General features: G+C 44.6%; 7 protein-coding genes across 14 annotated transcripts in view; 2 read left to right on the plus strand and 5 right to left on the minus strand.

The window, feature by feature from the left end:
• LOC112229076 (tetratricopeptide repeat protein 1) overlaps positions 1 to 13,174 on the plus strand; it is a 13,661-nt gene extending 487 nt beyond the window's left edge. For both annotated transcript variants that reach the window (XM_042309623.1, XM_042309622.1), the window contains exons 2-8: positions 799 to 1,345; positions 1,483 to 1,543; positions 4,115 to 4,227; positions 6,439 to 6,475; positions 6,881 to 7,029; positions 11,801 to 11,855; positions 12,828 to 13,174. In XM_042309623.1, coding sequence (XP_042165557.1) covers positions 827 to 1,345; positions 1,483 to 1,543; positions 4,115 to 4,227; positions 6,439 to 6,475; positions 6,881 to 7,029; positions 11,801 to 11,855; positions 12,828 to 12,985 — 1,092 coding nt within the window. In that variant the 5' untranslated portion in view covers positions 799 to 826 and the 3' untranslated portion in view covers positions 12,986 to 13,174. The remainder of the gene's footprint in view (positions 1 to 798; positions 1,346 to 1,482; positions 1,544 to 4,114; positions 4,228 to 6,438; positions 6,476 to 6,880; positions 7,030 to 11,800; positions 11,856 to 12,827) is intronic.
• Positions 13,175 to 18,106: 4,932 nt separating this feature from the next.
• Positions 18,107 to 33,802, minus strand: LOC112228267 (PWWP domain-containing protein 2A). Its single transcript, XM_042309624.1, has 4 exons — positions 32,641 to 33,802; positions 21,144 to 21,930; positions 20,781 to 21,089; positions 18,107 to 20,746 (listed from the first exon to the last, which is right to left on the minus strand). The coding sequence occupies exons 1-4, from the start codon at positions 33,777 to 33,779 to the stop codon at positions 20,066 to 20,068; spliced, it is 2,916 nt and encodes a 971-aa protein (XP_042165558.1). The 5' UTR covers positions 33,780 to 33,802; the 3' UTR covers positions 18,107 to 20,065.
• Positions 33,803 to 38,413: 4,611 nt separating this feature from the next.
• On the plus strand, positions 38,414 to 39,960 carry LOC112228266 (gastrotropin). 2 transcript variants are annotated; one of them, XM_024393444.2, is made up of 4 exons: positions 38,414 to 38,567; positions 38,825 to 39,000; positions 39,647 to 39,736; positions 39,839 to 39,960. In XM_024393444.2, exons 1-4 carry the CDS (start codon positions 38,444 to 38,446, stop codon positions 39,887 to 39,889), a joined length of 441 nt encoding a protein of 146 aa, XP_024249212.1. In that variant the 5' UTR covers positions 38,414 to 38,443; the 3' UTR covers positions 39,890 to 39,960. The 2 variants fall into 2 exon arrangements, with proteins under 2 accessions (XP_024249212.1, XP_024249211.1); XM_024393443.2 differs by having other exon boundaries at positions 39,647 to 39,903.
• Positions 39,961 to 43,184: 3,224 nt separating this feature from the next.
• Positions 43,185 to 54,414, minus strand: LOC112228265 (cyclin-J-like). Its single transcript, XM_024393442.2, has 6 exons — positions 54,060 to 54,414; positions 53,316 to 53,412; positions 46,888 to 47,098; positions 45,481 to 45,780; positions 45,187 to 45,346; positions 43,185 to 44,882 (listed from the first exon to the last, which is right to left on the minus strand). The coding sequence occupies exons 2-6, from the start codon at positions 53,382 to 53,384 to the stop codon at positions 44,396 to 44,398; spliced, it is 1,227 nt and encodes a 408-aa protein (XP_024249210.1). The 5' UTR covers positions 53,385 to 53,412; positions 54,060 to 54,414; the 3' UTR covers positions 43,185 to 44,395.
• A 16,222-nt stretch (positions 54,415 to 70,636) lies between these two features.
• LOC112228264 (solute carrier family 23 member 1) lies at positions 70,637 to 81,080 on the minus strand. Of its 2 annotated transcripts, none has more exons than XM_042309710.1 (13): positions 80,967 to 81,080; positions 79,905 to 80,042; positions 79,684 to 79,772; positions 79,523 to 79,590; positions 77,563 to 77,744; positions 75,642 to 75,762; positions 75,019 to 75,175; positions 74,633 to 74,780; positions 74,380 to 74,485; positions 73,489 to 73,618; positions 72,696 to 72,839; positions 72,367 to 72,462; positions 70,637 to 71,809 (listed from the first exon to the last, which is right to left on the minus strand). In XM_042309710.1, the coding sequence occupies exons 1-13, from the start codon at positions 81,005 to 81,007 to the stop codon at positions 71,535 to 71,537; spliced, it is 1,695 nt and encodes a 564-aa protein (XP_042165644.1). In that variant the 5' UTR covers positions 81,008 to 81,080; the 3' UTR covers positions 70,637 to 71,534. The 2 variants fall into 2 exon arrangements, with proteins under 2 accessions (XP_042165644.1, XP_042165643.1); XM_042309709.1 differs by having other exon boundaries at positions 79,905 to 80,062.
• A 41,829-nt stretch (positions 81,081 to 122,909) lies between these two features.
• LOC112228263 (proheparin-binding EGF-like growth factor) lies at positions 122,910 to 126,368 on the minus strand. Of its 2 annotated transcripts, none has more exons than XM_024393440.2 (6): positions 125,532 to 126,368; positions 124,988 to 125,194; positions 124,623 to 124,797; positions 124,346 to 124,501; positions 124,135 to 124,222; positions 122,910 to 124,004 (listed from the first exon to the last, which is right to left on the minus strand). In XM_024393440.2, the coding sequence occupies exons 1-5, from the start codon at positions 125,575 to 125,577 to the stop codon at positions 124,150 to 124,152; spliced, it is 657 nt and encodes a 218-aa protein (XP_024249208.1). In that variant the 5' UTR covers positions 125,578 to 126,368; the 3' UTR covers positions 122,910 to 124,004; positions 124,135 to 124,149. The 2 variants fall into 2 exon arrangements, with proteins under 2 accessions (XP_024249208.1, XP_024249207.1); XM_024393439.2 differs by having other exon boundaries at positions 122,910 to 124,008; positions 125,532 to 126,367.
• A 949-nt stretch (positions 126,369 to 127,317) lies between these two features.
• On the minus strand, positions 127,318 to 135,224 carry LOC112228260 (heterogeneous nuclear ribonucleoprotein H). 4 transcript variants are annotated; one of them, XM_024393435.2, is made up of 11 exons: positions 135,069 to 135,224; positions 132,788 to 132,899; positions 132,527 to 132,682; positions 132,248 to 132,391; positions 131,523 to 131,661; positions 130,354 to 130,541; positions 130,012 to 130,118; positions 129,794 to 129,929; positions 129,565 to 129,648; positions 129,320 to 129,415; positions 127,318 to 127,986 (listed from the first exon to the last, which is right to left on the minus strand). In XM_024393435.2, exons 2-11 carry the CDS (start codon positions 132,870 to 132,872, stop codon positions 127,895 to 127,897), a joined length of 1,227 nt encoding a protein of 408 aa, XP_024249203.1. In that variant the 5' UTR covers positions 132,873 to 132,899; positions 135,069 to 135,224; the 3' UTR covers positions 127,318 to 127,894. The 4 variants fall into 4 exon arrangements, with proteins under 4 accessions (XP_024249203.1, XP_024249201.1, XP_024249202.1 ...); XM_024393433.2 differs by having other exon boundaries at positions 130,345 to 130,541; XM_024393434.2 differs by having other exon boundaries at positions 130,345 to 130,541; positions 132,788 to 132,895; positions 135,069 to 135,204.
• Positions 135,225 to 138,576: the final 3,352 nt, after the last annotated feature.

Below are 138,576 nucleotides of genomic sequence, written 5' to 3' on the forward strand. Positions count from 1 at the left end.
AGCCGTCCAGCTCCCGCCTATCGTTGGGCTCCCGAGTGGGGCAGCGGTCTAAGTAACTGCATCTCTGTGCTAGAGGCGTCATTACAGACCCTGGTTTGAACCTGGGCTGTATTACAACCGGACGTGATTGGGAGTCCCATAGGGCGGCACACAATTGGCACAGCGTCGTCCTGTTTGGGGTTTGGCCGGGGTAGGCTGTCATTGTAAATAAGAATTTGTTCTTAACTGACTTGCCTAGTTAAATAAAATAAAACTATATATGCTCTAGGGTCTATATATTTATTTCACATTCTCTCTTTGACTTGGTGAATACATCTCATTATTGTAATCCCTTTTTGAATATTCGATGAGGGGTGTTGATGTCAACCGCCTGTATTCAATGGAGATAAATGCTATTCTCAAAGATGCCTGGATGTCACAGGTTTTACTTCTATCAATAAACTCATGACATTACAAAACTTATATTTGAGCAAATAAACCTCACATAGAAAATAAGCCATTCATTTTTTGTTGACCAAATTTGACACTCATTGACCTCACAAAAAGTCTTTGCTAGGTGGGCAGAACAATGAAAAAATGCCTGATTTTTGTTTTTGTTTTTTGTTGCTGAGTTGGGCCTCTCTTCCTCTCTGACTGAAAGCTAGAGACCACTGATCTAGCTAGCAATGTCACTGGCAGAATTGATAGAGAATGTGAATTATATGATTTCTATAGTGTGATTGACAATCTATCCCAAGATTAAACTGAGATGCAGGTTAAATTGACAATGTAAAAACTGACTGCAATTCCTCCTTCTAGGTGAAGTTTTGTACAGGGAGAAAAATCAATGGAATCCTCAGCAGACAAGCAGTCTGAGGCACTCCTTGACAGAATGACCAACTCTCAGACCAATGTTAGAGTGTCTGAACAGCATGAATGTCCAGACGGCCAAAGCACTGCAGCCCACAAGGGTACTGAGCAGGGGGACGATGCCTTCTTTGACTGTGAGGAGTCTCTGAATGGAGCAGACGGCTCCATGGGTGACAGACAGAGAAGGACTGACTGTTCAGAAGCCCCATCATTATTCCAGGAAACAGAGGGATGTTCACCAAACACAGAAAAAAAACACGTCAATGCAGAGTTAGGAGGAGAAGAAGCCGAGTTGTCAGGGGAGAGAACTACATTATTGGGAGGTGAAGAAGAGGGAAAAGAAACTTGGGATGAGTGCACTGAAGAAGACAAGAGTATGGCAGTTGAAGGGGGAGATTCTGATACTGAACTGAATGAAGAAGAGAACGCTCCTCCTGAATTTGATGATGAGTATCTGAGACAAGTGGAGAAAGACATGACAGAGGAGGAAACAGAGGTGAACTTCTTCATCCTAGTCAACAACAACAACAAAAAATGTGCACAATTTGAAACTCTACAACCATCATTTGGTGGTCAGTAAGTTGGCATTACAAGAGCTCAATCTGATTGTTGTTTTTTTTTGCTGTGCCATAGAGCCGCAGAGAGGAGAGCATGAGCCTGAAGGACAAGGGGAACAGTCAGTTCAAGAGTGGAGGTAAGCTGCTGTAGGCTAAACTGTATACTGCTGGAGGATGGATGTTTGAGAAAACGTGGCCAACAGGATCTTAGAGAATGATTCACTTAAACTATTGCTGATATGTAATCTTTTTACGTGAGTAAAGTACGTGTTGGTAAAGTTAATTATGCGAGAAATATTAGTGGAAACGCATTTGTGCTTAGATATTGACATAATGACCGATGACGCGATGACATGTTGTGTGGTCCTCCCACTACGGCTCGTCGGGAAAAGCATGCAGTTTATGGAGCTACAGATTAAATAAATTATGATTAACTTCACAGGGTGATGGATGAGCTCCATGCTTCTTTCCAATAAATATAGAGGGTCTTATTCTGGTGACATGATGATCAATACTTGGTTGCTGGTTGACAAATAAAATTTTTAAAAAATACATAATAATCTCATCAAGTATAACCAGTGGTTCCCAACCAGGAGTACTAGGACTCCTGGGGGGTACTTGAGAAGACTCATGAGACCAACAGGATACTGGTCAAATGCACAAGAGGGGGTACTTCAGGGGTACTCTGGACAGAGCATCATTCAGTTGGTGGTACAGTAACTGAAAAAAGTTGTAACCTGCTGATGGTGGCTATACCCACACTGTATCTGCGAGCTGTTGGCCAAAAATCATTTGCCAGTACAAGAGTGGGCACACTCGCTATATAACGCACATTTGTTTTGTGAAAAAAACATCATTAGGGTTGAAAATGCGATGGAAACCCATTTAACTTGTTGTTGTTTTTTATTCAGTACATGTGAAATTAACCACAAAAGGTATTTTTATGTGCACAATGTCATCACACACAGTCTTTTATCCACAACAAGTCAAGATTTCTGATTTTTGAATATTCACGTGATAAACCGTCACCAATTGGATGAGAATCGGCCCCAAAATGTGCTTTAGTGTTAACATACTGTTCACATTAAAGCTGTGTCTGTGTATACAGTGCATTCGGAAAGTATTCAGACCCCTTTCCCTTTCTCCCACATTTTGTTACATTACAGCCTTATTCTAAAATGGATTAAATAACATCCTCATCGATCTAAACACAATACCCCATAATGACAAGCGAAAACAGGTTGTTAGACATTTTTGCAAATGTATAAAATAAACATTCAGACCCTTTGCTATGAGACTCGAAATTGAGCTCAGGTGTATCCTTTTTCCATTGATCATCGTTGAGATGTTTCTACAACTTGAGTGGAGTCCACCTGTGGTAAATTCAATTGATTTGATTTGGACATGATTTGGAAAGGCTGTCTATATAAGGTTGACAGTGCATGTCAGAGCAAAAACCAAGCCATGAGGTCGAAGGAATTGTCCATAGACCCCCGAGACAGGATTGTGTCGAGGCACAGATCTGGCGAAGGGTACCAAAACATTGCTGTAGCATTGAAGATCCCCAAGAAGTGGCCTCCATCATTCTTAAATGGAAGATGTTTTGAACCACCAAGACTCTTCCTAGAGCTGGCCGCCTGGCCAAACTGAGTAATCGGGGGAGAAGGACCTTGGTCAGGGAGGTGACCAAGAACCCGATGGTCACTCTAACAGAGTTCCAGAGTTCCTCTGTGGAGATGGGAGAATCTTACAGAAGGACAACCATCTCTGCAGCACTTCACCAATCAGGCCTTTATGGTAGAGTGGCCAGACGGAATCCACTCCTCAGTAAAAGGCACATGACTGCACGCTTGGAGTTTGCCAAAAGGCACCTAAAGGACTCTCAGACCATGAGAAACAAGATTCGCAGGTCTGATGAAACCAAGATTGAACTTTTTGGCCTGAATGCCAAGTGTCACATCTGGAGTAAACCTGGCACCATCCCTACGGTGAAGCATGGTGGTGGCAGCATCATGCTGTGGTGATGTTGTTCAGTGGAAGGGACTGGGAGACGAGTCAGGATCGAGGGAAAGATGAACGGCGCAAAGTACAGAGAGATCCTTGATGTAAACCTTCTCCAGAGTGTTCGGGACCTCAGACTGGGGCGAAGGTTTACCTTCCAACAGGACGACGACCCTAAGCACACAGCCAAGTCAGCGCAGGAGTGGCTTCGGGACAAGTCTTTGAATGTCCTTGAGTGGCCCAGCCAGAGCCTGGACTTGAAACCGATCAACCGATCTCTGGAGAGACCTGAAAATAACTGTGCAGCGATGCTCCCCATCCTACATGACTGCATGAGAGGATCTGCTGAGAAAATGGTAGAAACTCCCCAAATACAGGTGTGCCAAGCTTGTAGCGTCATACCCAATAAGACTTGAGGCTGTCAAAGGTGCTTCAACAAAGTACAGAGCAAAGGGTCTGAATACATGTGTAAATGTGATATTTCGTTGTTTCTTTTTATACATTTGCCGTTTTTGCTTTGTCATTATGGGGTATTGTGTGGGGGGAAGAATCAATTTTAGAATAAGGATGTAACGTAACAAAATGTAGAAAAAAAGCAAAGGGGTCTGAATACATACCGAATGCACTGTATACTGTATGTATGTGTACACCAGCAGCAATGCTTACATGGATGGAGAATTGACTGACACTTCTTCATATCTTCCCAGAGCACACTGAGGCAGAGGAGTCGTACACTGCAGCTTTAGGATTATGCCCTGTGTGTTCCAGCAAGGAGAGAGCTATCCTCTTCTCTAACCGTGCTGCTGCCCGCCTGCACCTGGTAAGAGTGATAGCTAGTAACATTTAAACTTAACCAAGTGGTGAACTCTGAGGGCCCTTTTTTTAAGGTAATCCAGTTGGGTAATTTATAACCCTTCTGAGGTCTCCTGAATTGTCAGTCTCAAGACAGCTGAAGTCTACATTTTTATTGCACAATTATATCACGTAAACCCAGTGCTTACCGGACATTACTTTGACCCTGACAAACAGAGTCTGTGATCAATAAACATGACCTTGTCTTGAATCCATCAATATCCTAGGTGTGTGGAGACATTTTAGGCTACACTATGAGGAAATTATAGTCCTAAAGATGCTTTCCAGTTTCACTGACCAGCTCAGTCGCTGGTGATGGCCGACGAGCTCGTGCCAAAAGCCTCTTGTTTTACTTTGTAAAAAAACAATATTTGAAAGTCAGTGGAAGCTGCTGAGAGGAGGACGGCTCATAATAATGACCGGGATGGAGTCAATGGAATGGTATCAAACACATGGTTTTCATGTTTGATACCATTCATTCCGTTCCAGACATTATTATGAGCCGTCCTCCCCTCAGCAGCCTCCACTGAAAGTTGATCAAATATTTTAGTAGCCTACAAACTGATATAGTCTTCTCTTTTCAGCAGGAGCCATTTGCTTTCCAACCTGTGTTTTCACATGATTGTATTTTAAATATTGCTAAAGGCCTGTTTTGTCTGCATGCTGTTCGCTGACAGATTTGCCACGCATTCCCGACTCTAGGCATGCCTTGTTATTGGGCTACATACCATCCACAGTTAGGCTATTTTTAAAGAAGCTATTGATCCTCTGTGGCCAAATTATAGGCATTCTCATGGTGTACTAGGCTATACAGAACCCTTTATATAGCTCCTTCAGAACCCGTTATATAGCTCCTTCAGAACCCGTTATATAGCTCCTTCAGATCCCTTTATATAGCTCCTTCAGATCCCTTTATATAGCTCCTTCAGAACCCGTTATATAGCTCCTTCAGAACCCGTTATATAGCTCCTTCAGAACCCGTTATATAGCTCCTTCAGAACCCGTTATATAGCTCCTTCAGAACCCTTTATATAGCTCCTCCAGAACCCTTTATATAGCTCCTTCAGAACCCTTTATATAGCTCCTCCAGAACCCTTTCTATAGCTCCTCCAGAACCCTTTCTATAGCTCCTCCAGAACCCTTTCTATAGCTCCTCCAGAACCCTTTCTATAGCTCCTCCAGAACCCTTTTATATAGCTTCTTCAGAACCCTTTATATAGCTTCTTCAGAACCCGTTATATAGCTCCTCCAGAACCCGTTATATAGCTCCTCCAGAACCCGTTATATAGCTCCTCCAGAACCCTTTATATAGCTCCTTCAGAACCCGTTATATAGCTCCTCCAGAACCCTTTATATAGCTCCTCCAGAACCCTTTATATAGCTCCTTCAGAACCCTTTATATAGCTCCTTCAGAACCCGTTATATAGCTCCTCCAGAACCCTTTTATATGATCTGTAAGGAAATACTTGATGAGTTGCAGGGTCATGTCTATCAGAGCGGAGAGAGGGAGAAAGATCATATAAAGGGGATCTCATTCCAGTTCTGTGAGCGATACTGGTGTTCTTCTCACACAGCCACGGCTACTTGTTGGTCTCAAGTATAGGTTACAACGTTGTGCAAACCTTAAGCCCTGACCGGCCCGGCCCAACGCGAATCTACTCTTAGAATATCAACCCTGGGCTGGAAATCTACTTTTTTTCACATCACATCTTTGAGGGGGGGGGAAATAACAAAGAGGCAACACGAATGAACTTTGATCTCTTCTATCTGCATTTTTTACATAGCAAAAAGTGAAAATTATGTTACATGCCACGATAGGTACCGGATCCGGTCAAATAGGTTCTGGAATTAAACAGTCCAAAATGGAGAGGTGCCGGATCCTGTCCTAGCAGGCTAAAATGAAGCGCTGAGTAAACCACCATTATCTCCCAAGAGGGTGGGGTTAAGAGAGACAGATCTCTTGTGACCCCTAGTGGTGCTCTACTGTAGCTACATGCTACATAAGTTTAGGATAGGTTTGACTGGCAAACACAATCCTACCTGGTTATTCAGATGGCTCGGGTCAAGACATCAACAGGTCATTTGGAATTGATGTCATCTTGTCTTAACCTTTCCACCCAAACAAAAACAAAATGGTGACTGCTGAGTTTGAAACACCTTTCCCCCCTCCCCCTAATAGGATAAGAATGAGAGAGCCATCGCCGACTGCACCAAGGGTGAGTCTGTTACGTCTCTGTTCTAATTCCACAATGCCAGACGATTGACCTGTCTGGGACATGGCATGCCAGACGATTGACCTGTCTGGGACATGGCATGCCAGACGATTGACCTGTCTGGGACATGGCATGCCAGACGATTGACCTGTCTGGGACGTGGCATGCCAGACGATTGACCTGTCTGGGACGTGGCATGTGCTTCTTTCCAAGTATATTGTGTGAAGACACAATTCCCACTCCAGAACACTGTTTAAAAAAAAATATATAATAATAATTCTGTTCAGCCAATCCAGGCGTATGATCGAAATCACTAACGCCAGCTGCAGATTTGGATAAATGCCATTTGTATTATTCATACCCATCGCTACGTAACTAGAACTCTGTCCTTGTTTTCGTCACCTCCAGCCATAGAGTTGAACCCAAACTACATGCGGGCGATCCTGCGGAGGGCAGAGCTCTATGAGAAAACAGACAAGCTGGATGAGGCTTTGGAAGACTACAAGGCTGCTCTGGAGAAAGACCCCGACCTGCCTTCAGCCAGAGAGGCCTGCATGGTTAGTAGCAACCACTGACATTTAAACTATAATATATCATTGTTAGCAGAATAGAGAAGGCTTACATTTTAAGTCACTCTTCGCCTCCCAAGTGGCGCAGAGGTTTAAGGCACTGCATCACTACAGACCCAGGTTCGATCCCGTGCTGTATCACAACCAGCCGCGATCGGGAGTCCCATAGGGCGGCGCACAATTGGCCCAGCGTCATCCGGGTTAGGGGAGGGTTTGGCCGGGCGCCTGCAGGCTGACCTCTGTCATCGGTTGAACAGTGTTTCCTCTGACACATTGGTGCGGCTGGCTTCCGGGTGTTAAAAAAGCGCGGTTTGGCAGGTCATGTTTGGGAGGACGCATGACTCGACCTTTGCCTTTTTCAACCTGTTGGGGAGTTGCAGCGATGAGACAAGATCGAGAAAGGGGGTAAAATACACTCCCCCCAAAACAACACTCTTCAGTAAATGCACATTTCATGTCGTAGTTAACACATGAACTGTATTGTGTAAAGGTTTTCATTTTACATTGAATGTTGTTAGGTTTGCCTTTGGCGAAACCCAAACAGTTATTATAATCAATAATAATGAAGTGTTTGATATGAGGCCCAGTTATTAAACCATTTCATTGATTTTGCTTGTTTAATAGCTCGGGTGTCAAATTCATCAAATAAAACAAAATGCATTACTGTTTAACATGAAATATTGAATGCTAGGCAAACTGAAATGTCTTGGACAAAGATGTTTTTTTAAAATCTTTCCATTCAATGAGGTTTGTGGTTAACAGTTTCTATGTTCCTGATTTGTTCTGAATGAGGCTCTGCAATAATAACAGGAGCCGAGTAGCAGCTCTTACTAATGTAGCCGTGAGGGGGAGGCTTACACAACACAAGCTCACAGCGCCTGCATCCCAAAAGGCATCCTATTAGTCCCTTTTAGAGTGCACTAACTAGTGCACTAAGTGCAATACATAGGGAATAAGGTGCCGTTTGAGGCGCGGCTTGGACTGGCATGGAATAGAAGCTTTTCTCCATCTGAAATGCCCCATCTGACACTAAATGGTCTCAAAATACTCTCGTCTTATCTCCCCAGCCCCGACACACACCGGTACACACACATACACTTACCAGAGAATCAACTCCTCCCAACAACTCCACAGTTAATTATACTGAACAAAAATATAAACGCAACAAGTGTCAGTCCCATGTTTCGTGAGCAGAAATTTTCCATACTCACAAAAAGCTTATTTTTATCTGATTTTGGGCACAAATGTGTTTACATTCCTGTTAGTGAGCATTTCTCCTTTGCCAAGATAATCCATCCACCTGACAGGTGTGGTATATCAATAAGCTGATTAAACAGCATGATCATTACACAGGTGCACCTTGTACTGGGGACATTTAAAAGGCCACTCTAAAATGTGCAAATTTATCAATGGCGATTTGAATGCACAGAGATACCGTGATGAGATCCCGAGGCCCATTGCCGTGCCATTCATCCACCGCCATCACCTCCGTGTTTCAGCATGATAATCTGTATACTACTTGGAAGCTGACAATGTCTCAGTTCTTCAGTGGTCTGCAGACTCACCAGACATGTTTGGGATGCTTTGGATCGATGCGTACAACGCCGTGTTCCAGTTCCCGCCAATATCCAGAACCTTCGCACACCCATTAAAGAGGAGTAGGAAAACATTCCACAGGCCACAATAAACAGCCTGATCAACTCTATGTGAAGGAGATGTGTCGCACCGCATGAGGCAAATGGTGGTCACACCAGATACTGACTGGTTTTCCTGCACCCCCAGGAAAACATTTCAAAGACATAAGTACAGTCCATTTTTTTCTTATTTTTTTCTGTGGCCAACAGTTGAATATCTGAATTCCCAGTCATGTGAAATCCATAGATTAGGGCCTAATGACTTTCAATTGACCGATTTTCCTTAAACTCAGCAAAAAAAGAAACGTCCCTTTTTCAGGACCCTGTCTTTCAAAGATCATTAGTAAAAATCCAAATAACTTCATAATCTTCATTGTGAAGGGTTTAAACACTGTTTCCCATGCTTGTTCAATGAACCATGAACAATTAATGAACATGCACCTGTGGAACGGTCGTTGAGACACTAACAGCTTACAGATGGTAGGCAATTAAGGTCACAGTTATGAAAACTTAGGACAGTAAAGAGGCCTTTCTAATGACTCTGGAAAAACACCAAAAGAAAGATGCCCAGGGTCCCTGCTCATAGGCATGCTGCAAGGAGGCATGAGAACCGCAGATGTGGCCAGGGCAATAAATTGCAATGTCCGTACTGTGAGACGCCTAAGACAGCGCTACAGGGAGACAGGATGGACAGCTGATCGTCCTCGCAGTGGCAGACCACGTGTAACAATACCTACACAGGATTGGTACTTCCGAAACTCACACCTGCGGGACAGGTACAGGATGGCAACAACAAATGTCCGAGTTACACCAGGAATGCACAATCCATCAGTGCTCAGACTGTCTGCAATAGGCTGAGAGAGGCTGTACTGAGGGCTTGTAGGCCTGTTGTAAGGCAGGTCCTCACCAGACATCACCGGCAACAACGTCGCCTATGGGCATAAACCCACCGTCGCTGGACCAGACAGGACTGGCAAAAAGTGCTCTTCACTGATGAGTCGCAGTTTTGTCTCACCAGGGGTGATGGTCGGATTTTCGTTTATCGTCGAAGGAATGAGCGTTACACCGAGGCCTGTACTCTGGAGCGGGATCGAGGTGGAGGTTCCGTCATGATCTGGGGGCAGTGTGTCACCGTATTCTTCGTACTGAGCTTGTTGTCATTGCAGACAATCTCAACTCTGTGCGTTACAGCAAGAACTGGCAAATCTGGTGCAGTCCACGAGGAGGAGATGCACTGCAGTACTTAATGCAGCTGGTGGCCACACCAGATACTGACTGTTACTTTTGATTTTTGACACCCACCCCCCCCCATTACTTAAAATAAACGCAGTTGACAAGTGAGGACGTTTTTTTTCTGCGTTTATGAACTTTAACTCAATAAAATATTTCTAGTTGCGTTTTTATATTTTTGTTCAGTGTAGAATGGATAATGTGTGATAACTTCTGTCCTTGGAGGCGGGCTGTCTAGACCTGCAGCACCCTAGATGGAAGATTCTGTGTGGACCTGCAGCACCCTAGATGGAAGATGCTGTGTAGACCTGCAGCACCCTAGATGGAAGTGTCTAGACCTGCAGCACCCTAGATGGAAGATGCTGTGTGGACCTGCAGCACCCTAGACGGAAGATGCTGTGTAGACCTGCAGCACCCTAGACGGAAGATGCTGTGTAGACCTGCAGCACCCTAGATGGAAGATGCTGTGTGGACCTGCAGCACCCTAGACGGAAGATGCTGTGTAGACCTGCAGCACCCTAGACGGAAGATGCTGTGTGGACCTGCAGCACCCTAGACGGAAGATGCTGTGTAGACCTGCAGCACCCTAGACGGAAGATGCTGTGTAGACCTGCAGCACCCTAGATGGAAGTGTCTAGACCTGCAGCACCCTAGATGGAAGATGCTGTGTAGACCTGCAGCACCCTAGACGGAAGATGCTGTGTGGACCTGCAGCACCCTAGACGGAAGATGCTGTGTAGACCTGCAGCACCCTAGATGGAAGATGCTGTGTAGACCTGCAGCACCCTAGATGGAAGTGTCTAGACCTGCAGCACCCTAGATGGAAGATGCTGTGTAGACCTGCAGCACCCTAGACGGAAGATGCTGTGTAGACCTGCAGCACCCTAGATGGAAGATGCTGTGTGGACCTGCAGCACCCTAGACGGAAGATGCTGTGTAGACCTGCAGCACCCTAGATGGAAGATGCTGTGTGGACCTGCAGCACCCTAGACGGAAGATGCTGTGTAGACCTGCAGCACCCTAGACGGAAGATGCTGTGTAGACCTGCAGCACCCTAGACGGAAGATGCTGTGTGGACCTGCAGCACCCTAGACGGAAGATGCTGTGTAGACCTGCAGCACCCTAGACGGAAGATGCTGTGTAGACCTGCAGCACCCTAGATGGAAGTGTCTAGACCTGCAGCACCCTAGATGGAAGATGCTGTGTAGACCTGCAGCACCCTAGACGGAAGATGCTGTGTGGACCTGCAGCACCCTAGACGGAAGATGCTGTGTAGACCTGCAGCACCCTAGATGGAAGATGCTGTGTAGACCTGCAGCACCCTAGATGGAAGTGTCTAGACCTGCAGCACCCTAGATGGAAGATGCTGTGTAGACCTGCAGCACCCTAGACGGAAGATGCTGTGTAGACCTGCAGCACCCTAGATGGAAGATGCTGTGTGGACCTGCAGCACCCTAGACGGAAGATGCTGTGTAGACCTGCAGCACCCTAGATGGAAGATGCTGTGTGGACCTGCAGCACCCTAGACGGAAGATGCTGTGTAGACCTGCAGCACCCTAGATAGAAGATGACAGTGATTACAAAACAGAGGAAAGGGGCTCCTTCTGACTTGAGATGGATAATAAGGTGTTACTGTGATGGGTTTACCTCCCGCTAGCTCTAGTGCAGGGGTTAGGTGTAATGTGTTCCCACCACAGGGATGTTGCCAAGACAACCTGAAGGTAAAGTAGTGGAAAGTGTTTTATTCTGTGAAGTTCCATTTCAAACAGTGCTGGTAGGATGAGTACAATATAAGATCAGCAGAAGGTAAACCGTATCTGCCAGTAGTCTTCACAGCAATCAGGCACATGGCTAGTCATTTACCTCGACTGTCTCTCTCCCTCTCCTCCGTACAGCGGCTTCCACAACAGATCCACGAGCGAAATGAGAAGCTGAAGGACGATATGATGGGTATGAGATCACCAACTGCTTTTCTATTGTTTTGCATAGATTGCACCCCCAGGAAAACATTTCAAAGACATAAGTGCAGTGCATTCGCAAAGTATTCAGACCCCTTCCCTTTTTACATGACAAAGCGAAAACAGGTTTTTAGAAATGTTTGCAAATGTATTAAAAAAATGTTAAAAAAAAAAAAAACAGATCGCTTATTTACAGGTATTCAGATCCTTTGCTATGAGACTCAAAATTGAGCTCAGGTGCATCGTTCCCCCATTGATCATCCTTGAGATGTTTCTACAACTTGTTTTTACATAAGTATTCAGATCCTTTGCTATGAGACTCAAAATTGAGCTCAGGTGCATCGTCCCCCCCCCATTGAGATGTTTCTACAACTTGTTTTTAAAGACTAAAGTACATTCACTGACTAGCAAAAAAACAACGGTGCCTTGTGATATGTTTTAAATCATATTGTTGTCAGGTGAGGGTGACCCAGGCTGGTTCTGTTCCATCATGGTCTCACTATAAGGTTGTGTGGACCCAGTTGCTACTCACTAGGCTGGGAGTGGGGAACACATTTCAACTGCTTGGAATTGAAATTGACCACGAAGCGGTGTGTAGGGAGGGAGGCTCTTTAATTAGTTAACTGTCTGTTCAGGGGCAGAACGACAGATTTGTACCTTGTCAGCTGGGGGGTTTGAACTTGCAACCTTCCGGTTACTAGTCCAATGCTCTAACCACTAGGCTACGCTGCCGCCCCTTGGAGCTGTGCTGGGGAAAACAGCTCACTTCTAAAGTACCGAGTTTGTAGAGTAGAACAAAGCTAAGCATACAGTGTATTGGAATATCCTCTCATTTGCAATTGTCAATAGAAAAATACTGACTTCAATTAAGTGTTTTCATGTGTTATTGGTCATTTTTGTTTTTCATCATCGTTTTTGTCATTATTTAGCTTTTTAATGTCTCTCCCTATCTATCTGTCATTAGGCAAACTGAAGGACTTGGGCAATATGTTCCTGCGGCCATTTGGTCTGTCCACATCAAACTTCCAGGTAAACCAGGATTCGGGCACCGGCTCCTACTCTGTCAACTTTGTTCAGAATCCTAACGACAACAACAGATCACAGCATAAGGAGCCTGTCTGAGAGCCGTCGTCACACCTGGCTTGGCCACCCATCTTCAGAGCTAAGAGACGGACAGTCAGGATCCTCCACTGGTGTGTCAGAGTGGGATCCATTTTGAAATTTAAAAGACAGTCTTTCATGGTTAAATAAGATTGCCCACCATCTCTCACACACAATCTGAAAGGGCCATTAAATGATCAGTGACTGTTACTTTGCTGCGTTGTCTTTTTTTATTGTATTTTTATGGAGCGATTTCATTTGCCACTTCTTTGACGTTAGGATTTGAGGATTGAAAGTGTCATCGGCCTGTAAACACTCAGGTTTACGCAATTGATGTACGACAAATTTCACAACTTCTCAAGAATATATGCGGTATCACACCATTTTGTCAAATGGGTTGTACAACCTCAGTGTGTACAGGGCCATAGTGTAGTTGTTAAATTGTATTGAAAGATGAATTACTTTGTAGACCTTTATTTGACTTAACTATTCAGAGGATGGCGAAGTACAATATAGAATAAAAGTCACACACCAAGTACAAAGGCAAACAGCAAATTGACTGATTTTTACGATACGGATACATTAATAACAGGATGTCCCACAACCACCAGTCAGTCGTATGTTTAGTCAAGTAAACTATTTGATTGTATTGAAACGCATATATATATGTACACGAGAAAGAGAGATGAGCCACATCTGTTTCAGTCACTGTGGCTCTCTTCAGCTGCTCCTGACTGACTGAACGTTTCCCTTTTGGAATCCCCAATATGGCCTGTATCACATCATGGCCTACGGGGGGGGTCAAGTCAACTGGCCCTATGTGTCTTGATGTGAGAGGGGGGAGATGAATACTGTATGTAGGTTGGTTTGACCCTAGAGAAAGAGTGAGGAGGGACAGCTGGCAAGGAAAATGACATGTAAATTCTTAAATTCGCACATTTTAATGTCATATAACCTCTGAGCTGGATAAAGGGGAGAGAACCAAGGGAAGGGTGAAAGACAGTGTGAAAGTCACACGACACTGAGCGGAGGAGTGTGATAGTGGCCCATCTTTGTTTTCCTGTATTTGACTGTCAACTGTAGACGACCCACCTCAAGTACTGCAACACTCCAGCTCCCCAGGAACATTCTAGACATTTGGAGGTGTTCAGCAGGGCTCAATTCGATCCGTGAAGAGCTGCGCTACGAGCGTGATCGAAATGTAAAAGCAATGTTCCAGCGTCACCAAATGTTAAATCGCGTTATAAAATGCTGGACTTCAGCTATACGGATTGAATCGAGCCCTAAGGCTGCTTGTAGCTCACTGTGGAATAACAGGAGCCAATTTATGGTTGTGGCAGAGACAGACACCAAGATCATATTTCCCGCACAACAAAAACCCATTTGTCTGCGACTGCACTGCAATAGCACATGCAATCTTTATTGCACTACATTTTTGATTTTATTTTACATAGTATTGTTTTTATTCCTTTTTTTTTTTACATTTACATTTGAGTCATTTAGCAGACGCTCTTATCCAGAGCGACTTACAGGAGCAATTCGTCGGGTTAAGTGCCTTGCTCAAGGGCACATCGATAAGATTTTTCACCTAGTCGCCTCAAGAGATTCGAACAAGCGACCTTTTACTGGCCCAAAGCTCTCTTTGCATTTCAAGATCACTGATCAACCTACTATAAAACCCTGCAAAGACCTGTCACAACGTCTGTAACAGATACCAATAACAGTCAGAGAACCCACGTGTGCTTGTCTACTGCAGAAGTCTCCACTCAAACGAAGATCACATTCTTGAGGAAATGGACGCCTTGCTCAAAACAAATCAGATGGATAGGCCTGGAGGAGTAGGTCTGCTTTCCATTATAAATATATAAATGTTCCTTCTTTCCGATACTTAAATAAAAAATAATTATGTCCATGACATGTCTCCAATTCTGGACACGTCCTTCCGTTCGACAGTCTTGCAACCAATGGCGGTGTTAGGAGTCAAGGGCCCGTCAGCAGCCCTTCAGCGTTGCAGCGCTGGAAGAGAAGAGAGAGATGGACACATCAGGGACCTTTTCATCCAAATCAGAGGACGTTCTTGCTGTATTTGGCCGTAAAAAGCACATTCAATAGCCACTAATAAAAAAAAAAGGCTTTTTTTTTTATACAAGCACAGACATTATTGAAAAAGGCGATCCTATGGTACCTGGCAGGACGGCCATTCATCCAAATACTAAAATGTTAATTGAATATGGACTGTAGGTCATTAGTCAGCCAACAACACAAGGTTTTTGAGGGGACTCCAGTGAACTCGGGAATTAACCTTGTACTCCTTGAGTAAACAGTACACTGTTCACGCTACAATGGCTTTACTTGCAGACTCGAGAACACTCCTAAGGCGTTTTGGGAGGGCTCATGTATGTATCTCTACCTGAGTTGTCCTGTACGGATGTCTCAGCCCTAGCAAGTATCTGACAGTGGCAAACCAAGATAGACATCACAAATGAGTCATCGTGTTCAGTCATAAACGTTTCAGCAGTTTGCTGGTCTGCCATGCATTTAACTCAACGGAATATTCAAATGTCCTTGAGATTCAAGCCAGATAACCTAGACAGCTGCCGAGTGGATTGTTTTATTTAAATACGGTTGTGTATGCCACTCCTTTAACATACATATATAGGTTGTCTTTTAATTTGTATTTCAAACCAAAACGTTACTTCACAGTACCATTTCATTTACAAAAGCATTGCTTTCAATCCACTGACCGACAGCACTTTAGCAATGGTTCTTTTTCCATTATAGCCTATGAAGTCAATGATCTGCCATGCAGGACCTCTATACCAGACGGTGTCAGTCATGCTGTTCTCTCTGCTGCCGCACAGTAAGCGGTACCGATGCACCAAGTCTGGAACCAACAGGACCCTGAACATCTTCTACCTCCAAGTCATAAGACTGGTCGTGTACATATTTACCTCCATTAACTCGTACCCCTGCACATCGACTCAGTACTGGTACACCGTGTATATAGCCAAGTTACCATTGCATTGTGTATATTATTATTACTTCTCTCTCTGCATTGTTGGGAAGAGCCCGTAAGTAAGCCTTTCACTGTTGTTCCACACCTGTTGTTTACGAAGCATGTGACGTATAAAAGTTGATTTGTTCTGTATGACCTAGCTATTAAATTATTGCCTAGTCAGACAATTATTACTGTAAGGCTTATCAGCCCGTTGGAACAGTAGTAACGGTCTGACCAGGTGATAGATAGGTCCTATATCTGTTTGCAGGTAAGAAACTCTGTTCAATAAAAGGAATGATTTTGCGCAACATTTTTCTACCATATTCCCCCTTTTCCTCCCATTATCATTCATATAACAGCCCCAGGTGACAGACAGGGGCCTTGTCTGGCTAACAGCCCCAGGTGACAGACAGGGGCCTTGTCTGGCTAACAGCCCCCAGGTGACAGACAGGGGCCTTGTCTGGCTAACAGCCCCAGGTGACAGACAGGGGCCTTGTCTGGCTAACAGCCCCAGGTGACAGACAGGGGCCTTGTCTGGCTAACAGCCCCAGGTGACAGACAGGGGCCTTGTCTGGCTAACAGCCCCAGGTGACAGACAGGGGCCTTGTCTAGCTAACAGCCCCAGGTGACAGACAGGGGCCTTGTCTGGCTAACAGCCCCAGGTGACAGACAGGGGCCTTGTCTAGCTAACAGCCCCAGGTGACAGACAGGGGCCTTGTCTGGCTAACAGCCCCAGGTGACAGACAGGGGCCTTGTCTGGCTAACAGCCCCAGGTGACAGACAGGGGCCTTGTCTGGCTAACAGCCCCCAGGTGACAGACAGGGGCCTTGTCTGGCTAACAGCCCCAGGTGACAGACAGGGGCCTTGTCTGGCTAACAGCCCCCAGGTGACAGACAGGGGCCTTGTCTGGCTTACAGCCCCAGGTGATAGACAGGGGCCTTGTCTGGCTAACAGCCCCAGGTGACAGACAGGGGCCTTGTCTGGCTAACAGCCCCCAGGTGACAGACAGGGGCCTTGTCTAGCTAACAGCCCCAGGTGACAGACAGGGGCCTTGTCTGGCTAACAGCCCCAGGTGACAGACAGGGGCCTTGTCTGGCTAACAGCCCCAGGTGACAGACAGGGCCTTGCCTGGCTAACAGCCCCAGGTGACAGACAGGGGCCTTGACTGGCTAACAGCCCCAGGTGACAGACAGGGCCTTGACTGGCTAACAGCCCCAGGTGACAGACAGGGGCCTTGACTGGCTAACAGCCCCAGGTGACAGACAGGGGCCTTGACTGGCAAATGTGTTTTTATACAGGTCTGCCATTTCATAAAAGCCCCACAAAATGTTGCAGTAAAATCGCAGCTAATGTAAAGACCACAAGCTCCATTTTAAAAGGTGTGGTCATTGTCAACATCAAAGGCCCCGCATTTGGTGCAAAAGAGACAATAGAAGTATCTCGAATTCCAAATGACCATCAATGTCTTTATAACAGCTTGTTTCAAGGTGAAACTGAAGGCTTATAAACGTCATTGGATTTGTAGGTGTTAATGGAAGTAGGAGCACTAAAATGACGACAACTTAGGGCAGATTCTTTAAAGTTTACATTTTATTTATATACTTTTTAAAAACAGCAGAAAACATTTACACAAGTGTTCATCAAATGTTACTTTTCAACGTGTTTTTTTTTGTCTCCTATACAGCATTCTCTGATCTGCAAACAGATGATAGAGGTCAGAAAGAAACAGAACCAACTGTCATAACCATACATGTCTCTGCTTGTAACCATGGTCAGGTCAGTGTGTGCTACCAAGCAAGAGGCCTCTGATCTCTACCTGTTCGGGCCAAAAGGGCAAAAGTGAGGCAATGTTAGTCTTTACTGTATGTACGTTTCATATTTAGTCAGAGTGGCTAGTAACATATTTAGGAAATGTAGTTCATTTCTGTGATGAAGTGGTCAAATCTGAAGTGAACCCATAATTACAGAACAGATCATCTTCAACCCCCCTCCCCCTTTTCAGGCAGGATAGGTCATCTTTCCTCACAACCCCCCCCCCTTCAGCCAGGATAGGTCATCTCCCCACCCTACAGCCAGCAGGAGAGGTTCTTTCCATTCCCCCACCCCCTTTCAGCCAGGATGATTCAATTTCCGCACAACCCCCCTCAGCCAGCAGGAGAGGTCACCTTTCCTCATCCTGCCCTCCCCTCAGTCACACTAAAAAAAAACTTTAACATGAATCATCATGAAAGTTCTAAATAATTTGATACAGATTGTACTGTACATAATATATAAAATCAAGATTCACAGTCGTACGAGATTAGCCAAGCACTGAAGGAAGTGATAGAAGATAGGGTTCAGACGCACCAAATAAAATCAACACACATTTCCCACTTCAAATTAGGGTGAAGTAGGTCTAACAACGGAAACTGAGAAATCACTGGGAAACTTAATAAATCAACAAGATATGGCAAACCCATAGTAAAAGTTTAACACAATTGGCAAAAAAATATAGTCACTCCATGTAACGTCGTGCTACCATATCACATCGGTCTATGTGAGGAGTAACTAAAATGGCTTCCCACGGCCAATGCTAGTCGACTCAATATCATTAGAATGGGAAGCTTTCGCTGCATCAACTAAATGTTTGTTGAAAATGTCCCGATGCTGACAATTCATTAAATCAGTGATTTTAAAACAACTGGGCATCATTTTATGTATGAAAAAACCAAGGCGCTAGCTAGGAAGATTAGAGAAGTAGGGATAGAACAGTCTTGGATAACTCAGTAGAGCATTAGGTAGACAGGACAGTCAGATAGAAGAACAGAGACTGGGGGACTGTGGAGGCCGAGAAGAGAGTCAAGGGAACTAGAGTATGTAGTAGCACTGTAGAAATATGGGTGGGGGTACTGTATCAATAGCCATCTCTATTTAGAGAGAGGATGAGGAGCAGCACACCATCCTCTCCTCACCACCCCGGCTCACCCGTCTGGCTTAAAGGTTCCTCACCACCCCGGCTCACCTGTCTGGCTTAAAGGCTCCTCATCACCCCGGCTCACCTGTCTGGCTTAAAGGCTCCTCATCACCCCGGCTCACCTGTCTGGCTTAAAGGCTCCTCGCTACCAAGGCTCACCCGTCTGGCTTAAAGGTTCCTCATCACCCCGGCTCACCTGTCTGGCTTAAAGGTTCCTCATCACCCCGGCTCACCTGTCTGGCTTAAAGGTTCCTCATCACCCCAGCTCACCTGTCTGGCTTAAAGGCTCCTCGCTACCAAGGCTCACCTGTCTGGCTTAAAGGCTCCTCACCACCCCGGCTCACCTGTCTAGCTTAAAGGTTCCTCACCACCCCGGCTCACCTGTCTGGCTCAAAGGCTCCTCGCTACCAAAGCTCAACTGTCTGGAAAGTCCTGGCAGGCAGCTCCCACAGCCAGGCAGCTATGACTATGTCTGAGGTACAGCAGATACATGAGCCCCTATTTGCCTGCTCTCTCTTCAAATCCACAAGTGTCCACTTCCTGGTCACATCACAGCATGTCTTCCACCCATACAGATACATAATATCTACTCCTGCTCAGATCCTGTATCTTTCCATTCACAGTATCTGACACTGAACCATTTGTTGCATAGACTGAAAGAAATACCCTTTTGTCTCTAAGATTTTGACAATTGGCAGCGGAACTCGATCGATCAACCTATGAACCCGCGGTGTTAAAACATGACGTAAGTTTCTTTGCACAAAGAGTGACATTTAAAGGCTTCAATTTAAGAAGTAAAAGGAGAATATTCCAAATCACTGACCAGTGAATAAAAATGTTCCTAAAATATACAATTACCAGATTTCCACCAGGTTGGAAAAGGTGATCCTTGATAGGATAAAGTAAAAATACACTGCCATCCTTATTTACCCAGCAAGGTTCATAACCCCATACCATCCAGTCCCTTTTCAAGCGTACAAAAAAACACAAAAAAAAGATTACTGGTTGTGTTCTGGCCTGAAATATTTAGTTTCTTTCTCCCTGGAAGGTGAGGGGGCCCTGTAGGTGACGAGCAGGGGAGAGATGCAGGGGGGGACAAAAGTGGGTGCCATTTTTGCCTACCTTTCCTTTTCCCCCAAAGCACACCACCTCACGTCTCGAATTGTGTAAGCAAGGCGCGAACCTCGGGAGTGAGCTGCTTGGCAGCCTTGGCTGCCTCTGTGATGGCTTTACGGTACAAGCCCTTTCTCTTCTTGTCGAAGCGTGACTGGAAGCTTTCTAGAAAAGGGGCGACCTGTGCAAGAGCCAGGAAGGAGGTGGTGGGTGAACCGAACCAGGCGACACGGGCCTCCTGCCTGACTAAGAGCCCATTATCTTTACGACTGATCTGAATGCCTAAGACGCGGGCTGGCCACCAGGGAAAGCCATATATTTTGGCCCAAACAATGTCCCCTACGCAAATGGTCCTGCCCTCTAGAGAGACACACTTAGACACATTTTTAGAAAACACTTTCTGAGATTTACAGGGCTTTTTCTCTTCCGTAGGGGCAGGCGACGGGTCAGCGACTGCTGAGGACGTGCCGGGGACAGGGGGCGAGGGGCGACCGGGAGGGGGAAAGTTAAAGCTCTCCGTAGAGCTACACTCTGAGTCCGAGGACTTTAAGTCGTCTGCACTATCAACGCTGCACATAGAGGTATTAGAGGAGTCCGGCTGGCCGGGGTTAAGGTTCATGAAAACGACAAGGTTGCCAGCCTTGCTGCCACGCGTCTCCCGCCTCTCCTCCTGCCCCCTGCTCCTCCGGCTCCGCCTTGGGGTCACCATGCTCCTTGGCTGTGGGGGGCTCCACTTGGGGCTGAGGACAAACCTCAGGTTCTGGCCCGTTATCAGGGCCCTGGCTTTCAGCAGCAGCGGCCTGGCCTGTGGAGCAGGAGGAGGAGGAGGAGCATGTGGCGGTGCAGCGGGGCGCGTCTGGCTTTGGAGGGGACAAACAGCCACTTCCCGGCACTTTCTCCAGGCAAGGCGGCTTACATGTAGAAGAGTCGTTCTCTTCATTACGGTACCTTTGAGGCTTGATGCGCATCCTGGGTGGGAGAGGGGTGGCGCTGCTTGGTCCCACCCCGCTGATCTGCTGCAGCCGCCGAGTGAAGTGGACCTTCTGGTGTGCGTGGGCCTCCTGCAGGGCGGCTGCCCTCGTCATCGTCTTGGCGTTGCCACTGCTGTCAGTGACTACCGTAGTCTCCCTCTGCCTCTTCTGGGCCTTGGCCAGTTTCAGCACCTCCCGGGCCTTGGAGTGATCAACATTTTTGCTCTGCAGCACTTTCTTGGCATTGAGCTGGACTCTGGAGCCGCTGTTCACCGGTGATGATGTTGTGGTGGAGGTCGCTCTCAGAACCCTGTTCCCTCCAGCTCCGCCCTTAACCTGGCTCAGAGAAGAGGAAGAAGAGGAGACCTGCCGTTTGGCCACCTCAGCAGCACGGCTCTTCTCCTCTGAGCGGGGGTCGTTGCGCGGCCGCTTGCTGACAGCGCTGTCGTTGCGTCTCCGCTTGGCATCCTCGCTCCTAGAGTCTGACACGGGGCCTCTGCGCGGCTCCCGCTTGTCCACTGTCGTGACAGCGCCCTTGCACTTGTCACAGAGCACCTGACGGGGCCGCAACTTGATGGCGTTCATGATGGAGGTGGGCTCCTCGCGGTACAGCCTGCGCTTGGGCCGCCTGATCTTACGGGGAGGCGGCTGAGGTATCGACTGGTTGTAGGTGTCCCTGATGAACAAAGGGGGAGGGTAAGGGGCGCCTTCCTGAAACAGTGGGGGAGGTTTTGAAGTCCATGGGTTAGACTGGGGGTCAGGGTTCGGTTCGGGCACTGTGGCGACTTGGCCATCGGGGTTTTCCTGGACTGGCTTTTCCACATTCTCGGTCTCTGGCTGGTGTTGTTCCGTCTTTAGCTGCATAGATTCGGGTTTCTCCTTGTATTCTCTCTCCGGGAACAGAGTGATTGGAATTCCATAGGGTCCAAACCTGAGAATAGAAAGTTGAGAGGATTTAGAAACTGTGGATAACTCAACCACAACAACAAAATAACTCATATCATTCATTGGCTTTGTTTGTTTTGAGTGTTTCTTGTATTTCTGACATTTCATGCTAATTCAAGACATTTCTAATTACAGGCCTACATAGGTACATTTAGTACATACATCTAAAGCCATTAAATCCTGAACATGCGAGGAGTAAAGTTTCAGACATAAAAAGAGTACTGTGAAGAACAGTGGCACACTAAATTAGTGTTGCATGAGATCAAAGGAGTTCCCACAGACAAACACAAAACCACCGTAGGTAACTGCAGTGCACAAGGCCCTGAAAACACAGCAGGAAACCAAACTTTGTTTACAATATTAATGCTAAACTTCCCTCCAACTTTATTCATTAAAATAGAAAGTGAATCAGAAACAATAAAGTCTTAAAATCACTTAAATTTAACTCCATGTAATCCCCAAAAGTAGTTATTTATCATGAGAAGACCATAAACAATAGCTAGTAATGTTGCACACTCCAAGAAAGGTTAAAATCTCACCTTTCTGGTCAAAATAGTTATACATGGCTGAGGTGTAGTCACTTTTGAGGACACAGTGCAAATATGATAAAAATCTGAAATATTTTATACAACGCATTTCCTAGTCAACAAAACTGGATAAATAAGGCTTGAAATGACTTATATGCTTTCTAAATCTAGTATAATCAAATTATAAAACCACTAACTTGAAGAATTTACCTTCCTTATAACAGTAAAATACATATTTGTATGTTTAGCGTTAGAGAAAATGTGTTTATTCTTGAAAGGTCCCTCTTGATCAAAACATCTGTCCCCATCGCTGTGAACATCTCACAGAGCGCTAGCGTGGCTTCCTGAACTCGTTAGGAACCTGCCTTTCATCTCATATATTATCAATCTATGACAAACAGAAAGTGTTTTTTTGTTTAAAACCTATTCATTATTTTGGATTAATGGCTATAAATGGATCTCTGAATGTGCTATTGTGATGAAAGCACAAAGGATTGTAGGCAGGATGGGTCATATCCTACCTCTAGTGGGTCTGTACTGAACTACCCTTCCTCCCCTTTGGAGAATCAATCAGATGTATTTATAAAGCCCTTTTTACATCAGCCGATGTCACAAAGTGCTATACAGAAACCCAGCCTAAAACCCCAAACAGCAAGCAATGCAGATGTAGAAGCGTGTAGAAAGGCAGGAACCTAGGTAGAAACCTAGAGAGGAACCAGGCTCTGGGGGGTGGCCAGTCCTCTTCTGGCTGTGCCGGGTGGAGAACAAAACAATGGATCTATACTCTTCCTTAAAGAGATTGAATGGGATCTTACGCATTTACAAATTCATAACATATTGTACAAAGTGAAATTTGTAACATACAAATTTCAGGATTTTTATTAGATTTTTCCAGTGTGTAACATATATACGAAATGGATGACGTTGTACAAAATTGAGTACAATTTTTCGGGGCCGTTTTGGTTTGTGAGCTACTTTCAAAACTACTGGCTGAAATGACAAAAAGCTGTATCCCTTTAAGAGGAGATACACTCAAAACAAATAGTCCAATACCAACCCATTTCCTTATGTCATGTCTAGAGGTCGACCGATTATGTTTTTTTTTATTTTTTATTTTTTAACACCGATACCGATTATTGGAGGACCAAAAAAGCCGATACTGATTAATCGGACGATTTTTTATTTATTTGTAATAATGACAAATTTTTTTTTTTCACCTTTATTTAACCAGGTAGGCTAGTTGAGAACAAGTTCTCATTTACAACTGCGACCTGGCCAAGATAAAGCATAGCAGTGTGAGCAGACAACACAGAGTTACACATGGGATAAACAATTAACAAGTCAATAACACAGTAGAAAACAAAGGGGGAGTCTATATACAATGTGTGCAAAAGGCATGAGGAGGTAGACGAATAGTTACAATTTTGCAGATTAACACTGGAGTGATAAATGATCAGATGGTCATGTACAGGTAGAGATATTGGTGTGCAAAAGAGCAGAAAAGTAAATAAATAAAAACAGTATGGGGATGAGGTAGGTGAAAATGGGTGGGCTATTTACCAATAGACTATGTACAGCTGCAGCGATCGGTTAGCTGCTCAGATAGCTGATGTTTGAAGTTGGTGAGGGAGATAAAAGTCTCCAACTTCAGCGATTTTTGCAATTCGTTCCAGTCACAGGCAGCAGAGTACTGGAACGAAAGGCGGCCAAATGAGGTGTTGGCTTTAGGGATGATCAGTGAGATACACCTGCTGGAGCGCGTGCTACGGATGGGTGTTGCCATCGTGACCAGTGAACTGAGATAAGGCGGAGCTTTACCTAGCATGGACTTGTAGATGACCTGGAGCCAGTGGGTCTGGCGACGAATATGTAGCGAGGGCCAGCCGACTAGAGCATACAAGTCGCAGTGGTGGGTGGTATAAGGTGCTTTAGTGACAAAACGGATGGCACTGTGATATACTGCATCCAGTTTGCTGAGTAGAGTGTTGGAAGCCATTTTGTAGATGACATCGTCGAGGATCGGTAGGATAGTCAGTTTTACTAGGGTAAGCTTGGCGGCGTGAGTGAAGGAGGCTTTGTTGCGGAATAGAGGGCCGATTACAACAATACTGAATGAACACTTATTTTAACTTTAATATAATACACCAATAAAATCTATTTAGCCTCAAGTAAATAATGAAACATGCTCAATTTGGTTTAAATAATGCAAAAACAAAAGTGTTGGAGAAGAAAGTAAAAGTGCAATATGTGCTATGTAAGAAAGCTAACGTTTCAGTTCCTTGCTCAGAACATGAGAACATATGAAAGCTGGTGGTTCCTTTTAACATGAGTCTTCAATATTCCCAGGTAAGAAGCTTTAGGTTGTAGTTATTATAGGAATTATAGGACTATTTTTCTCTATACCATTTGTATTTCATTAACCTTTGACTATTGGATGTTCTTTTTGGCACTTTAGTATTGCCAATGTAACAGTATAGCTTCCGTCCCTCTCCTCGCTCCTCCCTGGGCTCGAACTAGCAACACAACGACAACAGCCACCATCGAAGCAGCGTTACCCATGCAGAGCAAGGGAAACAACTACTAGAAGGCTCAGAGCGAGTGACGTTTGAAACGCTATTACCGCGCGCGCTAACTAACTAGCCATTTCACTTTGGTTACACCAGCCTCATCTCGGGAGTTGATAGGCTTGAAGTCATAAACAGCGCAATGCTTGACGCACAACGAAGAGCTGCTGGCAAAACGCCCGAAAGTCCAGTTTGAATTCATGTTTACGCGCCTGCTTCTGCCTACCACCGCTCAGTCAGATACTTAGATACTTGTATGCTCAGTCAGATTATATGCAACACAGGACACGCTAGATAATATCTAGTAATATCATCAACCATGTGTAGTTAACTAGTGATTATGATTGATTGTTATAAGATAAGTTTAATGCTAGCTAGCAACTTACCTTGGCTTACTGCATTCGCGTAACAGGCAGTCAGTCTCCTTGTGGAGTGCAACTAGAGAGGCAGGTCGTTATTGCGTTGGACTAGTTAACTGTAAGGTTGGAAGATTGGATCCCCCGAGCTGACAAGGTGAAAATCTGTCATTCTGACCTGAATGAGGCTGTTAACCCACCGTTCCTCGGCCGTCATTGAAAGTAAGAATGTGTTCTTAACTGACTTGCCTAGTTAAATAAAGGTATATATATATATTTTTTTTTACAATAATAAAAGAAAAATTAAAGAAAATTGGCAAATCGGCACCCAAAACTACCGATTTCCGATTGTTATGAAAACTTGAAATCGGCCCTAATTAAATCGGCCCTAATTAATCGGTCGACCTCTAATCATGTCTAGCATCTTGTAAATTAATACAACGCGACGGCAAAACATGATTAAACAAATGGGAGAGTAAACCTATGCAGAGAAGTGTTGCTTTTCAATGCACTTGATGCACAAACATTCAATGCATATTATAAATTAATATTTTAATCATTGAATCAAAAATGTAATGTTGAAGCATTTGATTAAAAAATATTATTTTGTGTAGTCCCAACAACAAAAAACATGATCTGCTTCATGTCCTTTCTAGGGAATTTTTCCTAGCCACCGTGCTTCTACACCTGCATTGCTTGCTGTTTGGGGTTTTAGGCTGGGTTTCTGTACAGCACTTTGAGATATCAGCTGATGTACGAAGGGCTATATAAATAAATTTGATTTGATTTGACTTGCCATTCATGGGTGAGGGCAACTTCAGTAACGGATCCAATTGCAGTCACAGGAACCACTAATTATAATGATATAATTTAGGCCAAGGAGAATGTAATTTCTCTAATTTGAAGAAAGATTGTGCACGGTTTACATAGGCGAGGAGATGGTATGAAACAATACCAGCCAAGATTCAGGTTGAGGATGGAGGATCAGGGCTGAAAATATTTTTTCCCAGCAGAGCAGAGATGATGGCACATGGTGTTTTAGCTAACACCAGATGACTAGGAATAAAACATCACAGCACTGGGTCAAGGTGTGGAACAGTCTGCACAGGATAGATAGAGAATATTCTCTAATAGAATAGGGGGAAAGGGATTCCTCATAAGTCACCTTGACGTGGTCTGGACTGCACTGAGCCATCATGGAAACTGAAAATGTAACTGGACAATGTGGTAGGCTACGGCCTTTTTCAGAGCATAACATTAAACGTGGAGGGTTGGGATGCTTGTACTTAATTAATGCACTGAAGGCTACATACAAACATTCAATCTCTCTAAACCAGAAGGATGTGTCAAGTTAAAACTAATTGCTTCCCTGGCAGTTACATAAAGCAAGTACATCCATCCTTGCATTAATCTGGCCATGAGCCCATCCGTTCCTACTTAAAAACATCCTTGAAACCGCCGAAAAATGCAGATTCCTCGGTGACAGCCGACACGAAGTGTAAAATTGCACAAGGATTAGGAAGACTGATCACAACTAATGAAACAGCCATGAACAGGAGAACATGCCGTTCCTTGCCACTGCCTTTGCTTTCCATCACAGCAGCCTCCTTATCAACCAACACCTTTCATTGTCACGCAACCACCATCTTCTCTTTCCTTATCAAGGGATGCTAGACAAAAAGATGGCTTGGTCAAGAAACAGATTCTACCCCTAGATCTGAAATAGGCTTATTGGATAGTATAGGGCTGGGAATGGCCAGGGACCTCACGATATTATCACGATACGTAGGGGCCGATACGATATGTATTGTGATTATCACCATTCTATGTGTGTTGTGATTATCACCATTCTATATGTGATTCTCACCATTCTATATGTGTTGTGATTCTCACCATTCTGTGTGTTGTGATTATCACCATTCTATATGTGTTGTGATTATCACCATTCTATATGTGTTGTGATTCTCACCATTCTATATGTGTTGTGATTCTCACCATTCTATATGTGTTGTGATTCTCACCATTCTATATGTGATTCTCACCATTCTATATGTGATTCTCACCATTCTATATGTGATTCTCACCATTCTATATGTGTTGCGATCTGATGTTTCAAACATATTGCTCACTATATATTTGCTGCTGAGAAAATTAGTTTTGATCAGTAATTGAAATAAAAGTACTGAAAATATGTTGGCTCAGTATTTAAAAAGATGGAGAACAAGCTATAGGATGAAATATACTGGGGTTTTGGCGCAGGTACAGCCAACTAGCACTAGTTAGGGAAAGGGAGGTACCTAGTCAGTTGTACAACTGAATGCATCTTCCACAATTAACCCAACCTCTCTGAATCAGAGAGGTGCGGGGAGCTGCCCTATTCGACATTCACGTCTTCGGTGCCTGGGGAACAGTGCGTTTACCTGCCTTGCTCAGGGGCAGAACGACAAGATTTTTACCTTATCAGCTCAGGGATTCGATCCAGCGACCTTTCAGTTACTGGCCCAACACTCTAACCACTAGGCTACCTGCTGGTTACTGGCCCAACACTCTAACCACTAGGCTACCTGCTGGTTACTGGCCCAACACTCTAACCACTAGGCTACCTGATGGTTACTGGCCCAACACTCTAACCACTAGGCTACCTGCTGGTTACTGGCCCAACACTCTAACCACTAGGCTACCTGCTGGTTACTGGCCCAACACTCTAACCACTAGGCTACCTGCTGGTTACCGGCCCAACACTAACCACTAGGCTACCTGCTGGTTACTAGTCCAACGCTCTAACCACTAGGCTACCTGCTGGTTACTAGTCCAACGCTCTAACCACTAGGCTACCTGCTGGTTACTGGCCCAACACTCTAACCACTAGGCTACCTGCTGGTTACTGGCCCAACACTCTAACCACTAGGCTACCTGCTGGTTACCGGCCCAACACTAACCACTAGGCTACCTGCTGGTTACTGGTCCAACGCTCTAACCACTAGGCTACCTGCTGGTTACTAGTCCAACGCTCTAACCACTAGGCTACCTGCTGGTTACTAGTCCAACGCTCTAACCACTAGGCTACCTGCTGGTTACCGGCCCAACACTTTAACCACTAGGCTACCTGCTGGTTACTAGTCCAACGCTCTAACCACTAGACTACCTGCTGGTTACCGGCCCAACACTCTAACCACTAGGCTACCTGCTGGTTACTAGTCCAACACTCTAACCACTAGGCTACCTGCTGGTTACTGGCCCAACACTCTAACCACTAGGCTACCTGCTGGTTACTGGCCCAACACTCTAACCACTAGGCTACCTGCTGGTTACTGGTCCAACACTCCAACCACTAGGCTACCTGCTGGTTACTGGTCCAACACTCTAACCACTAGGCTACCTGCATGCTACAGAGCAACAAAAACAAGCAAATATTTAAATCCATACTTGGAGTTATAGGATCAATATAATATCATCCCCAAAATAATATTGCGATATGTAACTATCGATTCAGTCAGTTGTCCAACTGAATGAAAGGGGGATACCCAGTCAGTTGTCCAACTGAATGAAAGAGGGGATACCTAGTCAGTTGTCCAACTGAATGAAAGGGGGGATACCTGGTCAGTTGTACAACTGAATGAAAGAGGGGATACCTGGTCAGTTGAACAACTGAATGAAAGGGGGGATACCTAGTCAGTTGAACAACTGAATGAAAGGGGGATACCTGGTCAGTTGTACAACTGAATGAAAGGGGGATACCTGGTCAGTTGTACAACTGAATGAAAGAGGGGATACCTGGTCAGTTGAACAACTGAATGAAAGGGGGATACCTGGTCAGTTGAACAACTGAATGAAAGGGGGATACCTGGTCAGTTGAACAACTGAATGAAAGGGGGATACCTGGTCAGTTGAACAACTGAATGAAAGGGGGATACCTGGTCAGTTGAACAACTGAATGAAAGGGGGATACCTGGTCAGTTGAACAACTGAATGAAAGGGGGATACCTGGTCAGTTGAACAACTGAATGAAAGGGGGGATACCTGGTCAGTTGTACAACTGAATGAAAGGGGGGATACCTGGTCAGTTGAACAACTGAATGAAAGGGGGGATACCAAGTCAGTTGTACAACTGAATGACTTCAACTGAAATGTGTCTTCCGTGCATTCTCACTACTCAGATATGAGTCCTTCGAACAGACCTTGCATCATCATGTGATCTTTTTTCCCTAGCCTCGCTCTCGTTAGATATTATGCACATTATGACTTTGTAGCAAACTTCATCGCCATTGAGATAGTTCTCATAGTAGCCGTAAACAGCACCAAGTGATATGAGCGATGGAGGGATGTGAAAGGAAGTGGAGTCACAGCCTAACTCTATCCAATCGTAGCAGTAGAATCAAGTTACAACCCGCCCAATTCTTGGCACATAGCGGAACTAGCCAATTGAGTTGTTTCATCCTAGCAGCAGAGCTGTTTAGAGATTAATCACATCTGAAACAAACAAAAAAATCCTGATCACGGAAAATTACCAAAATAATACTAGTTTCATAAGCATCCGCGATCCCAAATCTTTAAGTTACATTGGACCCATTTGGATTGAATAGATGTTATTTAATATAGTCAAACTAAAAGCAGTGCCTATATGATGTCTTTCCATACAGGCTTGACATGGAGTGATGCTTCTATGTAAACGTTGTTGATCAGTAGAAGTCCCACATGGAAGGAATACAGACTGTCATCTGTAGCACCTTAGACACTGGTCATCCCAAACAAGCTCAAATACTCCTGTTGAATATGCATTCACCTGTATTTTGAGTAAGCCGTTGCCATCTTAATTTACCCAGTTTATCAAATGATTTACCATTCAAATACAATTATCACCATTGTGTTGTAATGTAATTCGATTGTTTTATCAAAATCACATTTTTTGTTTGATTTTTTAAATGAATGTAAACATGGCTGTCTCTGAGAAATTTTGTAATCAGCATTTTTAAATTTAATGATATTGAATATCAGTCTAAAATATTGTCAATTGGCCTCCTTGACCCTCAAAATCGGTATCGGCCCTAAAAAGAATCTATATAGGTCGTTCTCTAATGACCTATGTTATGGAACACACTCTGGCCAATCACAGGCACAAGGCCTGCACTCAGGGGACTTTTGGAAAACAAAAGCCATAAACCGATCCCTTAAACTAGAGAGGAAAATGCGAAACAAGAGGTTTAACTCTCACCAAAATCTATCCTAAATAAGCCCAATGAGTTTCTATGTTGCCTGCCTTCCCCTCTTTAGGACAACGACTCCTATTGTTAAAGCGGAGACATAATCATCTTGTCATTATATACAGATCTCTGCTTAGACTCAATAATAAGGATTGTTTTTTTAAAAGTATTTTGTTTGTAGAGGGTGTTGATTATCTACAGTGTTCTAAGATTGGAAAAGGAAACCCTAAGGTTTTAGTGGCCTCCATCTTGTCATTGCAATGAACTGACCATTGTCTTTGAGATGACCACTGCTCAGGATCTTATCATAGCAATTTAAACTAATGTGGTTTCCCAAGTTATAGCATATATTATTCCATGTATTGATAGACTATATTAATAGCCTTGGTCTACACGGTATAACACCAGAAATTAACATATCCTGATATTATACTCTGAAATGATATGAAGCTATCCTGAAATTATATGAAGATATCAATTCAGGATATAATATCAGGATATCTTCATATCATTTCAGGATATAATATCAGGATATGTTCATATCATTTCAGGATATAATATCAGGATATATTCATATCATTTCAGGATATAATATCAGGATATCTTCATATCATTTCAGGGTATAATATCAGGATATCTTCATAGCATATCAGGATATCTTCATATCATTTCAGGATATAATATCAGGATATGTTCATATCATTTCAGGATATAATGTCAGGATATATTCATAGCATATCAGGATATGAAGATACCCTGATATTATCCCCTGAAATGATATGAAGATATCCTGATATGCTATGAAGATATCCTGATATTATCCCCTGAAATGATATGAAGATATCCTGATATTATCCCCTGAAATGATATGAACATCTAAAGAACAACTCCACAAAGAGCCGCTTGTGAAGGGAAACACCACAAAGTGTTGATTTCCTCTGATAGTTTAGTAAAGTTTGTGTGTGCAGATGGCACCCTTTCTTAACCAAATAAGGATAATTTACATAGGCCCCAGGCAAAAATAAGAAAGTTTAACGATGACCCTAAATATAGATCTGCAGCTGATAAGTGAGAGAGAGAAGTGTGGAGTGGGGGGGAAGGTGTTGATGAGGCGGGTGATAAATTACAAAGAGGAAAATAAGACAGACACCGAGGGAGGGGGGGTAAAGTAGCATAGTTCTACTCTACCGACTGCACCATTCTCCAATGCTGCTTTTCGACTGTAACCCCAGTGTTACACTAGTGTATACACCCTTTATGATATACTAGGGGCATTGTTTACATAGCTAGGGCTGACAGTGAGGACTGGTGAAAAGCAGAATCAACAACCTCTGAATAATTTTAAAAAAAGTGTTGCTTTGTGCGAAGGTGTTAAAGGTTCACAGTTAGCCATTGTTATGTAAAATGACAGCTGAAAAGTACCAGTGGGCCTGGCTTTGGCCCCAAGTGAGAGCAGGTCTGCCGGAGCCATAGTCCATTGAGGCACGGGTGCCGGCTCACGTAAATGGAAACAGAAAAGTCTCTGGGCCTTTTGGGTAAAACACGTGGGTAAATCCTGTATGGAAATACATCATAAGACTGACCTTACACCATAAGACTGACTGTTCATGTGATCCTCCTCTCCAGTTGACCTCTGATGTAAGTGGACTTTGTAAATAAAACCAAGATGAGTTTTGTAAACTGAAAAGACTAAAAACTGAAAGCACAGCCCAGATAATTGAGGATAAGAGCAGTTACTCTCTGTATTTTTGTGACTTGGTTGTCAACCTATAGAGGTCACATGGTAGCTTGACCCCTCGCCCTGTGGCAAGAGTAGAAAACTGTGTCTGTTAAGGTTAGGAAGATGGGACGTGGGTTTGCAAAGCACAAGTTAGGAATGTAGACACACCACATATTTCAGGAGTGTACATTGTACGCGCCATGGATGTCAGTAGTAAACAAAGTGATATGATTCCAGGTGTAGACCTAAACTTAAGAACAGAAAAGTGACAGAAAGTGACATAGCTAGAAAAACATAAGAGACATTTCTGAGAAGGATCATAATATACCTTTTAGATAGGTCCATCAGAACCCCGGAGAAGATTTTCTTGCCTAACTGAAAGGACACCACCAGTGCGTCGTCGATTATGTGATCCAGAGATACTCGAACCTCCGACCCAGGTATCAGGTTGTGCACAGACTCAGGCTGTAGCTCCTCAGTTTCAGCACCAGACACAGGGGGAGAGGGTTTCGATACTGGATCGCTTTCATTGAAATTCGTTTCGAACCTCTGTGGTGAGCACGAGTCTCCAAGTTCTGCCGAGGAGGGTACCTGGTCCACTGGCATTAGAGGAACCTCGGGTCTCGGAATGTTCTGGGTTGTTATGCTTGAAAAGTCACACATGTAACCAGCCTCCACGGGTGTCCCAAGGACTGTTTCCCTCTCTAGAATTGGTAGAAAGTCGACGTGGTCTATGGACTGGGGACGTTCAAGCGAAGCAGCTTCTGAGGGGTCGTCATTCTTGTACTCGGAGACAGAAGGAAATTCATCTGCGGGTTCGGGATCCAGTTCAGCCTCGTGAGACGGTTTAATTAAAGCTCTATAGTCACACTCGATATTAGTAGGTTGGGTTAATTCTGGGTTCTTATCGTAATCTATAATGGGTTCTGCTGGTTCTGCTAACGACAGCCCAGCCTCCGTAGCCACAGGTTGCGCAGGGAACGAATGCAAAAAGACCACCGATGGCTGTGAATCGGAGATGGGGCTATTCTGAAGGCAGGCGTAGGGCTCGTGCTTACTGACCTCGTTTGCAGGTTCAACATTCGGCGAAAAAAACTGTTTCAAACGTTCCGCTCGCGACATGGTGTATTTGGAACCAAAGCCCTCGAGAGCATGGTTCTCCGTTTTTTCTACACCGACCCCAAGACAGCCTGCCTCGATCTGTTCATCCTCTGCACTAGCAGCGAGGGCTTTTCCCGCTGCTTCTAGGTCTGGCCTGCTCACTAGCTCCATTTGGACCTGGTTGCATTCCTGAACTGCATCCCCATCCTTGAGTTGGTGAACATGGTCCATTACTGGTGCGTACTCCTGCGTCGCATCGAAGTCGATTTTGGCCTCCGGCACCGGTTCCGGTTCGAAATCACCACTGTTCCCCGCTGTTGTTGTTGATGCCGCAGCAGCTCCTGGCTCCGCAGCCACGGCCGCCATTTTCTTTCCGCTTTGCTTGTACGGTCAGGTCCTCTCCCTGTGATAGCGATAGAGCCCGCCCACTTGAAACCAAAGACCACTTGGGATTGGCCAGCAAACTACAAAGTTGTAGTTGACTGGTCAATGTCCACGTCATTCAACAGAAACCCCTGGAAACACTTTTGTAATTGGCTCCCTTTGTCTGGTTTTGTAAACATTTGCCACAAGGGGCGATATTGTATTGTATTTTAGGCACCAGCGATGTTCAAGCAGCAATGTTACAACATTTACAGTAGGCCTATTGACATTAGGACCTTTGACTTTGGTTCAATACTGACCCAGTATCTGTGCGTTAGAGATGTCTAACACCCAGGAAGCTCCGATTCAAACTCCCAATAGACAGCTTTGCAAGCGTTTTATTGTCAAATATGGAGTTTCGTTGAGCAACTAACTTACTTCTAAAACTTCTAAAACAGTGTATTGGGCTCCTGAGTGGCATAGCGGTCTAAGTCACTGCATCTCAGTGCTAGAGGCGTCACTACAGACTCTGGTTCGATTCCAGGCTGTATCACAACCAGCCGTGATTGGGAGTCGTTAGGGTTTTTGCCGGAGTAGGCCGTCATTGTAAGCAATAATTGGTTCTTAACCGACTTGCCTAGTTAAATGAAGGTTACATAAATAAAACATGTAGCTGTTGTAGCCTTCCTGTATTGGCAGTAATGAGTGATCCATTGGTTGTGCCGAATAGGCACATTTTCTGTTGCTTGTGAATTCCTATTTTGTTCATACTGTAATGACCCTGGGTCGTTACAATACATTACAGGCTTAAATGAAGATAGATGCTCAGCGAAACTCTATATTTGATGAGTAAAAAAAACGTATTATGACGCTCAGAGAGATGTCTAATGGGAGTTTGAATCGTAACTTCCTGGGTGTTAGATGGCATCTCTACTGGGGCAGTTCTATCCCTCCCTTCAAAAAAATAAGAGCAACACTCCATGCATTGCGTTTAACATAAGTCACTGAAAATTCACCAGGAAGGGACTCCTAGTAAAAAACTGAGAGCAAACATAATATACAGTAAAATGTCTGCAATGACTTTGAGCAGTCTCCAATTACTGTTTAAACTACAACAAATGGCACAATCAATGGCTCAAATCCTCGGTGTTAGCCTCAGCTTCAGGATTACTGGGTGGTGCAAAGGTTTTCAAGGTCCCAGGCCATAATTGCACATTTGTATTTTATTCTCTTATTTTCTCACATTGTTTGTATGTCTCTATAGAATCCCCATTTACCAGAAGGTCTAACTGTATGCTACAGTTTCTCAGTTTCTGAAAACAGGATCCCCCCCAAAAAACGAGGGGTCATATCAGCTCTACCATTTATGTCATCTACATAAAAAGTGTTTGCATGGATCAATTGTAGAAATACAATGCAAACTACTGTATATCCCTCTTCTGTGGTATTCAATGGATACAGGATTTTAGTCTTTTTTTTATAGCAGCTCTGGCTGTTGATCAAACTGATAGTGGTTGGTCAACAGTGTTCCCTCGGAAAAGCACTGTGAAAGCATCTCAGCAGGAAATACCATTGGGGTGGATGGGAGATAAATTATTTGACTAGGCAGCTGTACTACATTTTGAGTTGAGGAAATGTGGACATATTCAAATAGTTTATTAGTACTTTGCAAAGAAATCAGACAGATACAATCACGCCACAGATACTACATGCTATAAGGTTTGAGAGCACAAATGTGCCATACTCCTGGCTGAAAGACCTTGCAGATTGCATACTATGGAATATGAGAATATAGGCCATATTTTATGGACAAAGACATTAGTTGGTTGTGTCAGTTGTGTGAATTACAGATTATCAATAAGAGAGAGCACCTACTTACAAAGATTAATTCTGATTTGTATGACATTTATCATTTTATTTAACTAGGCAAGTCAGTTAAGAACACATTCTTATTTTACAATGACAGTCTACCCCGGCCAAACCCTCCCCTAACAACAATTGTGCACCCACCCTATGGGACTCCTAATACACAGCCGGTTGTGATACAGCCCAGGATTGAACCAGGGTGTGTAGTGACACCTCTAGCACTGAGATGCAGTGCCTTAGACCGCTGCGCCACTCGGAAGTCATTGGTAAGTTGTACTTTGAATTAGTATGGTGCACTATAAAAGTTGATGTTTCACTGTGTTTTACGTTCTTCAAACTGATTCAACCCTGAGAGGGGAATAAAATTATTTGGCTCAGCGTTGAAGGACACTGTTGAGCATACAATCATGAAAGAGGTTTATGTTTCTCATGGCATAGTACAACAACGACTCAAGTGATGAAATCAAAGGTGACACAGTCAATGAGTAACTGATACCCGAATAGACTTAGGGATGACTTCGTCTCACTGTTGTAAGCATTTCAAATGAGCATTTAAAAAATATATTAGAGCATAAATCAAGGAATGATAAAAAAACATGGGCAGAAAGCAACAATCTTGTAGCTTGCATTTTGAAAAGGCATATACACCAGTAGAGATTATATCAAATCAAATCAAATCAAATTTTATTTGTCACATACACATGGTTAGCAGATGTTAATGCGAGTGTAGCGAAATGCTTGTGCTTCTAGTTCCGACAATGCAGTAATAACGAGCAAGTAATCTAACTAACAATTCCAAAAAAAACTTCTGTCATACACAGTGTAAGGGGATAAAGAATATGTACATAAGGATATATGAATGAGTGATGGTACAGAGCAGCATAGGCAAGATACAGTAGATGATATCGAGTACAGTATATACATATGAGATAAGTATGTAAACCAAGTGGCATAGTTAAAGTGGCTAGTGATACATGTATTACATAAGGATGCAGTCGATGATATAGAGTACAGTATCAACGTATGCATATGAGATGAACAATGTAGGGTAAGTAACATTATATAAGGTAGCATTGTTTAAAGTGGCTAGTGATATATTTAGATCATTTCCCATCAATTCCCATGATTAAAGTGGCTGGAGTAGAGTCAGTGTCATTGACAGTGTGTTGGCAGTAGCCACTCAATGTTAGTGGTGGCTGTTTAACAGTCTGATGGCCTTGAGATAGAAGCTGTTTTTCAGTCTCTCGGTCCCAGCTTTGATGCACCTGTACTGACCTCGCCTTCTGGATGGCAGCGGGGTGAACAGGCAGTGGCTCGGGTGGTTGATGTCCTTGATGATCTTTATGGCCTTCCTGTAGCATCGGGTGGTGTAGGTGTCCTGGAGGGCAGGTAGTTTGCCCCCGGTGATGCGTTGTGCAGACCTCACTACCCTCTGGAGAGCCTTACGGTTGAGGGCGGTGCAGTTGCCATACCAGGCGGTGATACAGCCCGCCAGGATGCTCTCGATTGTGCATCTGTAGAAGTTTGTGAGTGCTTTTGGTGACAAGCCGAATTTCTTCAGCCTCCTGAGGTTGAAGAGGCGCTGCTGCGCCTTCCTCACGATGCTGTCTGTGTGAGTGGACCAATTCAGTTTGTCTGTGATGTGTACGCCGAGGAACTTAAAACTTGCTACCCTCTCCACTACTGTTCCATCGATGTGGATGGGGGGGTGTTCCCTCTGCTGTTTCCTGAAGTCCACAATCATCTCCTTAGTTTTGTTGACGTTGAGTGTGAGGTTATTTTCCTGACACCACACTCCGAGGGCCCTCACCTCCTCCCTGTAGGCCGTCTCGTCGTTGTTGGTAATCAAGCCTACCACTGTTGTGTCGTCCGCAAACTATATGATGAGCAATGGGTTTTACCCCTATCACTTAAGGGTCAAATGGCCTGGAGTATGTGTTGCTTCCTCAAAAACGCCTTTAAAATTCTGAAACACACTGTGTGTGTGTGTGTGTGTTAAGACATACTTACTCTGAGTAGCATCGGAGTAGTGGAACACTGAATTACATTGGTGTGTGCATTTTTTTGGAAAAGGTCTGAGGCTAGGTGTGCTTTCCAAAGTCCACCAGGAGATCATCCCTGGTGTTGTGGCTGTTGATCTAAAGAGCTTACTGTCCTTACACGAGCTGACCTTGTGTACTGCCAAGTCTCAGATCTAGACTCATCACAGCTTTGCAGGCCCTTTTTTTTGTCAAGAGTGGAAAATGCACAGTACACCTCTGTGGCTGTCCATAGGGGGTTACAACAACACTCCTGGTGACAGAGGAGAACTAAACAGGCAAGACAAAATGGTGGTTGATTCAGAGAGCCCGTTTCTATGTAAGGCAGCCTTAGGGGTCTGGACTGAAGCAGTCGGTAAACTCTCAATGAGATTCATCCTTTACAAACAATTTAAAAAAGGAGTTGTACGGTACAATCTTGTCCACTTTTTTGAGGCATTTTGGACCTCTATGCTGCCATTTGATGTAGTATTGAAATATTGTTCAAAGTTAAATCTATTCAGTCGGGTTCACATCTGGTTGTGTTGTTTAAGGGCTTAACATTCAGTGCAGTGGGTATTTCACCATAGGCTACTATACTATGTGGAAAGGTGAGTGACCCCATGGTCACCAGCTCTCTGATGACTCGCCATATTACCCAGTTGACACCATAAATGTTTATGGTGTAGTTATGGTAGTGCTGTACCAAAAAGTGTCATGAGAGATGGGTGGAGATGGTGACTGTGTGTATTTAAAGAGGGACAGGTTGTCACTCAGTACCTTATGCTTCCCTGCTTGCCTTCGCTCACCTCTCCTCAACCCATCAACTCTCCGTACACCATGGCCTTCGTTGGAAAGTGGGAAACTGAGACCCAGGAGGGATACGAAGAATTCTGCAAGCTCGTTGGTGAGGCATTTACTCAAGCTTACTAGCCTAGAGCCTATAAAAAAAAACTGTTTGTTTTGACATCTTGAATTAACTTGGATTATGCATTGTATTGAAAGGGATGTATTCACATTCATTGGTGATTAGCAGTGTCAGTATGGAAAAATGACAGTGCTCAATCTGTACTCACACTTATGATAGTATGTGATTCAAAACACACACGATTCAAAATAGCCTCATTACCCCAAGTCTAACTATATATTTTCTTGTAATCCAAGGCATCCCTGATGACGTCATTGAGAAGGGTCGCGACTACAAACTCATCACTGAGGTGGTGCAGAACGGCAATGAGTTCTCATGGTCCCAGCTCTATCCCACAAACAAGAGCGTCACCAACAAGTTTGTGATTGACCAGGAATGTGACATGGAGACCATCGGGGGGAAAAAGTTCAAGGTAAACATCTCTAGATCAGAAATTATGGAGTTTTGTGCCCGTTGTGTACACTGCTGTACTATTTCCCACTCAAGTCTCATATAGTCAATATAGTCAGTAGTCAGGGTCAATAGCCGTAGAGATGACATTCAGACAAGAGAGACAGTTATAATGTGTATATTGACATTCAAATTCACATGAAATCTGGAAGCGAGTTTGTCTAATGTTTTGGAGGGTTTGAATAGCAAAGCGAAGATCAGGTAGCCTAGCAGTTAAGCATGTTGGGACAGTAACTGAAAGGTTGCTGGTTTGACTCCCCGAGCTGACTAGGTGAAAAAATATGTTGGTGTGCTCTTGAGCAAGGCACTTAACCCTAATTGCTTCTGTGAGTTACTCTGGATAAGAGCGTCTGCTAAACGTCAAAATAAATCTATGTCTAGGGGAACTTGGATGCATGTATTATATCAAATCAAATCAAAAGTATTTATATAGCCCTTCATACATCAGCTGATAACTCAAAGTGCTGTACAGAATAACCAGCCTAAAACCCCAAACAGCAAGCAATGCAGGTGTAGAAGCACGACATGATCTATGACATCTAGATCAAACAAACTGAGGTTGTTTGTTGAATAAATGACCGTATGAATAAAAAGCATTTTTGTGTCAGGCCACTGTTACAATGGAGGGGGGCAAGCTGAGCACGAAATTCCCCAAATACCACCACACATCTGAAATCAGCGGAGGAAAACTGATTGAGGTAAAAGTGTCACTTTGGCAGAAGATGGTGTATATTAGGAGAGATGATAAATAAGTTTGGGCAGTTCCAAGTGATGTTTAACATCTTTTCTCCCCTGTTTAGACCTCTACAGTGGGCTCGGTCGTGTTGAAAAGAACCAGCAAGAAGATCTAGAGATATTGTGACGGTGTTATTAACGACAACTCTAATTGAATAATGAGTCAATAAACAGAGACTGCACTGGCCAACTTGTTGCCTTTGTCTTAATGTCTTTCTTACGCTTGATGACATTTGCCATGTATAATGGGCACGGGAAAAACCTCAGTCTTGCCAAATGTCACTACGTTTATCCTGGGACAACCACTGGGGGGACAATCTATCTTTAAACACAATACAAAATATACAGTAGTAGTAACTTCAGACTATTTGAAAGGTTGAAATAAGTCTTTATCAAGATTTGCTAGAAATGTTCAAACCCTATAACATCAAGAATAAACAGTGTGCAGAACAGAATGTGGAAACGAGTTTGATTCTCATTCCACTATGACAGATGTACATTGTTGAGTTCTAGTATTAAACATTAACAAGCAATCAATAGGTTTGTGCCTCATTCTTATTTAGCCGTTAAGCTCTCTGGGATAGACACAATAAAAGGCTAGGCAGAGAAGAGGATGTCTCGGGTGAGTGAGTGCCCCTGGGTAAGCTGAGGACTATGTTAGCCAACCCCTCCCCCACCCTGCTTTGTAAACAAAGCTAGTGAGAATGATCCATTACCCAACCCCCCTTGCCCACCCCAGCGTCCCCACTTCAGTACCCCCTACCAAGCTGTCCAAAGAAGGGCGTTACTATAACCTCTCACTCACTTTCCTATTATCAGTAATCAACTGAAATTAGAAGACTCTTATTTTATATTTAACCTTTATTTAACTAGGTAAGTCAGTTAAGAACAAATTGTTATTTTACAACTACTCCGATCCAAAAACGAATCCGGACGATGCTGGGCCAATTGTGCACTGCCTTATGGGACTCCCAATCACTGCTGGTTGTGATACAGCCTGGAATCGAACTAGGGTCTGTAGTAAAGCCTCGAGCACTGAGATGCAGTGCCTTAGACCACTGCGCCACTCGGGATCCCCCCAAGCATGGAAACGGTGGTGAATGAATACAGGCCACAAAGGATGATGTTGCAAATGAGAACTTGTTCTCAACTAGCCTACCTGGTTAAATAAAGGTGAAATAAAAAAAATTTAAAAAAACTCTCAGAAAGGCTATGAAAATTACCAGGGAAAAACAGCTGCCTTTATCGTATATCGGTCTTTCGTCGTACAACCGACAGGCAAAGTCTGTGCATTGTTCCTGAATTTAATTCCTGTTGGAGTTTAACCAAAACTCCACTAAAAAGACCCTTGAACTGACTATCTCTATACACAGGACATCCTGTGCATAGCTTCTACTTCCTCATTGTGTCTTTCTGTTGTGGTTTATATCTCAAGAGACTAACATGTTTTCATAATTCTTCATCTGCAATGATTCTTCACACATAGTTTCTTCTTTACCCTTAATCACATTGGTCTTTTCATTGCGAGATACAAATCCCTGTTACGCCAACAGTATCGATAGTCTCCAGTGTTTTGACTTCATTTGTTCAGTGGCAAAGAGAGGGTAAACATAAAGGACAGGAATCTCCTCCATTGTCTTGAGGTCTGTAGAGGACGGGAGGGAGCGTCAGGAGAGACCGGGGTGAGGTTACTGATCTAGAGGGTGGAGCTAATTGGTAGAGCCCCCTCCTCTCACCCCCATCGAAGACCTTTTCATGTGCAATGAGTTGAGACATTCATATTAAACTATTCCCCTTGGGGTATGCTAATCGACTTCAGAGAGGCTTGCGATACCTCTAGCTACGGATATTCTCGACAAAGAATAAAAACAAAGGGTGGAGGAACGATACTGCCAGACTGGATTTATTTTGGGGTTTTATTTGCACCTCATTTGACAGAGTAAACACTTTTTTGATTCCCTTCCCCAATGTGCTTCTCCTGCACATAGCTGTAATCATTGTACCATCGAGGTAGATGTAGTCGGTCCACTTGGATTTCAAGTGTTGATGCTACTAGATGGTTGCAATGTACAACCTTTTCATTTAAAAGTAAAGAAATCCACTGTCTTCAAGCAGTTAAAAACACAAGTACTAATAAACATTAACGGAAAATAAAATAACCTTTAAAACATTAGATGGCAGTGTGATTGAAAGTAGTCTTATCTCAAATGACCAACCGTTAGGCTACAGATCACACAAGATACAGTACATTGGTCTTTGATGGTGCATTGAACTCCTCATCTATTCTAACAAAACACAGTTTTTTTTTTTTAAACACAAGATTTTAAAAAATGAACATCAAATATAAATGTACAAACATTTGGTCCAATGATAAAACAAGGGTTGCACTATATATTGAGGTAGGACAAAGTTAAGGTACGCAGAAGAATGGTTTTGTTATCCGAGACCCACTAAACTAGAGGCCTGTGGGTCCTTCGTGCCATTTGTCAACAGTAGTGGAAGCAGACAGACATTGTGGTCAGGATGTGATCAGTGGAAAATATTTAATACTCTATAAAAACAAAAACGGCTCACCCCATCAAGCCTGGGACACGGACACTGGACCCACGTGTCCTTGGCTAAATGGTAACAGCATGTCTGGCCTGCCTGGACGTCACTAAATGACAGCGTCATGACTCACCATACAAACGTCGCGTTCACATGCTAGTCGGGATTAGGAAACTCTGACATTTCCCACTTGCTAACTGGTTGTAGTTATACACGTGCAGAAATGTCAAGAGTTCCCTAATTCCGACTAACATGTGAACACGGCAATATTCCATGTAAGCATCAAAGAAAAAAGTCACTTTGTTATTTTACTTCTGTTCCTCAATTGTCTGAGATATTCCTACTGACATTCAATGGGTCGTATCCAAGGTAACCAATAATCACAAAACATCTTATGGTCAACTATATTTTTACTCATTTTATAGGATCTCATGTTTGGTGGCAACTCCATCCATCTGACCCAGCAAGGTCAATTTTACAGCAGGTTTGTTGTAATAACACGACAACCCTGGAGAGTGACCGAGGTAGGACATCAGTAGTTGTATGTGCTAATCAAAGTTTATTGGTCACATTCACACAGATCTGTAGATGTTATCGTGGATGCAGCGTGATGCTTGTGTTTCTATCTCCAACAGAGCAGTAATACAGAACATAGATGATGGATGCTACAAGATATCCTGTGCAGCAACATTTTCATGGCTTCATTAACTGCTCAAGGTGTTTGTGACAATGAGAGCAGCAGAAGCCGTTCCAGAGAGGGCTGTGTGACTGGCATGCGTTTCAGTCAAAGACACACATATTAAATGGTACCAGTCAGAAGAATTTACATGACAACTGAGGAGAAAGCGTGGCTTCGCCCCCCCCGGAGACTAGCTAGTAAAGTATTACTTCCTCCCCTGTGGTTTGATTTGCTGAGAGGACAGATGTGTCTGTTCCTCTGGACACCATGGCTCCATGCCTGCAGTGGCACCAGAACAGCAAAACAAGACGGAGTCTTCTCCTGAGTTGCACAGCGGTCTAAGGCACTGCATTTCAGTGCAAGAGGCATCACTACAGTCCCTGGTTCGAATTCAGGCTGTATCACATCCGGCCATGATTGGGAGTCCCATAGGGCGGCACACAATTGGCCCAGCTTCGTCCGGGTTTGGCTGGGGGTAGGCCGTCATTGTAAATAAGAATTTGTTCTTAACTGACTTGCCTAGTTAAATAAAGGTTAAATAAAAAAAAATAAAACACCATCCAAGGCCAAAGAATAGATCAGAAATCTCAGTGAGACATCTCTCCTACAACACACATGTCTTTAACCAGTAGAAGTTAAACATAAAAAAATGAATTATTTGACACAGCTGTGTCAACCCCCCCCCCAAGTAATCCGTCAAGCACCCTGATATATGGTATTGTTCATGTAAACCAGTGGTCCTCCAACCTCTCCTCAGGGACCCCCAGCCGTTCCAGGTATTTTATTTATTCTAGAGCTAACACCAGATTCAACTTGTCAACTAATCCTCAAGCCCTTTGAATAGGTAAATCAGGTGAGCAAGTTCAGAGCTACCACAAAATAGTGAAATGTCTGGCGGTCCCCGAGGAGAGGTTTGAGAACCACGGATGTAAACAATACCAAGGACAGACCACTTGCATGATCATAAAGCCATCGTTTTGTTTAAGGCAGCAGCATTGAAAGATACTAGTATAAACAACCAGATGTCCCACATTGAGAGAAATGGTGTGGAAGAAGGGGCTCCACACAACCACTGTTGATATCAGAATCACAGTGGCCAAACCAGCCTCACAGTCTCTCAGTATAGATCAAGCAGTCGTGTGAAAGGAACAGAACATACTGTATGTAAACACCTCATCACAAATATTTTGTCACTTCAAATAGTTAGGACCTTTGTTAGGTCAATACCGCAGCAATATCTGCGTTGACCTTGCTTCTTCCTTTTGGTTTCCTTCGTCCTTGGTGGATGAGGTCAGGACAGGTGGATGAGGTCAGGACAGGTGGAGGAGGACAGGGAGTCAGGACAGGTGGAGGACACTGACTGACCCAGGTTCAGTTCATCCTCCCTCTCCTGGCGTCACCTGTCGAAGCAGCCTGCTGTGAAGGCGTGATGGGAGCCCAGGTAGTCTCCCCCGTAGGACAGGCCGAGACAGTGACGGGGCTCTGCAGCAAGGACCACTTGCATGGAGATGGGTCCCTGGAGGGGCAGGGAGGAGCCCAGTCCTGAGGTCAGGCTGGGGAAAGGGGGGAAGGCTCCCTGAGAAACCGAGCCTGAGAGGAGCCCTGTCTGGTGGGACTGGAGGTAGTCCTGAGACCCAACAGGGCCCAGAGCCTGGGACTCACCTAGCATGTGCATCTGGGAAACGGAAGTGGAGTGATGGGTGAGGTGCTGCTGGTAGCCGCCTGTCTGGAAGAGCATCTGCTGGGAGCCAGAAGAGGGTTGTATCAGGGTGGAGCAGGAGACTGTGGAGGGCGAGGGATGGGCCTGGGGTTGGAGAGGGCTCTGGACAGATGAAGAGTTGGACTTGGATTTGTTGGCCTGTTTCACATCATTGTCATGGGCACTACAGGGAGGAAAAGAGTGCAAATCATTACTTGACGACCTTTAGCTGATGGACATAAACATCAATATACAGAGGAAATAACTACGGGTCAATGGTATTGACAGTATGAAAAAGCTGTAGATATGAACCTTGCATTAACCCACCACAACATGAAGGACAAGTGCATACATGGGAACAACACAACACAAACATAAAAACTGCTGACTTCAGACCGACGATAAATGAAGTCTAGGCAGATGGCCGTCAGCTTGGTTTGTGGTCAGATTAATGTGGGTGTGCAGCACGTTATGTCAAGCAGTATTACAGCAGCATCAGCTTTATGCACTGGGTGAGGTGGTCCCAGGAGTATCCGGTGAGCAGGCGGAGGACGGTGGTCCAGCTGGGGGTGATCTGGAGACAGATGCGGGACGCCGCGATGCAAGCTGCCGTCACCTGGGACGGCCGGAAGCCCAGGAAGGCATGGTCTGGGACACACAGGCACAGATCCTCAGTTACATTTACTCAACAACGGATGGCCACACTAAAGAGGAAATCTGTCTTGCCCATTAAACCACCCACTGCTGTCACTATGAACTTCCACTCCTAATCTCCTCCTCACCTTGCAGTGAGACTTCCAGGAAGTAGTGTGTGTATTTGTCCATGAAGGCTCTGGTCTTGTTGAGGGAGGAGAGAGGCCAGCCGTTGTGCAGGTCTCCGTCCTGTACAGCAGCATGGAGGTAGTAGTCTATGAAGTGTGCTGGCGTGGGCATACACAGGTTCCAGCCAAACGTCTCTAAGAGAAGCAGCTCCATCTTGACCAGATCCTTCTTGGTCAGTGACAGGTTCAGACTACACATGAAGCCCAGAGAATTGAGCTGCTCCAGCTTTGGCACACAGTCCTCCTTCTCCTCAAACTTACCTGGATGGGAAACAGTGTTATTGTGAGTGAAAAATCAAACACATGTTATGGGTCGTGTGAGAAAATACTGAATGTGCTCAAAAGACTGCTTATAAGATGTATAATTCATAACACACACACCTCCATCTTCCCTTTCACTGGTCACAGCTAAATCCTCATCATGCATATCCCCCTAGAGTCAGATGCTCTAACAATGCAGAAGCCCTGACCTCTGGAGACCAGTCCTGGGCACTCAGGGAGAGGCCCTTTCAACAGATCAATGGAGGGTATGTGTGTTTGAGAAGGGGGCAAATAATTACCCCACTTTTCATTTTTTTAGGTCATTAAATATTCATGCATATATTCACCCCAGCAACTGAAAAGGCCCAGCAGTACTTATTAACACTTTTCTGTTAGCAAAATCATCCCCGCAGCCCTTCCTCTCTCAGAGAGGTGCAGGGGTAATCATTGTTCCACACCAGAAGGCAGAAACGGCCCTTAACAATGAGACCTCTCAATCTAAAACACAAATGTTGTCAATGTCCACGGCAAGCCTGTCCATGGCAACCCTGTCCACGGCAACCGTTCCGTTAGTCAGGCCTACATCTATTCTCTACAAGACATCTATTCTCTAGAAGTCACCATTGTGATTGTTCTGTTCAACAACTTTAATTACTACGCAGGCCAGGGTTGTGGGTAACGCAGGCCAGGGTTGTGGGTAACGCAGGCCAGGGTTGTGGGTAACGCAGGCCAGGGTTGTGGGTAATGCAGGCCTACTGGTTTTTACATGTGATAAGTTCCCTTGGTGACTGACAGAGGTCTGGGGGAGGCAGAGGCTCTTAAACACACAGCTCACACTAAACACAGCGCCTCAGACTAACCACGCAGTCACAGGCTTGCTCCACTATCCCCACTTTACTTTTTCACATCAATTATGATTCAAAAACATATATACAGGTATAGTTGAAAATGCAGCTTTCTGCACAAGAACAAACAACATACATCTGTCCTTGTAGAGGAAGGACATTATAACTGAAGTACTTCAGTCTCTATGAGATGACATGTTCTAGAGGGTAGTCTTACTGCTGCTCCATCTTTACCGGATCGACTGTGTTGCCGTTTGCTTACTGGCTAGGAGGAGACAGGAGAGGGCGATGACGTAGAGCTGGCGGACTGCCACGTCGTAGTGGTCCATAAACAAGTCCAGGAAGTAGACGGCCAGGTGGCGAGCCACTGGGCACAGCTGGTAGCGGTTACTGAGGACAGCCAGCAGGTCAGCAAAGTAACGCCGCATCCTGATCTGAGGAGAGTGGGCCTTGTAGGTAGGCAACTTCAGCTCCTGAGGAGAGGAGACAAGGAGAGGAGACAAGACAAATGAGAGAGACTAAGGATATTGCACAGTTGAATTGGGTATACCGAAAACAAAACAGCACTGTGTCAGGAGGCATGTAACCAACCAGCTCTCACAGTCTCACGTCAGATTTAGACATTCGTCTATGTTTCTCAAATGTGAAAGTGTTTAAGGTTAGGCATTAACTCCACATTGTTAAGGTTAGGCATTACATCTGAACATTTAAAGGCAAAGGTTTGGGATAGGCTTGATAGGCTTAAAAACAAAAAAATATAAAAAAACAACTTTATTTCGCTGGATTCAAACATACAAACTTTGGAATCAGAAGCAGATGCTTACGCCCAACCATCATCCCTTTCCACAAAGCTCTAGCAAAACCAAAACCTACTGGAAGGTAACAGAGCTCGCCGTTGCCCCCTAGTGGCCGGTTTCCACTTCATATCCAGACGTCCCCAGACACGGACAGACGTCAAATTCTGACTTGTATCACAGGTGACCTTGCCAATGTAAGAGCATGTGCCAAGGCTCCACTTTAAAATGTGAAGAACTGACAAGAAATTGCAACCCATTCTGGACCATGGGCCTAAAAGATAACTGAATATATTATGAATTGGTTTTGTATTTTTTGGAACTAAGCGACTTGTTTCTCCCATGCCTTCCAGACCCGTCGCCAGCTATAAAAGTCTACTCTTCCCAAAAATTGTTAACATTAATGTTGGAGGTAAAAAAATAACCCACTAACCTTTAAATATGTTATGGTTCATTTAAAAATATGCATCCCACAGACATCCATGTGAACAACGTATCCTATTTCAGACCTGGAAACAGTGACATACACATCTCTATTTAATTCTGTGTCTGGCAAGGTCACTGTTGCTAGGCAAAGGCAGACACCGAGGATCCAAATCCAACTCTTCCATATATCTCTCCCATCTATACGTAGCTCATATTCAAGAAGTCTGCTGTGGGAACCAGGGAGTCTCCCATGGTTATGCAAGCCCAGCCAGCCAGGCCACATGTCTCACAGCCATCTGTCTCCCTGGGGGTGAGGGGCCTGACCCTCTGAACACAGCCTTTTGTAGAGCACGGCTTTAATTTAGAGAACTCTACAGCTGTTTCTTGATCAGCTGAAAGCATGGTCTTGATATTCTGCAACACGCAGATCCAATTGGGTCAACGTTCTCCTGTCTTCTAGGGTTGGGCGTTATTTGGGGAGACCTCTTCTACGATATGCTAATTCAAATAGCATATCGTAGAATATGCTAATTCTGATATCCGATATCAATTGTTTTGCACCATTAATGACTAGATAATTCTAGACTGTGAAATTTGTCATCTTATTTACAATATTATAGTCACATTCTCAATAATCTTAGTATGTAATATTAGTTCTGATAGTTCTTAATTTTTATTTTGGGAGATTTGTGTGTATTGGTAGGTATTACTGCACTGTTGGAGCTAGAAACATAAGCATTTCGCTGCACCTGCGATGTTCACGCTACCAATAAAATGTGATTTGTATGCCGAAGAAATAAGCCTAATTAATACATGTAGACCAATTTTTCAACAAATTGACACATCCTAACTGATAAAACTGCACTGTTTTTATTCGTAAAAATGAAATAAAATGTTATTTGTCACATGCGCCGAATACAACCTTAGTGAAATGCTTACTTACAAGCCCTTAACCAACAACGCAGTTAAGAAAAATATGTACTAAATAAACTAAAGTTAAAAAATAAAAGAGCAACAATAAAAGAACAATCATAGAGTGAAGTCACAATATAAAGGGGGGATACCTGGTCAGTTGTCCAACTGAATGAAAGGGGGGATACCTGGTCTGTTGTCCAACTGAATGAAAGGGGGATACCTGGTCAGTTGTCCAACTGAATGAAAGGGGGATACCTGGTCTGTTGTCCAACTGAATGAAAGGGGGATACCTGGTCAGTTGTCAACTGAATGAAAGGGGGATACCTGGTCAGTTGTACAACTGAATGAAAGGGGGATACCTGGTCAGTTGTCCAACTGAATGAAAGGGGGATACCTGGTCTGTTGTCCAACTGAATGAAAGGGGGATACCTGGTCTGTTGTCCAACTGAATGAAAGGGGAGATACCTGGTCAGTTGTCAACTGAATGAAAGGGGGGATACCTGGTCAGTTGTCCAACTGAATGAAAGGGGGGATACCTGGTCAGTTGTCCAACTGAATGAAAGGGGGGATACCTGGTCAGTTGTCCAACTGAATGAAAGGGTGGATACCTGGTCAGTTGTCCAACTGAATGAAAGGGTGGATACCTGGTCAGTTGTCCAACTGAATGAAAGGGGGATACCTGGTCAGTTGTCCAACTGAATGAAAGGGGGATACCTGGTCAGTTGTCCAACTGAATGAAAGGGGGATACCTGGTCAGTTGTCCAACTGAATGAAAAGGGGGATACCTGGTCATTTGTCCAACTGAATGAAAGGGGGATACCTGGTCAGTTGTCCAACTGAATGAAAGGGGGATACCTGGTCAGTTGTCCAACTGAATGAAAGGGGGATACCTGGTCAGTTGTCCAACTGAATGAAAGGGGGATACCTGGTCAGTTGTCCAACTGAATGAAAGGGGGATACCTGGTCAGTTGTCCAACTGAATGAAAAGGGGGATACCTGGTCAGTTGTCCAACTGAATGAAAGGGGGATACCTGGTCAGTTGTCCAACTGAATGAAAGGGGGATACCTGGTCAGTTGTCCAACTGAATGAAAGGGGGATACCTGGTCAGTTGTCCAACTGAATGAAAGGGGGATACCTGGTCAGTTGTCCAACTGAATGAAAGGGGGATACCTGGTCAGTTGTCCAACTGAATGAAAGGGGGATACCTGGTCAGTTGTCCAACTGAATGAAAGGGGGGATACCTGGTCAGTTGTCCAACTGAATGAAAGGGGGATACCTGGTCAGTTGTCCAACTGAATGAAAGGGGGATACCTGGTCAGTTGTCCAACTGAATGAAAGGGGGGATACCTGGTCAGTTGTCCAACTGAATGAAAGGGGTATACCTGGTCAGTTGTCCAACTGAATGAAAGGGGGGATACCTGGTCAGTTGTCCAACTGAATGAAAGGGGTATACCTGGTCAGTTGTCCAACTGAATGAAAGGGGGATACCTGGTCAGTTGTCCAACTGAATGAAAGGGGGTATACCTGGTCAGTTGTCCAACTGAATGAAAGGGGGATACCTGGTCAGTTGTCCAACTGAATGAAAGGGGGTATACCTGGTCAGTTGTCCAACTGAATGAAAGGGGTATACCTGGTCAGTTGTCCAACTGAATGAAAGGGGGATACCTGGTCAGTTGTCCAACTGAATGAAAGGGGGATACCTGGTCAGTTGTCCAACTGAATGAAAGGGGGATACCTGGTCAGTTGTCCAACTGAATGAAAGGGGGATACCTGGTCAGTTGTCCAACTAAATGAAAGGGGGATACCTGGTCAGTTGTCCAACTGAATGAAAGGGGGATACCTGGTCAGTTGTCCAACTGAATGAAAAAGGGGGATACCTGGTCAGTTGTCCAACTGAATGAAAGGGGGATACCTGGTCAGTTGTCAACTGAATAAAAGGGGGATACCTGGTCAGTTGTCCAACTGAATGAAAGGGGGGATACCTGGTCAGTTGTACAACTGAATGAAAGGGGGGATACCTGGTCAGTTGTACAACTGAATGAAAGGGGGAAACCTAGTCAGTTGTACAACTGAATGAAAGGGGGGATACCTGGTCAGTTGTACAACTGAATGAAAGGGATACCTAGTCAGTTATACAACTAAATGTATTCAACTGAAATGTGTCTTCTGGATTTAACCCAACCCCTCTTAATCAGAGAGGTGCAGGGGGCTGCCTTAAAATCGATATCCACGCCATATATCGTCTTGCACTTCACGATATATCGTCAATGTCATATATTACGATACTGGATTTATTGTAATATCGGCACAACCCTATTCTGAAATGCAGTTCAAATTGGGTCAACATTCTCCTGTGCAAGATTGTCAGTATTTAATTTTCCCCCGGGGGCAGTGGGTTGATACGACTTTGAAAGATTCTGAAGGGTTTGATGACATCACACTTGCAGGAAACTCTTGTGAAATGGAATGTATTAATGAATTGTTCCTTCAAAATCGCTAATATTATTGTTCCACTTTCAATTTCAATTGTTTTACTTCAACCTTGTGAACTGCATTATCGTGAAAATGGCAATTAACAAGTGCAGCAACAAACTAGGCATTCAACCTGGCATCAGCAAACGGTGCCTTTTTACACAGAGAAGCTCTATTAATACATTCAACAGCCTTTGGTGAGCACGGAGGACACAGGTAGAGAGGCCTCCATAGCAACGGTCTGTGGGAAAGAATGGATGGGGCAATTTATCATACTGTTACCCTGGAGATGCATCAAAGCTCTCATGAAAAACCATTCTTGTGAAAAAAAAGCATCTGGATTTAGCTCTAATGCAACCATTTGCTAAAATATTTATTCCATGAAGCCTGTCAAATTCTATTTCTGAATAGCTGCTGATAAAAATCAGATCTCGCCAGTAGTTGCCAGCTCGTAAATGGTTTTAAACTAGAACGGTGAAAACCGTAAACATCAAAGCTCTGGAGATTGCATTTCTTCACGATGACCAAGTAATGTCAGTATAAAGTCACACATCACTTCAGCCCCATTATCTGTCGTTGCGCTTCAGCCCCATTATCTGTCGTTGCGCTTCAGCCCCATTATCTGTCGTTGCGCTTCAGCCCCATTATCTGTCGCTGCGCTTCAGCCCCATTATCTGTCGCTGCGCTTCAGCCCCATTATCTGTCGCTGCGCTTCAGCCCCATTATCTGTCGTTGCGCTTCAGCCCCATTATCTGTCGTTGCGCTTCAGCCCCATTATCTGTCGCTGCGCTTCAGCCCCATTATCTGTCGTTGCGCTTCAGCCCCATTATCTGTCGTTGCGCTTCAGCCCCATTATCTGTCGTTGCGCTTCAGCCCCATTATCTGTCGTTGCCCTTCAGCCCCATTATCTGTCGTTGCGCTTCAGCCCCATTATCTGTCGTTGCACTTCAGCCCCATTATCTGGCTACTGGGTAACAGGCAGGACAAGAGGAACTTCAGATCGAACCAGGGACGCAACTTTGGTTTTAGAAGTTGGGGTTGGGGGACATAATTATTTTTAATCCAGTCAGTTAAACACTCCAAACAGCCTACTCGACATTCGGAGGCATCCGCGTGGTCCTAAAGCACACCGTTGCCTCATTTTGTATCACATTAAAAAAAATGCAATTTCAGAATGTGGACGTCCCCAGTGAAAGATGCACCCCTGGATCTAACAGTGTTGAGTCTTTGGCAAGAGAGCAAGATCCTAAATTAGCATAAAAGCAAACGCTCCACATATAGCCAAAAAGCTTCTACTTAGCAGCTCCTACAGGAAGTGGGCATGATATACAGCCGTGCCATAAACAGGAGACAAACACAAACAGCCAGACAGAGCCAACAGGCTGAGTAGAGTCGTCAGGTCCTCAGTGCTCTCTAATCCAGTCAACACAGACAATTAGTCTGCCCTGAATGGACCCCCTCCACCCATTAACCCACTTCACAGACCTTCTCTCAGCTCAGCTGGCTGCATCGGCTCATTTGGACAGCATTTTGCACACAATAGAGCGGCCAATTTGACTAATTACAATTTAAGATGACTGATCGATACATCTCTATTTGAAGCCGTCTTTGGGTTTATTATTGTTCACAACCATTAAGTGTCAATCCCTGATAGGTCGTGGAAATCCTGAACTACAACATATAATGATACCAAGGGTCAGATAAACGCATCTCTTGGTCTTATTGAAATACAGAAAATGGCTGCGTTTAAACAGTCAGCGCAAATCTGATCTTTTTTCAGATCTGATGTGAAAAGATCTGGGATGCCTGTCTAAACACAGCCAATTGTAGGCAAGGCTGTGATAGAGTTTCTGCTAACCAGACAGGGAAACTACCTCAAGCGTTATGGTTTTAGGCCCAAGCTTCAGGAGGGGCATGTGACATTTCACACCTCAGCATCAAAGACAGTAAGTAGTACAGGAATAGATTAACTCACTACTGGCAAATAAAATACACACACGTCATTTTCTGATGGTATTTGTGAAATTCAACTAAGCACCATGTTTTCTGTGGATAAAAACGATCAGAGAATGAGACATTCACCTTTATTCGTAGAGACTGGTGGATGTCTGCAGCGAGTTGGCACGTCCACCACTGCTCCTCCCGCTCCATCTTGTCAGAGTTGTGGCCACTGTCCACCCTGAACGAAACGTCAAACAGTGCGGCAGAAACACATTAGATACCTGTCCGATCTACATTAATTATATCATCAAGGCAAACTTTGGGAAACTGACAGGTTTCACTTGAATTGTTGTATGATTTTATGTGTTATGGTTTCCAAATCATTTGGATTTGCAGCTAAATAATGCACTCAAACTGACTAACGTTACTCATATTTTGTTCAGTTGTTTTTATTAAGTAGGGTAGCCAGCCTAGTGTGCCCTACTTGTATGTGCGCACTCATTGATTTCAGATACTACAGCGTATTGCTTACTGTACAACAGTTTATTACACTTAGGTAAATTCAAAAAAATATGTAAGCTAGCCTACAGCACAGAAGTGTAATTTTAAAAAAGCGAGCACCTCACATTCGCCATCTGTATTGCACAAGGCAAGCTCATGTTCGGATACATTGTTTATATTCGTGCTTATAAATTGTAACTAATCTACCACGCGTGGCAACTCACCTCGCCACACTAGAAAGTTATGGTGACCAATCGGACATTTCTGAGAATTGTTCTACACATGACTGTACCACAGTGCATACTGTAAAGAGGTTGGAATAGTGACAACGTGCAAAGCTAGTCACATGTTGGACTTGTAGGCTAGTATCCACTAAAATGTTACCTTTCAACCTGCTTTTACCACTGCAACAGTCCGGAGTCCCGACCCCTTTGTTTCAGACCAGCAGCATTCTGATTAAAATCTTCGCCGACAGTTTCCCTACACCTTTAACAACATTAAAAATAACAGCAAAATAATCAACTCCTAGTCTAATCGTCACAGATCCATGAACTCAAACCCAAAGACTGGTATGTTGAGTTTGAATTCTCTATTTTTTCGACGCCCCTCTTCATTCCCCCCTGTGATGTGTTCCCGTCAACTCAATGGAACCTGGTCAGACAACCACACGCGGTTCTCCCTGTTGGTACCGTGGAGAAAATCTGGAATGGGGAGGGTTTTGACAGCGCCCCCAGACAGCATTCAATTAAAATCAACTTCTGGTGGATATTCTATGTAACATCTATATTATAGATGTACATTATTACAGGATTTGAACTACGTGTTTTATATCCTGGGAAGATCAGGGCAGGCCTATTTTAAATGACAGCATTAAGGCTATTGAGTTTGACTGATGCATGTTGGTGGTGCAGGTTGTATAGGCCTTCTGGACAAACTCCTAAAATGAATACTTAAAAATAATAATCTATTGGTGATATTCTGTGAACTAGAAAAATGATTAAAACCATGTGTCAATTACAATCAGATCCAGCATGTAGAACAATGGCATTGACCACAGTGTGATCCTTATGCCATCTCTCTGTTTGACCAACAGGTGGCACATGAACTCAACTGCTAGATGTTTGCCATGGACAGTTGTGTAAAGTACTTAATTAAGTAAAAATCATTTAAAGTACTACTTAAGTCGTGTTATTTTGGGGTATCTGTACTTTATTTTCCTATTTATATTTTTGTCCACTTAGTGAACTTTTACTTCACTACATTCCTAAAGAAAATAATATATTTTTTACTCCATACATTTTCCCTGACACCCAAAAGTACTCGTTACATTTTGATTGGCTAGCAGGACAGGAAAATGGTCCAATTCATACACTTATCAAGGGAACATCCCTGTTCATCCCTACTGTCTCTGATCTGGCAGACTCACGAAACAGAGAACATCCCTGTTCATCCCTACTGCCTCTGATCTGGCAGACTCACTAAACAGAGAACATCCCTGGTCATCCCTACTGCCTCTTATCTGGTGGACTCAATAAACAGAGAACATCCCTGGTCATCCCTACTGCCTCTGATCTGGAGGACTCACTAAACAGAGAACATCCCTGGTCATCCCTACTGCCTCTGATCTGGTGGACTCAATAAACAGAGAACATCCCTGGTCATCCCTACTGCCTCTGATCTGGTGGACTCACTAAACACAAATGCTTTGTTTGTAAATGATGTCTGAGTGTTGGAGTGTGCCACTGGCTTTCATAAATAAAAAAACAAGAAAATGTTGCCGTCTGGTTTGCTTAATATAGGGAATTTGAAATGAGTCTCTTAAGTATATTTTAGCAATTACATTTACTTTTGATACTTAAGTATATTTAAAACCAAATAATTTTAGACTTTTACTCAAGTAGTATTTTACTGGGTGACTTTTACTTGAGTAATTTTCTACTAAGGGCTCCCGAGTGGGGCAGCGGTCTAAGGCACTGCATCTCAGTGCAAGAGGTGTCACTACAGTCCCTGGTTCAAATCCAGGCTGTATCACATCCCACCGTGATTGGGAGTCCCGTGGGGCGGCGCACAATTGGCCCAGCATCGGCCGGGTTTGGCTGGGATAGGCCGTCATTGTAAATAAGAATTTGTTCATACCTGACTTGCCTAGTTAGATAAACAAATACTAAGGTATCTTTACTTTTACTCAAGTATGACAATTGGGTACTCTTTCCACCACTGGCCATGTATCCATTTTTGTCAGCCTGGACCATAGAGAATGATAGAGGACTCCAGTGTCCGAAAGATCTTATTAGCATGTGCAGTGCTGTTGAGGGCTTCCACCATTTTAATGTAGTCCAACTTCATTGGCTGATCCTTCCTGGTGACCCTGTGGGAGTCATGTACAACCGGGTCAACCGGGTCATCAGTCATTTGTGAATAAGAAAATTGAATACTTTAAAATGGAGATAGACTCCAATTATATTTTCAAAATCTCCCTGACCCAGTCTGTAATGCCTACATGTTTCAAGCAAATGACCATAGTCCTTGTGCCCAAGAACGCCAAGGTAACCTGTTTTAATGAATATCACCTTGTAGCATTCACATCTGTAGCCATGAAATGCTTTGAAAGGCTGGTCATGTCTCACATCAACACCATCATCCCAGACACCCTGGACCCACTCCAATTCGCATACCGCCCCAACAGATGACGCAATCTCTATTGCACTCAACACTGCCCGTTCCCACCTGGACAAAAGGAACACCTATGTGAGCATGCTGGTCATCGACTACAGCTCAGCATTCTACACCATAGTGCCCTTCAAGTTCATCACTAACCTAAGGACCCTGGGACCGAACACCTCCCTCTGCAACTGGATCCTGGACTTCCTGAATGCCCGCGCCCAGGTGGTGAGGGTAGGTAATAACACATTCGCCACTCTGAACATCAACACGGGGGCCCCTCAGGGGTGCATGCTCAGTCCCCTCCTGTACTCCCTGTTCACCCACGACTGCGTGGCCAAGCACGTCTCCAACACCATCGTTAAGTTTGCAGACTACACGACAGTGATAGGCTTGATCACAGATGACGATGAAGCAGCCTATAGGGAGGAAATCAGAGACCTGGCCGTGTGGTGCCAGGACAAAAACCTCTCCCTCAAAGTCAGCAAGACAAAGTAGCTGATCGTGGACTACAGGAAACGGAGGTCCGAGCGAGTCCACCACATTCATATCGACAGGGATGTAGTGGAGGAGGGCATCTCTAAGGATCTGTCATGGTCCACACACACCAACACAGTCGTGATGAGGGTACGACAAGGCCTCTTCCCTCTCAGGAGGCTGAAGAGATATGGCACAGGCCTTCAGATCCTCAAAAAGTTCTACACCTGCACCATAGACAGCATCTTGACTGGCTGCATCACTGCTTGGTACGGTAACTGTTCGGCATCCGACCGCAAGGGGCTACAGATGGTAGTGCGGATGGCCCAGTACATCACTGGGGCCAAGCTTCCTGCCATCCAGGACCTCTATACCAGGCGGTGTCAGAGGAAGGCCCGAAAAATGGCCAAGACTCCAGTCACCCAAGTCATAGACTGTTCTCTCTGCTGCCGCACGGCAAGCGGTACCGATTCACCAAGTCATAGACTGTTATCTCTGCTGCAGCACGGCAAGCGGTACCGATTCACCAAGTCATAGACTGTTATCTCTGCAGCAGCACGGCCGGTACCAATTCACCAAGACTGTTATCTCTGCTGCAGCACGGCAAGCGGTACCGATTCACCAAGTCATAGACTGTTATCTCTGCTGCAGCACGGCAAGCGGTACCGATTCACCAAGTCATAGACTGTTATCTCTGCTGCAGCACGGCAAGCGGTACCAATTCACCAAGTCATAGACTGTTCTCTCTGCTGCAGCATGGCAAGCGGTACCAATTCACCAAGTCTAGAACCAACTGGACACTGAACAGCTTCCGACCCCCCAAGCCATAAGATTGGTTATATGTGCATATCTATCTCAAATCAAATCAAATCAAAATCAAATGTATTTATATAGCCCTTCGTACATCAGCTGATATCTCAAAGTGCTGTACAGAAACCCAGCCTAAAACCCCAAACAGCAAGCAATGCAGGTGTAGAAGCACGAAGCACCTCAATTACCTCGTACCCCTGCACATCGACTCAGTACTGGTACCCAGTGTATGTAGTCAGGTTATCATTACTCAGTACTGGTACCCAGTGTATGTAGTCAGGTTATCATTACTCAGTACTGGTACCCAGTGTATGTAGTCAGGTTATCATTACTCAGTACTGGTACCCAGTGTATGTAGTCAGGTTATCATTACTCATTGTGAATATATTAATACTTTTATTATTACTTGTTTTACTTTTATATTATGTCTCTATTTTCTTTCACTCTGCTTTTTTGGGAAGGTCCCGTAAGTAAGCATTTCACTGTTGTTTACGAACATGAAGAAGAAAATTTGATTCAATTTTTTTATTGGATTTGAGTGGCTCTGCCCATGCTGTCACATACGCTATGTGCCCATGCTGTCACATATGCCCTTGCTGTCACATACGCTACATACACTAGTTCCCAAGTTGCCCCCAAACCATCACGGTCACCTAATAATCCCCAGTTTACAATTGGCTCTTTCTTCCCCCTCCTCTCCCCTGTAACTATTCCCCAGGTCGTTGCTGTAAATGAGAACGTGTTCTCAGTCAACTTACCTGGTAAAATAACGGATAAATAAATAAATAATAATGGCACAGATACAAAGATGAGTCCTCTGTCTATCTCTATAGCCTGGACATACTATACACTTGTTTCATGCATAGAGACACATTCATGCTATTGCTGAGTGAATGGTCACGTGTGTGTGTTTGTATGTGTGTGTGGGTGTTTGTATGTGTGTGTGTGTGTTTGTAGTTGTGTGTGTGGGTGTTTGTATGTGTGTGTGTGTGTTTGTATGTGTGTGTGGGTGTTTGTATGTGTGTGTGTGTGTTTGTATGTGTGTGTGGGTGTTTGTATGTGTGTGTGTGTGTTTGTATGTGTGTGTGGGTGTTTGTTTTCAATGATTGCACAGTTTAATTATGTCTACTGCCATATAAGCCTAAACATTTATGATCTGTAGGGTTTTATGTTTCTTGCACTTTCCATTTGCTCAGGTCAGCATAATTTGATGCAATTTGTTTCTCAAATCAAATCAAATCAAATGTATTTATATAGCCCTTCGTACATAAGTGCTGTACAGAAACCCAGCCTAAAACCCCAAACAGCAAGCAATGCAGGTGTAGAAGCACGGTGGCTAGGAAAAACTCCCTAGAAAGGCCAAAACCTAGGAAGAAACCTAGAGAGGAACCAGGCTATGAGGGGTGGCCAGTCCTCTTCTGGCTGTGCCGGGTGGAGAGTATAACAGAACATGGCCAAGATGTTCAAATGTTCATAAATGACCAGCATGGTCATATAATAATAAGGCAGAACAGTTGAAATTGGAGCAGCAGCACGGTCAGATGGACTGGGGACAGCAAGGAGTCATCATGTCAGGTAGTCCTGGGGCATGGTCCTAGGGCTCAGGTCCTCCGAGAGAGAGAAAGAAAGAGAGAATTAGAGAGAGCATATGTGGGGTGGCCAGTCCTCTTCTGGCTGTGCTGGGTGGAGATTATAACAGAACATGGCCAAGATGTTCAAATGTTCTCATTTTATTTGTTTAGAAGAGTCATAGAAAAGAAAGAAAGCATGCAATCTAATAAGGAGTGAAGAAGAGTAATCATATCCTGTGCATCACTACAGGGCCAGACCCCCACAGTCACCCCAGACAGGGTAGACCCTTACCACAGGAAGGTTGGCGGCAACCTTAATTGGGAAGAACGGCCTCGTGGTAATTGCTGGAGTGGAATAGGTGGAATGGTATCGATTACATCAAACGCATGGTTTCCATGGTTTCCGTGGTTTCCATGGTTTCCATGTGTTTGATGCCATTCCATTCACTCCGTTCCAGACGTCATTATGAGCCGTCCTCCCCTCAGCAGCCTCCACTGAGCCTTACACAAACACACAGGTTAACACCAGAGTGTTCCAGTTGATCCTTGCTGATCTGCAGGGACCGGGGCTCTGCACACCACAGACATCTAGCAGAGTGGGTAGTTACCACACAGGCTTTACCAGTTAGCTCGTTAAAACGCGACCTATTCCAATACCAACAAACTATTTGGCGCTGCCACGGTGGTAAATTTGACCGAATGTCTAATCCCTGTCTTCTTGGTATGGTCGGCATGGTAGTGACCCATCAGACACATTTGCCCAGCAGGGAGGTTTGGCACTGCTGAACTGCTGAATCATGATCCCACAACAGCACTGCTGCAACAATAGTCAATAAGACAAAACTTTCAAAATGGTGTGACCTTCATTCTAAAGTATAAACACTTATACTATAGCTATCAAAGTTCATGTATGTGTTAGGTGCCTACTATGTGCCCTTCTATATAAATGAACTATTACATAAACTAAATTGTCGGTTCCTCCTAGTAGTACATACAGTGTATCCCCATCATCAAATGACCATTCAACCATTCCATTTAGAGGAGTCATTTAGTGGCCACAGCCCTCTCTCCCCCAATGATAGCGCTATAGGGCTGCAGAGGCTATATTTAGCCAGCCCTCTGTGACTGTGTGTAAACTGGCCATGCTATGTGGAATCCAGTGGTAGGCTCAGCTCCAGCGCAACCCAACCAGCACCTGCTACTTAGAGTTTACTGCCAGGCCGTCATCTCAGCTCCTGCTGGGCCAGGACCACATAGCCCTAGGGCCCAGGGCCAAACCTCAAGAGACGAGAAAAGAAGGTCAGACAGTCATCCAGTCAACCATTTATCATCTCACAGAGACAGTCATCTGGAGACAGTCATCTGGAGACAGTCATCCAGTCAACCATTTATCATCTCACAGAGACAGTCATCTGGAGACAGTCATCTGGAGACAGTCATCTCCAGTCAACCATTTATAATCTCACATAGACAGTCATCTGGAGACAGTCATCTGGAGACAGTCATCTCCAGTCAACCATTTATAATCTCACATAGACAGTCATCTGGAGACAGTCATCTGGAGACAGTCATCTCCAGTCAACCATTTATAATCTCACATAGACAGTCATCTGGAGACAGTCATCTGAGACAGACAGTCATCTGGAGACAGTCATCTGGAGACAGTCATCTGGAGACAGTCATCTGGAGACAGTCATCCAGTCAACCATTTATAATCTCACATAGACAGTCATCTGGAGACAGTCATCTGGAGACAGTCATCCAGTCAACCATTTATCATCTCACAGAGACAGTCATCTGGAGACAGTCATCTCCAGTCCACCATTTATTTTAGACGGTGAAGAGGAGAAGGTTGACGTAGTTAATTTTGTTTTGATTTCTATTTTTTGTTGTATTTGAGATGTCTAGACATATAAAGGCCTGTGGTTCTTTGGTTTCAGGTTTTGTTGGAGGAGGATTTGACTGGACTGGTGGTTGATGTGTGAATAATTTTCTTCAGACTGGGCTGTAGGATCTGTTCATAGGAATTAGGTTGTGGTTCTCTTCACAGCTGACAAGACACAAGGGGGGCCTTCATCTACCTCACATCAAGGTAACTGTAGATGTCTTACTGGAAGTGTCAGGTCTCACTTTCGCAGACACTGCCAGCTACAAACACACGGTCAGGGGAGAATACCTTCAAGTCAGATCAGATGCATGTGCAGGCCTTCATCTACCTCACATCAAGGTAACTGTAGATGTCTTACTGGAAGTGTCAGGTCTCAGGCCTTCAGAATCCCACTTACATAATAATATGAGGATTTTCACAAGACTTGGTTTCATAGATAATGTAGTGTAGATGTTATACATTTACTGTTAAATACCTTGATACATTTTAATTTATACTATGCAGCACTTAGATTTGTTACATAAAAAATCAAATACAAAAGTTAGATAAACAAAACATGATTCAAAACTGTGTAAATACAGTCGTGGCCAAAAGTTTTGAGAATGACACAAATATTAATTTCCACCAAGTTTGCTGCTTCAGTGTCTTTAGATATTTTTGTCAGATGTTACTATGGAATACTGAAGTATAATTACAAGCATTTCATACGTGTCAAAGGCTTTTATTGACAATTACATGAAGTTGATGCAAAGAGTCAATATTTGCAGTGTTGACCCTTCTTTTTCAAGACCTCTGCAATCTGCCCTGGCATTCTGTCAATTAACTTCAGGGCCACATCCTGACTGATGGCAGGCCATTCTTGCATAATCAATGCTTGGAGTTTGTCAGAATTTGTGGGTTTTTGTTTGTCCACCCGCGTCTTGAGGATTGACCACAAGTTTAAGGTCTGGGGAGTTTCCTGGCCATGGACCCAAAATATCAATGTTTTGTTCCCCGAGCCACTTAGTTATCACTTTTGCCTTATGACAAGGTGCTCCATCATGCTGGAAAAGGCATTGTTCCTCACCAAACTGTTCCTGGATGAGTGGGAGAAGTTGCTCTCGGAGGATGTGTTGGTACCATTCTTTATTCATGGCTGTGTTCTTAGGCAAAATTGTGAGTGAGCCCACTCCCTTGGCTGAGAAGCAACCCAACACATGACTGGTCTCAGGATGCTTTACTGTTGGCATTATACAGGACTGATGGTAGCGCTCACCTTGTCTTCTCCAGACAAGCTTTTTTCCAGATGTCCCAAACAATCCGAAAGGGGATTCATCAGAGAAAATGACTTTACCCCAGTCCTCAGCAGTCCAATCCCTGTACCTTTTGCAGAATGTTTATTTATTTATGTATTTATTATTACACCTTTTTTAACTAGGAAGGGCTCATTGAGATTTAAAATCTCTTTTTCAAGAGCGCCCTGCCCAATATCAGTCTGTCCCTGATGTTTTTGCTGGAGAGAAGTGGCTTCTTTGCTGCCCTTCTTGACACCAGGCCATCCTCCAAAAGTCTTCGCCTCACTGTGCGTGCAGATGCACTCACACCTGCCTGCTGCCATTCCTGAGAAAGCTCTGTACTGGTGGTGCCCTGATCCCGTAGCTGAATCAGCTTTAGGAGACGGTCCTGGCACTTGCTGGACTTTCTTGGGTGCCCAAGAAAGTCCAGCAATTGAACCGCTCTCCTTGAAGTTCTTGATGATCTGATAAATGGTTGATTTAGGTGCAATCTTACTGGAGGCGATATCCTTGCCTGTGAAGCCCTTGTTGTGCAAAGCAATGATGACGGCATGTGTTTCCTTGCAGGTAACAATGATTGGCAGAGGAAGAACAATGATTCCAAGCACCACCCTCCTTTTTAAGCTTCCAGTCTGTTACTTGAACTCAAGCAGCATGACAGAGTGATCTCCAGCCTTGTCCTCATCAACACTCACACCTGCGTTAAAGAGAGAATCACTGATATGATGTCAGCTGGTCCTTTTGTGGCAGGGCTGAAATCTAGTGGAAATGTTTTTTTGGGGATTCAGTTCATTTTCATGGCAAAGAGGGACTTTGCAATTAATTGCAATTCATCTGATCACTCTTATAACATTCTGGAGTATATGCACATTTCCATCATACAAACTAAGGCAGCAGACTTTGTGAAAATTAATATTTATGTCATTCTCAAAACTTTTGGCCACGTCTATACATGTCAGGATCTATTTATTTAGGCTACATTTCATTTAAAGGCGTCATTGTGTAAAACCCAAAGTTATATTCTTCTTTCTTTCTGTAGTTCTGATTTAGGTGCCGGATAAAAAGAATCTGAATCAATCTTTGAACACTGAAGAATTGTCATTAAGGCTGTGACTTGGACGACATCCTACACTGCATTTAAAAGAGGAGAGCATTGTGACAGTAGGGTCATGTTGGAAAGGATCTTTATATGGGGTATTATCTAAGAGGAGGAGGAGAAAATAGGACTTTGACGCCAACTGATGACGTCAGTGATTCGACTAGTTCCTACTGCACTGCCCTATGTTCACTAAGTGATGTTGGTGAGGTGGAAGAACCAAAAGACACACTGCCTCCTGAGCCCAAGCCTCTAGTCTGAGCTCTGTTAACACTGCCTCCTGAGCCCCAGCCTCTAGTCTGAGCTCTGTTAACACTGCCTCCTGAGCCCCAGCCTCTAGTCTGAGCTCTGTTAACACTGCCTCCTGAGCCCCAGCCTCTAGTCTGAGCTCTGTTAACACTGCCTCCTGAGCCCCAGCCTCTAGTCTGAGCTCTGTTAACACTGCCTCCTGAGCCCCAGCCTCTAGTCTGTGCCCACTAATACCACCTTCATCTCAGATGACTGATGCTGCTGTACTGTTTGAGCCCTGTATTACCAACCTGACAGAGGGGGGAGTACAGATGGGTCAAGTAAAACATCAGATGAAACTTCTTAATCCAACAAAACCGTGGGCACAGTGGCTGCTATCCTCACTGATACTGACACCAATGAGAGGTCCTTCTCCCCTCAACCCAGATGCACCTGTAACACTCTTTTGATCCAAGGTAAATCAATACAACTTGGACAAGGGACGAGAACACATTGGCAGACAGCCAAACGAGGTTTCCACAACACAGAGAGGGTCCCAGTATTTGTGATACTGAAAGTAAACTCCTTAGCAGACACCCCTATGGAGGGTAACTCTAACCCTAACGCCGTGGAGGGTGGTCAGGAGGAGCGGTGGGAGGAGTTGGACTGCACAGAGGCTAGCTACAGAGAGGAGCAGACGGAGCTGTCACTCAGAGACGGAAATAGAAAAGTGCCTTGCAAGCTGCATCTCGACACTCGGGATCTGCAGTCAGGAATCCCAGCGTGTTGTTATTCAGAGTGTTCCCTCGCAACTGGGCAGCAACACCAATGACAGAGCCCTCCCGGATCCCAAAGCTTGCCAACGGACAGCCAGGAAGACGCCTGGAGATCCAGACCGCTCTCTCAGAAACCCTGTAGAAGCACCTGGTGGCTCCACAAATCTCTACAACACAGGGGTGAGACATCCACCATGACCACCAAGTTCTACGAGGCTGACAGAGACCTGGCCTTCAGCAAATACTACTGCCCCCAGACAGACTACTTGGATGTCTACAGCTCCAGCTGTAGGTCCTCGACCCAAACGTCTACAGTCAGCGACTGGTCAGAAGATGATATCTCCCTCCAGCTGTCTTCGGTTGGGTCAGCTAACATCCGAAGCACAACAGCATGCTTAGAAACCGGCAGCTTCGAATGCATTGATGTGGCTATGGAAAACCAAGGGGAGGTGTACAGAGGGGGGGCGAAAACCGTTCCCAAGAGGCAAATCCAACTCAAGAGACGGGGCACGGCGGAATCACAAGACAGCGATAAAGGCGAGGTGACAGATGAAGGCCGATGTACACCCTGTACAGTCAGCCACCGCAGGGACGTGTTCATGCGTCAGCACAGCACCCCGGCTGCCTTTCACCGGGAGTCCCATGGGATGGAGTCGGAGAACAGGACAACTCGGGCAGAGAGAAAGCAGAGGCTCCAGAAGTCCGTTTCCCTGGACGAGACCTCCACAAAAACCAAAATGGCCTCATGTATCATTAAGAGTGTCCTGTCAAAGAAGATGCAGTTGGAGCAGAATCTTCAAAACTCTGAAGTGAAAGAAGGAGCCTTCGCACCTGCAGAAGTCCAGAACAACGTTAAGGACTGTCACCAGAGCCCTCTGGCAGTCAAAGGGAACAACACCACTGATATGAGCTCTGTGGATTCACATAGCCAGAGTAACTCGATCCAATATCATCAGGTTGCAAGTGCCAAAACACACCAAAAGCTGCTTTACAAACAGAACTCAATTCCTCTGGTGAGCAACATTGGAGGGTCAGAGTTTCAGAGGACGTTCACTAAGAGGGCTGGAATAGCCACCGCTCTAGAGAGTGAGGAGATCGAACGGCAAAACCCCAGGAATGGGGCTCTACCGTACGCTAACCGGAGCCCTGGGGACAGACTATCCTGTGACTCAGCAAGAGGCAAAAACAGGAGCACATGTTGTTCTGGTTCAAGTAGAACTGGAGGTGAACAGACTCTGGTGAAAAACACACCAGAGGAATCCAACAGAGGGGAGGGGGTCCATAAACAACAGAACCCCCTGCCTAAGGCACTACAGAGGACTGATATACCCTGGGGAAGTCAAGACAGTCAGCAGCCACTCATTCGTGAAGGTTTATCAGGAAAGGTGATAGAGCCAGGGGACAGGGGAGATGTGCAGTTCCTGGGCACATCTGGGAACGTGGGGACACTTAAAGCCATGGCTCCAGTGCATGTTGTGAGGGATGTGAGGCGGCTGGTGAAAAATACCTACAACCTGTCTTTCAAAAATGTAGGGGACACTGTTTCGGGACAAGAGGACAGACCCCCATCCTTCTATCAGCAGTCTACATATGAGCAGGTCAGCCACAGAGAGGCCTGTGGGGTCAGAGCAGCCAGGCCTGATGAAAAGCTGTTTGTGAAGAAAGTGTCCCCTCCGGCACCTCTGAAGGTTGTGGATACAACTTTGCTTTACACCGCCCCAAAGGGATTTGTAACCAAAGCCACAGCTCTCCATGAATCACAAGACATTTCTAACACTGGATTTACAAATGTCACACCCCAAAGTCTTGTAAAACCTTTTGGGAGAAGAGGCAGCCAAACTCATCTCAACCAATCCGATTCAACGTCAAAATACCCAAACAGAGCAGAGATGTCCCGTCAGACTTGGTCTTCAGTGGAGCTCCCTGGTAAGTGTAATCAGCGACAGTGTGAAAGGACAGGCACCACCAATGGAAAACAGAAATCACCACAAGCAGCAAATAGTTTTACAGCAGCTCCGACTTATTACTCATCAGCAGCATACCAGCCAGAACAGTATCAGTGTTCCAGTGTCAAGGATAACAACCAAATTCAGGGCCCACCTCCCAGATACCAGGCTCAAACTACACTCGCTTGCACACCATCCCCTGCCTGTGTACAGCTGAACACCACTGGGACTCCAAAGACGCTGACGTCTTCCTTCTTTTATCCAGCCAACCCAATGAGCTGCCACACAATCCACACCCATGAAGGAAAGATGAGTTTCATACAGGCCCCTGTACTGATGCAGCCTTCACTTCAAAACCTGCCATTCCAACTGCTGAGCGAAGAAAAATATGCCCCCCGGCAGCCAGCAGGGAATGGAGAAATCAAAATGCCCTCCCCAGAAACACAACAACAGCAGTACCTGTGCAGCACACAGCGTTTCATGGCCCCATTCAGCACAGAATACAGGCAGAGCCGTGCAGGCCTGGTGTACCCTGAGATGGCTGGAGGTCAGGTTTACGGACAGGGACCCCGACACATGCTGATCGACCCGGAGACAGGGAGATGTTTCTACGTCGATGTTCCCCAACTTCCCCCTCAGCCACAACGCAAGATGCTGTTCGATCCAGAGACCTGCCAGTACGTGGAAGTGCTGCTGCCACAGCAGACGGTGCCTACTGCAGTACTGCCACCAGTGTATGCAATGCCCTGCCACTCACTGCAATTCCCAGCCATGTACACTCCACAGTGCTTCTCTGTTCAGGCTCATCCACAGGAGATGCCTCACACCGGGCCCTGAGACGTCTTACCAGTCAGTGACACCATAACACTATCACATGACAGCACACTGCACTATCCAGGGAGTATGGACTGTGTGGGTAAGCCACCCAAGGCTACCCAGTGATAGATCAGACAGTTTTAGCTACATATACTGTCAGGTTGAGTAAATATTGCGTATCAATCACAGTCATTAAAATCAGTGTCTCGGGATTTTACATCATCATATATCTGTGTGAGAGAACAGAGGGCTGCTAATAAACAGTTCTTCGGAAAGTATTCATACCCCTTGATTTATTCCACATTTGGTTGTGTTCGGCTGGATGAAAAATAATAATAATTCTCAACCATGTACACACAATACCCCATAACAACAAAATGAAAACATATGCTAATTTATTGAAATCTCATTTACATAAGTATTTATACCCTTGAGTCAATAAAATGTAGAATCACCTTTGGCAGTGATTAAAGCTGTAAGTCTGTCTGGGTAAGTCTCTAAGAGGTTTTCCACACCTGGATTGTGCAACATTTGCCCATCATTTTTTTCAAAATTCTTCAAACTCTGTCAAATTGGTTGTTGATCATTGCTAGACAACCATTTTCAGATCTTGCCATAGGTTTTCAAGTATATTTAAGTCAAAACTGCAACTCGGCCACTCAGGAACATTCAGTGTTGTCTTGGTAAGCAACTCCAGTGTAGATTTGGTCTTGTGTTTTAGGTTATTGTCCTGCTGAAAGGTGAATTCATGTCCCAGTGTCTGGTGGAAAACAGACTGAACCAGGTTTCCCTCTAGGAGTTTGCCTGTGCTTAGTGCCATTCAGTTTATTTTTTAACCTGAAAACTCCCTAGTCCTTAATGATTATAAGCATACCCAGTACATGATGCTGCCACCAGTATGCTTGAAAATATGGAGCTTGCTACTCAGTAATGTATTGTATTGGATTTGCCCCAAACATAACACTTTGTATTCAAGACAAAAAGTTAATTGCTTTGCCACATGTATTGCAGTATTACTTTAGTTCCTTGTTGTAAACAGGATGCATGTTTTGGAATATTTTTATTCTGTACAGGCTTCCTTCTTTTCACTCTGTCATTTAGGTTAGTATTGTGGAGTAACTACAGTGTTGGTGATCCATCCTCAGTTTTTTCCTATCACAGCCATTAAACTCTATAACTGTTTTAAAGTCACCATTGGCTTCATGGTGAAATCCCTGAGCGGTGTCCTTCCTGTCTGGCAACTGAGTTGGGAAGGAGGCCTGTATCTATGTAGTGACTGGGTATATTGATACACCATCCAAAGAAATTCAATGTCATTTACCAATAGGTGCAGTTCTTTGCGAGGCATTGGAAAAACTCCCCGATCTTTCTGGTTGAATCTGTGTTTGAAATTCACTGTTCGACTGAGGGACCTTACAGATAATTGTATGTGTGGGGTACAGATATGAGGTAGTCATTCAAAAATCATGTTAAACACTATTATTTCACACAGAGTCCATGCAACTTATTATGTAACTTGTTAAGCACATTTTACCTTGCTCAACTAATTTGCCATAACAAAGGGGTTGAATAGTTAATGACTCAAGACATTTCAGCATTTTTTAAATTTTAATTCTAATAATTTGTAAAAAATTTCGAGAAACATAATTCCATTTTGATACTATGGGGTATTGTGTGTAGGTCAGTGGAAAAAAATCTACATTTAATACATTTTCAATTCAGGCTGTATCACAACAAAAGAAGTGGAATTAGTCAATGGGGTAAGAATACATTCTGAAAGCACTGTATGTGTTGTTTTGCATACCTAAAATGCATACAGTGTGTTCACCCCTGGTTCCATGAACCCTCCTCTTCCCTTTCCTACTGACAATGTGTATTTGTGGGCAGATACCTGATGATCTTTTATTATTTTTCTAACGTAAACAAACTGTTTCTTTGTTGTTGGTGGTAATGTTTTTCATGTCTAGTTGTGTAATATAGATAGAACAACACATTCTTAAAAAACACAGATTATATTTTTCCAAATTTCAAAGGAGAAATGTAGAAATTCAATTTTTAGTGGTTGATATTTTTTACACTGAGTGAAATGTTTTCTAAAAATAACAACAAAGTTTGATAGGATCCCATTTTCCCTATGACCTGCATAAGCTTTTGTTGTCTTTTCCATCTTACCATTGTTTACTTGAAGAGCGTGACCTGAACAAAGCGAGAGGGCAGCTGTCGTCAGATTACAAACTAATCGCCAGGGAGACTCCGATGGGCGCTATTGACAGAGACTCTGACAGACAAAGGCTCAGAGTGTAATATGGAAGGGAAATTTAATTTCAAATTCTTTCATGATGTCACAGTGAAATCAATCATGAACAGTCATAAATATACAGATCCTGTGCTTCCTTGATAGATCAATAGATCCTAGCCTCTTGGTTTGCGCCTTTTTAGAATCACTTCTAGAGGTCACACCCGTGTCACAGTCTTCCAATCTGTACAGTGTCGTTTCATGGTTCAGTCTCTCAGATAATAGCACAGTGTCGTTTCATGGTCCAGTCTCAGTTAATAGTACAGTGTCGTTTCATGGTTCAGTCTCTCGAATAATAGCACAGTGTCGTTTCATGGTTCAGTCTCTCTCAGTTAATAGTACAGTGTCGTTTCATGGTCCAGTCTCAGTTAATAGTACAGTGTCGTTTCATGGTTCAGTCTCTCGAATAATAGTACAGTGTCGTTTCATGGTTCAGTCTCTCTCAGTTAATAGTACAGTGTCGTTTCATGGTTCAGTCTCTCGAATAATAGCACAGTGTCGTTTCATGGTTCAGTCTCTCTCAGATAATAGTACAGTGTCGTTTCATGGTTCAGTCTCTCAGATAAATAATAGCACAGTGTCGTTTCATGGTTCAGTCTCTCTCAGTTAATAGTACAGTGTCGTTTCATGGTTCAGTCTCTCGAATAATAGCACAGTGTCGTTTCATGGTTCAGTCTCTCTCAGATAATAGCACAGTGTCGTTTCATGGTTCAGTCTCTCAGATAATAGCACAGTGTCGTTTCATGGTTCAGTCTCTCTCAGATAATAGCACAGTGTCGTTTCATGGTTCAGTCTCTCTCAGATAATAGCACAGTGTCGTTTCATGGTTCAGTCTCTCTCAGTTAATAGCACAGTGTCGTTTCATGGTTCAGTCTCTCTCAGATAATAGCACAGTGTCGTTTCATGGTTCAGTCTCAGTTAATAGCACAGTGTCGTTTCATGGTTCAGTCTCTCTCAGATAATAGCACAATGTCGTTTCATGGTTCAGTCTCTCTCAGATAATAGCACAGTGTCGTTTCATGGTTCAGTCTCAGTTAATAGCACAGTGTCGTTTCATGGTTCAGTCTCTCTCAGTTAATAGCACAGTGTCGTTTCATGGTTCAGTCTCTCAGTTAATAGCACAGATAATCAGCACAGTGTCGTTTCATGGTTCAGTCTCTCTCAGATAATAGCACAGTGTCGTTTCATGGTTCAGTCTCTCTCAGTTAATAGTACAGTGTCGTTTCATGGTTCAGTCTCAGTTAATAGTACAGTGTCGTTTCATGGTTCAGTCTCAGTTAATAGCACAGTGTCGTTTCATGGTTCAGTCTCTCAGATAATAGTACAGTACAATTACCATGTTAACTTGACATCGAAGCCTGTGGGTTTTCTATCTTACGGTACTTTGTCAAATTGTAAATCAGTTGATAGACGTCTCTACTATCATTTGTCTGTTTTAACATGTTATTGTAACACTTAATAATGTAAACAAACATTTGACAGTCAAAAAAAGGAATGCTTTCCTTAATTATACTTTAGTTTTATATCATATATGTTTTTGCATAACCTCACGTGTGTTTTGAGTTCAGATCATCAGAAGAGATACACTATCTTTACTTATAATTTTGTACACAATAAAGACTTACTAAATAAACACTGTTAATGTTCTCTCTGCTTCTTCAATACAGTCTACATACAGTACACTAAGATCAGTATGCATCTGAATATAGGACTCTTTTGTTCTTTAACTTAGAAACAGAATGTTGTAAGGTGGTAGTGGTGAGTAGAAAAATGGGGACAGTAGACAAACTTCCCAAATCAATGTGGTGAGAAATGTGCTCTGGTAAATAACATTACAGTTTCAAAAATGCAACATCGTTATACAACATCGGCATCATTTTTGCCCAGTCAGTGTTCATACTCCCTGTTTCCCAATTGCAGACAGTGCATTTTTCAATTACAACTGTAAGTGTCCAAAAACAATAAACAGCTGTGAAAAATACAGCTAAAATGATTTTAAAGATGAATCACTGCAGGGTTACTATACTTTAGGGAAGGCCAAGGTAATTGTTGTGTCCATGCGTAAACTCTCATTCCTCTCTCTTAATTCATCCTCCATGTTTTCCTGCATGCTATCCTTCCGTCTGCATCGCATGAAGCCTCGGAAACTGGGGCAGATGGGTAGATAGCGCAGGAAGCTGACTTTCCTAACGCAGCTCATTCCAATAGGGAAGTCATAAGTACGCATGTTCGCTGAGCTTCCCCCCATGCTCTCATCTGCCTTCCAGTCCAGCAGCCCTCTCTCCCTCTTGGTGCCTGTTGAAACCGTACACCACACACACACACACACACACCACACACACACACACACACCACACACACACACACACACACACACACACACACACACACACACACACACACACACACACACACACACACACACACACACACACACACACACACACACACACACACACACATACAACACACACACACACACACACACACATAAACACACACACACACACACACACACACACACACACACACACACACACACACACACACACACACACACACACACACACACACACACACACATAAACACACACACACATAAACACACACACACACACACATGCACACACACACACACATAAACACACACACACACACAATGCCACATGAACAAACATTGGTTGTTACAGACAACGGTTGCGCAAAAATGGAAAGATTGATGTGTCACATAGTGCTATTGTGGTGTCACATAAACAAACACAACTGATGATCTCTTTGATCAGTGTGTGACAAGGTGACTGGTAGCTCCTGTTAATGAGATGAGGTTTCACATTCTCACGTAGCATGCATACCTGGGATGGTGTTATCCAGTGTAAACGCCAGGAAGCCTCCGACAAACATCTCCGTGGTCAGGAGCACTGTGAGGATTTGATCCACCTCTGCAACTCCTGAGGAGGGCAATAAAATATCTATTACCATATTAATTATCCTAATCATGATTCATAACATCAACATAATAATCCATACTAAAGCTTCATTACATCCACAATATAATCCATACTAAAGCTTGATGACAGTCTAACTGTACACACTGTAAACTCTCTAAAGCCACTCCTACACTTCCTCTTAAGATGGAGATGTCTTTTCATATAAGTAAAAACCTTTTCAATGTGCAGCCCACCTGTTTGGATGCAGCCGGGATGCATGTCTAGGTAATTGGGCAACATTAGGCCAAAGAACATGGAGAAGCCGAGGACGAAGAGATTCCTAGAGGAGTTGAGGTCTACACTCTGCAGGTTGGACAAGCCCACAGCCGTGATCATACCTGCAGGGCATAGACACCAACAACAGAGGACTGGATCAGGTTATTATTGTCTTATTGTTACCTGGGTTTCTAGCTTGAGACATACAGTATTTCCTCATCCCTTCTCAAATAGAGTTGAGCTTTCTCTGATCATACTGCCCCCTGGTGGGGTAGAGAGAGACATACAATACCACAGTGTGCCATCACAGCAGCAAGATTTGTGACCTGTTGCCACAAAAGGGCTACTAGTGAAGAACTACCACCATTGTAAATACAACCCATATTTATGTTTATTTATTTTCTCTTTTGTACTTTAACCATTTGCACATCGTAACAACACTGTATATTTACATAATATGACATTTGAAATGTCTTTATTCTTTTGGAACTTCTCTGAGTGTAATATTTACAGTTCATTTCTATTGTATATTTTACTTTTGTTTATTATCTACTTCACTTGCTTTGGCAATGTTAACACATGTTTCCCATGCCAATAAAGCCCTTGAATTGAATTGATAGATGACGCTGTATGTGAGTTCTCTGTTAGAAGGTTAGAAGGTCAGCGTGAGTTCTCTGTTAGAAGGTTAGAAGGTCAGCGTGAGTTCTCTGTTAGAAGGTCAGAAGCTCAGCGTGAGTTCTCTGTTAGAAGGTCAGAAGGTCAGCGACTCACCGAACAAGGTGCAGAACATGCCACCTAGAATGGGGTCAGGCAGCGATGCAAAGAGGGCAGTGAATTTCCCCACAGTTCCTAACAGGAACATTATGGCTGCACCATATTGCACGACCCTCCTGCTTCCCACCTGTGTGTAGAGAGAGACGTTGTACAACGTGACTCCATGTGAACTGTGCAACCTCTGGTATCAGCTCATTATTTAAATATAATGATTAACATAACAGTTAATGTAAAGATGAGCAGACCTTTAGCTAATAATCATGTGGCAATAATAACAAATCAAATCAAATGTATTTATATAGCCCTTTGTCCATCAGCTGATATCTTAAAGTGCTGTACAGAAACCCAGCCTAAAACCCCAAACAGCAGGCAATGCAGGTGTAGAAGCACGGTGGCTAGGAAAAACTCCCTAGAAAGGCCAGAACCTAGGAAGAAACCTAGAGAGGAACCAGGCTATGAGGGGTGGCCAATCGATTTGCATTGTGACAAAGCACTTGCACTGGAGATCATGCCAATAAGCCTTCATCTGTTTCAAAAAGATCATTTTGCGGATTCCAACTCGAACCAGACAGCTTGAGATTACATATCTACATTGGTGTTTTTCATTACATAGATTAAAGACAACATGTCTGAGAACAACCTGGGGAGGAGCCGACGGGGCCATATTTAGACAGCGTACAACTTGTGTCAAATTTACATCAAAAAGTTGAAACGTTTAGTATGTTAGCTAACCCTTTTTCCTAACCGTAACCTAATTCTCCTAACCAGCTACGTTAATTCTCCTAACATGCTGCGTAAGTTCTTCCGAACCTGCTACAAAAAGTCAATTTTGTCATAAGCTGTATCCCATCTAGTCAAAACTAGTTGAGGGGCTAAGCTTCCTTTTACCTTAGTGATTCCCAGAACTCCAATGTTGGGACTGGAGGAGGTGGAGCCATTTCCTGTTCCCAGCAGTCCTGCTATAATACAGCACACCCCCTCTGTGAAGATACCTCTGGTACGGGAAAGACATGACACAGACATACGTCAACACAGGGAACTGATGCTTGACAATAAGAAGACATTTAAGAACACAGGTCCCTGTCAGAGCCTTAGGTCCATGTTAGAAGTCTAACCCCCGGTGTAGAAGACTGATGCTCACCTGTTGATGGCATGGACAGGTGGAGGAGGTGCCCCTGAGAGGCGGGCACAGGCGTAATAGTCCCCGATAGACTCTACGATGCCAGCTAATGTGGCGCTGAACATGCCCAGCACCCCAGCGATGGTCACCGTGGGCAACCCCCACTGACCTATCAGAGACACACAAACACCACATGTCTGAATCCTCCTCCTATGCAGCAAGATGAAAGGCAATGCAAATAGATGACAACTCAGATCATTTCCCTATTTAAAATGATATACAAGGACATTCTAAAGTGACATATAAATGATCCGTGTCATCCGCTTTCTTCACTTGACCCTTGATCTAGCTCGTGTGTCCAAACTGCCCCCGTGTGTGAGACAGTGGAGGTAATGCTGGTCTCTTACAGGGGTAGGGGACCCGGAACCAGGGGGAGAGGGTCATGATGTCACCGCGGGCGTCTGTGCGTGCCTTCTGTCCGTACTGGCTGGGGTCACTGGGCAGCACATCGGTCAGAGTCAGGATGTAACATAGCAACCACACCAACATGATGGCCATGATGATCTGAACACAGAAAGAACCGGGGAACAACATAACATGTCATATAACGGAATCATAGGGATTCCGAGACTCCAAGATTCCAAGTTATAATTTTGGATGTGCCTGGTCTGTGCCATATTTGTATTTTATTTTACAGCCATTTCCATCAGAAAGCTCATTCTTGGCATTAACATAACGGTGACTTGATCCCTGTGGTCTGTGTCTGTCTATCACAGTGAGTCATTTCTATAGCCTGACAGTGTCCCCACCACATGTCTGGCAGCACTCACTAAGGCAGTAGCATAGAGGGCACAGCAGTAAAATGTGCCTCAGACTCTATTATAATCGCTCAAGATTTGTATGACATGATGTGCCGTGAATGATTAGCCTGATGTATTTTAACAATAGGTCATACCCCACATGAGAACATCTTATTAGTATAGCTTTCTGACATCCCTGTGAGACAGGTGTGTGGTGTGTTGGTTCTAACCGGGAACATCTTAAAGATCTGAACCCTGGCAGTGCTGAAGCCTTTCTTTCTGTTGTAGGAGGGGAGAGGGAAGGACCAGTTCCTCAGATACTGAGCGAACAGCACGATGAGGAAGATGGACCTGGGGAGAGGCAGTGATACTGTTACATCATAACCCAATAAAAGACATAAAACAGGGACAAAGTAATTACGTTAATAGTAAGTTATTAGATCACAAATTGTCCTCGACGTAAGACGATAAAGAGTCTCAAGCCCAAAACAAGGTAAACCACTTAAACAAAAGAAGTGAGGAAGAGCGGTAAGAACAACATACCGCACACAATAATACAACTCAGGACAACATAGATGGATCTCAAGTGTCAAATCATGAGAGGAGAGGATCAGATGGAGAGAGGAGAGAGAAACCTGGGAGGATCAGGAGGAGAGAGAAACCTGGGAGGATCAGATGGAGAGAGGAGAGAGAAACCTGGGAGGATCAGATGGAGAGAGGAGAGAGAAACCTGGGAGGATCAGATGGAGAGAGGAGAGAGAAACCTGGGAGGATCAGATGGAGACCTGGGAGGCAGGAGAGAGAAACCTGGGAGGATCAGATGGAGAGAGGAGAGAGAAACCTGGGAGGATCAGATGGAGAGAGGAGAGAGAAACCTGGGAGGATCAGGAGGAGAGAGGAGAGAGAAACCTGGGAGGATCAGACCTGGGAGGAGGAGGAGAGAGAAACCTGGGAGGATCAGATGGAAACCTGGGAGGATCAGATGGAGAGAGCAGAGAGAAACGGGAGGATCAGATGGAGAGAGGAGAGAGAAACCTGGGAGGATCAGGAGGAGAGAGAAACCTGGGAGGATCAGATGGAGAGAGGAGAGAGAAACCTGGGAGGATCAGGAGGAGAGAGAAACCTGGGAGGATCAGATGGATAGAGGAGAGAGAAACCTGGGAGGATCAGATGGAGAGAGAAACCTGGGAGGATCAGATGGAGAGAGGAGAGAGAAACCTGGGAGGATCAGGAGGAGAGAGAAACCTGGGAGGATCAGATGGAGAGAGGAGAGAGAAACCTGGGAGGATCAGATGGAGAGAGAAACCTGGGAGGATCAGATGGAGAGAGGAGAGAGAAACCTGGGAGGACAGGATCAGATGGAGAGAGAAACCTGGGAGGATCAGATGGAGAGAGGAGAGAGAAACCTGGGAGGATCAGGAGGAGAGAGAAACCTGGGAGGATCAGATGGAGAGAGGAGAGAGAAACCTGGGAGAAGGATACCTTACAGAGAAGAAGCGAGGATGGATTGTTATATCTGGAGTACTTCTCCTGTCCTATTCGGTGTCCTGTGTGAATCTAAGTGTGCGTTCTCTAATTCTCTCCTTCTCTCTTTCTTTCTCTCTCTCGGAGGACCTGAGCCCTAGGACCATGCCCCAGGACTACCTGACATGATGACTCCTTGCTGTCCCCAGTCCACCTGGCCATGCTGCTGCTCCAGTTTCAACTGACCTGAGCCCTAGGACCATGCCCCAGGACTACCTGACATGATGACTCCTTGCTGTCCCCAGTCCACCTGGCCATGCTGCTGCTCCAGTTTCAACTTACACCTGACTGTGCTGCTGCTCCAGTTTCAACTGTTCTGCCTTATTATTATTCGACCATGCTGGTCATTTATGAACATTTGAACATCTTGGCCATGTTCTGTTATAATCTCCACCCGGCACAGCCAGAAGAGGACTGGCCACCCCACATAGCCTGGTTCCTCTCTAGGTTTCTTCCTAGGTTTTGGCCTTTCTAGGGAGTTTTTCCTAGCCACCGTGCTTCTACACCTGCATTGCTTACTGTTTGGGGTTTTAGGCTGGGTTTCTGTACAGCACTTTGAGATATCAGCTGATGTACGAAGGGCTATATAAATAAATTTGATTTGATTTGATTTGATTGTGCTCTTACAGTGCTGAGAGGCCCCAGTGAGAACCGGCTCTGTCCCCAGCGGTCTGGAATACAGACAGGCCGATGAGGGACACGGTGGGGGTGACGGTCAGGGGCCCGATGTAGTCCAGCAGGAGACCAGGGAGACCCACCAGCCCGATGACCACCTCCACCACACTGGACGCTATGATGGCACCCTGGATCTACGGGGGGAGACAGACCGACTGTTATTATCATTAGGTACAGTGGGGCAAAAAAAGTATTTAGTCAGCCACCAATTGTGCATGTTCTCCCACTTAAAAAGATGAGAGAGGCCTGTAATTTCCATCATAGGTACACTTCAACTATGACAGACAAAATGAGGGAAGAAAAATCCAGAAAATCACATTGTAGGATTTTTAATGAATTTATCTGAAAATTATGGTTGAAAATAAGTATTTGGTCAATAACAAAAGTTTATCTCAATACTTTGTTATATACCCTTTGTTGGCAATGACAGAGGTCAAACGTTTTCTGTAAGTCTTCACAAGGTTTTCACACACTGTTGCTGGTATTTTGGCCCATTCCTCCATGCAGATCTCCTCTAGAGCAGTGATGTTTTGGGGCTGTTGCTGGGCAACACGGACTTTCAACTCCCTCCAAAGATTTTCTATGGGGTTGAGATCTGGAGACTGGCTAGGCCACTCCAGGACCTTGAAATGCTTCTTACGAAGCCACTCCTTCGTTGCCCGGGCGGTGTGTTTGGGATCATTGTCATGCTGAAAGACCCAGCCACATTTCATCTTCAATGCCCTTGCTGATGGAAGGAGGTTTTCACTCAAAATCTCACGATACATGGCCCCATTCATTCTTTCCTTTACACGGATCAGTCGTCCTGGTCCCTTTGCAGAAAAACAGCCCCAAAGCATGATGTTTCCACCCCCATGCTTCACAGTAGGTATGGTGTTCTTTAGATGCAACTCAGCATTCTTTTTCCTCCAAACACAACGAGTTGAGTTTTTACCAAAAAGTTATATTTTGGTTTCATCTGACCATGTGACATTCTCCCAATCTTCTTCTGGATCATCCAAATGCTCTCTAGCAAACTTCAGACGGGCCTGGACATGTACTGGCTTAAGCAGGGGGACACGTCTGGCACTGCAGGATTTGAGTCCCTGGCGGCGTAGTGTGTTACTGATGGTAGGCTTTGTTACTTTGGTCCCAGCTCTCTGCAGGTCATTCACTAGGTCCCCCTGTGTGGTTCTGGGATTTTTGCTCACCGTTCTTGTGATCATTTTGACCCCACGGGGTGAGATCTTGCGTGGAGCACCAGACCGAGGGAGATTATCAGTGGTCTTGTATGTCTTCCATTTCCTAATAATTGCTCCCACAGTTGATTTCTTCAAACCAAGCTTCAAACCTGTTGCAGATTCAGTCTTCCCAGCCTGGTGCAGGTCTACAATTTTGTTTCTGGTGTCCTTTGACAGCTCTTTGGTCTTGGCCATAGTGGAGTTTGGAGTGTGACTGTTTGAGGTTGTGGACAGGTGTCATGTTCAAACAGGTGCCATTAACGAGTGGAGGACAGAGGAGCCTCTTAAAGAAGAAGTTGCAGGTCTGTGAGAGACAGAAATCTTGCTTGTTTGTAGGTGACCAAATACTTATTTTCCACCATACTTTGCAAATAAATTCATTAAAAATCCTACAATGTGATTTTCTGGATTTTTTTTTCTCATTTTGTCTGTCATAGTTGAAGTGTACCTATGATGAAAATTACAGGCCTCTCTCATCTTTTAAGTGGGAGAACTTGCACAATTGGTGGCTGACTAAATACTTTTTTGCCCCACTGTATGTCTAGGACCACCATTTGACCTAACCCACACAAACCCTGGCTCCTAGTTATGTCTACATGATGTCTCTGATAATGTCAATCAAAGTGAGAGATGCTACAGTTCAGAAAGATGGACCCCAGGATGGGGGCCCAGTAACAAGAGGCAGGAAGTACCTCTCTTATCCTTGGGTGCCAGATGTGTGAGGTGTTCAGAGGAAGACTCCAGTTCCCATAAATCTCCTCTGATGAAAGACAAGACACAATAGCACATTAGTGAGGTTCTGTCTTTGATTAGGCCATATTCTTCTGACATAGGATTGGACTGAGTGGTGCACCTTTAGGGGGACATTTCCATCTATCCAGCCCTAAGATGGCTTGGGCAGGGATGAGGAAGGCAAAAGCACTGGCCTGAAAAAGAGGTAACCTAAACATAGAAGATCAAATATGTTACACAATGCATTGTGGGGCAAAAAACTATTTAGTTCAAGTTCTCCCACTTAAAAAGATGAGAGAGGCCTGTAATTTAAGACACGCACATACATACACACACACGTACCTGATTCCAAATGTGGTCTGTATGATTGTGGTGATTCCCACGCAGGTGAAGATGGTTCCCACCAGCTGACTGACCGTGTACTGGTCTTGTCCCACACACATGGCCTCCGCCAGCAGGAAGGGCACAGCGATGGTACCGCTGAAACACGTTAGGTAGTGCTGTGATTAAAGACACAGTGTTAATCACCATGGAGAGAGAGAGGAGGGGGGGGAGGGGGGAGTGGGGGGAACAGAGGAGGGGGAGAGAGAGTAGGGAGAGGGGGGGGGGGAACAGAGGGAGGGGAGAGATACATTTGGGGGAAGGAGCGCACAAAAGAGAAGAAGAAACCATTACTGATAGAAAGGTGGAGTGAGAAAACCATTCATGAAAACTAAGTGTGTGAGAGAGAGAGAGAGAGAGAGAGTGAGTGTGTGTGTGAGTGAGTGTGTGTCAGAGAGTGTGTGAGTGTGTGTGTGTGTGAGAGAGAGTGTGTCAGAGAGGGTGTGAGAGAGTGTGTGTGAGAGAGTGTGTGTGTGTAAGAGAATGTGAGAGAGTGTGTGAGTGTGTGTGAGAGAGTGTGTGTGTGAGAGAGTGTGTGAGAGAGTGTGTGTGTGTGAGAGAGAGTGTGTCAGAGTGGGTGTGAGAGAGTGTGTGTGTGTGAGAGTGTGTGAGTGTGTGTGTGTGTGTGTGTGTGTGTGTGTGTGTGTGTGTGTGTGTCAGAGAGTGTGTGAGTGTGTGTGAGAGAGTGTGTCAGAGAGTGTGTGAGAGAGTGTGAGAGCGTGTGTCAGAGAGTGTGTGAGAGAGTGTGAGAGTGTGTGTGTGTGTGAGAGAGAGTGTGTGTCAGAGTGGGTGTGAGAGAGTGTGTGTGTGTGTGTGAGAGAGTGTGTGTGTGAGAGAGACTGTGTCAGAGAGTGTGTGAGAGAGTGTGTGTGTGTGAGAGAGTTTGTGAGTGTGTGTGAGAGATTGTGAGTGTGTGTGTGAGAGAGTGTGTGAGAGAATGTGTGAGTGTGTGTGTGAGAGTGTGAGAGTGTGTGTGAGAGTGTGTGTGAGAGTGTGTGTGTGAGAGTGTGTTTATTTGTGTACCTGGAGGCCCAGTAGAATGCAGAGGTACCACGGTGGGACATCCTCTATGGTGTAGATCATGTCAGAGCCTGGCTGCTGCTTCCCCTCCTCAGAACCCTGCTCCTGTCTCCCCCTCAGAACCCTGCTCCTGTCTCCCCCCTCAGAACGCTGCTCCTGTCTCCCCCTCAGAACCCTGCTCCTGTCTCCCCCTCAGCACCTGCTCCTGTCTCCCCCCCCTCAGAACCCTGCTCCTGTCTCCCCCCTCAGCACCCTGCTCCTGTCTCCCCCCTCAGCACCCTGCTCCTGTCTCCCCCCTCAGCACCCTGCTCCTGTCTCCCCCCTCAGCACCCTGCTCCTGTCTCCCCCCTCAGCACCCTGCTCCTGTCTCCCCCCTCAGAACGCTGCTCCTGTCTCCCCCCCTCAGCACCCTGCTCCTGTCTCCCCTCCTCAGCACCCTGCTGCTCCTCTGTCTGAGTCTGGACATCACAACTCTGAAAGAGAAGACAGAGACATTCACAACTCTGAAAGAGAAGACAGAGACATTCACAACTCTGAAAGAGAAGACAGAGACATTCACAACTCTGAAAGAGAAGACAGAGACATTCACAACTCTGAAAGAGAAGACAGAGACATTCACAACTCTGAAAGAGAAGACAGAGACATTCACAACTCTGAAAGAGAAGACAGAGACATTCACAACTCTGAAAGAGAAGACAGAGACATTCACACATCCAAAGTAACATTGGTTAACTTGTCATACACAATGTTTGAAAGTCACATGATGTTCAAAAACTGGGAATATTCGATGACCTCTCAGACATCATGTAAAATACCTTATATGGGCACAAGATTGTCACCTACGTGATTTGTCACTGTCCCATAATTTTTATTTAACGAGGCAAGTCCGTTATTAAGAACAAATTCTTATTTACAATGACGGACTACCCCGGCCAAACCCGGACGATGCTGGGCCAATTGTGCACCGCCATATGGGACTACCAATCACGGCCGGTTGTGATACAGCCTGGAATCTAACCAGGGTCTGTAGTGAGATGCAGTGCCTTAGACCGCTGCGCCACTCGGGAGCCCACCATATGGCCTTGCCATCTCCAACAAGGCCAACCGTCAGGCACATGACCAACTGGGTGTTACATCTACTTTAATTGACCTACTCTATGAATGATCGACATGGGGCCTGGATTACATTATAACCCAGTAGAATGTCACTGTCACCATGGCCAGTTGTCATGGTTCTTGGTGTTGACTGTTTTGAAAGATGATGCAAGAGGAACTCTTCCATGACTAACTCATCAAAGCAGACTGGAGTGACACAGATTTTCCTTCCTAAATCACAGGAATCTAGGTTAATAGCCTCTTGGTGTTTCAATACATTCCTACTGTGAACAAAACATATCACCTTTACATCTTTGTCAGAGAAACAATGTTAGAACTGTCTTCTACAATTCAGTTGTCTCCACTTTTGCTATGAGGTATTGTGTCTTCAAACAATAGCCACAAATATCCTGCAAAAAGCATGGTTTCTGATATCAATCCAGAACCATCCTCCACAAGTTGTTATTCAGTTAGACATCATGGCAGTAAATCCCCTAATCTGAGCATGGTAAACACCTTGGTCATTTCACCCCAAAGGTAAACAGAAATACTTTGAAAACATCCAATGATGCAATATACTAAGTGTAAAGCTAAATTATTCAAGTTAACAGATATAAAGCTCACTAAGGACCTACACACCAGACATTAACTCAACCATAACCCATCATTTTACGAGGCCAGACAACGTACAATTACAATTTAAACATTCACAACAAAACTAAACTCATCAATGAAATATTGAAATGATAGTAAATGATGAGTTTACCTTGAGGTCTGGTCGTGTTTCTGTTTGCTTGTTCTTCATCTGGACTCTCAGTTGTTTGTGATGGATCCTTAGTTTCCGTTTGGGTGCTGCCCTCTCTCAACTAGCCAACACACGTTTGACCTCAGCCCTATACAGGAGTATAGGGCCCTTTTATGGGGGTTGAGGGGACCAGATCAGCCAGGTTAATAATCTGCCCCTGAGATGGACTTTACCCACTCGTGCTGTTTTAAGAGGCAGAGACTGTACAACGAAAGGAAATAGATCAAAGGGTCAAGAAGACACTTCTTGGAATTAGAGATAGTGAGCAAGAATCAGATTAGCCATCAGAAAGAACTAAACTCAGCAACAAAAATAAACGTCCTCTTCACTGTCAACGGCGTTTATTTTCAGCAAACTTAACATGTGTACATTTTTGTATGAACATAACAAGATTCAACAGCTGAGACATAAACTGAACAAGTTCCACAGACATGTGACCAACAGAAATGGAATAATGTGTCCCTGAACAATGGGGGGGTGTCAAAAGCAACAGTCAGTATCTGGTGTGGCCACCAGCTGCATTAAGTACTGCAGTGCATCTCCTCCTCGTGGACTGCACCAGATGTGCCAGTTCTTGCTGTGAGATGTTACCCCACTCTTCAACCAAGGCACCTGCAAGTTCCCGGACATTTCTGGGGGGAATGGGCCCAAGCCCTCACCCTCCGGTCCAACAGGTCCCAGACGTGCTCAATGGGATTGAGATCTGGGATCTTTGCTGGCCATGGCAGAACACTGACATTCCTGTCTTGCAGGAAATCACGCACAGAACGAGCAGTATGGCTGGTGGCATTGTCATGCTGGAGGGTCATGTCAGGATGAGCCTGCAGGAAGGGTACCACATGAGGGAGGAGGATGTCTTCCCTGAAAGGCAGAACGTTGAAATTGCCCGCAATGATAACATGCTCAGTCCGATGATTCTGTGACACACCGCCCCAGACCATGACGGACCCTCCACCTCCAAATGGATCCCGCTCCAGAGTACAGGCCTCAGTGTAACGCTCATTCCTTTGACGATAAACGCGAATCCGACCATCACCCCTGGTGAGACAAAACCACGACTGGTCAGAGAAGAGCACTTTTTTCCAGTCTTGTCTGGTCCAGCGATGGTGGGTTTGTCCCCATAGGCGAAGTTGTTGCCGGTGATGTCTGGTGAGGACCTGCCTTACAACAGGCCTACAAGCCCTTAGTCCAGCCTCTCTCAGCCTATTGCGGACAGTCTGAGCACTGATGGAGGGATTGTGCGTTCCTGGTGTAACTCGGGCAGTTGTTGTTGTCATCCTGTACCTGTCTCGCAGGTGTGATGTTCGGATGTACCGATCCTGTGTAGGTGTTGTTACACGTGGTCTGCCACTGCGAGGATGATCAGCTGTCCTTCCTGTCTCCATGTATCGCTGTCTTAGGCGTCTCACAGTATGGACATGGCAAGTTATTGCCCTGGCCACATATGCAGTTCTCATGCCTCCTTGCAGCATGCCTATGGCCCGTTCACACAGATGAGCAGGGACCCTGGGCATATTTCTTTTGGTGTATTTCAGAGACAGTAGAAAGGCCTCTTTAGTGTCCTAAGTTTTCATAACTGTGACCTTAATTGCCTACCGTCTGTAAGCTGTTAGTGCCTTAACGACCGTTCCACAGGTGCATGTTCATTAATAGTTTATGGTTCATCATGAGGCCCAGTGGGTGGGTCTCCTCATGTCCAAGAGCTCAGTCAAGATGGCCAAATAGTCAGGTGGTTCAGGTGGTTCAGGTGGTCCAGTTGGTTCAGGTGTTCAGGTTGTTCAGGTGGTCCAGGTGGTTCAAGTGGTCCAGTTGGTTCAGGTGGTCCAGTTGGTTTATGAACAAGCATGGGAAACAGTGTTTAATTCCTTTACAATGAAGATCTGTGAAGTTATTTGGATTTTTACGAATGATCTTTGAAAGACAGGGTCCTGAAAAATGGACCTTTCTTTTTTTGCTGAGTTTACATGGACATCGGAAGGGTTACATTTGAAGTTATAGATATGTGACCGATTCTTCATTTCATATTTTTTTAAAGGAAGAGGTTGTGATGGCATCTAGACCGTGTGTGTTTGAGTGAGCAGGTCAAGGTTTGAGTGAGGAGATCAGGGTTTGAGTGAGGAGATTGGTGTTTGAGTGAGCAGGTCAAGGTTTGAGTGAGGAGATCGGGGTTTGAGTGAGGAGATCGGGGTTTGAGTGAGGCGACCATCCCGCAGGTGAAGAAGCCAGATGTGGAGGTCCTGGGCTGGCGTGGTTACACGTGGTCTGTGGTAGTGAGGCCGGTTGGACGTACTGCCAAATTGTCTAAAACAAAGTTGGAGGCGGCTTATGGTACATGAATGAACCTTCAATTCTCTGGCAGCAGCTCTGGTGGACATTCCTGCAGTCAGCATGCCAATTGCACGCTCCCTCAAAACTTCAGACATCTGTAGCATTGTGTTGTGTTACAAAACTGCACATTTTAGAGTGGCATTTTATTGTCCCCAACACAAGGTGCACCTGTGTAATGATAATTCCATTTAATCAGCTTCTTGATATGCCACACCTGTCAGGTAGTATGATTATCTTGGCAAAGAAGAAATGCTCACTAACAGGGATGTAAACAAATTTCAGGGATATTTTATTTCAGCTCATGAAACTCATTGGACCACTTTACATGTTGCATTTATATTTGTGTTCAGTATAACTACTGCTTTACAAACCTCTATTCATATACTGTCCATACTGCCTATACACTCCATCATATATGTACTGCATTAAATATATTCACGAATCTGACATTGCTCATTCTGAGATTTCTTGACTTCTTTATTATTTATATTTTCAGGGAATTTGTATTGTTTTTCTTGTAGTTCATGAGAAGGTTGCTGCACGTGATATTTTGTAGTACAATACCATCGACATCCATCTTATTGTTCTGTATTACTGCTCTGTTGGAGCTAGAATGGAGCTAGAAACACAAGCATTACTGCCCCTGTTGGAGCTAGAAACACAAGCATTACTGCCTTGTTGGAGCTAGAAACACCAGCATTACTGCCCTGTTGGAGCTAGAAACACAAGCATTACTGCCCCTGTTGGAGCTAGAAACACAAGCATTACTGCCCCTGTTGGAGCTAGAAACACAAGCATTACTGCCCTGTTGGAGCTAGAAACACAAGCATTACTGCCCTGTTGGAGCTAGAAACACCAGCATTACTGCCCTGTTGGAGCTAGAAACACAAGAATTACTGCCCTGTTGGAGCTAGAAACACAAGCATTACTGCCCTGTTGGAGCTAGAAACACAAGAATTACTGCCCTGTTGGAGCTAGAAACACAAGCATTACTGCCCTGTTGGAGCTAGAAACACAAGCATTACTGCCCTGTTGGAGCTAGAAACACAAGCATTACTGCCCTGTTGAGCTAGAAACACAAGCATTACTGCCCCTGTTGGAGCTAGAAACACAAGCATTACTGCTCTGTTGGAGCTAGAAACACCAGCATTATTGCCCTGTTGGAGCTAGAAACACCAGCATTACTGCCCTGTTGGAGCTAGAAACACAAGCATTACTACCCTGTTGGAGCTAGAAACACAAGAATTACTGCCCTGTTGGAGCTAGAAACACCAGCATTACTACCCTGTTGGAGCTAGAAACACAAGAATTACTGCCCTGTTGGAGCTAGAAACACCAGCATTATTGCCCTGTTGGAGCTAGAAACACCAGCATTACTACCCTGTTGGAGCTAGAAACACCAGCATTACTACCCTGTTGGAGCTAGAAACACCAGCATTTTCCTGCACCTGCAATACAATCTGCAAATCTGTGTATGTGACCAATAAACATTGATTCCATTTTTTTTATTTGATTTGATGACCACAAGAGGTCGACACACACCAAATCATGACTCCATGTTCTAGAACAGAGTAGATGTCTCCACCCATAAAATACGGTTGAGGGCTTAATTCTACTGCAGATTGCTCTCCACGTTGTCTTGCTGTGTCTCGTCTTACCTAAAAATTAGGACGTTACCCAAGAAAACGCACCCTTGTGCATCACCACATATCCCTTTCCAAACAGACACACATTGCTCAAGCACGCATATGGACACACTGGCTGGACTGGCTTGGCACAAGAGGGACAGTCTGCAGGAAGTCAAGGAGGAAGTCTGGAACAGCTCCTTACCAATACTGAGCCTCAGTAGGACATCGCCTAGACAGACAGGCAGACAGGCAGACAGGCAGACAGGCAGACAGGCAGACAGACAGACAGGCAGGCAGGCAGGCAGGCAGGCAGGCAGGCAGACAGACAGACAGACAGACAGACAGACAGACAGACAGACAGACAGACAGACAGACAGACAGACAGACAGACAGACAGACAGACAGACAGACAGACAGACAGACAGACAGACAGACAGACAGACAGACAGACAGACAGACAGACAGACAGACAGACAGACAGACAGACAGACAGACAGACAGACAGACAGACAGACAGACAGACAGACAGACAGACAGACAGACAGACAGACAGACAGACAGACAGACAGACAGACAGACAGACAGACAGAGACAGACAGACAGACAGAGTCTACCAGATGATTAATGATACAGAGTGGGGTTGGTGGTGTCAGTGAGAGAGGAGAGAGGAGAGGGGGAGAGAGGTAGAGGGGAGAGAGGAGAGAGGTAGAGGGGAGAGGGGAGAGAGGGGAGGGGGAGAGGAGAGAGGGAGATGAGAGAGGGAGAGAGGCGAGGAGAGAGGGGAGGGGAGGGGGAGAGGGGAGGGGGAGAGGGGAGAGAGGAGAGAGGTAGAGGGGGAGAGGGGAGAGGGGGGGGGGGAGAGGAGAGAGGGAGATGAGAGAGGGAGTGAGGCGAGGAGAGAGGAGAGGGGAGAGAGGGGAGAGAGGGGAGGGGGGGGGAGGGAGGAGGGGGAGGGGGAGGGGGAGAGGGGAGAGGGGGAGAGGGGGAGAGCAAGAGGACAACTCAAGAAGGGGGAGGAAGATTGAGAGGAGATGAGAGAGAGAACGATAAGGAAGCTGAAGAAAGGGATGGAGAGAGAGGACAGGATATCAGGGAGCCCAAAACCTTCTGACAGGAAACCAGTGACGTATAGGAAGGGAAAAACAAACAGTCACACACACACACACACACACACACACACACACACACACACACAGTCACACAAACACAGTCACACAAACACACACACACACACACACACACACACACACACACAGTCACACAAACACACACACACACACACACACACACACACACACACACACACACACACACACACACACACACACACACACACACACACACACACACACAGTCACAAATACAGGAAACAGACAAGTCTACCATTGACTGATACAACAGTCAAACCAGCAGTCAAGAAGACCAATAAATATCTCAAATAAACAATGCACAATACCAACTTTTATTACCGTATCAACAATTTGCATCAGTAACAAAAACAGCAGAGAAGTGAAAATGACATGACAAGACACTTGACAAGTGAATGATTTAACTTGCCTAAGGTAATGTGTCTTCAGATGAACATGGCAGATGTTACAGAACTGGCAAACAAGCCAGAAACACACTACAGACAACGGCACCTGCTTGGTCCGTTTTTTAAGGGTTCCCGTAGCTGGTTACTACATACAGGGACCAGAGGACAGGGGATAGAGGACAGGGACCAGGAAAAGGGACAGAGGACAGGGTACAGAGGACAGAGGACAAGTTCTGTCAACAACTTGTTTGATCATCATGACATAATTTCCCTTTCTTTTTTTCCAGAGAAAGACAAGTGATATCATCTCAATACTGGGGAATAGCAGAAATGGATACATGTACGTGCACATACCCACGCAAAGAGACCTGCGTACAGAGAGACATATCCTAAATAGGATTTCCAGGAAAAAATGAAATCGAGAGGCCAACTTATTTAAATCTTTATTTATACTCAAAGCACTCCCATCCGTGAGGTCATCTCCATGAATACTTATTCTATATACCCACATATGGGAGCCTCAGCTTCTCTGACCTGGACCACCTGAACCACCTGAACCACCTGGGCCACCTGAACCACCTGAACCACATGGACCACCTAGGCCACCTGAACCACCTGAACCACCTGGGCCACCTGAACCACCTGAACCACCTGGGCCACCTGAACCACCTGGACCACCTGAACCATCTGAACCACCTGAACCATCTGGACCACCTGAACCAACTGGACCACCTGAACCAACTGGACCACTTGAACCACCTGGACCACTTGAACCACCTGGACCACCTGAACCACCTGGACCACCTGAACAATCTGAACACCTGAACCAACTGGACCACCTGAACCACCTGAACCACCTGACTATTTGGCCATCTTGACTGAGCTCTTGGACATGAGGAGACCCACCCACTGGGCCTCATGATCATGGAGGAGGAGACCCACCCAAAGGGCCTCATGATCATGGAGGAGGAGACCCACCCAAAGGGCCTCATGATCATGGAGGAGGAGACCCACCCACTGGGCCTCATGATCATGGAGGAGGAGACCCACCCACTGGGCCTCATGATCATGGAGGAGGAGACCCACCCACTGGGCCTCATGATCATGGAGGAGGAGACCCACCCAAAGGGCCTCATGATCATGGAGGAGGAGACCCACCCACTGGGCCTCATGATCATGGAGGAGGAGACCCACCCAAAGGGCCTCATGATCATGGAGGAGGAGACCCACCCAAAGGGCCTCATGATCATGGAGGAGGAGACCCACCCAAAGGGCCTCATGATCAGCTGGGACCAAACTAAGATCCAGTCTATTAGCGACTTCCAACCAGCCCTGCTGTGGACCCCCACCACATTGTTCCTAAGTACTGCTACCTTAGAAGTACATTAACAACTGACTGCAGGAGCAGAGCTGACATTCACCTACGTATTGGCCGGGCAGCCTCAACCATTGCCAGCCTAAACATCATCTGGTAACAACATAACCCTCTCTCTGAAAAATAAAAACTCTGCACATACAATAGCCTGGTCATCTCCATCCTGGCGTACAGATCAGATACATGGACCTTCACCCTGGACCTCACACGTCGTCCTTCCTGCCGAACGGATCAGATACATGGACCTTCACCCTGGACCTCACACGTCGTCCTTCCTGCCATACGGATCAGGACCTTCACCCTGGACCTCACACGTCGTCCTTCCTGCCATACGGATCAGATACATGGACCTTCACCCTGGACCTCACACGTCGTCCATCCTGACGTATGGATCAGGACCTTCACCCTGGACCTCACACGTCGTCCATCCTGACGTATGGATCAGGACCTTCACCCTGGACCTCACACTTCATCCATCCTGACGTACGGATCAGGACCTTCACCCTGGACCTCACACGTCGTCCATCCTGACGTACGGATCAGGACCTTCACCCTGGACCTCACACGTCATCCATCCTGACGTATGGATCAGGACCTTCACCCTGGACCTCACACGTCATCCATCCTGACGTACGGATCAGGACCTTCACCCTGGACCTCACACGTCATCCATCCTGACGTATGGATCAGGACCTTCACCCTGGACCTCACACGTCATCCATCCCGACGTATGGATCAGGACCTTCACCCTGGACCTCACACGTCGTCTGGACGCCTTTGACTCCAAGTGCCTCCGTGGCATACTGGGCATCACATGGCGTGACCACATCCCTAAACTCCACAATACGGCAAAAGATGGACCAGTCCCCCTGGCTCCTCCCTAGACCGAGCCTCAAAACTACCACCCAGCTCTGGAGCCTGTCATAATGCTTAAGGAGCCATCCCCCAACTGGTCCCAAGAGGAGGACTGAGAGCCAGATGGTACACCCAGTGGGAGGATGACCTACACAGCCTGGGACCTGGCCCAGAATAGGAAGGTGCGGAGATCCATTTGTCGATGGAGCTAGCGAAGATTAGTGAGTGAGCCGAAGTTCTAAATTCCTTCATTGTAAATGACTGGGAGAGGTTGTGGATGACCGGCCAGGTTTAAGGAGTGTCTCGGGACATGTAGGGACAGGAGACACGCGTGCCACGGACACCTGGTGAGTCAGAGAGGCTGGTAGTGAAACACCCAGTGACAGAGGCAGTTGGACTCGTACTCCACCAGCCTGCCAAGATCAGCCTAAGCCCCGATGCAGACTCACCGCCATAAAAGGATTTACAGCATCTCTCACTGACGGTTTAGGATTCATGTTTTAATACTGAACTCCACACGTCACTGACCGGGCACATCATTTCTGTTTATATGAACTTATAGGCCTAGAGCCAGTCAAGTAACAACAAAGGGTGCTACTACCACCTAGTCAGTGCTGCTCCACAGAAACATATGGGCCTCTTCCAGAGAATAGGGTGATGTGTTGACAAGGGAAAGGATACAACTTAAGACCCATACGTAAGGGTCATTGTGTACCCTTTCTAACACACATACCCTCTCTGACACACATACCCTCTCTGACACACGTACCCTCTCTAACACACATACCCTCTCTGACACACGTACCCTCTCTAACACCCATACCCTCTCTGACACTCGTACCCTCTCTAACACTTGTACCCTCTCTAACACACATACCCTCTCTAACACACATACCCTCTCTAACACACGTACCCTCTCTATCACTCGTACCCTCTCTAACACTCGTACCCTCTAACACACGTACCCTCTCTAACACTCGTACCCTCTCTAACACTCGTACCCTCTCTAACACACGTACCCTCTAACACATGTACCCTCTCTAACACTCGTACCATCTCTAACACTCGTACCCTCTCTAACACTCGTACCCTCTCTAACACACATACCCTCTAACACTCGTACCCTTTCTAACACTCGTACCCTCTCTAACACTCGTACCCTCTCTAACACACATACCCTCTAACACTCGTACCCTCTCTAACACTCGTACCCTCTCTAACACTAGTACCCTCTCTAACACTCATACCCTCTAACACACGTACCCTCTCTAACACTCGTGCCCTCTCTAACACACGTACCCTCTATAACACTCGTACCCTCTCTAACACTCGTACCCTCTAACACACGTACCCTCTCTAACACTCGTACCCTCTCTAACACACGTACCCTCTCTAAAACTCGTACCCTCTCTAACACTCGTACCCTCTCTAACACACGTACCCTCTAACACACATACCCTCTCTGACACTCGTACCCTCTCTAACACACGTACCCTCTCTAACACACGTACCCTCTCTAACACACGTACCCTCTCTAACACACGTACCCTCTCTGACACACATACCCTCTCTGACACTCGTACCCTCTCTAACACACATACCCTCTCTGACACACGTACCCTCTAACACACGTACCCTCTCTAACACTCGTACCCTCTCTAACACACGTACCCTCTCTAACACTCGTACCCTCTCTAACACTCGTACCCTCTAACACACGTACCCTCCCTAACACTCGTACCCTCTATAACACTCGTACCCTCTCTAACACACGTACCCTCTAACACATGTACCCTCTCTTACACTCGTACCCTCTAACACACGTACCCTCTCTAACACTCGTACCCTCTAACACACGTACCCTCTCTAACACTCGTACCCTCTCTAACACTCGTACCCTCTAACACACATACCCTCTAAAACACATACCCTCTCTAACACTCGTAGCCTCTCTAACACACGTACCCTCTGACACACATACCCTCTGACACACACATACCCTCTGACACACACGTACCCTCTGACACACACGTACCCTCTAACACACGTACCGTCTCTAACACTGGTACCCTCTCTAACACTCGTACCCTCTCTAACACACGTACCCTCTCTAACACTAGTACCCTCTCTAACACACGTACCCTCTGACACACACGTACCCTCTCTAACACTCGTACCCTCTAACACTCGTACCCTCTCTAACACTCGTACCCTCTCTAACACTGGTACCCTCTCTAACACTCGTACCCTCTCTAACACACGTACCCTCTCTAACACTGGTACCCTCTCTAACACACGTGCCCTCTGACACACACGTACCCTCTCTAACACTCGTACCCTCTAACACACGTACCCTCTCTGACACTCGTACCCTCTCTAACACACGTACCCTCTCTAACACACGCCCTCTCTAACACACGTACCCTCTCTAACACACGTACCCTCTCTAACACACGTACCCTCTAACACACATACCCTCTCTACCCTCTCTAAACACGTACCCTCTCTAACACACGTACCCTCTCTAACACACGTACCCTCTCTAACACACGTACCCTCTCTGACACTCGTACCCTCACTGACACACATACCCTCTCTGACACTCGTACCCTCTCTAACACACATACCCTCTCTGACACACGTACCCTCTCTAACACACGTACCCTCTCTAACACACATACCCTCTCTAACACACGTACCCTCTCTAACACTTGTACCCTCTCTAACACACGTACCCTCTCTAACACTCATACCCTCTCTAACACTCGTACCCTCTAACACGCGTACCCTCTCTAACACTCGTACCCTCTCTAACACAGGTACCCTCTAACACACGTACCCTCTCTAACACTCATACCCTCTCTAACACATGTACCCTCTCTAACACACGTACCCTCTAACACACATACCCTCTCTAACACATGTACCCTCTCTAACACACGTAGTCTCTAACACACATACCCTCTCTAACACTCGTACCCTCTCTAACAAACGTAGTCTCTAACACACATACCCTCTCTAACACTCGTACCCTCTAACACACGTACCCTCTCTAACACTCGTACCCTCTCTAACACAGGTACCCTCTAACACATGTACCCTCTCTAACACTCATACCCTCTCTAACACATGTACCCTCTCTAACACTCGTACCCTCTAACACACGTACCCTCTCTAACATTCATACCCTCTCTAACACTCGTACCCTCTAACACACGTACCCTCTAACACACGTACCCTCTAACACACGTACCCTCTGACACACGTACCCTCTAACACACATACCCTCTCTAACACACGTACCCTCTAACACACGTACCCTCTAACACTCGTAGCCTCTCTAACACACACATACCCTCTCTAACACACGTACCCTCTAACACACGTACCCTCTAACACACGTACCCCTCTAACACACGTACCCTCTCTAACACACGTACCCTCTAACACACGTACCCTCTCTAACACACGTACCCTCTAACACACGTACCCTCTAACACACGTACCCTCTGACACTCGTACCCTCTCTAACACACATACCCCTCTCTAACACACGTACCCTCTCTAACACACGTACCCTCTCTAACACACGTACCCTCTCTGACACTCGTACCCTCACTGACACACATACCCTCTTGACACTCGTACCCTCTCTAACACACGTACCCTCTAACACACGTACCCTCTAACACACGTACCCTCTAACACACGTACCCTCTCTAACACACGTACCCTCTAACACACGTACCCTCTCTAACACACGTACCCTCTAACACACGTACCCTCTAACACACGTACCCTCTGACACACGTACCCCCTCTAACACACGTACCCTCTGACACACGTACCCCCTCTAACACACGTACCCTCTAACACACGTACCCTCTGACACACGTACCCCCTCTAACACACGTACCCTCTAACACACGTACCCTCTCTAACACACACGTACCCTCTAACACACACGTACCCTCTAACACACGTACCCTCTGACACACGTGCCCCCCTCTAACACACGTACCCTCTAACACACGTACCCTCTCTAACACACACGTACCCTCTGACACACACGTACCCTCTGACACACGTACCCTCTGACACACGTACCCTCTGACACACACGTACCCTCTGACACACACGTACCCTCTGACACACGTACCCTCTAACACACGTACCCTCTGACACACACGTACCCTCTGACACACACGTGCTTTCTCACACACACATGCCCTCTGACATACATGCCCTCTGACATACATGCCCTCTCACCAGATTGGAATGCAGAGAATGTTGAGCCTTTTGTTTATTCTTAGGGGAGGAGGAGCCCCAGCTTGATATCAGCACAACAAATGCTTTTCTCCATTCTCTATTGATAAAACAATGTCATTTTAGCACCCTGTCTGTCCAGCCAGTTCACTAACACAGCAGCAACACGGTGAATCATTCAACAAGGTGATGATGACAGAAAGTACCGTGGCACAATGTTGTCATTGGCTCGGAGATGATGTTATGGTAATGGGGGAAATATGATAAACAGTCCTCTATGGTTACGCCCAGTCATACGTTGGTCTTTCTTACAGTATGTTTGTGACGGGCCAGACGGACACCTGTTAATACAGCTATGAGTCTTTTACAATAACAGCGGGACAGATTATGAGCCTAAAGACAGCAACTGATAAGGTCTCCCCCTATGCCTCTCATTCCGACACCTTGTTATGGGAAACAGAAACAGGGGATTTGAATGAAAACCCGCTCTATTTTTAGAGCTATGATATTATGATTTAAAAGATACAGTAGGATGTGGAACCAGTGAAAATATGTGTCTCTTTTCTAGAGCCCTGGAGATGAAAATCCCACCAGATTAGACATCTGCTCTTCCATCAGCAGTAACTCATACTGACCTGTACTTGTACCGGTCATCACTGTTGATCTGTTAGGCTCTGCCACCCAATGTCCCGATGTGAATAGGGATTGTGTACACTACAGTGTAGGTAATATGATTCGTACACAGCTAACAACTGTAGTACATTGTCACGTTCTGACCTTTATTTCCTTTGTTTTGTATTTAGTTAGTATGGTCAGGGCGTGAGTTGGGTGGGCAGTCTATGTTTGTTTTTCTATGTTTTGGGGTATTTCTATGTTTCGGCCTAATATGGTTCTCAATCAGAGGCAGGTGTCATTAGTTGTCTCTGATTGAGAATCATACTTAGGTAGCCTGGGTTTCACTGTGTGTTTGTGGGTGATTGTTCCTGTCTCTGTGTTTTGCACCAGATAGGGCTGTTTTTGGTTTTCCACGTTTATTGTTTTGTAGTGTTCATGTTTATCTGTTTTTATTAAACATGAATCAATATAACCACGCTGCGTTTTGGTCCGCCTCTACTTCACCACAGGAAAACCCTTACATACATTCAAATATACAGAATAACCACAGATGTAATGAAATAATTTACACACAGGTCTACACAGTCAGATGACGATCAGTTACAACCTGAATGTTTCCCTCCCACACTGACTAATGTCAAAGACACTAACATACAAGTACAGACCAAGTGGTCTTTTTAGAATCCAGAATGCCTAACAACTCAGTGGCTGACATTAGCCCCAGTCCTGAGCCCACTGGCTTGCTGCAAAGAGCAGCCACACTCACACCACAATCAGTGGGCTACAGACCGTCCTCACTACACAAAATAACCTGCAGACACACACACGGGTACAAAAATAGCACACTAAACAAATCATCCTTCACCGTTACCTACCAAAGCAATCTCACATAGTCATGTTACGGTCAAAAACTAAACTTGGCTAATGATGCCTCATGGGCCATCCCATTTAACGCACAATCCTAAAGGAAGCCCTGTCGACCTCTAAACGGTAGTGTCACGGAGTCCATATACCCTCATCTAATGTTCAGCTTATGGAAACTATACTGGAAGAGTCAGTGAGATCCTCTGGCATTTCTGTGGGTGGCTGTCAGGTCAGTTAGTCATCATTGTACAGTGAATGGATCCTCTCATGTATGTGACAACCAGCTCTAGTGACTTCAGCCAGGCCACCAATGACAAGGCAGAAAGACTGCAGAGACAGACTGCAAAACAAATGGCCCCGTTGTCATTTTTAGGTTCCTGCATCGGAGGCAGAGGAGTCTATTCTGAAGTCATAATGAGGGAAACTGCTGACCAATGATTCCTTGACATTTACCGATGACTCATATCCCATTCAAATAACAAAACAATAAACAAATGTTTCCATTTCATATTGCTGACTGAACTCAACGACATACACGGTGGGGCACGAAATTATTGACGCCCTTGATAAAGATGAGCAAACAATTACTGTATAAAATAGATCATTCAAATACTGAACTAGGAGTATATTGCTTACTCAAACTTTTTAGGAAATTCTATTATTTTACACCAATGCAATTTCTCAAAGAGATTTTGTTTAACAAGTCATTTTTAAAAAAACATCGAAAAAATATAAGTAAAAATGACACCCCTGTTTTCAATACCTTTCAATACCTCACCTTGAGAAGATAACGGCACTGATCCTTTTATTTAATGCTTTATGCAGTTATTCCTCCATACAGAATCCTTCCAGATTCATCCAGGTCCTTGATATCCTTCGACTGTGCTTAAGACTGCCCTTTTAAATTCAAACCAATTGTCTTGCTGGATAATCCACTTGTGGCCAAGTTTGAGCTTCCTGGCAGAGGCAAATGGGTTTCTGGCAAGAATATCCTGGTTCCGAGTCAAGTTTATGATGCTGTTGACCTTAAGAAGGGCCTCGAGAACAGTGGAATCAAAATAGCCCCCATAACATCAAAGATCCACCACCATATTTTACAGTATGTATGGGATTCTTTCCTGCTCATGCATTCTCATGTTGATGCCACACCCACCAAAGAGCTCAGTCTCTGGACTTGGCCATCTCAGTCTCTGGACTTGGTCATCTCAGTCTCTGAACTTGGCCATCTTAGTTTCTGGACTTGGTCATCTCAGTCTCTGGACTTGGCCATCTCAGTCTCTGAACTTGGCCATCTCAGTCTCTGGACTTGGCCATCTCAGTCTCTGGACTTGGTCATCTCAGTCTCTGGACTTGGCCATCTCAGTCTCTGGACTTGGCCATCATCTCAGTCTCTGGACTTGGCCATCTCAGTCTCTGGACTTGGCCATCTCAGTCTCTGGACTTGGCCATCTCAGTCTCTGGACTTGGCCATCTCAGTCTCTGGACTTGGCCATCTCAGTCTCTGGACTTGGCCATCTCAGTCTCTGGACTTGGCCATCTCAGTCTCTGGACTTGGCCATCTAAGTCTCTGGACTTGGCCATCTCAGTCTCTGGACTTGGCCATCTCAGTCTCTGGACTTGAAACCCATTGAAAACCTGTGGATTGAATTGAAAAGGGCAGTCCATGAGCACAGATGAAGTATAAAAATAAATAAAAATCTAAATCAAATTTTTATTTGTCACATGCGCTGAATACAACAGGTATTACCGTGAAACCTTACCATGAAATGATTACTTACAAGCCCTTAACCAACAATGAACTTCAAGAAATAGAGTTAAGATGTAAATAGTCTGGGTGGCCATTTGATTAATTGTTCAGCAGTCTTATGGTTTGGGGTAATAAGCTGTTATGGAGCCCTTTGGTTCTAGACTTGGTGCTTCAGTACTGCTTGCCGTGCGGTAGCAGAGAGAATAGTCTATGACTTTGGTGACTGGACTCTTTGACCATTTTTTGGGCTTCCTCTGACACTGCCAAGTATATAGGTCCTGGATGGCAGGAAGCTTGGCCCCAGTAATGTACTGGGCTGTACGCACTACCCTCTGTAGTGCCTTACGGTTAGATGCCGAGCAGTTGCCATACCAGGCGGTGATGCAACCGGTCAGGATGCTCTAGATGGTGCAGCTGTAGAACTTTTTGAGTCTCCTGGGGAGGAAAAGGTGTTGTCATGTCCTCTTCACGACTGTCTTGGTGCGTTTGGACGATGATAGTCCGTTGGTGATGTGGACACCAAGGAACTTGAAACTCTCGACCTGCTCCACTACAGCCCCGTCGATGTTAAAGGGGCCTGTTCGGCCCTCCTTTTCCTGTATCCATGATCAGCTCCTTTGTCTTGCTCACATTGATGGAGAGGTTGTTGTCCTGGCACCACACTGCCAGGTCTCTGGCCTCCTCCCTATAGTCTGTCTCATCGTTGTCGGTGATCAGCAAACTTAATGATGGTGTTGGAGTCGTGCTTGGCCACGCAGTTGTGGGTGAACAGGGAGTACAGGAGGGGACTTAGCACGCACCCCTGAGGGGCCCCAGTTTTGAGGATCAGCGTGGCAGACGTGTTGTTGCCTACCCTTACCACCTGTAAGGAATTCCCAGATCCAGTTGCAGAGGGAGGTGTTTAGTCCCAAGCCGCCCTAGCAATGAGCTTCGTGGGCACTATGGTGTTGAACACTGAGCTGTAGTCAATGAACAGCATTCTCATATTCCTTTTGTCCAGGTGGGGAAGGGCAGTTTGGAGTGCGATTGAGATTGCGTCATCTGTGGATCTGTTGGGGCAGTATGCGAATTGGAGTGGGTCTAGGGTTTCCGGGATGATGGTGTTGATGTGAACCATGACCAGCCTTTCAAAGCACTTCATGGATACCGACGTCAGTGCTACTACTATGGTGGTCTACTTGAAACATGTAGGTATATATATATATATATATATATATATATATATATATATATATAAAACCATAAGCAAACAAGAAAATGCTCATCCAGAAGCGCTCCTAGTGGTCGGGGACTTTAATGCAGGGAAACTTAAATCCGTTTTTACCTCATTTCTACCAGAGTGTCACATGTGAACTTCCGGCGCCGACAGAGATGGCCGCCTCGCTTCGCGTTCCTAGGAAACTATGCAGTTTTTGTTTTTTTTACGTGTTATTTCTTACAGTAGTACCCCAGGTCATCTTAGGTTTCATTACATACAGCCGAGAAGAACTACTGAATATAAGATCAGCGTCAACTCACCATCAGTACGACCAAGAATATGTTTTTCGCGATGCGGATCCTGTGTTCTGCCTCACAACTAGTGTAACCGAGTGGATCACATGCAGCGACCCAAAAAAAAAACGACTCAGAAAAAGAGGGAAACGAAGCGGTCTTCTGGTCAGACTCCGGAGACGGGCACATCGTGCACCTCTCCCTAGCATTCTTCTCGCCAATGTCCAGTCTCTTGACAACAAGGTTGATGAAATCCGAGCAAGGGTAGCATTCCAGAGGGACATCAGAGACTGCAACGTTCTCTGCTTCACGGAAACATGGCTAACTGGAGAGACGCAATCCGAAGCGGTGCAGCCAGCGGGTTTCTCCACGCATCGCGCCGACAGAAACAAACATCTTTCTGGTAAGAAGACGGGCGGGGGCGTATGCCTTATGACTAACGTGACATGGTGTGATGAAAGAAACATACAGGAACTCAAATCCTTCTGTTCACCTGATTTAGAATTCCTCACAATCAAATGTAGACCGCATTATCTACCAAGAGAATTCTCTTCGATTATAATCACAGCCGTATATATCCCCCCAAGCAGACACATCGATGGCTCTGAACGAACTTTATTTAACTCTCTGCAAACTGGAAACGATTTATCCGGAGGCTGCATTCATTGTAGCTGGGGATTTTAACAAGGCTAATCTGAAAACAAGACTCCCTAAATTTTATCAGCATATCGATTGCGCAACCAGGGGTGGAAAGACCTTGGATCATTGTTACTCTAACTTCCGCGACGCATATAAGGCCCTGCCCCGCCCCCTTTCGGAAAAGCTGACCACGACTCCATTTTGTTGATCCCTGCCTACAGACAGAAACTAAAACAAGAAGCTCCCACGCTGAGGTCTGTCCAACGCTGGTCCGACCAAGCTGACTCCACACTCCAAGACTGCTTCCATCACGTGGACTGGGAGATGTTTCGTATTGCGTCAGACAACAACATTGACGAATACGCTGATTCGGTGTGCGAGTTCATTAGAACGTGCGTTGAAGATGTCGTTCCCATAGCAACAATTAAAACATTCCCTAACCAGAAACCGTGGATTGATGGCAGCATTCGTGTGAAACTGAAGGCACGAACCACTGCTTTTAATCAGGGCAAGGTGTCTGGTAACATGACTGAATACAAACAGTGCAGCTATTCCCTCCGCAAGGCTATCAAACAAGCTAAGCGCCAGTACAGAGACAAAGTAGAATCTCAATTCAACGGCTCAGACACAAGAGGCATGTGGCAGGGTCTACAGTCAATCACCGACTACAGGAAGAAACCCAGCCCAGTCACGGACCAGGATGTCTTGCTCCCAGGCAGACTAAATAACTTTTTGCCCGCTTTGAGGACAATACAGTGCCACTGACACGGCCTGCAACGGAAACATGCGGTCTCTCCTTCACTGCAGCCGAAGTGAGTAAGACATTTAAACGTGTTAACCCTCGCAAGGCTGCAGGCCCAGACGGCATCCCCAGCCGCGCCCTCAGAGCATGCGCAGACCAGCTGGCCGGTGTGTTTACGGACATATTCAATCAATCCCTATACCAGTCTGCTGTTCCCACATGCTTCAAGAGGGCCACCATTGTTCCTGTTCCCAAGAAAGCTAAGGTAACTGAGCTAAACGACTACCGCCCCGTAGCACTCACATCCGTCATCATGAAGTGCTTTGAGAGACTAGTCAAGGACCATATCACCTCCACCCTACCTGACACCCTTGACCCACTCCAATTTGCTTACCGCCCAAATAGGTCCACAGACGATGCAATCTCAACCACACTGCACACTGCCCTAACCCATCTGGACAAGAGGAATACCTATGTGAGAATGCTGTTCATCGACTACAGCTCGGCATTCAACACCATAGTACCCTCCAAGCTCGTCATCAAGCTCGAGACCCTGGGTCTCGACCCCGCCCTGTGCAACTGGGTACTGGACTTCCTGACGGGCCGCCCCCAGGTGGTGAGGGTAGGCAACAACATCTCCTCCCCGCTGATCCTCAACACTGGGGCCCCACAAGGGTGCGTTCTGAGCCCTCTCCTGTACTCCCTGTTCACCCACGACTGCGTGGCCATGCACGCCTCCAACTCAATCATCAAGTTTGCGGACGACACAACAGTGGTAGGCTTGATTACCAACAACGACGAGACGGCCTACAGGGAGGAGGTGAGGGCCCTCGGAGTGTGGTGTCAGGCAAATAACCTCACACTCAACGTCAACAAAACTAAGGAGATGATTGTGGACTTCAGGAAACAGCAGAGGGAACACCCCCATCCACATCGATGGAACAGTAGTGGAGAGGGTAGCAAGTTTTAAGTTCCTCGGCATACACATCACAGACAAACTGAACTGGTCCACTCACACAGACAGCATCGTGAGGAAGGCGCAGCAGCGCCTCTTCAACCTCAGGAGGCTGAAGAAATTCGGCTTGTCACCAAAAGCACTCACAAACTTCTACAGATGCACAATCGAGAGCATCCTGGCGGGCTGTATCACCGCCTGGTATGGCAACTGCACCGCCCTCAACCGTAAGGCTCTCCAGAGGGTAGTGAGGTCTGCACAACGCATCACCGGGGGCAAACTACCTGCCCTCCAGGACACCTACACCACCCGATGCTACAGGAAGGCCATAAAGATCATCAAGGACATCAACCACCCGAGCCACTGCCTTTTCACCCCGCTGTCATCCAGAAGGCGAGGTCAGTACAGGTGCATCAAAGCTGGGACCGAGAGACTGAAAAACAGCTTCTATCTCAAGGCCATCAGACTGTTAAACAGCCACCACTAACATTGAGTGGCTACTGCCAACACACTGTCAATGACACTGACTCTACTCCAGCCACTTTAATCATGGGAATTGATGGGAAATGATGTAAATATATCACTAGCCACTTTAAACAATGCTACCTTATATAATGTTACTTACCCTACATTATTCATCTCATATGCATACGTTGATACTGTACTCTATATCATCGACTGCATCCTTATGTAATACATGTATCACTAGCCACTTTAACTATGCCACTTGGTTTACATACTTATCTCATATGTATATACTGTACTCGATATCATCTACTGTATCTTGCCTATGCTGCTCTGTACCATCACTCATTCATATATCCTTATGTACATATTCTTTATCCCCTTACACTGTGTATAAGACAGTAGTTTTTTTGGAATTGTTAGTTAGATTACTTGTTCGTTATTACTGCATTGTCGGAACTAGAAGCACAAGCATTTCGCTACACTCGCATTAACATCTGCTAACCATGTGTATGTGACAAATAAAATTTGATTTGATTTGATGTGCAACCCGAGGAAAAAAACTCTAGACCACCTTTTTTATATATATATATATATATATATATATATATATATATATATATATATATATATATATATATATATATATATATTATGCATGGCCTTACACAGCTCGTTGAGTGCAGTCTTAGTGCCAGCATCGGTTTGTGGTGGTAAATAGACGGCTACTAATAATGTGGTCTACAGCTTATCACAAGGTACTCTACACCAGGCGAGCAATAACTGGAGACTTCTTTAATATTAAACATTGCGTACCAGCTGTTATTGAAAAATAGACACATGCACCCGCTCCTCGTCTTACCAGAAGTAGCTGCTCTGTCCTGCCGATGCACGGAAAACCCAGCCAGCCTTATATTATCCATGTCGTCGTTCAGGGACTGGGAGGATTCTGTATGAGGGAATTCTCTAAGATTCCTACCAATGTGTTCTCCAACTCATAAAACATTTGAGAAAAAGGCTCAGCGCTGTTATCCTCGCAAGGTGAGGTATTGAAAGGTATTAAAAACAAAGGGTGTCAAGAATTCTCAACCTTTTTGAGAAAAAGAAGTATTATTAAACAACATATCTTTGTATTAGTATAAAATAATATACTTTTCCAATTGTTTTGAAGCAAAAATCAAATCAAATCAAATTTTTATTTGTCACATACACATGGTTAGCAGATGTTAATGCGAGTGTAGCGAAATGCTTGTGCTTCTAGTTCCGACAATGCAGTAATAATCCAACAAGTAATCTAACTAACAATTCCAAAACTACTGTCTTATACACAGTGTAAGGGGATAAAGAATATGTACATAAGGATATATGAATGAGTGATGGTACAGAGGAGCATAGGCAAGATACAGTAGATGGTATCGAGTACAGTATATACATATGAGATGAGTATGTAAACAAAGTGGCATAGTTAAAGTGGCTAGTGATACATGTATTACATAAGGATGCAGTCGATGATATAGAGTACAGTATATACGTATGCATATGAGATGAATAATGTAGGGTAAGTAACATTATATAAGGTAGCATTGTTTAAAGTGGCTAGCTCAGTAGTTTAATGATTTATTTTATACAGTCATTTCCACTCATCTTTATCAAGGGTCTTAATTTCAGACCCCACTGCACATCACATCCACAGAGTTGGGTGGAGACTACAGTTTATGGAGTGAGCTACTTTGAATTGGTAAGCAACTCCATTGTATATTTGGCCTTGTGTTTTAGGTTATTGTCTTGCTGAAAAGTGAATTTGTCTCCCGATGTCTGTTGGAAAGCAGACTGAACCAGGCTTTCCTCTAGGATTTTGCTTGTACTTAACTATATTCTGCTTCTTTTTATCCTAAACTCCCTAATATTTGCCGATGACAAGCATACCCATAACATGATGCAGTCACCACCATGCTTGAAAATATGAAGAGTGGTACTCAGTGATGTGTTGTGTTGGATTTGCCCCAAACATAACACTTTGTATACAGGACATAAAGTTAGTTTTTTGCTACATTTTTTGCAGTTTTACTTAAGTGCCTTATTGCAAACAGGATGCATGTTTTGGAATATGTTTCTTCTTCTTAGGTCATTATTGTGGAGTAACTACAAAAAATAATAATTCTGTAACTGTTTTAATGTCACCATTGGCCTCATTGTGAAATCCCTGAGCGGTTTCCTTCCTCTCGGAAGGACACCTGTTTCTTTGTAGTGACTGGGAGTATTAATACACCAACCAAAGAGTAATCAATAACTTCACCGTGCTCAAAGGGATATTCAATGTCTGCTATTTATTTATTTTTACCCATCTAACAATCCTCTGTGGTCTTGGTGGTTGAATCTGTTTGAAATGTACTGCTCGTCTGAGGGACCTTATAGATAATTGTATGTTTGGGCTTAAACATAATTCCACTTTGACATTATGGGGTATTGTGGTGTAGGCCAGTGACACAATCTCAATGTAATCCATTTGAAATTCAGTCTGTAACAAAATGTGGAAAAAGTCAAAAGGGTATGAATACTTTCAGGATCGCACTGTACACGTTAAGGATCGCACTGTACACGGTAAGGATCACACTGTACACGGTAAGGAACACACTGTACACGGTAAGGATCACACTGTACACGGTAAGGAATGCACTGTACACGGTAAGGAATGCACTGTACACGGTAAGGATCACACTGTACACGGTAAGGAATGCACTGTACACGGTAAGGATCACACTGTACACGGTAAGGATCACACTGTACGCGGTAAGGATCACACTGTACACGGTAAGGAACACACTGTACATGGTAAATAAAGCACTGTACACGGTAAGGATCACACTGTACACGGTAAGGAACACACTGTACATGTAAATACGCACTGTACACAGTAAGGATCGCACTGTACACGGTAAGGATCACACTGTACACGGTAAGGAATGCACTGTACACGGTAAGGAACACACTGTACACGGTAAGGAACACACTGTACATGAGGAACACACTGTACACGGTAAGGAATGCACTGTACACGGTGAGGAACACACTGTACACGGTAAGGAATGCACTGTACACGGTAAGGATCACACTGTACACAGTAAGGATCACACTGTACACGGTAAGGAACACACTGTACACGGTAAGGATCACACTGTACACGGTAAGGAATGCACTGTACACGGTAAGGAACACACTGTACACGGTAAGGAATGCACTGTACACGGTAAGGAATGCACTGTACACGGTAAGGATCACACTGTACACGGTAAGGAACACACTGTACACGGTAAGGAACACACTGTACACGGTAAGGAACACACTGTACACGGTAAGGATCACACTGTACACGGTAAGGAATGCACTGTACACGGTAAGGAACACACTGTACACGGTAAGGAATGCACTGTACACGGTAAGGAACACACTGTACACTGAACACACTGTACACGGTGAGGAACACACTGTACACGGTAAGGAATGCACTGTACACGGTGAGGAACACACTGTACACGGTAAGGATCACACTGTACACGGTAAGGAATGCACTGTACACGGTAAGGAATGCACTGTACACGGTAAGGAACACACTGTACACGGTAAGGATTTAAGAATCAACTGTAATCAGAGGTTCACTCCAAAAACTCTATTCTCCATTCAACTGGATGTGAAGTACCTGGTGGAGCTGAGTCAGCAACATTTCATATGGACAACTAGTGCAGAAAACAACACACATTGGTCCTTTGAACAGCATGAGTTAACAGAGCCAAATTTGTCCTGATGTCAGAGGAGAGATCATCATGGTTCCTTGTAGAGATATTTCAGAGTGACACCCGTGCCATGAAACCGATCCACCAACATCTCCCCACCCTCCCAACCCCCAGGGCTATTCATAATATACATCACCTCATTAGCTCCTGTTGATGTTGTAAACAACAAGCTGTTGAAAAAGAGAAGGACCAGACATGTGCTTAAAAGACATGTCATCTGCCCCCACCACACACCACAGATAAAGTACAACGACAGTCTGTACAGTGGCCTATGACAGTGGCTCGTTGAAGACCCCATACCTAATGTCATTGTCATTACCGCAGGCATCACTCACGGATGGCTATCACGAGAGGGACCAATTGGGATTCTGTTGACATCATGTCACCTCATTAATTACCAGTGGAACCCCTCCCGAGCATTCAAGGGCCACCAGAGAGATGAGGTCACGCACGAACAAAAGTTAACTCCAGGGTGGATCTAAATACACTGTCCCAGCTATGTGGTCTCTCTGTACGCAGGCGTGAAAACAAAATATGACATCCCAAATAGTAATGTGACTCAGAGTTTGAGTTGGGTTTCTTTCACTGGCAGTGGGAAGCACTTGGCCTTTACAAGAAGGAAGGGGGCATACAGGAAGGGGGCATACAGGAAGGGGGCATACAGGAAGGGGGCATACAGGAAGGGGGCATACAGGAAGGGGGCATACAGGAAGGGGTATGCAGGAAGGGGGCATACAGGAAGGGGGCATACAGGAAGGGGGCATACAGGAAGGGGGCATACAGGAAGGGGGCATACAGGAAGGGGGCATACAGGAAGGGGGCATACAGGAAGGGGGTATACAGGAAGGGGGCATACAGGAAGGGGGCATACAGGAAGGGGGTATACAGGAAGGGGGCATACAGGAAGGGGCATACAGGAAGGGGGCATACAGGAACAGGAAGGGGGCATACAGGAAGGGGGCATACAGGAAGGGGGCATACAGGAAGGGGGCATACAGGAAGGGGCATACAGGAAGGGGGCATACAGGAAGGGGTATACAGGAAGGGGGCATACAGGAAGGGGGCATACAGGAAGGGGGTATACAGGAAGGGGGCATACAGGAAGGGGGCATACAGGAAGGGGGCATACAGGAAGGGGGCATACAGGAAGGGGGTATACAGGAAGGGGGCATACAGGAAGGGGGCATACAGGAAGGGGGCATACAGGAAGGGGGCATACAGGAAGGGGGCATACAGGAAGGGGGTATACAGGAAGGGGGCATACAGGAAGGGGGTATACAGGAAGGGGGCATACAGGAAGGGGGTATACAGGAAGGGGGTAAACAGGAAGGGGGCATACAGGAAGGGGGTAAACAGGAAGGGGGCATACAGGAAGGGGGCATACAGGAAGGGGGTAAACAGGAAGGGGGCATTCAGGAAGGGGTAATACAGGAAGGGGGTAAACAGGAAGGGGGCATACAGGAAGGGGGTAAACAGGAAGGGGGCATACAGGAAGGGGGCATACAGGAAGGGGGTATACAGGGTGGCATACAGGAAGGGGGCATACAGGAAGGGGTTATACAGGAAGGGGGCATACAGGAAGGGGGTAAACAGGAAGGGGCATACAGGAAGGGGGCATACAGGAAGGGGTTATACAGGAAGGGGGCATACAGGAAGGGGTTATACAGGAAGGGGGCATACAGGAAGGGGTTATACAGGAAGGGGGCATACAGGAAGGGGGCATACAGGAAGGGGGCATACAGGAAGGGGTTATACAGGAAGGGGGCATACAGGAAGGGGTTATACAGGAAGGGGTATCCTTGTTTCTGGTAACCAACCCACCACTTACGTCGAATGAAGAAGACTAAAAGTCGAAGACGACCTGTAAATGCGGCCATTTGCAGTCTTTCAGCTGACAACGGAGCGATTTGTTGTTGTAGCCACAGTAACCGTGGAATACAGGGAGGCTAGAGCAAACGGGAACTGGCTGGCAAAAGAGGAAAATAACATCTGTTTGACATGGCAGTTTGTATGGCTGGTGACTGAGTCTATGACCTGACCAATGGCACGATCCCAGTCCCGTCAGAGGGAAACCCTGAGCGGTGCTCCGGAGCCACAAGACATATTGTTGACCAGGGTGATGTCATGGGCTAGTCTGGGATTACACCCCAACACAGGACAAGACCCAGACAGAACTCAGGAACCGGGGACTGGCCAGCAACCATACATACAGTCAACAATAAGCCTCTCCCAACCCGCAACATAACCATGGGTTTCAGTTTCACTCATCTGGTCTCAATGAGAAATATCTCCATTAGTACTAATAAACTCTACAGCCTCACTGCTGTACAGGCATACTGTACCCTGGAGTTTAAGTATGGGCCTTAGTCACAACCATCTATTTTACTGCAGAAGAATTCTTAAATAAGGGTTTTGTAAACAGTGGTTAGTGACAAGAATTCAGAAGTAAATTCTTTCTGTAAACAACACACCTAAAATATGGCTTTCGCGTGTAATGATAGTGCTATACACTCCCAGTGACTTTCTTGCATTTCTGGGATTATCTGTCCAAGCCTGTGTCTAGTGCCAACCCTGTCCAAGCCTGTGTCTAGTGCCAACCCTGTCCAAGCCTGTGTCTAGTGCCAACCCTGTCCAAGCCTGTGTCTAGTGCTGATTCTGGGATTATCTCTCCAAACCTGCGTCTAGTGCTGATTCTGGGATTATCTGTCCAAACCTGTGTCGTGTTGACTCTGGGATTATCTGCCCAAACCTGTGTCTAGTGCTGATTCTGGGATTATCTCTCCAAACCTGTGTCTAGTGCTGATTCTGGGATTATCTCTCTAAACCTGCGTCTAGTGCTGATTCTGGGATTATCTGTCCAAACCTGTGTCTAGTGCTGATTCTGGGATTATCTGTCCAAACCTGTGTCTAGTGCTGATTCTGGGATTATCTGTCCAAACCTGCGTCTAGTGCTGATTCTGGGATTATCTGTCCAAACCTGTGTCTAGTGCTGATTCTGAGATTATCTGTCCAAACCTGCGTCTAGTGCTGATTCTGGGATTATCTGTCCAAACCTGTGTCTAGTGCTGATTCTGAGATTATCTGTCCAAACCTGCGTCTAGTGCTGACTTTTTGCACTTTCAACATACAGTAAAGATTGTGGTCTGCAGGAAAATTAGTACACTGCTCTTTTCTGCTCTATCCCACCCAACAACTAGATGAAAGGAGCTTCCTGAAACAGAGATGAGAGTTGGGTAACTGTCTGTGCATCACATCCTGTCTGTGGGAGAGTCACACCGCCAGCATTGAGGAGCAGTGACATCAACACACAAATGATGCCAAAACCACAGTTATAATCAGAGCATTAGATATTTTTACACCCAGACAGGTCACTGTATCATCCTGCTCTTTTCCTGGGGCACAGGAGGTCTGTGTGGAGTGAAACAGGCTCAATTGTTTCGAGCAGGACCTCCCAGGTGTTCACAGAAATTAGACTTCCCTTTGTTTGCATAGCACTCACCCACAGTAGCTAGTAGGCCCCTTGTAAAGAGCACACACCTGACACAACATCCCTTCCCTGAAATATATTTGTATATGTTTTATGTAAATATGTTTATATTCAGTTTTGTACTCATGTTATATTGAAGAGTGGAAAGGGGTCAATTGATCCAACAACAAGTGGCACCAAACCAATCCATGATCTCCATCAGGAAACGAGTCTTGTTTTTAGACCTGGGGTCTCGTTTATAAACCTTGTGTACGTAAAACATTTGCCCCCAAACCAGTTCTCACGCAAAAGTTGGCCTTCATAAAAACCTCAATTTGAGGTGAGAATGTGCCTATCCTCCCTCAAACATCAGACCATGCGTTCGCAGTTTCTAGTGGTTGAAGTACTGCATTGCAAGAAGGCAAAAGTAGAATAGTAGTAGGGTTTATATGATGACACTTTTATTCAAAACCTAAAAACAGGCAGCTAAATATAATGACAAGATGCAATCATTTGCTGTTAGTGAGAATAGTTTTTTATTTTTTTTAAATCTTTGCATTCTAAAATAATTAGAAGTATGCATTTATTTCCCATTATTTATTTCATTTCCATGAACATTGCAGAATAAATTCCCCGCCTTTTCTGATTGTGATGATGTCATAGGCTACTCGTGTCACGAAATAGCCTATAGGCACAACTAGTTAGCACAGGCTACATACCATTCCTCCCATCTCTCATTTAATTAGACCCACTTTACAGTAGTAAACAGATAAGCTATTTTAAGTATTTTTGCTCTATGCGATCCAAAGCATAGTTGAACAATAGAACAGACGGTTCACCTTTCCCATTGACGTTTGTCATTTACAAACATAATACATAATACATATATCATAACCATTGCAGAATAAAATCCTCACCTTTTCTGGCCATGATGAGTTCATATTCCCATACAACAACCATGCACATCTCTCAGTTAATTGGGCCTATTTGATAGGCTATAATTATTTCGATACAGTACAATTGAAACAAATGTATTTACAGGTCCACAACAATGTTTTTGACTTTCAGAAACGGTCAGATACAGCAAATGTCCCAAGAAAACATTCTGCTAACACCTCCAAAGACATTTGATCACGTTCGCAATTTCCATTTATTCTCGATAACCTAATGCAGGGATTGTCAACTATATTAAAAGCGCTGGCCATTTGTTTCTTGAGCGCCATGATTAGGGGCTGCCGGTACATAATTACATATCATTTGCAGACTGCAAATTGACCACAAGAATCCCAAAAACGATATAATATTTGACTAAAACATAATAATTTCAAACCTTGCTTACATTTGTCTTTCCATTATGCATGGGAATACGTGAGAACATATGTCCTAAGTTAAAAACACTTGGAGTGTTTTTTTTACAGTATTTTATGCCCAACTATGAAAAAATAAAATGTTGCTCATAAAACTTGGGGGGGGGGGCAGATAAAACCACCCGCGGGCCACCAGTTGGAGGAACCCTGGCCTAAAATCCTGGCCTAATCTTGGCCTAATTCCAATACATACAAAGTATAAAGCAAATAAGGGCGTTATTGTCCCCATAAAAGGTGGAGTTATAACGCTGGTTCACGTGCGCACAGTTTTACGACATGTCAGATTTTCTACGGGAAACAAGCCCCAAGTTTACAAATATTTTTTTCCGCTGTGCAGTATGTTCCAAAATGGCGCACGCTGTAATTTAGCTTAAAATGTATGTTTATAAATGAGGGCCCAGAAACAGCTGTTGATTAATATAACATAGTGAAATCCCACTGAACCCAATGAAATCCTTGTTTCCAGGGAAACTAGGAACTGCTGTTTTGTAGCAGACAAAGGACTGGTACAGTGAAAAGCATTTGTTCAGAAATGCCAGCTGACGCCATTCTTTGTGACCAATATTTCCTACGGTACAGGGTGGAGGTGTATGGGAGCTTTGTCCCCACAGGCCACGTTCTTGACAGGTCAGGGTGGAACAGTCATACCGTCATCTCACACCAGTCGTTCAATCACGTATTTGACACTAGTTGTTGTTGGGATAATACATTCCATGTTAGTTAGATTGTTAATTACATTTCTACACTGAACGGAAATATGAAACGCAACACATAGTGTTGGTCCCATTTTTCATGAGTTGAAATAAAATAAAATAAATCACAAGCTTATTTCTCTAAAATGTTGTGCACAAATTTGTTCACATCCCTGTCAGTGAGCATTTCTCCTTTGCCAAGTTAATCCACCCACCTGACAAGTGTGGCATATCAAGAAGCTGATTAAACAGCATGATCATTACACAGGGGCACCTTGTGCTGGGGACAATAAAAGGCCACTTTAAAATGTGACGTTTGGTCACATAACACAATGCCACAGATGTCTCAAGTTTTTTATATTTTTTTTGTCAGTATAATAAGGAGTGCATTAGTATGTACTTCAGAAATAGAGAAATGTCTATTAAAAGCCATTTGTTTCTGCTGGAACATGAGTAAACAAGAGCTCTTGGAATTCCCATTAAAGATGCAACAGAGACTCTACACACATAGGGGAGAGAATTCCATGCATTCTGCTGCGATAGAGAGCTGGTTTTCTCAGTCACTTCCTTCATGGCCTGATAACCCAGTTTTACTGTCAAGTTTCTTTAAATAGACACAGGGCCGTTCACACAGCCACAGACTTCTCAGGAACAACACATTTGTATATTGTGAAAGTTGTGCGAAAGATTATTTGCATCATTTGTATTTGGCCAACACGGGCTGTGTTTTTTCACAGATATCCGTTACATTCCAGACAATATAAAAACGCCCATCATTCATTTAAATTACACTGGTCTCAAAAATGAATAGCATAAATGATCACTAGACACTTTAACTATGCCACTTTGTTTACATACTCATCTCATATGTATATACTGTACTCGATACCATCTACTGTATCTTGCCTATGCTGCTCTGTACCATCACTCATTCATATATCTTTATGTACATATTCTTTATCCCCTTACACTGTGTATAAGACAGTCGTTTTGGAATTGTTAGTTAGATTACTTGTTGGTTATTACTGCATTGTCGGAACTAGAAGCACAAGCATTTCGCTACACTCGCATTAACATCTGCTAACCATGTGTATGTGACAAATACAATTTGATTTGATTTGATTTGACAACAGAGTGTAGTGGCTACAACATCTACAGTAGGGTTTGTGTCAATTCAGAAAGTGACTTGAAATTCATGAATTGAAAATTAGATTATGACTTTAGTGGTTAGAAGGTGTAGCATCTGTTTGGACACATCACATGCAGTGTGTTGATCTCAAACATGGTTTGTGTGCTACGTTAGGTAACTCTGTACTTCTCGCAGGAAATTAAGGAGATTAGATGTACCAATGATTACAACAAGCCCTAAAAGCCATGTTTCCATATTGACACAAGCAACAAAGTGATCATATAAAAGGAACAGATGTTACTGTACAGTGCATTCGTTGGTATATGTTGTGTATGTTGACACTATATACTGTACAGTGCATTCGTTGGTATATGTTGTGTATGTTGACACTATATACTGTACAGTGCATTCGTTGGTATATGTTGTGTATGTTGACACTATATACTGTACAGTGCATTCGTTGGTATATGTTGTGTATGTTGACACTATATACTGTACAGTGCTTTCGGCAAAGTATTCAGACCCCTTGACTTTTAACACATTTTGTTATGTTACAGCGTATGGGGCGGCAGGTAGCCTAGTGGCTAGAGGCAGGTAGCCTAGTGGCTAGTGGCAGGTAGCCTAGTGGCTAGAGGCAGGTAGCCTAGTGGCTAGTGGCAGGTAGCCTAGTGGCTAGAGGCAGGTAGCCTAGTGGCTAGTGGCAGGTAGCCTAGTGGCTAGAGGCAGGTAGCCTAGTGGCTAGTGGCAGGTAGCCTAGTGGCTAGAGGCAGGTAGCCTAGTGGCTAGTGGCAGGTAGCCTAGTGGCTAGAGGCAGGTAGCCTAGTGGCTAGAGGCAGGTAGCCTAGTGGCTAGAGGCAGGTAGCCTAGTGGCTAGTGGCAGGTAGCCTAGTGGCTAGTGGCAGGTAGCCTAGTGGCTAGAGGCAGGTAGCCTAGTGGCTAGAGGCAGGTAGCCTAGTGGCTAGAGGCAGGTAGCCTAGTGGCTAGAGGCAGGTAGCCTAGTGGCTAGAGGCAGGTAGCCTAGTGGCTAGTGCATTGGACTTGTAACCGAAAGGTTGCAAGATCGAATCCCCGAGCTGACAAGGTGAAAATCTGTCGTTCTGCCCCCTGTTTAACCCACTGTTCCTAGGCTGTCACTGAAAATAAGAATTTGTTCTTAACTGACTCGCCTAGTTAAATTAAATAAAACAGCCTTATTCTAAAATGGATTCAATTGTTTTTTCCCTGTCATCAATCTACACACAATTCCCCATAATGACAAAGCAAAAACAGGTTTTCAGAAAATTTTGCAAATGTATAAAAATAAAAAAAATATGATATCACATTTCCATAAGTATTCAGACCCTTTACTCAGTACTCTGTTGAAGCACCTTTGGCAGCAATTACAGCCTCGAGTCTTCTTGGGTATGACGCTACAAGCTTGGTACACCTGTATTTGGGGAGTTTCTCCCATTCTTCTCTGCAGATCCTCTCAAGCCCCGTCGGGTTGGATGGGGAGCGTCGCTAAACAGCTCTCCAGGGAGGTTAGATCGGGTTCAAGTCTGGCTGGGCCACTCAAGGGCATTCAGAGTCTTGGCTGTGTGCTTAGGGTCGTTGTCCTGTTGGAAGGTGAACCTTCGCCCCAGTCTGAGGTCCGGAGCACTCTGGAATGTATTTTCATTAAGGATCTCTCTATACTTTGCTCCGTTCATCTTTCCCTCGATCCTGACTAGTCTCCCAGTCCCTGCCGCTGAAAAACATCCCCACAGCATGATGCCGCCACCACCATGCTTCACCGTAGGGATGGTGTCAGGGTTCCTCCAGGTGTGACGCTTTGCATTCAGGCCAAAGAGTTCAATATTGGTTTCCTACGGACCAGATAATCTTGTTTCTCATGGTCTGAGAGTCCTTTAGGTGCCTTTTTGCAAACTCCAAGCGGGCTGTCTTGTGCCTTTTACGGAGGAGTGGATTCCATCTGGCCATTCTACCATAAATGCCTGATTGGTGGAGTGCTGCAGAGATGGTTGTCCTTCTGGAAGGTTCTACCATCTCCACAGATGAACTCTGAAGCTCTGTCAGAGTGACCATCGGGTTCTTGGTCACCTCCCTGACCTAGGCCCTTCTCCCCTGATTGCTCAGTTTGGCTGGGCGGCCAGCTCTAGGAAGAGTGTTGGTGGTTCCAAACTTCTTACGTTAAATAATTATGAGGCTACTGTGTTATTGGGGACCATCAATGCTGCAGACATTTTTTGGTACCCTTCCCCAGATCTGTGCCTCGACACAATTCCTTAGACCTCACAGCTTGGTATTTGCTCTGACGTGCACTGTCAACTGTGGGACGTTATATATAGACAGGTGTGTGCCTTTCCAAATCATGTTCAATCAATTGAATTTACCACAGGTGGACTCCAATCAAGTTGAAGAAACATCTCAAGGATGATCAATGGAAACAGGATGCAGCTGAGCTCAATTTCAAGTCTAATAGCAAAGGGTCTGAATACTTATGTAAGGTGCAAAAATGTCAAACAAAAACTGTTTTCGCTTTGTCAATATGGGGTATTGTGTGTAGATAGATTCTTTGTTTTTTAAAATCCATTTAGAATACGACTGTAATGTAACAAAATGTGGAAAAAGTCAAGGGATCTGAATACTTTACAAATGCACTGTATAAAAGGTGCTGTAAAACTTAGATTTAGCTAGGTGTTCGCCTGAGCAATATTGTCATTACCAACACAACTCAGAACCCTACAAAGCTAAGTGGGAGAGATATCAAGGATTGAATCTTCATTATATTTAACAGTGTATGGATCTTTGTGCACTCGTATCTGTGCCAATATTACTGCGCACCTCAAGTTCCTTAATGATCTCATTCACTGTCCTATGTTTGTCAGTCAGCTGTGTGTTGATATCTTCTTTAGACGGCAAGATGAACCTGAGAGAGGAGAGGGAAAGATGAGAGAGGAGAAGGAAAGAGGAGAGAGGGGGAAGGGAGAGGGAAAGGGGAGAGGGAAAGAGGGGCAAGGGAGAGGGAAAGAGGAGAGATGAGAGGAAAAGAGAGGAGAGGGGAGAGAAAGAGGAGAGAGGGAGAGAAGAGAGAGGGAGAGGGAAAGAGGAGAGGGGGAGGGGAAAAGAAAATCGAGAGAAGAGGGAAAAAGAGCAGGAGAGGGAAAAAAGAGGGAAAGAGAGAGGGGAGAGGGAGGGAAAGAGGAGAGAGGAGAGGGAGAAAAAGAGGAGGAGGGAGAGGGAAAGAGGAGAGAGGGGAGAGGGAGGCAAAGAGGAGAGAGGAGAGGGAAAAAGAGGAGGAGAGGGAGAGGGAAAGAGGAGAGAGGGGAGAGGGAGGGAAAGAGGAGAGAGGAGAGGGAAAAAGAGAGGGAGGGAAAAAGAGGAGGAGAGGGAGAGGGAAAGAGAGGAGAGGGAGGGGAGAGGGAGGGAAAGAGGAGAGAGGAGAGGGAAAAGAGGAGGAGAGGGAGAGGGAAAGAGGAGAGAGGGGAGAGGGAGGGAAAGAGGGGAGAGGAGAGGGAAAAAGAGGAGGAGAGGGAGGGGGAAAGAGGAGAGAGGAGAGGGAAAAAAGAGAAGGAGAGGGAGGGGGGAAAAAGAGGAGAGAGGAGAGGGAAAAAGAGGAGGAGAGGGAGAGGGAAAGAGGAGAGAGGAGAGAGGGAGGGAAAGAGGAGAGAGGAGAGGGAAAAAGAGGAGGAGAGGGAGGGGGAAAAAAGAGGAGGAGAGGGGAAATCAGAGGAAGAGAAGGGGGAAAGAGGAGAGAGGAGAGGGAAAAAGAGGAGAGAGGGAGGGGGAAAGAGGAGAGAGGAGAGGGAAAAAGAGGAGGAGAGGGAAAAAGGAGAGGAGAGGGAAAAAGAGGAGGAGAGGGAGGGGGAAAGAGGAGAGAGGAGAGGGAAAAAGTGGAGGAGAGGGAGGGGGAAAGAGGAGAGAGGAGAGGGAAAAAGAGGAGGAGAGGGAAAAAGGAGAGGAAAAAAGAGGAGGAGAGGGAAAGCATGAAATCAGGGTGTGAGGGGAGAAGACTTCACAAGAAGTCACATTTAAAAAACACTAAAACAATGTTACAATAAAACATTGTAAACCAAACGTTAACCCTTGCCATGCTAGCAATAGGCATAAATAAGAGCATTGAATTCCAGTTAAATTTGGGCACGATGTAGCCCAATGATAAACTGAGGTGTTCTTGTATAACAGTACACTAACTGTGCAAGACTCAACAAAGGACATTGTCTAAGTAGGGGGAATTGAGACAAATTGAAGGATACAGACATTTATCCACACACACACACACACACACACACACACACACACACACACACACACACACACACACACACACACACACACACACACACACACAGAGGAAGTGAAAGGGAATGAGGGTTCAAATTAAATCAAACTTTATTTGTCACATGCACCAAATACAACAAGTGTAGACTTTACAGTGAAATGCTTTACTTACAAGCCCTTAACCAACAGTATAGACCTTACCGTGAAATACTTACAAGCCCTTAACCAACAATGCTTTCAGAAGTTTTAAGAAAAAGAAGTATTAAATAAAAAATAGTTAAGTAATTTAAAAAAAATAAAGGTAACAAATCATTTCAAACAGCAGCAGTAAAAACAATAGCAAGGCTATATACAGGGGGTACCGGTACAGAGTCAATGTGGAGACTATATACAGGGGGTACCGGTACAGAGTCAATGTGGAGACTATATACAGGGGGGTACCGGTACAGAGTCAATGTGGAGACTATATACAGGGGGTACCGGTACAGAGTCAATGTGGAGACTATATACAGGGAGGTACCGGTACAGAGTCAATGTGGAGACTATATACAGGGGGTACCGGTACAGAGTCAATGTGGAGGCTATATACAGGGGGTACCGGTACAGAGTCAATGTGGAGACTATATACAGGGGGTACCGGTACAGAGTCAATGTGGAGGCTATATACAGGGGGTACCGGTACAGAGTCAATGTGGAGACTATATACAGGGGGTACCGGTACAGAGTCAATGTGGAGACTATATACAGGGGGTACCGGTACAGAGTCAATGTGGAGGCTATATACAGGGTGTACTGGTACAGAGTCAATGTGGAGACTATATACAGGGAGGTACTGGTACAGCGTCAATGTGGAGACTACAGTGCCTTGCGAAAGTATTCGGCCCCCTTGAACTTTGCGACCTTTTGCCACATTTCAGGCTTCAGACATAAAGATATAAAACTGTATTTTTTGTGAAGAATCAACAACAAGTGGGACACAATCACGAAGTGGAACGACATTTAGTGGATATTTCAAACTTTTTTAACAAATCAAAAACTGAAAAATTGGGCGTGCAAAATTATTCAGCCCCCTTAAGTTAATACTTTGTAACGCCACCTTTTGCTGCGATTACAGCTGTAAGTCGCTTGGGGTATGTCTCTGTCAGTTTTGCACATCGAGAGACTGAAATTTTTTCCCATTCCTCCTTGCAAAACAGCTCGAGCTCAGTGAGGTTGGATGGAGAGCATTTGTGAACAGCAGTTTTTAGTTCTTTCCACAGATTCTCGATTGGATTCAGGTCTGGACTTTGACTTGGCCATTCTAACACCTGGATATGTTTATTTTTGAACCATTCCATTGTAGATTTTGCTTTATGTTTTGGATCATTGTCTTGTTGGAAGACAAATCTCCGTCTCAGTCTCAGGTCTTTTGCAGACTCCATCAGGTTTTCTTCCAGAATGGTCCTGTATTTGGCTCCATCCATCTTCCCATCAATTTTAACCATCTTCCCTGTCCCTGCTGAAGAAAAGCAGGCCCAAACCATGATGCTGCCACCACCATGTTTGACAGTGGGGATGGCGTGTTCAGGGTGATGGGCTGTGTTGCTTTTACGCCAAACATAACGTTTTGCAATGTTGCCAAAAAGTTCAATTTTGGTTTCATCTGACCAGAGCACCTTCTTCCACATGTTTGGTGTGTCTCCCAGGTGGCTTGTGGCAAACTTTAAACAACACTTTTTATGGATATCTTTATGAAATGTCTTTCTTCTTGCCACTCTTCCATAAAGGCCAGATTTGTGCAATATACGACTGATTGTTGTCCTATGGACAGAGTCTCCCACCTCAGCTGTAGATCTCTGCAGTTCATCCAGAGTGATCATGGGCCTCTTGGCTGCATCTCTGATCAGTCTTCTCCTTGTATGAGCTGAAAGTTGAGAGGGACGGCCAGGTCTTGGTAGATTTGCAGTGGTCTGATACTCCTTCCATTTCAATATTATCGCTTGCACAGTGCTCCTTGGGATGTTTAAAGCTTGGGAAATCTTTTTGTATCCAAATCCGGCTTTAAACTTCTTCACAACAGTATCTCGGACCTGCCTGGTGTGTTCCTTGTTTTTCATGATGCTCTCTGCGCTTTTAACGGACCTCTGAGACTATCACAGTGCAGGTGCATTTATACGGAGACTTGATTACACACAGGTGGATTGTATTTATCATCATTAGTCATTTAGGTCAACATTGGATCATTCAGAGATCCTCACTGAACTTCTGGAGAGAGTTTGCTGCACTGAAAGTAAAGGGGCTGAATAATTTTGCACGCCCAATTTTTCAGTTTTTGATTTTTTTTTAAAGTTTGAAATATCCAATAAATGTCGTTCCACTTCATGATTGTGTCCCACTTGTTGTTGATTCTTCACAAAAAAATACAGTTTTATATCTTTATGTTTGAAGCCTGAAATGTGGCAAAAGGTCGCAAAGTTCAAGGGGGCCGAATACTTTCGCAAGGCACTGTATATACAGGGGGTACCGGTACAGAGCCAATGTGCGGGGGCACCGGTTAGTCGAGGTACTTGAGGTAATATGTATGTAGGTAGAGTTTAAGTTACTATGCATAGATAATAAACAGAGTGTAGCAACAGCGTAAAAGAGGCACGGAGGGTGACTGGTTGATGTCATGACGGTGGTGGGAATTTCATTCAGATCTTACTACATCCGGTCTTTACGTGTCATGGGTTTCCCCTTACAACCAGGCTTATGTTTCGAAATTGTGACGTGATACATGCTCTCCGATCTTTGGACAGGATGAGATTACATTTAGGTCAGCATAATTGTGCTACTGAAGATCTTAAGTTAAGTGACAGCAACATAAACAAGTAACTTCATGGGAAGTTCTCTTGGTGAATAAATACAGTAATCAGACAAGAGACTGTTACTCACACGCATCCTCCTCCTTCATACTGTACATGTGGGTGTTGTTGTCCGGAAGGGTTTTGATTTCTGCACGTGTCAGGTTGGCATGTTTCTTCATGCCAGTGAGCTGGTCGATCTGAAGATCTGCCAGTTTCACCTTTTGCCATTTCTTTTTCTCTCGATTGCAGCTCTGCAAAGGCCTACATGAACAAATAAGACAACATTGTGTCAACATCAGACCTGAGTTCACATACTATTTTTATTTTTTTATTTAACCTTTATTTTGCTAGGCGAGTCATTTCAGAACAAATTCTTATTTGACATTGATGGCCTTTTTGAGGTTGGTGGGGTTGACAATTTTGGGACTTTTCTATTGCAACAGGCAAGCTAAAGTTTTTCACAGCTAAAGTAAGTAATTGAAATGATTGCAAATAGTGAACCGTCCAGAGTAGTGATGCTGGACGGGCGAGCAGGTGCGGGCAGTGATCGGTTGAAGACCATGCATTTAGTTTTACTTGCGTTTAAGAGCAGTTGGAGGCCACGGAAGGAGAGTTGTATGGCATTGAAGCTCGTCTGGAGGTTAGTTAACACAGTGTCCAAAGAGGGGCCAGAGGTATACAGAATGGTGTCGTCTGCGTAGAGGTGGATCAGAGACTCACCTGCAGCAACAAGAGCAACATCATTGATGTATACAGAGAAGAGAGTCAGCCCAAGGGTTGAACCCTGTGGCACCCCCATTGAGCCTGCTAGATGTCCGGACAACAGGCCCTCCAATTTGACACACTGAACTCTATCAGAGAAGTAGTTGGTAAACCAGGCGAGGCAATCATTTGAAAAACCAAGGTTGTCGAGTCTGCTTATAAGAATGTGGTGATTGACAGAGTCGAAAGCCTTGGCCAGGTCGATGAATACAGCTGCACAGTGTTGTCTCTTATCGATGGTGGTTATGATATCGTTTAGGACCTTGAGCGTGGCTGAGGTGCACCCATGACCAGCTCTGAAACCAGATTGCATAGCGGAGAAGGTACGGTGGGATTCGAAATGGTCGGTGATCTGTTTGTTCACTTGGCTTTCGAAGACCTTAGAAAGACAGGGTATGATAGATATAGGTCTGTAGCAGTTTGGGTCTAGAGTGTCTCCCCCTTTGAAGAGGGGGATGAGCGCGGCAGCTTTCCAATCTTTGGGAATCTCAGACGATATGGAAGAGAGGTTGAACAGGCTAGTAATAGGGGTTGCAACAATTTCGGCAGATAATTTTAGAAAGAGAATGTCCAGATTGTCTAGCACGGCTGATTTGTAGGGGTCCAGATTTTGCCGCTCTTTCAGAACATCAGCTATCTGGATTTGGGTAAAGGAGAAATGGTGGGGGCTTTGGCAGGTTGCTGTGGAGGGTGCCGGGCAGTTGACCGGGGTAGGGGTAGCCAGGTGGAAAGCATGGCCAGCCGTAGAGAAATGCTTATTGAAATTCTCAATTATAGTGGATTTATCAGTGGTGACAGTGTTTCCTAGCCTCAGAGCAGTGGGCAGCTGGGAGGAGGTGCTCTTATTCTCCATGGACTTTACAGTGTCCCAGAACTTTTTTGAGTTAGTACTACAGGATGCAAATTTCTGTTTGAAAAAGTTAGCCTTAGCTTTCCTAACTGCCTGTGTATATTTGTTCCTAACTTCCCTGAAAGGTTGCATATCACGGGGGCTGTTCGATGCTAATGCAGAACGCCACAGGATGTTTTTGTGCTGGTCAAGGGCAGACAGGTCTGGAGTGAACCAAGGACTATATCTATTCCTAGTTCTAAATTTTTTGAATGGGGCATGCTTATTTAAGATGGTGAAGAAGGCACTTTTAAAGAATAGCCAGGCATCATCTACTGACGGGATGAGGTCAATGTCATTCCAGGATACCCCGGCCAGGTCGATTAGAAAGGCCTGCTCGCAGAAGTGTTTCAGGGAGTGTTTGACAGTGATGAGTGGAGGTTGTTTGGTCGCAGACCCATTACGGATGCAGGCAATGAGGCAGTGATCGCTGAGATCTTGATTGAAAACAGCAGAGGTGTATTTGGAGGGCGAGTTAGTTAGGATGACATCAATGAGGGTGCCCGTGTTTACAGATTTGGAGTTGTACCTGGTTGGTTCATTGATAATTTGTGTGAGATTGAGAGCATCAAACTTGGATTGTAGGATGGCCGGGGTGTTAAGCATGTCCCAGTTTAGGCGTATTAATGCACACTTTTACATGTGTGAAATAGGACAAGCATAAACACCCGCCAAATTATTAGGGAATAGGGAAGCTGGTCATTCCACTGACATCTTGGACTTTGTTTAGCAGTCAGCTATCCCCTACCTATAGTATTTGAACTACAGATGGTCACTGTAGAATGTGTTTACCAAGCCTGATTATTGGACCATGCTGGTCATTTATGAACATTTGAACATCTTGGCCATGTTCTGTTATACTCTCCACCCGGCACAGCCAGAAGAGGACTGGCCACCCCACATAGCCTGGTTCCTCTCTAGGTTTCTTTCCTAGGTTTTGGCCTTTCTAGGGAGTTTTTCCTTAGCCACCGTGCTTCTACACCTGCAGTGCTTGCTGTTTGGGGTTTTAGGCTGGGTTTCTGTACAGCACTTTGAGATATCAACTGATGTACGAAGGGCTATATAAATAAATTTGATTTGATTTGATTTGTGATATCATACCTAAATGGAGAGATTTGTTTTACCACTGCAGGAAGTGCTTCCTAGGGGGTTTACTGACCGTCAACCGAAATGGCGCCAGTGGTTAAACCACACGAACTCTCTATTATCATAGCACACAATGTTCCCAGAGTATCTCCAGTGACTGGTAAACATGATCGGAACAGAAAGAGTGTAGGTAAAAACAGTGTTTTGCAAACCCCATATAACTTCATCATCAGTAAAGAAAACAAAACAAGGAATTACAAGAATGAGACTACCTGTAAATTTGACTGTGAAAAGCGGTTTTATTTTGTGCCATTTTCATTCTGAAAACATTTCTCAAGTTGATGTTTCATCAAATTGTAGTTTACATCAAACTTGATTTCTTTTGAACCCTCATTCCCTTTCACTTCCTCTCTGTGTGTGTGTGTGTGTGTGTGTGTGTGTGTGTGTGTGTGTGTGTGTGTGTGTGTGTGTGTGTGTGTGTGTGTGTGTGTGTGTGTCCTTATTCCTCTATTTTTTTTTTGGTTTCATTTCTAGCATCATTGATGGTACAATCCTCACTCTATCAATCAGTGAAATAGAAGGAAGTACATAATGAATGCTCTTTCACCTTCAGAATTTCTTCTGCATTTCTGTTATTTTTTTTTTAGGTTTATTATTTTGGTATAACCAAAAATGTTAGATCAAAACATGAGCAGCATGTTGTTTTACACTATAAATACATATTAACATAAATTTGACAGAATACAGAAGCTTACAAACAAACAGCCAGTGCACTCTGAACATAAAAAAAGCAAGTACAAATCTGAATAAGTACCGCTTAAGTATTAAATAAATACATTATTTAAAGGACTGATTGATACAATACACCAATACTACAATGAAAATTCTGGTAAAAACCACATACAAAGACCAAATGGAACATAGGCACCCTTTTCTACAAATAATGAAACATTTCAGATGGAGAAGGAAAACTCCACACAGCTGAGAGCCCACAATAAATTCCCTATTGTCATACTGTACGTCAGATAGCTTGAGGGATGAGCGTCACGTTGGTAGTGACACCAACTGACAACAATCTAAATTCCCTAAATTCTCTCCTCGGTCTGTTTTAATTCCTCCGTGTCATGTAAAATGACTTCAGTCAAGTTAGTGTGCCCCAATTAGTTAATGGAGATTTCTGTTCCAATTGGGAAATGGCCCACGCATATAATCATGGTTTGCTATCCGGACTGTCTTTCAGGAGGTCTGTCAGACCATGCCGGGCAGGTGTCCTACGTGGTAAACATAATCCATCTCCCCCTACATCGCCACAGGTTCCTCTTGGGGATGAACTTTATCTTAAAATGAACTGAGGTAGAATTGTCATCCTCCTAGCTGGAATAGAGCACATGGAGAAACAATAGGCAACCACCTATTTACTTAACTTTATGACAATGCCTCAGACAACAACAACAAAACAGTACGGGGTCATGAATCATTATGCAATAGAAAGACACTCACTCTGTCACTAAATTCTCAAGGATATGCGACCGCCTCAAGCTTGACCTTCTCCTCATTTTCAAGGTTGTATTGACCTTGCTTATGATACCTGATATGACAAAGGAGGAAAACAATATGTGTTATTCGTGGACAGGACAGAGGCAAGTTGGTGATCCTGAAACATCTCAAACCTTTCCAAAAGACAGAAAAACAAGCTCTGAGGCACACTGACCTGATGGCCATTAATATGGCGATGACTGTCAGACACAGAAAGGACACAACCACTGCCACCACAGCCAGTGCTATTGTCCTGTTGTAGCCTTCTGCTTCCTTTGTGACTGGCAGGGTGAAAAGGTGACACCGCTCACCAGAGTATCCAAGCAAACATCTACAAAGAAATACAGTAAACAGTGACTTGAGTTTGGAGACACACACACACACACACACACACACACAATAAGTGTCTAACAAAATACAGATATGGTGCTGAATGAGAGGACGGGGCTCACATGCAGGATGGCTCTCGTAGTTCTCTCAGGTATTGGCAGACCCCATGAATGCAGTAGTCTTTATACTTCCTCAGACAGGGGTTCCTCTTCTTACCCTTTCCTTTTCTCTTTCCCTCCCTTGTCCTGACTGTGTAAGGAGCCATGGGCAGATCTTTCGGCTTGGTGGAAAATGCCACTGGAGATGAGAGGAAGATCGGAACAATACATTTATTAACAACAGATAATTGGGATTCAGAGATATAAGATACATTGTATAAATAGGTTCCTTTTTAAACATTCTAAATGCAAAACTGAATCTTTGAAAACGTTCTAGAATGGAGGGGCTGATGAATACCTAGAAATAAACTACTGGTAAACTACTGTACCTTTTGGAAACTCCATTTCATAATCCCCAGACAGATAGTCCTCATCACCATGTTCATAATAGTATTCCTCCTCGTCATATTCTAGCTGGTTGTCTCTTATTTCCTTATCATTGTGGAGGAGACTGACCACAGCTAATTGGACAGGAGACTTATCCCCGTGCCTGTCAATGGTATTGGCAGAGGTACCACTTGATATCCTGAAAGACACTGGAGATACACATAGGAAACTTTATTTACATGAGATTGAATGCAGCCACACAAAGTAGGACAATTCCTCCGAGCGATAGCAAGAGAGAGAGAGGAAACATGCTCTGACTACAGTTCATTGACACTTTAAATAGTTTGACATATTAGGCTATACATCTTAAAACATGCTATAAATGTTAATATATTGCATATTATATATTCCTAAAGATATAATTATTCTATACATTGTTAGAACGGCTGGGCGAGCCTATATAATATACCCCTATAAACAAATCGCTGCAACATTGTCACGATTTGGTTTTAAGTGCAGACCAGTCATTGGTCCCGACTCACTCACCTGATCCATAAACGATAAAAATTGCAAATCTGAGATAAATATTCATCGCTGTTTTTCTTTTGAGTTCGCGAAAATACACTCAGAACGAGGCGTAAATCCTTTTGATATAAATTCCACCGTACGATCTATTCCGAGTTAAACGTCTCCAGTAAGCTAAAGGTGTCGCTGCTTCTCTGCTTGTGACCTCTGTATCCCAGTCTACTGCTTTGGGCGCACAGTTGGAAAAGAACTGTTTCCTACTGGTGCAATTATGTTTGTTGCCTCCCAATGATTCATGGCCACACCTTTCAATAGAGGAAGAACCTATACTGTAGTGTGAATTTCATGGCAGATAATATATTGGCTATGCCTAGTTTTCAATGAGAGGACATCCTAATGTCATTATTTTTGACATTCCGTAGCCTCCAGTGTGATGATCAGTCCAGCAGCAAGCCAAGGACGACGGCAGGTTATATACACCCTGTTATCCAATTGTACCTGCCTATCCTCTAATAAAAGGAAGCCTTCAGTGTATACCTACCTATTCATGCACGTGCTAGAACATGTCAGTTTTTTAGACTTTCAATTTACAAATCTCAAGCGATCACTATAATTATTTTATTATAAACACCTTTGATTTGTCCGAGAACGTAAGTTGATAGAATATGTCAAATAAATAAAACGGACGGTATTTAGCCTAACGCGCGCATATGGACAGGCACGTTGTCGACCAGTCCCGGTGCGCCTAATGTAGGTTAGGGGGCTATTACCAGAAGTGTGCGGCGAAGACGAAAGAGGTATTTTGCAGCGCACAATTGGCCCGACGTCATTGTACATTTATATTTAACCAGGTAGGCTAGTTGAGAACAAGGTCTCTTTTACAATTGCGACCTGGCCAAGTTAAAGCAAAGCAGTGCGACACATAGAACAGAGTTACACATGGAGGAAAACAAACATACAGTCAATAATACAGTACAAAAACAAGGCTATATACAATGTGAGCAAATGAGGTGAAATAAGGGAGGTAAAGGCAATAAAAAGGCCACGGTGGCGAAGTAAATACAATATAGCAATTATAAACACTGGAATTGTAGATTTGCAGTGGAAGAATGTGCAAAGTAGAACTACTGGGGTGTAAGCAACATAATACAGTAGGGGATGAGGTCATTCTTGGGTTGTGTACAGGTGCAGTGATCTGTGAGCTGGTGCTTAAAAGCTGGTGAGGGAGATAAGTGTGTCCAGTTTGAGAGATTTTTGCAGTTCGTTCCAGTCATTGGAACTGGAAGGAGAGGCGGCCAAAGGAGGTATTGGTCCTGGGGGTGACCAGTGTAATACACCTGCTGGAGCGTGTGCTGCTATGGTGACCAGCGAGCCGAGATAAGGCAGGGCTTTACCTAGCAGAGACTTGTAGTTAACCTGTAGCTAGTGGATTTGGCGACGAGTATGAAGCGAGGGCCAGCCAAGGAGAGCGTACAAGTCGCAGTGGTGGGTAGTGTATGGGGCTTTGGTGACAAAACAGATGGCACTGTGATAGACTGCATCCAGTTTGTTGAGTAGTGTTGGAGGCTATTTTGTAAATAAGAATGTGGCCGACTCGCCTAGTTAAGAATTATTATTTTAAAACGAAGCACAAGTATTTGCTAAATAGGTCAACAGTGCCACCAAGTGTTAGAATGGGGTAGTAGGAACTAACAGAATGTCAATGAGCATTCTTTTTATACCAGGAATAGCCTTTAGGTGTCTGGGAAACAGGCTTGTGGTGAATGCCCCAAAATATATTGCTTTAAAAAGGAATGACAAGAGAAAATATGGTAACAAGTTTATTAACGATGCCCAATAAAATCAAAACCAAGACAGTGAGAGGGGATGAGACAACTATGACAAGGTTTAAAACATTTAGCAGTTGAGTCAACCAAAAAGAATATCCTGTTTAAAAAAAAGAAGAAAAAAAAAAGCTATTTCAACATGCTCTCTAACATTATAAAAATCCCTCCGGCTCAAAGCAAGTTTATAGGAACTATGAAAAAGGATCTGAAAATGTTTCTTGGAGGAGCAGTCATGATTACCATATTTACAAAAGCACACGTTGCTTCACACAGAATCCAGTCATTCAGGCTTTAACTACAGGTATAACTAGGGCGGAACCCAAATCCATCACCCCCATGAGGTCTCAGATTCACAATACACAAAAAAAACACATAACATACTGACTCCAGTGAGTTAAGGTTAAGAAAGGCTTGGGTAAAAACATGCCCTCCCCTCATCTTTCATACATTAGAGTTGAGCCACTCCAGTCTGTACAGAATCTGTAACACTCGCAAAAAACAAACATACTTTGCCAACAGCGAAGAACCTAGTTTTTCAGCTGCCCCCCCCCAGAACCCCTACATGCCCCATCCCGCTCCCATGCTGCCATTCATGCCCACGGAGCCACGGCTGCTGCCATAGTAACTGCTGCTCATCCCGCTCTGATTACCTAACAGGAAATAGAAATAGCAGCATTATTACCGACGCAGACTTACCTTCTCCAATACAAACTACGCAAAAATATACATAGAAAGTGGATACAGTGGTTAAGGGCGCTGTACTGCAGCGCCAGCTGTGCCACCAAAGACTCTGGGTTTGCGCCCAGGCTCTGTCGTAAATGGCCGCGACCGGGAGGTCCGTGGGGCGACGCACAATTGGCCTAGCGTCGTCCGGGTTAGGCCGGTAGGGATATCCTTGTCTCATCGCGCACCAGCGACTCCTGTGGCGGGCCGGGCGCAGTGCGCGCTAACCAAGGTTGCCAGGTGCACTGTGACACATTCCTCCGACACATTGGTGCGGCTGGATGCACGCTGTGTTAAGAAGCAGTGCGGCTTGGTTGGGTTGTGTATCGGAGGACGCATGACTTTCAACCTTCGCGATGAGGCAAGATAGTAGCTACTAAACAATTGGATACCACGAAATTGGGGAGAAAAAAAAAGGTTAAATTAAAAAAGACCGTGGATCCTCAAGGATGAGCAACGGCAAAATGTCAACAAAATTGGAGACACCATGTCATTTTTTAGGAGACATGTTGTTGACATGGTTATTAAAATAGTGTAGACGTGACTAAAACATTTTAGCTGGCTAGCTAATAATTTTAGGGGGCAAACAATTCAGTTATTTACCATTAATTTTTGGGATTGGGGTACCAAAAAAAATGAATAGTTACCGAATGATATTATTTTACGATATATTGTATTGACAATATTGCAATATAATTTTTGCGCTAGTTGGCTGTACCTGCACCAACACTCCAGTATTTTTTTCCTTCTGTAGCTTGTTCTCCATCTTTTTAAAATCGGGAGCCAATACGTTTTCAGCACTTTTATTTCCATGACGGATCTAAACTATCATGGCTTTCTTTCTCATCCCTCTGCAGCAGACATATGATGAGCAATAAAATCACAGTATGGAATCACAATACATATAGAATCACGAGAATCTCAATGATTATCTTATCGTGAGGTCCGTTGGCAATTCCAAACCCTAGTTAAATTTGCCACAACAAATCTCTTTGCTAGTAAATGGGACGCTGTCTCCACAATGGCAATGTGTCTCTAGCAATGTTAACTTTGACATCGCCACTTTCCAAGCATATATGACCTCATGTAATATTTTGGTTAGTGATGCAAATCGTGAACTATATAGGGCCATGTAAACCAAATGTAGAGGTTAGGAATTTCTCTTATCTGACATGGTAAGTAAAAATAAATTTAAGAAAGAAACTGGCTTAATGTTAGTAACAACTCTCCTGTGACAGGCAGCAGAGAGCTGACACTTACTGTAATCATTGTACCCCCCCATGCCGGACTGGCTGCTGTAACCACCTGAATAACCAGTACTCATCTGTTGGCTTCCTCCATAGGAAGATTGGTTGGCTGTGGAAAATAGAACTCTGTCAAATAAAATACCGTACAACAATATGGTGCATGTCCCAATTAAAGCCAAACTGATTCTGCATACAGAACTACGCCCATTGGCCCAGAATGTACTTTTATGCCTTCATCTACTTCCCATAAAAACTCACCCATAGCCCCCATCATCTGTCCACCATAGCCACCATTGCTGCCCCCTGCTGTCGAGTTGAGGAACAACTCAACATAACGGTGCTCTGAGGAAGAGAGGGCAGTGTGAAACAAGGCAAACATCCTGATTGGATTAAAAAAAAAAAAAGACAGAAGGTTTAGGATGCAACTACCCAGACAGGAACAGTGATGATGACCCACACACAGCACATTAAATTACTGCAGACTCACGCATGTTGGCTTTATCCTTCGACATGGCGGCCACAGCATCCTCATGTGTCGCAAACTCCACGTCAGCCTCTCCTGTCACCCTCCCGTCTGGCCCGACCTCGATGTGCACACGCACTGGGTTCAGCGGAGAGAAAAACTACACAGGGGGGATGGCAACAATTAGCATTACAAGTCAGTGACTTGAGTGTGTATATTACATAACTAGTTCTGGTACTCACACTGTAGATGTCAGTCTCTGTTGCCCGGTAAGGAAGACCCCTCATGTGCACGCAGTGTCCGGTCGTACTCTGAAAACTTGAACCACTGTCACTATAACGATCTGAACCTATAGACGTGCACAGAGTTAGAAAGCTTATGATTAGTCCCACCCACGAATACAGTAGAAATATACATAACTCCGGTATGCATTCTAACATCAAAAAACATGTTACGTTTTCCCATGCTGCTGTGTCCCATCATCACCATCCACCGGTGATGTCCAAAGACAAAGCAGAAACGTGAAGAGAGAGAAAGAAGAAGAGGGATGGCAGGGAACTGAACTATAATCTCACCAGCCTCACCTCCACCGTAGCCCCCACGACGCATCCTGTCGAAAGAGCCTCCTCGGCTCATGCCGTTGTAGCCACGGCCGCCTCCACCACCGGGCCGGTCGTAGGGGCCTGGTCTTTGCATGCCGCCCATGGTTTTGCGTGGGGGCTCGTAGTTCGTCCGCACCTCTGCATTGCTGCTCTTGAATATCTCAATATACCTAAAAAGGCACACAGACAAGCATTAGGCCAAGGTGCTAGTACCAAATTGTTTAACGACTATTGAGGAGAATACTGTACACGAGCAAAACAAAAATCAGCTAGCACTAAGGACATAGGACTGTAGCATTTGCATCCTGTTACTCACATCCATGCATGTCAATCATAATATCTATAAGAGAAATAATGTCTCAAATTAGTTGTGACCTTCACTGACTGAACATTGAGGTTTCTCTTGTTAGGGTTAGTGACATACAGCCACTGAATGCTACAGCTATTTTCCTGTTGATGTTTTAATAAACTATCACTGAGAAATCCAGAAAATTTAAATAAAAACTTTTCTTATGGTTACTCAAAAGAACCATAGAGAAGTACACTGTCAGTGTTTCCATTATGCAATTAATAAATAAATGCCATTATTGACCCCAGAAAATCAAAGCTTTCCTTGTGACTGCAGGATCCATGGCCCAAGGAAGACTGGGTCTCAGTTACATCTGTGTGCCATGAGGGCCTGTGAATTAGTGCAGAGTGAAAACTGGTACCATCTTGGGCAAAAAACACCATGGTGTCAAGGTGCCATTTTTAGAGAACGCATTTAAATTCAATTCTAAATTAACTAGATTTAGGGGGGGTGTAGATGAAAAGCATTTGATTTGTTTCTGGCCCAGTTTAGTGATATATATTCTGAATTCTCAATCTACAGTACAAAAGGTGTTTCCTGACACCTTTGAGTGGAAGTCAATGGAAAACCCAAGCCCAGGACAATCACTCAGCACTAAAGTGTGTTTTGGCCCAAAAATAAGAGGTGAGTCTCTGAATTCGAAGAGACTATGGGGGGGCGATGATCTGAAATGGATACATGTATGAATGGTCCTTGTAGCATGTGCAGGTTCTTGGCATGTGTCATTACCACAGAAGACGATTGTGGTAACAGGTGAATACCATAAGAAAAGCAGCTTAGCCAGCCAACCATCCATCCCCACCTGTGCCCTATTCTTTCCTTGTGTTTCTTTAGAGCCTTTTCAGCTATATCCTGTGAAGCAAACTGCACGAAGGCCTCCCCCGTACTCCTCCCCTGGAAGTCCATCGGCAATGTTATCCCATTTGGCACGATTTCCAACCCTTCAACCCAAGGACAGATAACCCCAGCAGGGGGGGGGACATATTAAATCACATGCCCATTCACAGAGTTGTTGCTCTTTTTCTTCAAAAATAACAAAATGAAAAGAAACTGAAAAAAACACATCAGACATGAGAACCCTATGAAAAAGAAGAACCTCATGAACAGCGTGCCAGATGACTGTCAGCATTTGGATAATTTATTTACTTACTGTATTTTGTACTTCGTTTTGGGAACATAAAACTAAATAAAAAAGGGAGCCATAGAATAGCAGGGAGAAATGAAGTTAGTGCTTGTTTGCACCAATTAATAAGAGTGGTGCTATTGTTGTGTGGACGACTAATGTAAGATTCATCCAAAACAGAAGTATCCATCTAGGCTTGAATTAAGTGTCAGGTCTGATGGGACTATCATAGTGATGTCATATCACAGAGATCAGATCCCAATTAAATGTCAAGAGGCCATTAAGATAAGAATTTTCCTTCAGCGAAGTCTAGAACTACAGGCAGTGTATTTTCAAAGCTATGTTGATATCAACTGAGGGTGATAATCTTAATTGGACTGGAGGACAAAGGGCAACAAACACACCTAAGAAGAACTGGACAATCTCCTCCTTGCTACAGCCGAAAGGAAGGCCACGCAGCCTCACAAGCCCGTCCCCCTCAGTCTCTGGGCTGTTTGGACCGGTGTGCTTCATGACCCAGTCCATCTCCACGTTGTTTGACTTGAATACTGAGACAGAAGACAGAACACGGGAATTCTTTAGCATCTAATCTCATATCAGAACCTGTTGGCACAATCACCTTGAAGATAATCATAATTCAAGATACTATTGGAATCAGAAGACAAAACCAAATTAATGAATACCTTCCACATATCGGTGACCCAGGGTCTCTCGGTCTTTCTTGACAGCAATCTTGAGGTCGTCCTCTGACTCCAGCTCTACGAAGGCCTCGCCGCTAGGCCTACCCTCACGAGTGTAAGTGAAATGGATGCTTGTCCCATTGTTTGCAACTTTACAATCTGGAATATTATTGCACCAATTTAATCACCTGAAAAACTTACAATATACTTACAGTCTTTGTTTTTATTAGGGGGAGAAAAAAATAAGTATCACTGTTTTTTTACCAGAGAAAAATCTTGCCACTTCATCCACAGCGCAAGACCAGGGAAGGCCACGAATACGCACCACAAATCCCTCTCCATCTGCCATGGTTATTTTATGATCCGTCAGCCCTGGCTTGAGAGAAACAGTCAAAGTAAGCTACTATACATCAGGGATCGGCAACAAGCTGCCCTCGGGCCAAAACATACCAGCGAGGGATTTGTTTATGCCCCTCTGACGGTTGTTTGTTTTGGGTATAAAAAAAAATATCACCAGGATTTTCAGCAAATAAAAATGTTTCATTGCCAAATCTGTTCCCAGGTATTCCCACAAATAAAGATAAAAGACATGTGATCATGTGGATGCTTTGTCGTCTCTACCTTCTTGCCCTTTGTGCTGTTGTCTGTGCCCAATAAAGTTTGTACCATGTTTTGTGCTGCTACCATGCTGTGTTGCTGTCTTGCTGCTACCATGCTGTGTTGCTGTCTTGCTGCTACCATGCTGTGTTGCTGTCTTGCTGCTACCATGCTGTGTTGCTGTCTTGCTGCTACCATGCTGTGTTGCTGTCTTGTTGCTACCATGCTGTGTTGCTGTCTTGTTGCTACCATGCTGTGTTGCTGTCTTGTTGCTACCATGCTGTGTTGCTGTCTTGTTGCTACCATGCTGTGTTGCTGTCTTGTTGCTACCATGCTGTGTTGCTGTCTTGTTGCTACCATGCTGTGTTGCTGTCTTGTTGCTACCATGCTGTGTTGCTGTCTTGTTGCTACCATGCTGTGTTGCTGTCTTGTTGCTACCATGCTGTGTTGCTGTCTTGTTGCTACCATGCTGTGTTGCTGTCTTGTTGCTACCATGCTATATGGTTGTCTTAGGTCTCTATGTTGTGATGTGTGTTTTGTCCTATATTTTTATAGTATTTATTTTAAATCCCAGGCCCTGTCCCTGCAGGAGGCCGTCATTGTAAATAATAATTTGTTCTTAACTGACTTGCCTAGTTAATTATTTTATTTTTTAAATGGTGTTGCAGTGTAATTAATGTATGTAATTGTTATTTACAAATAAAATGTGTTTTTGTGCTAAATTGTGGACAATTTGCAGTGTACAAATAATATCAGTATTAGTTCTGGCCCACAACCATCAATCAGAAATAAATGACCCGCAGCTTAATCTAGCATGCCAGTGCAATACAGTCAGTGCATCTAGATGGGTAACTATCATTTATTAAAGATGCACTATGCAGAAATCACCCCGCCATTTCCTGGTTGCTAAAATTATAAATTATAACAGTTTATGGTGACAAAACAAGTATACTGTAGAGAATCATTGTTCCATCTAAACCGCTGTTTGAATCTCTTTTCCATAACCAAACATATTGTATTTTCAGTTGGTGTACAAAAACTAAAGTAAAACATGCGCAAATTAAATTTAAAGGGAAGCATAGAAATAACGCAAATAGAACACCTCTACCGCTTCTTACGCTTGTTTAATGAGAATGACAAAACACACTTCTATGTGAATTTGGTCCATTCGCCCAAAAGTCTCCAATTGCAGATTTAACGAATAACTGGCCATATTAAAAAGGAACATGATATAGCGTCCTCGAAAGTATAAAATGTTTGTCCATCTCGCAAGAGGGTGGGACTTTGCTGAAACCACAGCTGACTATCAAGGAGAATAAACGGGTCAGGCGGGAGCCATTTTAGGAGGTAAAGGCAGAGCTCACCACATCTCCTTCAAATCAGACCCCGGGAAATCCCTAGCTAAGCTAACGTTACTAGATAGGCTTACTGTAATACATCATATTTTACATCAGAGTCTATTAAACTCCTGTACCAATGGCATGGCTATTTGAGTTGCTAGCTAAACAGTAATATTTTATTTGGATGGGCTGCTCCTATATATCAATCTCTGGCTGGCCTAAAACATAAGAGCCAATGTGAGGTTGTATTTAGCTGACGTTAGCTAACTAGTTAACATTTTAATTCATGAGTAGGTAACCTTAGATAGCTAGTTAGATTATGAGTTTAGACGTATAACAGACGTGCAAGATAATTATTAGTTAGCGAGTAAATGCCTGAATTATACATTTACAAAACCAGCAACAATGTGGGTCGTTTTCTAGCTAGCTACACAAAGCATGCTATCCGCACGCAGACAAAGACGTCGCAGGCCTCAAGACTCCCGTGGCTTAGCAAAGCGACCCGTTCATTAATCGAGATCAGTCTGCAATTAGAAATGCTTATACTTGAAACCTGAGTTAACTAACATTTAGACGTTGATAGAATGCGACCACCAAAATGAAAATACCTTGATGTCTTTTGTAGTCGTGTGTTCGGCGTGGCTCCTGTCTGGGTTATAGAGATCCTACAAAGCGGAACCGCAAAACAAAGATTGCGAATTTCTTCTTCTTTGAATTTGTATTGGCTGATCGCAACCAACTGAAAGGTGCGTACACCGCCAACTACTGTAATGGAGTGTTAGGACTCCCTATTAATCTATTTATCTTATCTAGCGTTGTGCTTCCGCCTACTGTTCTGGTGTATGAATTAATTAAACTATGTGACACAAAAGGGAAGGGAAATAGGACGGGGAAATGGAAAGAAAAATTGCACTACCAAATAACCAACCCTATGCCCATTAAAACCTCACCACTATCCCACTACTTGGCCCTATCTGATCCTACAGCAGGCCGGCTGCCTGGGAGGACGGGACAATATTGTTCAACACACATTGAAACTCATCTGCAGTGAAATCTCGTACACCCAAGTAGTTATCTGCAGTTGCTACCACAACTATTTATCAATTTTCCGTGATTATGTTCCATTTCCGGCTATGCAGTTGATAACCATGGTTATGAACATATTGTGAAATTAGACATTCACGTTAAAAGTTTATTTTTTTTTAAATCAATGAAATAGTAACACCAGTCTTATATTTAAAACATTACTTTTAACTACAAATACAATGATTTCTCTATAACAAGGCCCCACTATGTCTGATTTCTCTGGAGGTTCCTTCTTTCCCTAGAAAGCGTTTCCTTGCCTCTGATGCCATTTGCTTTCTTTGGGTTTAGGTCTTTGGCAAATGACTTCATAAGATTGCATAATTTGTTTGAATATGCACAAATACAATTTATTAATTTACACTGAGTATACAAATCATTAAGAACACATGCTCTGATTCAGAGGGGTTGGGTTAAATGCAGAAGACACATTTCAGATGAATTAATTCAGTAGTACAACTGACTAGGTATCCCCTTTCCCTCCCTTTCTTTCCATGACACAGACTGACCAGGTGAATACAGGTGAAAGCTATGATCCCTTACTGATGTCACCTGTTAAATCCACTTTACATAATATCCACTCAACTGACTAGGTATCCCCTTTCCCTTCCATTTCTTTCCATGACACAGACCGACCAGGTGAATACAGGTGAAAGCTACGCTCCCTTACCGATGTCACCTGTTAAATCCACTTTACATAATATCCACTCAATAATAGGATGGTTTTCCATATATACGGTGGGGAGAACAAGTATTTGATACACTGCCGATTTTGCAAGATTTCCTACTTACAAAGCATGTAGAGGTCTGTAATTGTTATCATAGGTACACTTCAACTGTGAGAGACGGAATCACATTGTATGATTTTAAAGTAATTAATTTGCATTTTATTGCATGACATTAGTACTTGAATTCCGGCTCTCACAGACCTGTTAGTTTTTCTATAAGAAGCCCTCCTGTTCTCCACTCATTACCTGTATTAACTGCACCTGTTTCGGCAGTGTATCAAATACTTGTTCTCCCCACTGTACATGTGTGTATATATATATTTTTATATATATATATATATATATATATATAGATATAGATATAGATATAGATATATATATAGTGGTCAGACTGATAGGCAGTGGGGACCAGCAGGAGTTTGGCTTGAACAGGGGGACGGCTTTCGCCCAAACTTTAGACTTCTAATTCATTACATCATGAATTACTGGCAAGTTCAGTTTGCATCTTCCAGTACCCCGGGTGGGTAGGAATTTCACTTTTGGATCAATGGGCACTGGGCAATGCAAAACTAATTCGCCCAATGAAACGAGGTCTAATCGCTTTCCACATAGGCAATTCATGTGAGATAAATCTGAGAAATGACTGAGAAATGATCTGCTTAAGGGAGATGGATACAGACATCCTGGTCACATGGGCCCGCCCATCTGAGCTGTGCTTTCCTAAGCAGTGTGGGAATGCTCATCATGTCGGCACCGTTGAGGACTACAGTGTCTGAGATTCTGTCCTGCCACTTGATCCTCAGGAGCTTCCTCAAACAGTTCAGGTGAAAGTGACTTAGTTTTTCTGGCATAGCGTTCGTAGACTGGTAGACAGGATTTGCAGCCATAAGTAAGGGTCGGTAATGTGACTGCCTGGTAAACCGTTGTTTCCAGTTTGATGCCTGTCCTTTCCCACACCAAATCTCACAGACGGCCAAAGGCTGCACTGGGCTTGTCGATCCTGATGTTTGTTTCATTGTCTATGTGAACACCGCAATAAATTCCGCTACCAAGGTAGGTGAATTTGACCACAGCTGACAGTTTCTGATCTTTCAAATCAAATCACATCAAATGTTATTCGTCACATGCGCCAAATACAACAGTGAAACAATACTTACAGTGAAATGCCAGGTTCTGTTATTGTTTACCTCTGTGTTTATGTGTGTGTGTGTGTGTGTGTGTGTGTGTGTTGTTGTTGATGTCAACCAGCATGTTTATTGGATAATTAACACAAAGTCTCCTGGGAAATGAGCGAGTCAACACTTGATCCTCTTTAATGGCTCTGTCTGTCGTTCACCCCCTCGATGTGTGTGTGTGTGTGTGTGTGTGTCTGTCTGTCTGTCTGTCTGTGTGCGTGTGTGTGTCACATGTGCCGAATGCAACATTTCACTGTAGACCTTACAGTGAAATGCTTACTTACGAGCCCCTAACCAACAATGCAGCTTAAAAAAAATATGGATAAGAATAAGAGATAAAAGTAACAAGTAATTAAAGAGCAGCAGTAAAATAACAATAGCGAGACTATATACAGGGGTGTACCGGTACAGAGTCAATGTGCAGGGGCACCGGTTAGTTGAGGTAGTATGTTCACGTAGGTGGAGTTATTAAAGTGACTATACAAAGATGACAACAGAGAGTAGCAGTGATGTAAAGAGGGGGGGGCACTGCAAATAGTCTGGGTAGCCATTTGACTAAATTACGTTTCACCGAGTTGTGACTGAACAGCGACATTAAGAACATACAGCTGGCAGGTTAAACACTATCGGCAGGATAGAACAGCAGCCTCTGGTAAGACACGAGGCGGGAGAATATTCATATAAGTGACAACAGAGAGTAGCAGTGATGTAAAGAGGGGGGGGGGCACTGCAAATAGTCTGGGTAGCCATTTGACTAAATGGCTACCCAGACTATTTGCAGTGCCCCCCCTTTACATCATTGCTACTCTCTGTTGTCATCTTTGACTAAATGGCTACCTTATGGCTTGGGGGTAGAATCTATCTTATGGCTTGGGGGTAGAAGCTGTTTAGAATAGGTTTTGTTGTGCCCTCTTCACGGCTGTCTTAGTGTGCTTGGACCATTTTAGTTTGTTGGTGATGTGGACACCAAGGAACTTGAAACTCTCAACCTGCTCTACTGCAGCCCCATCGATGAGAATGGGGGCGTGCTCAGCCCTCTTTTTCCTCTAGTCCACAATCATCTCCTTTGTATTGATTACATTGATAGAGAGGTTGTTGTCCTGGCACCACACGGCCAGGTCTCTGATCTC

This window comes from Oncorhynchus tshawytscha, linkage group LG30 (assembly GCF_018296145.1).
Source record: "Oncorhynchus tshawytscha isolate Ot180627B linkage group LG30, Otsh_v2.0, whole genome shotgun sequence".
Lineage (NCBI taxonomy): Eukaryota > Metazoa > Chordata > Actinopteri > Salmoniformes > Salmonidae > Oncorhynchus > Oncorhynchus tshawytscha.

What these genes read in the sequence shown, in the direction of transcription:
- LOC112228267 (XM_042309624.1), bottom strand. Translation starts at nt 33,779, where the DNA reads ATGGCGGCCGTGGCTGCGGAGCCAGGAGCTGCTGCGGCATCAACAACA. An exon ending in GGCAGAGGGAGACTACGGTA is followed by an intron (nt 21,090 to 21,143) that starts GTCACTGACAGC and finishes GCCGCCCTGCAG; the next exon opens with GAGGCCCACGCACACCAGAA. An exon ending in ATAACGGGCCAGAACCTGAG is followed by an intron (nt 20,747 to 20,780) that starts GTTTGTCCTCAG and finishes AGCCCCCCACAG; the next exon opens with CCAAGGAGCATGGTGACCCC.
- LOC112228266 (XM_024393443.2), top strand. Translation starts at nt 38,444, where the DNA reads ATGCTTCCCTGCTTGCCTTCGCTCACCTCTCCTCAACCCATCAACTCT. An exon ending in AGAATTCTGCAAGCTCGTTG is followed by an intron (nt 38,568 to 38,824) that starts GTGAGGCATTTA and finishes TTGTAATCCAAG; the next exon opens with GCATCCCTGATGACGTCATT. An exon ending in TCGGGGGGAAAAAGTTCAAG is followed by an intron (nt 39,001 to 39,646) that starts GTAAACATCTCT and finishes TTTTTGTGTCAG; the next exon opens with GCCACTGTTACAATGGAGGG.
- LOC112228265 (XM_024393442.2), bottom strand. Translation starts at nt 53,384, where the DNA reads ATGGAGCGGGAGGAGCAGTGGTGGACGTGCCAACTCGCTGCAGACATC. An exon ending in ACCAGTCTCTACGAATAAAG is followed by an intron (nt 47,099 to 53,315) that starts GTGAATGTCTCA and finishes TCCTCTCCTCAG; the next exon opens with GAGCTGAAGTTGCCTACCTA. An exon ending in CCTGGAAGTCTCACTGCAAG is followed by an intron (nt 45,347 to 45,480) that starts GTGAGGAGGAGA and finishes TGTGTGTCCCAG; the next exon opens with ACCATGCCTTCCTGGGCTTC.
- LOC112228264 (XM_042309709.1), bottom strand. Translation starts at nt 81,026, where the DNA reads ATGATCTACACCATAGAGGATGTCCCACCGTGGTACCTCTGCATTCTA. An exon ending in ATGGAAATGTCCCCCTAAAG is followed by an intron (nt 79,591 to 79,683) that starts GTGCACCACTCA and finishes GTCTTTCATCAG; the next exon opens with AGGAGATTTATGGGAACTGG. An exon ending in GAGTTCTGGGAATCACTAAG is followed by an intron (nt 73,619 to 74,379) that starts GTAAAAGGAAGC and finishes CTCTACACACAG; the next exon opens with GTGGGAAGCAGGAGGGTCGT.
- LOC112228263 (XM_024393440.2), bottom strand. Translation starts at nt 125,577, where the DNA reads ATGAATATTTATCTCAGATTTGCAATTTTTATCGTTTATGGATCAG. An exon ending in CTACGAGAGCCATCCTGCAT is followed by an intron (nt 124,502 to 124,622) that starts GTGAGCCCCGTC and finishes ATTTCTTTGTAG; the next exon opens with ATGTTTGCTTGGATACTCTG. An exon ending in GCCATATTAATGGCCATCAG is followed by an intron (nt 124,223 to 124,345) that starts GTCAGTGTGCCT and finishes TTGTCATATCAG; the next exon opens with GTATCATAAGCAAGGTCAAT.
- LOC112228260 (XM_024393433.2), bottom strand. Translation starts at nt 132,872, where the DNA reads ATGGCAGATGGAGAGGGATTTGTGGTGCGTATTCGTGGCCTTCCCTGG. An exon ending in AGTGGCAAGATTTTTCTCTG is followed by an intron (nt 132,683 to 132,787) that starts GTAAAAAAACAG and finishes ATAATATTCCAG; the next exon opens with ATTGTAAAGTTGCAAACAAT. An exon ending in ACAGATGATGGGGGCTATGG is followed by an intron (nt 129,416 to 129,564) that starts GTGAGTTTTTAT and finishes TATTTTCCACAG; the next exon opens with CCAACCAATCTTCCTATGGA.